This window comes from Rattus rattus, chromosome 18 (genome assembly GCF_011064425.1).
Source record: "Rattus rattus isolate New Zealand chromosome 18, Rrattus_CSIRO_v1, whole genome shotgun sequence".
NCBI classification, from domain to species: domain Eukaryota; kingdom Metazoa; phylum Chordata; class Mammalia; order Rodentia; family Muridae; genus Rattus; species Rattus rattus.
The window spans coordinates 16,670,650-16,792,545 of NC_046171.1; the positions used below are offsets into that span (position 1 = coordinate 16,670,650).

The window sequence follows — 121,896 nt, forward strand, 5'->3', positions numbered from 1 at the left end:
AGGGAATTGAATCTGGGGGGAGGGGAGAAGGTCGACACTACATCCGCAGAGCAACCTGCAGAACTGACGTGGTCAGATGGAAACAGACAGACAGGGTGTGGCTTCTGCCTTGAGAGATTCTCTTCTTCTGAAAAATCTCTATTTCAAAAATGCCCAGATGGTCCCCTAAGCCTCTCACTCCCAGTAGACATCAGATCGTCCCGGGTAGCAGCAGAGCAACTTAAGAACCCAGTTCTATTGAACACAGCTGTCTTTTTTTTTTGGTTCTTTTTTTCGGAGCTGGGGACCGAACCCAGGGCCTTGCGCTTCCTAGGCAAGCGCTCTACCACTGAGCTAAATCCCCAACCCCGAACACAGCTGTCTTGAATGCTAAGGAGAATTGCATTTATTTACCTAACAGTGACTGGAGTAAGTTACTGCACCGCGCCCATCTTTGGGGCGGTGCTCGTTGGCTGCCTGATTTTTAAGGTTCTAGTTGTCGCTTATCCTAGCTCAGACCCCACAACAATGACTCTTCTGTTATCAATTTTACTGCACTTCGAGCCTCCTAGAAAACATACATGGCATGGCTGTCAGGGAGTCTCTAGAGAGGTTAAACTAAGGTGGAACTAGCCTTACTTAAAGTGAGGGATACCATACCAAGGGCAGGGACTGGAGATCAAGGGAAGAGAGCAGGCTGATCACCAACCAGCCTTTAGCTCTCGGCTTCATAATGGCGTACCCATTGTTCATTGTGACCAATCATTTCATGCCCCTGTTGCCATGACTTCCTACCCTCTGAGAGAAACAAAGCAGATCAGAGCTTTCCTGAAATTGCTTTTGTAGACTCCTCTTTTTTCAAACAAAGCCTTTCCTATCAACTAGATACTATGTCCAGGACAGGTGGATACTTTACTACAAACAACTACCGGACCACTGTCGGGTAGAACCTTACAGGCTCTGAGATTTCAAGTTTTCACCCTGTGGTCAATTTAACATTTATGAGCATCCATTGGATGTTATGTACATACAGCTGCGTGTTCAGAAAAGGTGAGGCACAGCATCAGGTGATTCTGTGGCCAGCATACATGGCAGAGAGGGCACTTAGCAATCCTAACTGGGATAGACCAGTCACTCCACATAGCCTCTAAATTTCTCTGCAAATTTCCATATTTTGCCTCTAGCACTCACTGCTGTTGCCAGGGACAGAGTTCTCATTTTTTCCTTAACCCCACCCCCAACCCCCACCCAAAGGAGTATCAGGAATACTGAGAATTATGTGCAGGTAAGGATGAAAGTCATTTTCAATGATTTCTCCCTCATTGTTTAAAGAAGATAATTATACAATAATAAGCCTGGTGAGTGTCCAATGAGTCAGGGAACCACCCTAGCAAATCCTCAGGAAAATTCGAGGTCCAAGCCACTCCTTCCTCTTCTCAGGAACCTCAAACTGGCAGAGAGAAAGCTCCCGTGGCTGTCCCCTGACAGCGATGTCGGACCTGGAGGTCTCCTTAGCCGAACTCTCATGCGCCTGTGCAAAAGCCTCCACTGCAGGAAGAGACAGGCCTACTGCAGGAAGATGATTAGCAAAATATGGAAACGAATGCCTTTCACAATAATATTTACCAGGAAACCAACTTCCTGTCCTTAATCGACCTGATCATATATATACATTTTATAGAGATAGGATCGTCTTCGGGATGTTGGGTACGGAGAGGAACTAAGGAAGAACTCTGGGGGCTGGAGAGATGGCTCAGTGGTTAAGAGCACTCACTGCTCTTCCAGAGGTCCTGAGTTCAAATCCCAGCAACCACATGGAGGCTCACAACCATCTGTCATGGGATCTGATGATGTCTTCAGGTGTGTCTGAAGACAGTGACAGTGTGCTCACATACATTAAATAAATAAACCTTAAAAAAAAATAAAAAAGGAAGAACTCCAACGGAAGGCTCCTCCTTCTCCCCTCTGTCTTGGCCCCGCTATGATGTCTGTGCCCATGTCGGGGATCATCTGTGACTGATGGAAACATGGGCCTTAGAGATGAAGTGTTCTGGTCAGCCATCTTGAATGGCGGCCATCTTATCTGTATAGTAGGGGCTTGGCAAGTTAATCTTGACAAGTCAAATCATTCCACAGACGATTCAAGACGAAGAAACAGCAGGTTACCTTCTTTTCTGCCTTTTTTCTTTCATGTGGTGGAGTGTTACTCTACAGCTGAGGCTGACCTCAAACTCTCCATCCTCCTGCCTCAGCCTGGGAGGATGAGGATTACAGGTGTGTACCCCCATGCACAACCCAAAACGAAAAGTATTTTCTTTGTGTGTACAGCCATGCCATCCTGTAGCCCACCATCCCTCTGCCTCTGTGAATCAATATTCTGACTGCTTTACCAATAACGTCTTTCAAAAGAAGGGAGCTTTCTGGGCTCTTATTCGAAAAGCCGGTAAAGCCTCATCATGGAGGTTATGTCATGGGCACAGGCATGTGTGGTGGCTGGTCACACTGTGCCCACAGTCAAGAAGCAGGGACAGATGTCAGCAAGCATTTCACTTCCTCTTTTTTAGTTCAGTTCAGGCCCTCAGCCCACAGAGCCCTGCCACCTTTATTTAAGACAGGTCTTCCCTCCTCAGTCAAACCCTTCAGGAATCACCCTGACGGACACACCCAGAAGCCTGTTTCCATAGCAACCCTAAATCCCTACCAACAGCAACAGTTTCCAGGCATTGAGGTTGCAGGTATGCGCCATTGGGCCCAGTAGAAAAAGACAGGGAAATTCTATAAAGTGCTATTGTTAATCTCGTCTGCAATATGCCTAGGTCAGTGCCAGGGCAATCTGTTGAAGAATACAACTATTTGTTTATTTGCGGCCTCATTAAAACCGAAAACAAGAGATTCAAGCTGCTATCTTGGGTCTGGAAAACCAGTAAGCACACGTGTATAGACACCGTCCTCGGCTCCAGCTTGGCAGAGTGTCACTCAGGGTGTCACACATACTTGTGCAGCCAGGTGGGGAAGACAACCGAATCAGAGTGGCTACACCGCTCATCCAGAGACACAGGGTCAGAGGTCACATCCTCCTTTGGGTTTTGCCAGACCAGAGACTGAGGTGCATACTTACCATATCAAAGCAGACCTGGCCCTCTAGATTCTCCCAGAATTCCTCACACCCTACCTGGCATACCCTGCCCCCAACCCCAAACTTTCAAACTCAGGGGCTGGGCTGCCCTTGCCCCAAAGGCTGTTCCCTACATAATCCAGACATTTTGAACTCTTCCTCTTTCTCTCTTCCCTTCTCTTCAAGTCCTTTTTCTCTTTCTCTTATCCCCTTCCCCCATGGCGACTCGCCTTGGCCTCAATCCTTGGGACCAGTGCAGTGAAAGGGCGCTCTCTTGAGGGCAGCTTCCCAATAAACCTGCCTTTAATATAATCTAATTTGGCTCCACTGGGTATTCCCGAGGTTCTTATAACTGAGGACCCAGCTCCTACTGAAATCCAAGTCTCACAAAACTAACCTGGTTCTCAGCGTGAACGGAAGACACTTTCCTTTAGAGACACGATTAGGCCAATCCAAGCTTGATGAGAACTCCATGGATCCTCCAAAAACAAACAAAATGTACCTCAGGGCACAGGCTCCTACCCATTCTAAGTCAAGTCTGAGACCCCTCCCTTGCTCCCGTGGGGGTGGGGTGGGGTAGGGTGGGAGGGGTCTCTGTGTGTAAAGTGACCTCATAATATACATAACCTTTGCTTTCCTGGAATGGCAATGAAACTTGTTCATCCACTGGGAACCTTATTGCCAATTAAAGCAGTCGGGTTTTTTTTCCCTAAAGCACACATAGTCTAGCATAAAAACATTGTTTCACCTTTTAATTGTTTTACAAGCACATCTGCTCCTTCTTCGGGCTTGGGCTGTTTGACTTGCCTTCCCATTAAAACCGTAATGAGGTGCTGGGTGGAGCAAGGTTCTAAAAGCAAGGAAAACCAAGGACTTTTCTTCAGATTGTGAGGCAGAGAACACCATCTAAGAGTTCAGCTGGGTACGTTCAGAACCCAAAGAAATCGTCCCTCTCATATGTCAGGTGTCAAATCCAAAGACTAACACATTCTGCCCCTGTGGACAGTGAGAACCGCAGAGACCTGGTGGGGGTATGGGGGGTGGTCTCTGTGTCTCAGAGTTCTCTGCTTCCAGTTTGCTAAGCCATCAAGGACCAAGATGTAAGACCACTTGATCCACACAGAACAGGGGCTCAGGGTGTCAAAGTTGTGTTGCCCAAAGCTGAGGAAGTAGTCTGTCGGGAACAGTGTTAAGGAGCTTGGATTCCCCCAAAAACACACAGACAGAGTAGTGTGTCTGTCTGTGTGACTCCAATAATCCTCTGAAAAGATGGGAGGTAGGGGAGAGATCTGTGAGCGCTCACAAGACAGCTAGCTGGGATAGAAATTGTTGGGGGAAACCAATGAGACCTTGTTTCAAAGGGGACAGAAGTAGGATCAACATGTTGTTCTTTGTATTCCTGGGCCTCGGTACACAAGGGGATAGGGTTGATTTAAATGAGCTGATATCATGTGACCAGTTAGCAAAGGTTTCCATATTATTCTGAAGTACTGCCCTAGGGATACTGGCAAGAGGGTGGAAGATGCTACCAAGTATCTATCTGATGTGGCCAGCAGGGCACTAAGTGTACCTCTGGGCCACACCATTAGAGGGTGGACCCCTCACCCTGCATCTCACCTAGACTGGTGTGTGTGTGTGTGTGTGTGTGTGTGTGTGTACGGGTAGGCTTATTTTGCTCATTAAATGGCTAAGATCATGTTTCTGGAATTGTGTGGCTTGGCCAAAGGATCCCAAGCACATCATTTGAGGTCTGTGAGACGCAAGGCAGAGAACAGGCCAACCCCATCCAGAACGTTCAGAGTCCTGAGCTCCTCTGACTGTCTGTTAATTAACGTTCCTGCTTCTACAGCTCCTGGCCTCTTGCCCTGGCAGAAGCACAGGGTGATATGAAGGAAAGAAAAAGGCAGGTAGTGTGGAAAATCAAATGTGAAAACCATACTTGTACCTGAGACATTTCCCACATGTCAGCTGTCTCAGGGTCCTGAGATTCCCAAGGGAGTCTCAGTCACTGAGTGTCCTCTGCCACGTCCACTTCCAGGCCAGCAGCTGTGCTTGGGCTGAGTGAACTTCCCACATAAATTACTGCCCTGGCCCGGCAGTGTCCACTGAGGGAGTCGCCAAGCACCACACGTTACCACAGGCCCAGACTTTGTAACACTATGCTGTCCCTCTGTCGTCTATGACGTCTACGCTTGAGAGCAGTGCAGTGAAGACACAAACCAACCAGCTACTTACCCAAATGCAAAAATCATGTTTAAAGAAGTTTGAAGATTTTTCTGTCGGGCTGCATTCACTGTCATTCTCAGTCACACGCGGTCACATGTGGCCCGTGGACCAAGAGATGGACATGTTTGCTGGACAGTGGAGCCTCTACTAACCTCGAGCCCAGACATGCTGGGGCAAAGCTCCTAAGAGTCAACTATTAACATCGAGAAACACAGTGATCCGGTTGTAGCACATAGACCCTTTCCAATTAAATTATAGGATAAAAATCACGTATGAGACAGAGACCAAGACAGTGTCTCATCTATTCCAGGTTGGCCTTACAGGAATTATGTACTGAAGATGACCTTGAAGTCCTAACCCTCTTGCCCCACTCCTTCTAGTGCTGGAACTGTAGGCTCGACCACCACTTCCGGTTTGGGGAGGGGTGGAGGGTGGTGAGGTGATGGGGGGGGGAGAAACCAGGGCTGTGTGCAAGCTAGACAAGTGCTCTACCACTAAACTACGTCCCCAGCTTCTGTCTTTTCTCATGTTCACCAGGTTTTATTTATAGCTTACACAGTCACACTGCAAATAAAACAATGGAACCTTACAGCTTGAAGTCACTGGTGAATAGAATATTTCACACCGAAGAAATTGGCAGGCAATACAAAATCAGGGCCGTTCTTACAGATGTAGGACTGAGATAGGTGTGTGTGTGTGTGTGTGTGTGTGTGTGTCACTGCACAGCCCAGACTGGCCTGGAACTCACAGAGAATCCTTTTGCCCCTGTCTCCCTCTAGTGCTGGGATTAAAGGTGTGCACACCAGAGAACCTGGACTTTTATAAAACAAGCTGGTTTTGGGATTTCTCTGAGAAGCTAGACCCGTCTCAGTTCAGCCTTCTCAACACGTACTAAGAGACCCATCTTACGAACACATTAGACCAGTGGTTTTCAACCTTCCTAGTCCTAAGACCCTTAACTACAGTTCATGTTGGGGTGATTACCCCAACCCACAACCATAGTTATTTTTCTTGCTACTTCATGACTGTAACTGCTATGAAACGTAATATAAATATCTGTGTTTTCTGATGGTTTTAGGTGACCCCTGTGAAAGGTTGTCCAACCTCCAAAGGGACTGCGGCCCACAGGCTGAGACCCACCACATCAGATGATACAAGAGCTAGAGAACTCAGGACCCCAGTCCTACTTTGGAACCAAGGTCCCCGGGGTACATTTACTTTTCCTACTATCTGTACAAGTTCAGGAACTTCTGGTGGATACCTCTCTCCAAGCCAGGCTTTAATTTCTGTTCCTCTTTCCTGTGAACAAACACAAGAACTAGCCGTGCTTGACTTCCTATATTCGCCACATGCCCTTTCCAAGTAGGTCACCAACTCAGAAGCTTGCAGGGGCCACACTTTGGTAACTACAATGTTGGACAGAGGTGTTCAGAAGAGGATCAGGCACATACTCGAGACCTCAGCCCGGGAGGACGGTACAGCCTTCCAGCCAGTAACTTTTTCAAAAGAAATCAGTAATCTATTTTCGGTCTTATTTGAATTAAAAACGCCTCATTTAAAGATGCGTTCTAATTCTCCACCCATGCTTCAGGCTAAGTCAAGCGATGGTGAGATTGTCAGCCGCCACCCCAACTATCAGACTTTACTATCCTGACGTGCCGGAATCTCTCGAAAAGCATGAGGTAGACACTCACAGCTCTGCCATCTCACGGGACTCTGGAAACACAATGCAGAGAACCTGGAGGTGGAGGGAGAAACCTTCTCCAGTGGGTCCAATGTGTCAAAGGACCGGGTGGCTCTGCAGCCTCATTGACACGTAGGACAATCCTGAAACTTTGATGGAGGTCTCCCTTGGGACTTCCCACTGGGCAGCAGCCATATTGGGGCTTCCCACTGGGCAGCAGCCATATTGGGGCTTCCCACTGGGCAGCAGCCATATTGGGGCTTCCCACTGGGCAGCAGCCATATTGGGGCTTCCCACTGGGCAGCAGCCATATTGGGGCTTCCCACTGGGCAGCAGCCATATTGGGGCTTCCCACTGGGCAGCAGCCATATTGGGGCTTCCCACTGGGCAGCAGCCATATTGGGGCTTCCCACTGGGCAGCTAACATATAAGCAGCCAATTCGCTCACCCTGTGCCGACTTCCTTTCTGCCACTGAACACCCACTTCCTGAAATCACCCCCAACTCGTGAAATTGGGATGGAAGCTCCATCCACCCATTCTAAACTCTGCCTAAAAGTCAATTCCTTAAGAAGTCTTCTCCGATCCAAGGCATATATTTAATATTTAATAAATGGGGGCAGGTGTCAGGATGGTAGGGAAAGATATAAATAACCTGACCCAATGAAATGGCTATCAAGAATTCTGTAAGACTACATCCCTTAGAGGATTCTACTATTGTGTACTGCCGACCCCAGCCTTATCAAAATGCAGACGACAAGGCACACATCCAATACATGGACGCCGACCTCAGACCTCCCTACACAGATCATGCCAGATTTGTTTTCCTGACTTGCTGAAGCAATGCAGAAGGCACAAGTTGCACCCATGTAGCTGCTGTGATCATACAAGCTGTCTTATTGTTATTATCTTTCATTAATTCTGTGCACATGTGTACTGACGGGCTGTGGGGCTCTGAGGTCACCTGCAGGATTTGGCTCTCTCCCATCCTTACATGGGCCTGAGGGTTCAAACTCAGGTTGTCAGGCCTGTAGTGGATACATTTATGTACCGGGCAACCTTACTGCCCCAAGAGTAAGCTTTTTAATAAGTAGGAGTACATTAAGAAATCATCAATTACTACATATGAATGATGGGATGTGTAACACTGGGTTGATGTCAGAGACTGATCCATACCATGTATACCAGTATGATGTCATACTGATCCATACATGACCAACGGACAGCATTTCCTGACAGTCTTGCTGCCCGGGTCATTGTAATCCCCTGGGATGACTCTTCCCCCATGTAACGTCCTATGGCACATGCCTGTGCAGGTGGGTCCACACGAGGCATTTTGGGGGTGTAGCTTCCATTTATAAGCCCTTGGTTTACTGTTTGAACCTGGAAACACGGTACATCAAGGTGGGAAAGCCTCAATGGACCTGGGTTCAACTGCCAGCACCCACCTGATGGCTCACAATCGCCCGTCCCTGCAGGTTCAAGGGACCCAACGCCCTCTTCTGGCTTCCACAGGCACACGTGGTGCACAGACATACATGCAGGCAAAAATATCCATGCATGTAATTTTTTTCTATTAAAAAAAAAAAAAAAAAGGAAGCCACACTGGCCCTATTAATGCTACCTACAAGTATCCCTCCCCCCCCAATGCCTTTAGAGTTTGTAATGGAATCTGGTTCTATCTGTTGGAAACAACACTAACCAAAAACCACCATTTCCAACTCAAAGAGACCAGAAAGAACGAGACGAGGTCGATGGCTCGAGGAGTACGTTTTAAAAAATTATCTTTATTTAGGTTTTTCTGATTCAGCACATGTATTAAAGACTGATCAACATAAAGTAAATAAGACATTAACTGGACGTCTTACATCTCTCTAAACTCCAACAGATGAATGTCGGGATTGCCACCGTTACCTGAACTCCAAGCTAGTTAAGCCGCAGACAAGCTACCCAGACAACACACAGAGCACACGAGTTATGTGGAGGCAGAGGGCGTGCTAGCATTCCGGCTCTCCCCCTCGTCCTTGTCGACATCTGCCCAATCGACAGTCGGCTTTCTTCCCAAACTAAGTCCCAAATAAAGTCTGTGGAGACATCTCAGGGTCCGTCCGAGCAGACATTCTTCCGAAGGAATGCACTCCAGCCTGTGCTGCCTGTAACCTTGCTTTTCTGTTTTTTCGTTTTTTTATCTCTCTCATTTTTTAACCAGAATGAAGTTCAGATCAAGTTGCACGATGCAATCTGATGATGGCGAGGACCAGGTCAGACAGCAAAGCTGAGCGGTAACCCAAGTTAAGGCATGAATGCGCACACGTACACGCACACGCGCACACGCACAGCACCCTTGCTAGCACGCACGGAGGACCCCGCCGATCACTCCGCAAGAGGTGACCTGGGGTGTGGCCAGTACTCACAACTGCCGAGCATTCTGGGAAATGCTCCCCAACACGTTAGGCTAACACATTTTAATCAAAATTTAAAAAAAAAAAAAAAAAGACCTAAAACTTAAAACAAACAAAAAAAAAAGCTCGTAAGCATGTTTCAGTCTCTCACGATGGCTCCTGAGAAAGAACCGTGAAGCAGCATCAACGGCTGGCTCTTGAATAATTTGGAAATAGAAGGTTTACTACGCATGTCTTTGGTAGGCATCGCTACGAAGCTCTCGGCATCGGTTAACCTATTAGACAGATACTAGACGGAAGATCAAGCCACAAAGAAAACTTCCTTCTGCATTCTAAAAAATAAAACTTTCTGAAACACGCACTGCCACACGTTCCCGACTTCCTGGGTTATCTCTACACACAGGGCTTTGCACAGGGCAGATTTTACCTAACAGTGGGGAATATGGTTTTCCTACAACCGAGGGATCGACAAAGATTCACATTATCAGTTATTTCTGGTTGAATCAGAAGCCAATGACGAAGGCACAGCAGCACGAGCCGTCGAGAGCCACCTTCTGGTCACCCCGTGGTCACGAGCGGGTGTCTCATGATCCCAGAATCTAAAAGTCCTTCCAGTCGACAAAGACATTTTAAGTAAAAAAAAATCTTAAAACACTTCCATGCCTGCCAAAAGTTCTGTCTAGAATGTCAGCACGCTTGATGAGAGAAAGCAGTTAAGAGCCCAGAGGTGCTGGGTGTGTGGACTTGGTTCTGTACAAAGGCGAGGTCATCGGGGAGCAGAGCCCTGGCCCTATTAGCAGCACAGTGGTACCCGAGGGTCTCTGTCAACAGGACAGGAAATGAAGCCACTGAAGGTTACTGTTGCTCTCACCCGCTGAGGATGGCTACAGATTCTCATCTAGCGTTAGCCTATGAGAGTAGGGGAACTGAACCTATAGAAGCCACGTCCAGCCCACAGTAGTGGGGCTCCTGTCCCTAGGGGCTCTGGTTCTCTTACCTATCGCTACGTGCTTCAAAACTGACACAAAACACCCTACGTTCAGATCCTAGTGTTTGTTCTCTTGGTTCTTAACACCTGCAGGGACCGGTGACTGAGAAAGCAACTGCTGTTAGGAAGGGTTGGGTTTGAGTTGAGGTGATGGCTGGATAGGAATCTGAAGTACACTTTCCGGGTCAAGTCTGAAGGTCAAGAACCTGCCCTTCAAAGGCCCCTCCGATCGTGATCGCCATCGCCGTACGCCAATGCCTTCACGCTTGTGCTTCTAGGAGGTAACTCAACTGACGTGGAGGGAAGAACTTTCCAGAACGGACCTATGTGCTGGAGGATAGGCTGCTAGCCAGCGGTACTGAAGTCTACAATCCCAGAAAAGATTCTTGTAAACACATACCGTATTTCTCTCGAAAGGAAAAGAAAAGAAAAAAAAAAAAAAAAAGACAAACCAGGACTGTACCGTGAAGGAAGGATTCTTCTGCCTCGCCTCAGAATTTCCCTGGAATGGTCATGTACCAAGAGGGTCGGGGAACTGCTGGAAATGCCCGGGGTTTGGTCTGACACTGAAAACCTAACACCTTGACAGGAGATATCAGACTCCACCCCGTGTCTGCTAACCGCACTACAGCCTGAACGTCGCACGTGCACACCTCGTAAGTAGAACTTTTGTAGGCCCACAGGTTCTTCCTGGTCGCTGGGGGGTGACGTTCCCAGTTTAGGGGTGGACGGGAAGAGTGAAAAGCTCCTACAGTGATTCTTACTCTCAAGTTCTTACAATGCTGTCAAACACTATTACCCAAGAACACTTTTCCAATCTGTTAGCTCTTAAATATGCATTTCGAAGGCAAAAATGGAGGTTTCTAGACTGTACAATATTAATTATCTACAATGTCACCAGGGTATTCCTTGTTCTCGGGAGTGTGTTCCACGAGGAGCTGCTGTTAGAGATGGTTGCCACAAACATGAACTCTTAAGAATTACCGATAAATTAATTTTTCAGTCCTCTGATCATATCCAACAGAGTCACGCTTCTCGTCATAAAATATACATTCTCTAGTAAGTTATTTCCATCCACGGCATATATAAATATGCAAACACAGGCAGGGGGAAGCACTTGACTACAAAAGCACAAAGTAACCAAGGACAGACAGAGACAAAGGTCACAAAAGAGCCACTTGGTGTCCCCCACCCACCCACAACCCTGTGAAACGGAAGGATTTATTTGTGCTGAATGAATGGCAATCCAGTTCAGAACCTCCTTGGTGCTCTCCTTGTTAAAGTGAACAGGCGTCAGGGCCCGGAGAGATCCTCTGCTTGCTGCACTCCTGATTCCGCCATCACACTAGGGTGTCGCCTACACTTCAGACAGGTCTTTCCTAATAGCATTTTTGCACCTGGAAGATACTCGTTTACACCCTCTGTCTCGGGACAACACAAAAGAATGGGAGGGTTAGCCGCACTGGCTCTGTTACAATCTCACGGCCCCTGCAGCAGAGATCTAAGCCTACATTCCAGTTGGCCATCAAGAACACTGGTGGGAAGGCATCTATCCACTCATGTCAGAGGATACTGGCTTAGGTGGATTAACATTGAGAAAGGAAAAAAGAAAATCACATCTTAATAGGTAATAATTCCCGTCCCACGCACGTGGGGAGATTAACAGCTGTGTGGTTTGTTTCCGTAGGCTGTTTTTTACAAGGGACGCGGTGGTCAATTTACGTCGGAAAACAATCTGTAAAAAGTGTGTCTGTAGAAAGCTCTAGACTACATGTTGTGGGCACCGGTTCATCTAACTTCCAATCCTACAGTGAGTTAGGTCTGCAAAGGTCTGAACTGTAGTGCTGAATTCTTGGTATGTTTGGTAAACGTCACTGACCCGGAGGAGGAGGGTTTCTAACAGCTCGGTCATTTTCCTGCAAATTCACAGAGAATAGTTATAAAAAAAGATCTCCCTTCTTATTTTACAAACCTAAAAGCCGAGAAAAAGCAGCCCTGGGGGCCCCCCAGGGGTAGGTAGGGTTTGCACGCTGCTCATTACCAGATACCAGACAGCAAAGGTTCCAGCCAGGGAATGACAGACACGGAGATTCAAGTAAAACACCGGTGGAGAAAGTCGTCTGGTTAGTGTTGCGGACCCGCAACGTCGGCTGCGTTTCCGACGGACATTCACGACACAATGAGGAGGGAAGGTAGATAACCTCAGTGCAAACGCATCAGATCCGAGTACGCCGGGAAAGAAGCCTTTGGCGTTGAGACGGTGGCTCCATCAGACGAGTCCCAACTGGAGATTCTGACTAAGCTCATGCATTAAGGCTGGGAGGACGGGTGCACCGGATGCTGCGGCTGCGAGGGGGCAGGCTGCGTGGTGGTGGCTGCCGAGGGGACCGCAGGCTGCATGGGGGGCGGAGGTGGCGGTGGAGGCGGCTGGACTGGGCTCTGTGTGTTGGGAGACGGAGGTGGCGTGGGCCGTTTAAATTTGTCAGGGCTGCTGCTTCTCCGTGGCGATGGCCTCTGAGGGGAAGACAGGGACATGGGGTCAGCCTGGGACACTGAGTCGGCTCCAGCAATGCATGAATCAGAGAGCGGAACCCAGAGCCACGGGTTCTTTCTCTGCCGTCAGTGGCTCCTGAACTAGTAGGGGAAACCATAAAGGAGGGTGTGTTTACACCCAGCCTGTGAAGACACCGTACAAAATGGAAACACATCTCAACATGGTCTCAAACGCTCAACGTGGGCCCTTTAACGGAAATAACAGCGACGATGATGTCGCATCATCCCTACTTGTGCGTCCCCAATCTCCTCATCACTCAGCTTCTTCCTCATTCTGAGGAAACACAACACAACATTTTCTACCCTTACATGAGGCCCTTCTCACTTTGAGACTTACACGGGGACCCCGAGGACGGCCCTGAGTAAGGCTCTTCTTTGAACCTTTCTCTCTCCTTATTCCTACTACTACTACTGCACGTCCTCCTGTCCTCTCAGCCAACTGCAAAGCCAAGTGTGCAGGGCAACTCTCCTGAGGAGAGACCTTGATGTGTTTGTGTATGGGGGTATTTTGTCTGGCAAGGATAATACACGCATCCCGTGCCTGCCTGATGAGTTGTGAGCTGTCATGTAGATGCTGGGAATTGAACCTGGGTTCCCTAGAGGATCAGACAGTACTTTTAACCGTTGGGCCGTCTCTTCAGCCTCCCGGAGGAGACCATGGTAGCTGAGTGAACTCGACTCTCCTGTATCCAGGAGAGGAAATCAGGAGTGGAACTAGAAGCCAAGACAACTTTTAAGGAGGCCACCAAGGGTCAGTGAGCTGCAAGGGTGCTGACGAGAGGCATCTGTGGATGCTATGGAAACCCCTAATAAGGCTTTATGATAAACAGCTGGCTACAGTTCAGCGAGGACGCCGGCCAGATCTCACACTACACGTCATGGTGAACAATTTCTGTAAGTGAACCTGAGTCTCAAGATGCGGGGACGTTAGCTTCAACACTAGAACTTCATGGCAAACTCATGGGAACACTTCCTAGCTAGGAGAATGGACCCCAAACACGAGGTGGCAATCGGCTGACAGCAGCAGTCCTCAGCTCACCCCCAAGACCAGCTAATACCAGTCGGAAGTGAGGTGCTGCCCATTCCCAATGACGAGGAGACTTACTGTGATGCCATGGGAGGCCCCCATGTGCTGAACGTGGAGGCCCGGAGAGTTGTAATAGGACATTCCAGCTCGAGTCAACGACGTTGGCGGCGTGAAGCCAACGGTGTGACTTGCGTACGAAAGACCTGAAACAGAAGGGCGGCAAGGTTCGGTATTGTTTGTAGCCTGACTGTCTAGAATCTTCAACCAGCTTGGAAAATTCCAAAGGCAGAGGAATGATGCTTGAGGCTGTCCTCTAGTTTTCAAGTACATGTGTACCCACCCACATGTACACCTACACACACACACACCTACACACACACACACACACCCTCTCTTCCTACACTCTTATTAGACAGGCCTGGGCTAGGGTCCAATTACCCACACCTGAAATATTCAAATATTCAGAAGAAAGGCTGTACTGGTCTAGACAACACTTACAGTGCATGGACCTAGAGCTTTACACCTTGGACTCCTAGCACCTAACTGGACAAACTGTGAGGGTAGGTAGGTAGGCGCTGGCCATGGCTTCAATGTGACTGTGCACATACACACACCCCCTCCTCACCCCACCAGGACCACAGGTGTGTGTGCTTGAATCTCCAGCAGATGGCACTGTTTGGGAAAGCCGTGGACCCCTTAAGAGGTAGGGTGGGTCTCCGAAGTGAGTCGTCAGAGGGGACCCGAGGTTTCAGTCTGGCCTCACTTCTGGTGGATACCATGTGAGCAGCTGCCTCAAGTTCTTGCCCCCAAGTTTTTCTCTGACAGGACAAGCTGTAGCCCGCTCTCTGCCCCTTCCTTCGATTGCTTCCTGTCAGGACTCTGGTCAGAGTGTAACTAATACAGAGCTATAGAAGTGGCTGAGGTAAAAACTAATAGAAGTCTATGGCCATACCACCCTGAAGGCGCCTGGAAGCTAAGCAGGGTCGGGCCTGGCTAGTACTTGGATGGGAGACTGACTGGAAATACCGGGTGCTGTAGGCTTAAAAAAACAAAAACTCGTTTTTGAAGAAGAGGGCTTGGACTGCAGGTGGCTAGTGGCCGAGGCATATTAGCCTTTTATTGCTGCCTTGAATTACACCGGCACGAGACGCTTCACCTCTGTCTCCTTAAAGATACACAGAGAACCGACTCAGAGGACTTCCCTGTAGCCTTGACATCAAACGCTAAGAACTCATCTCCCGACTTGATAGATTACATCAGCGGTGCTTTTCTGGGTGATGCATTTCCAATTGATTTATTTTTTGGACTCCTGTTTACAGAGCAGGACTCTGCGGCAAAACGCCAGTCTCCACCAAGGTGGTCATTGAATGTCCTGTTTAATCGATCAGCTGAGATCGGAGAGGTTGTCTTCAAGTAACAGTCCAGGAGCTGGAACCCTAACTCTACTTCTGAGGAAAGTAACGGTAAGGCCCGGGGTGGAAGGGCTGTCTACCAGCACAGGGTCTGGGTATGGACCCCACCAGCAAGCAGGAACGAAATGAGAAACCAAAGGAATAAGCACACACATCCCACTCCTGAAAACCCAAGATGCATTTGAAAGAAAATGACGCTTCAGTCATTTAGTTCAACAGAGATCGCTTTTGGGGCTGGAGAGATGGCTCAGTGGAACGTTTGCTGCTCATGCAGACCCTGGGTCGGAATCCCAGCACTCACACGGGGGCCCACGGCCTAGTTCCAGGGGACGTAAGCACCTCTCTCTGACCTCTGAAGGAATCAGGTAGACACATCTCTCTCTCTCTCTCTCTCTCTCTCTCTCTCTCTCTCTCACACACACACACACACACACACACACACACACACAACACGTAAAGCATTCATACACATAAAAATATAAAATCATAATACAAGGGGTTCCGTATATGAAACAGAAAACTCCAGCCTATTAACAAGGTTAATTTCTTTTTAAATTAGGTTACGTCAGTAAGAATCTTCAGACTCTATTGCTGCCCCTTCTCCCACCTCTGATGCTCTAGGCCAGCAATTCTCAAGGTGAACACGAAGCCCCTATGGCTCTAACTCTAACCCCAAGCCTGACCCTAAACCAAATCAATCAGAGAGTCAGTGCCCAGGGGCAGCCTGTGACAACAGTGTCTTTTCTTTAACCCTCTTCTTCCCCAGGCCCTACTGACCATAATCTCCTATAATCTTGGTGGTCTCATTAACTTTTATTGTTCTTTAACTTTTAATTAACACACACACACACAGAATAAACAGTAAACTTTCTTGTACTTGGAAATACGCATACAGTGTGTTAGCATTCTACCTAAGCTCCGCCCCCCAGTTACCTGGCAACAGCCAGGTATGAGTGACAGTATACAAGGGGCCACTTGCCCCCTCCCTCATGCTCTTCCCCCTTTGCCCCTTCTCTCCCCATTCCCTCCCCCCCTTCTCCAAGTGTTCATGGTCGACCTCTACTCTTCCACCTACCTATGTACCTACCCACCCACCCACCCACCCCTCTCTCCCTTTCTCTCTCTCTGCCCCCACTTACCCTCTTGACTCCCCTCCCCAAGCCCTGAATAAACTCTATTCTATACTATACTGTGGTGTGGCCGGTCCCTCAGGGGGAAGGGATGCCTCAGCATGGGCCCCGTGGGGGCAGCCCCTTCCCCCAGATCTTACTACACCTCCAGAGAACATCCCCCATCCATCTTTATATAAACAACACAGTAGCTGCTAAACAGAATACATTCTGCGAGACTGACAGACAGGGACTCCTTTTAAGAAAGGTGTCCATTGGGAATTTCAATTTGAGATAGCAGTGTCCCCAAACTGCTGGGGAACAACACCGCTAGGCAGTGCTGTGACAGAAACATCACAATGCAGAAAACTAGGTGGCTTTTATTGGTCACACTGTCCTAGCTCTGGTACCCAAGGCTCCTGATTCTGTCCTATCCTCACCATTGTTTCTGAGGAACCTCGCCCCCGACCCTGACTGCAGTGTTTTTTCTGATCCCTTGGAAATGACATTCTTCTAGAAATTTTGTTACCTTTAAACAGATTAAATAAGGTATGGAGTTACACTCCACGTGGTTTGGCATTCCTACTTGTAAACAAGAACCACCCTGCCTCACTCCTGACTTAAGCCTTCCTCTCTTACACCAGTAAGACAGAAGGCAAAAATGAGACCTTTACTGTGGTGACAACACCCTAGGACTGTCTTGGGAAAATAGAGGGGCATCTAAGAGAAGCTTTGGAGGTGAGACTTAAGGCCACTGGAGACAGAGATCTGAATTCAGATCTGGGAATCCTTTCGGCAAGAATGAGGAGCAATGGCTTGGATAGGAATCCAAGGTCTGTGTCCCCTTTACCTTACAGAGCTCACATTTCCAGCAGAGCTGTCCCCATGTGGGAGACCCTTTACTGTTAGCTCTGAACGTCCCCTCAGAGGACATGGCAGGCTTCAGAGATGGCGCAGTGGTTAGAGCACGGGCTACTCTTTCCAGAGCACCTGCTGTTAACCCGCAGGACCCATTAGCATGGCAACTCACAGCCATCTCTAACTCTGGTCTTAGGGGACCCAATGCTCCCTTCTGACCTCCGAGAACCACCGCCCATCCACACAACGACGATGACAACAAGAACGGCGGCAGATGTCACGGCAGATGTCACTGTCGTGCTGGCTAGATCCCAAACTGATAAAGCCAAGAAGATTCTACTGCACTGCCGTAACTGCAGTGGCTCTAAAACATCATGTCTCCTTCACCGACCTCAAGGGAAAACCTTAAGTATGACCTCATACAAAATGAACCACAGTCACCCCTACGGTGACACTCACCAACCTGGCACCCCACCCCCAACCGGTTCCTCAAGTCTACCTGCAGCTTCTTCGTCAGCCGGCACAGAAACAAAAGCCTCCAGGTACAAGCCTTCTCTTTCTCCCCCACCACTCCTGCTTCCCTGTGACTCCGCCCCGCTTCCTCTCATCCTCGGCGTGAACCAGGCACTCGCCCACCTACACGGGAGCCGAGCACGGCTGGTGACAAGCCTGGGACACTGAGGAGTATTTTGGGGTCAGGTGAAGACAAGCATGCTGGGAAAAGGCCGTGGGTGACAAAGCCAGCGTTGGGAGAAGTTAGCTATCTTGCTTGCACAAGCAGCCTACCAGGCCAACGAGGCTTGGCTCACAAACCACTGAGGAGGGCGCTCAGGCCAGAGAGAGGGGCACTGGTTTTGAATAAAGAAGCTCAGCCAGGCCTCTTCTTGGCCCAATGACCCAGAACTAGTAAGCAACCCGCAGAAGTGGAATCGAGGCAGTTGGAATGAAGTGAAGGAGTCCTTAAAAGATGCACGCACGGAAGACATCCTGGAAATCAACCCAGGGACCTGGCCCACATCCCGAGACCAGTCACACACAGAGTCTTCTAAGAAAGGGGTTTTGAAGTCAAATTGAAGGTAAAAGAAAAAGTAGACTAAGGCTGTGTACATCGAGGAGAGGGGGGCAGACAGAGGGTATGAAATCCTCGAAAATAAAAGTTAAGCAGTAAATCGAAACATTAAGTAATAAGTAGTTAATAAAATAAATCAGAGTCCTTGTGTTCAAGGTCTCCAACCAACACTCAGCACTCAAGGTAACCTTAGATTTAAAAACCATGAAATAGAAGGGGTGCAACCAGGGCTGCTGAGTAAACACACCAGGACAGCAAGCTGCAAACCAGGGGGAGCATTAAGCTAAACCTCTGTGAGGCCCTGGGTTCAATCCCCGGTGCCTCGTAGCCATAGCCCCCACACACAGTCCCCCAAACAGCTCCAGACACACATAGCCACATACATAGACCCCTGCAACTCCCCCACATATACACAGCCACATAAACACATACTCATGCACAGCCATACACAGTCCCCCACAGCCCCCCAAAGCTTTAGCCCCTCCCCCACCACACACCCCGAGGCTACCCCAAAAAGCCTTAGCAACACACACAGCTCCACACACATTCACAGAGTCACCAACAGCTCCACACACGTAGCCACAGATAAATAGCTATACACACACACAGCCACATACACACAGGTACACATACACATACTCATGCATAGCCATACACACAGCTCCCCCAAAAGCCTTAGCCATACACACACTGAGACAGTCAGACATCTGACAGTCAGACAGACAGACAGACAGACAGACAGACACACACACACACACACACACACACATGCTAAACATCTGGAAAACAGTCACCCTGTGGTAGACTGCAGACACACTCACCGGGTGATATAGGCCTACTTGAGCTGGGAGAAGGCGTGTAAGGGATCGGGCTGGACACAGTACGAGGTCGTAATCCTTGAGCAGACATCTCATTGAAATACCTGAAAGGAGAGAGGGGGAAAGAGGTTGAACACCCACGTTCATGCAGTCCTTAGACGAAACCCCAGGAGTGAAGCTCTGCAGGCTCATCCTGAGGTAAAAACCCTGGGATTTGGAAAGACTGTACCCAGGGGACACCTCCAGTGCACACTCCTAAGTCACCCTGCATCACTACCCGCAGAGGCCTGTCACAGCCACGCAACACACAGACATCAGAAGGGACCTGTCCTGAAGCCCCGCCAGGGACCTCAGGAGCACAGAGATATCTTTGCTCCAATTGTTATTTGGAACTGAAAACCAACAAGCTTACCGACCCTCGACCCATAGAAGGACAACCTTGCCCCCGGGCCCAGGGTCATGTTCACAAGGCAGGCTCTGCGTAACAGAGGGTCACATGTTAGAGTTTAACAGAAGACACCAGTGCTGGGCACCTTGGGCGGTCACGCTCGGGCACACTGTGCTGAATCTGGCCCAAATGTGCTGAAGTGTGATTACTGCGTCCATCGGCTCTCCCAGCGCTGATGCAGGGGGAATTTCTGCTTGACAGACTCCCTGATGAACCACTCTCCCGGGTCTTAGAGCTAAACAGGCGTGGACTTTGACCTCGGAGAGCCCGTCGTCAGCCCTGGGGTTCATTCCCACGAGGGACTAACCCAGCCACTTCCAAGCGGGTTACTGAAGCCTGACAGGACACACGGCTCAATGAGATGCCTGTCTGTCTCCTTCCCTTTAGTTCCCGCAGGAGCACCAGGTGGGACGTGTCCACACACTGCACATATGGGGGGTGGTTTAAGATCACCCCGTACACTCTGATGTTTTCTTTCCCTGAGATCCACCCCATTGGATCAGTCCTGGGGTGCAGAACACCACTTAAGCAGGTGCTCTTAGCAACTTCACGGTAACTTTAATAATTTACAAAATAAATAAAAATTGAAATAAAAGCAGGGCTGGGGACGTAGCATGCATGAAGCACTCTGGTGGCATGCACCTCTAATCCCAGCAATCTGGGGTGGAAACAGGAGGATCAAAACTCAAGGTCAGCTCAGGCCTACAGGAGATCCTCCCTAAAAACAGATAAAAGTAAACAACAGAAAAAAGCAAAACAAGACTTGCACAGTGAACGGCTGCTCTGGAGGAAGCGGCCATCTATCTGAGGTGTGAGGGAGCCACATGTTCTGAGGATGGCCCCTCTGAAGCCCAGTCCGGGTCTTCCGAGTCTTAAAGACGTTAATAAAACATCTGGTGACCTGCTTTGTGTCCGGGCCGATGTTTTCAGTCAAACAATTTTACCGAGAGTGGGAAACTCGCAAGAACAGATTTAGAAGCAGGGATTACAATTTCATAATACAGTCTTTTGAGAGGAGAGAGAAAAAAAAAACCTCTTCCAGTGAGGAAACAGAGATTTTAAAGAGGAAAATTTGGCATTCTTCTGTAACTTTTAAAGTCCCATTTATAACTTGCGACCATTTAAAAAATTCGGTTTTCCTGAAAGCATCCGGAGAAAGTGCTGGGGAGCTTTGGTGGACGTGGAGGGCTGCATGGCCAGTCACACTTTTGTCCTCAGCATACATCACACCTCACAGACTTCACGTGATGGCTGGAAAATGCTTGGCCGAGGGAGTGGCACTATTAGGTGTAGCCTTGTTGGAGGAAGTGTGTCACTGTCACTGTCGGGTGGGCTTCGAGACCCTCCTCCCAGCTTCCTGGAAGTCAGTCCTCTCCTAGCTACCTCAGGAACAAGATGTAGAACTCAGCTCCTCCTGCACCATGCCTGCCTGGATGCTGCCATGCTCCCACCTTGATGATAATGGACTGAACTTCTGACCCTGTAAGCCAGCCCCAATGAAATGCTGTTCTTATAAGAGTTGCCTTGGTCATGGTGTCTGTTCACAGCAGTAAAACCCTAGCTAAGAGAGCCTGGCTGGTTCCCTAGGTCTCACACAGTGATTCCGTCTCTCTTCCACAGTGAGATATGGCCCAGGCCTGGTCAGAAATGGTCTGTGTCAGAGGAAGGCTAATTCCACAGCTGCTGCTCAAAAAGGTCTTTGTTGCGTTTGGGTTTGTTAGTTTATCTTAATGACTTCCCCATTCCTGAGTGTTGAGGAGACAATGGGGGAGGATCTGACATTAGAGGAGCATCTGACATTAGGGGAGGATCTGACAGAGGTGCCCATGTAGAGGCCAGCTGCTCTAATTACCTGCCGGATGCTCATTCCAGCATAGGAGACAGAGAAGTGCAAGCTAACGACACAGAAACCACATTTAGTAAAAGCAGTGCACAAAGTTTTCCAGAACTGGGGGAAGAAAATGGCCACACAGACAGAAGAGGTTAAGATGAAAAAAGAACTCCGTACACCTTACAGTCAAGACACCGACTACACAGAGCAGCAAAATAGCACGGAGGCTTGCACGAGAGAAGCGAGTCAAGGATAGAGGAAACCAACGGGAAAACAGCAGTCTATTCCAGAGAAATCCTAAAAGCCAGAGGGGCATTCAGCAACAACGTGTCCCAAGCTCTGAAAACCATTAGCTTGGCGGCCCAGATCATTACACCAGCAAAACTACTCCTCATAGCTGAAGGAGAAAGGAGGTTCCCTTATAAACACAGACTAAAGGAATTGATCATCGCTAAGCCAGCTCTACAGATGATCCCTGAAGGAATTCTGCATAGCAAAGAGAAAGACAAAAGACATTCATGAGGCTAGGGTGAGGAATGACGTGTGTACTAGAACAGTAAGGGAGCAAACGGGGATCAGCGAAGTGCCAAAAGTTAGGCAACCCAGAAATGGCAGGAAGGCACCCACACCTTCCAACAGAACTCTGAAGGCTCATAGTTGCAACTGTCAAAGCAAAAGACACGAGAACAGTAAGCTGGGTTCAACGGCAGGAACCATCTGTTTGCTGCCTAAAGGAAACACATCTCACTGGCAAAGCCAAACAGAGCATGCGTGAGAGGGAGGAAAAGACAGTCTAGACTAATAGAAGGTTGGTACTATGTTTAGACATTTGACAAAGTAGATTTCAGTTGAGAGTAAGAGATGACAATGTGTCTAGTTTCATCAATGAATACCATGGGGTATAAAAACACAGACTTAAACAGGAGTAGCAGGATACCCCAATCTCTAGACTCAACCAAGTGACAGGCCACCCAGACCAGAAGAACTCACAAAAATCTATCAAGGGTTAGATAACGCAGACCAAACGGTCTAAAGGGACACCTAAGACGATCCCACTAAAACGATGCAGGACGCATGGTCTCAGTGGGTGCCTATGGACTTTCTCCAAAATGGACCACATCAAATCTTAACAGCATAAACCTAATTATTTCTAACGTTCTACAGATGGTCGCAGCGGAAAATCAGCAGAGAGAAAGAGAACACAAAACGCAGAAAGCCGTGGAGAATAAACAACACACCACTGAATGATAAAACGGGCCAATGGAAGAAGTCAGCAGGGAAATTAAAAAATCCTACAATTTAATGAAAACAGAAACAAAACATCAGAACCCAAGGGATGTAATCAGAGTGTTTCTAAGATCTAAGTATACAGCTACACATGCCCAGAGAGAGAGAGGAAAGATACATCCCGAGTCAGTAACTTAATGGTGCACACATCAAGGGCTTAAGAAAAAAGGAAGCATGTCAAATCCAAAAATCAACAGATAGAAATACTAAGATCAGGACAGAGGCTGATGAAACGGGAATAATCATTAATAATAACCAATATTATTATTGATACTAGTAACCAATGAGAAAGTTGGCTCTCTGGAAAGACAACTTTGACACAGTCTTAGCCAAACTAACCTAAAGACAGACCAATCAGATTCAGAGGATCTTCGGGGCACAGTGTGAAAACCTACATTCTAAACAACTGGAAAATTCTGTAAGAAATAGATACAGTTCTTGAAATACACCCGACTTATCAAAGTTAAATTGAGAAGATATAAACAGCTTAGAGCTTAGACAGAATCCATTATAAGCAATGAGACTGAGTTAGTAATTTAAACTCTCAATACACACACAGAGAGAGAGAGAGAGAGAGAGAGAGAGAGAGAGAGAGAGAGAGAGAGAGAGAATATGAATGAGAATGAGAATGTCCAGGCCCAGAAGGACTTACTGCTGCGTTCTGCCAGACCTCTAAAGAGAGGTGACACCAAGCTTCTTCAAACTCCGGCATGAAATAGAACACAGCCACGTTCATTTAACACAGCCACCATTCCAGATACCAAACCAGATAAGGACCCCACGGCAACAGGCAATGAGAGGACCATCTCTCTGCTAAACATGAATCCAGAAATTCTCACTAAAAGAATTTGCAATTGGAATCAACCACACGTTTAAAAAATAAGCATTTGAGGGGTTGGGTTTAGCTCAGTGGTGAAGCCGCCTAGCAAGCGCCAAGGCCCTGGGTTCAGTCCCCAGCTCCAAAAAAAAAAAAAAAAAAATAAGTATTTGCCACAGGCAGACAGTTTCAGTCTAGGGATGCAAGGGATGGTTCAAGACAGTTCTGTCAACAAATCCATCGGCAGACTCTGAACAGTAATCAATCGCGTCTGTGTTTCCACAGATGCCGAGGGAATGTGACAGAGTCCAGCATCCTTTCACCATCAAAGCCCTGAAGAAACTATGGCAGAGTGTACCTTATCGTAAGAAAGGGTATGTGCAGCAAACCAATGGCCAGTTATACTGAAGGTGGGGGGGGGAGTCTCAAAGCATCGGCCCCCACAGCAGGAAGGTGACAAAGGTACCCACCTATACTGAAGGTGGGGGGGGAGTCTCAAAGCATCGGCCCCCACAGCAGGAAGGTGACCAAGGTACCCACTGTCTCCACACTGACTCAGTATGTCTGGCAAGTCTTTGCCAGGAGCAAGCAGACGAACGACTATAATGGTTACAGATAAGTAAGATACTGAGTGACTTATTTGCATGCATAGTTTATTACATTAAAAAAGAATCCTGGGGGTTGGGGATTTAGCTCAGTAGTAGAGCGCTTGCCTAGCAAGCTTCAAGGCCCCCAGGTTCAGTACCCAGCGGGGGGGTGGGGGGGGATCCTGAAGATTCTTAAATCACGTTAAGTAAAACAAGGTAAAACCAACATCTAAAACATCAGACTGACACCAGACTTAGCAAGAGATAAATCATGGAATCAATTCTTATTATCTTAAGAAAAAAGAAAAAAAGGGATAAAACTAACTTAGTAAGTAAAAGACATTAACAATGATAAACTTAAAACACTAAAGCAGGGGACAATTGAAAAAGCCTTTAAGAGGGAAGAAGCTCCCATCGGCATGAATAAGCAGAATTACTAGAAGAACGGCAGCTCCATCAGAGCTCCAAGGGCAACCTCCATAGACAGGGAAAAACCCTAAAATTACTAGAGAAGCCCAAACAACCCCAGGCAGCCAAACCAATTTCAAAGCAGAAAGAACAGAGTTCAGAGTGTTGTGGTGTCTGACTTCAAACTATCCTTCAGAGCCACGGTAATAAAAACAGCAAGGCACAGCCGTGAAACAGCGGATGTGGGATCAATCCTTACGATTCCCTGACTTTTTGAGAAGAGCACGAGAAGGGACGGCCTCCCTGACAAATGGTGCTGAGACAAGAGCAGAATGAAAATCGTACAAAGATCATCTCAAAAGGGACCAAAGACTTTAATGTGAGGCCCGAAAGCTTGAGGCTTAAAGATACAGGCGCTGTTTTCTGAAGAAAACTCCAATGGCTCATACCAAGAACTGATAAGCGGCACCGTATGAAACAAAGACGCAAAGGAAACAAATGCTGTAAACCAGTGGTTCTCAGCCTTCCTAACGCTGTGACCTTTAACACCGCTCCTCATGGTGTGGTGACAACCCAACCATAAAATTACTTTGTTGCTACTTTGTAACTGCAATCTTGCTATTATGAATCGTAACATATCTGATATGCAGGGGGACCTGATAGGGGAGCCCAATGGGGGGTCGACCCACAGGTTGAGAACCACCGTTGAAGAGGAAGCCCACAGACTGGCAGAGAATCTTTGTGGGCTGCAGAATGGACAGGTAGTTAACAATATGCAGCACATAAAAAAGGCCCGTGTACAAGTGTGGTCTCATAGCCAGGACACTGAGAAGGTCAGAGCCAGTAAACTCAGTGGGGTTTAAAACAAAGACAGGGGAGGGGGGTTGGAAAGGAGAAGGGGGAGGGGTTGAGAGAGTTGAGAGTCATGGGGTTAAAAAAAAAAATGACCTAAATTCAATATATTCATGTTTAAAATTATCAAGGAATACTTTTTGTCAAAGCTTGGCACAGTTTAGTGACAAACGAATTAACATTAAAAAACAAAACAAAAAACCTAAAGCCAAAAAGGAAAAAAAAAAAAAATCACTGAAATATTTGCAATTCAATTAAAGCAGACTTGGAGAAAATCCAGATAAAACTCGCCCATGCTGTCCGTATCCACGTGCGTGAACTTTCTTACTCCTGTTACTAGAAATAGGGACAGCAGCAAATATTTTTCTCTAGCACTTCTGCTTACATTCCTTTAAACGTGGATGCTAAAAATTTAAAAGCAAAACGAAGGCCAGCTCTTCCTCTCCGGGGCAAGCAGGGCATTCAATCTTGCACACATCCTACCGTGAGCAAGTGCTTTAACTCCATGGTGTTCCTCACAGTCCGAGTGATGTTTAAGCTTCCCCCTTCTAGAACGCATAAGTTCTAATTTAACATGCCTGCAAGTGCACCTGTATATACCACATACATGGCGGCCATCTGGCCGGAAGCCAGGGCACTGGGTTCCCGGTGTGTGTGTGTGAGAAGCTGGGGAGCAGGGATGTGTGTGAGAGTAGGGGCGGGAATAGGTGAGGCGGGGGCGGGGCATGCAGGCAAACCTCTCATCGTCCATCTCCAAGCTGGACTCGCTCTCGGAGAGCTGGCGACACAGGGCTTCCCTTCTCTCCATCTCCCTCTGGAGCTTCCGCTGCAGACGCAGGTTCTCTTCCCTCATGTGCCGCTCCTCCTCCAAGTACTGGGCCATCTTCTCCGAATCTGGAAAGCCAGAGCCTGCGATTAAACTGTGTTTCGCGCAGTCATCACCCCACATTGGGGTGGCCTTGTCCTACCCACGTGAGACCGAGGTTTAAAGTTTAGCCTAAGCATCAAGGTTTACAGGTTACATTCAGTTACGGATAATCTAACGGGCAGGGTGCCCATTCACAGGACAGCGGCTCCACAGGGGCTCCAGGGCCCACACAGGACACGGGGCTGGAGCATTTCACTGACTACCTCGTAAGACTCCCTTCTCCACTGTGGGGGCTGGGAGAGAAGAACAGTCAGGTAGATTGCCCACTGTTTCCCGCTAGGCCGCCCGTCCACTCTAAACAGGCCATGGGGGGGTGGGGGTGGAGGTGGGGTTGTTACCCTCATTAGCATCTACCATGCACAGCGGGGCAACTCTGAGATCAGTGTATCAGCAGAATACACTCAGTTACGAAGAAGTCTTGTAAAACAGAACTTTACACAGTGAGCAAACCCCTTTCCCTCACCAAGTGTACATAAGCTGTGTGTGTGTGTGTGTGTGTGTGTGTGTGTGTGTGTGTGTGTGTGAGAGAGAGAGAGAGAGAGAGAGAGAGAGAGAACACACAACCTCTGGGAATGGCTTCCATCACTTGGGCTCTGGGGATCAAACTCAGGCAAGCCTCTACTCACTGAGCCATCCTGCCCGCCCAATGACTTCTGACATTGACACTAATGTACAATGCCCAGGGAGGCAGGAGGACTTCCGATCCTTCGAGCTGAAAGGACAGCGGCTGGGAACTGAAGGGAGATCCTCCATGTGAGCAGTGAAGTAGTCCTAACCACTGGACTGTCTCTTCAACCTGAACTCTGTTTCGGAAATTAAAATGCTTGGATTTTTGGATCCTACTATGTAGACGAAATACTAAACCTCTTGGCTGATTTGAATGCGGCCGGAGACCGCGCTGCCTAATCCACATGCAAGGTCTTCTTAATTGAAGTGACGGGGGTGGGGATGCACACAAAGCTCGCTTTTAATATGAACAGCTTAAGTCTCCCCAAGTGTGCCTGTGTGCATGGCTGCTCACCCGGCTCAGGAGGAAACACCCGGTGGCTCTGGGCATACCTACTGTTGGTCAGTCAGCAGCTACAGCAAGAGTCCCCAGAACCGAAGATCCCGAAGGCTCCAAGAACAATAACTTAAGAGGAAGCATTGTATTTTCAGAGAAAACTGCAGTTCAAGCTGCACACGGGACACCTGCCTATGTTCCCAGCACCTGAGAGCCTTGGTTACACTGTGAGACCCTGTCTCCAACAAAGATACACTGTAACAAAAATACGTCATCAGCTATGGTAACTTCCCGGTAAGATGTCAGGCCAGGTAGAACTGCCAACGTATCAATCTAACCCAGATACACCAGCAGGGCCCCAGTGCACCTCCAGTGTCCAGACCCTAGCATAGGAGGCTGGCACCAAGGCCTCCCTTGGGCGCCCTCTGCTGGTACACTGTGACCCTTCTCTCTAACAGCTCCTCAGAGATCTCATCACTCTTACATTCATTCTGCTACCTCCCGAAGTTTAAGCAAAGGTGCCATCGGTGAGGGTGGTGTCAAACCAGCTTCAGGTGACCTCTCACAAGCAGGCTGTTCCCTATCCTCTTCCCAGGTACAGACCACGTGGGGACTGAGCCCCACGGCCGACTGAAAAGCTCAACAGGGAACTCCTAAGAGGTTCAGGTCAGGGCTGGAGGCTGAGGAGCTGTCACAGATACACCCGTAGAGGAGCAGGCCACCAGAGACACGAAGCTGGAGACCCACGGACGACAGGACGAATCATTAACACAGCTTCCTCAACCTATAGGTAGAGACCTCTTTAGGGGTTGAATGATCCTTTCACAGGGTCACTGAAGACTGTCAGAAAACATGTGTTTCTGCTAAGATTCACAACAGTAGCAAACTTACAGTTACGAAGTAGCAGCGAAAAGAATTTATCCGTGTGTGGGGGGGGGGGGTCACCATGGCATGAGGAAGTGGGTTAAAGTTGAGGACCACTGCTTTAAGCCAAGCACAAATGAGGAAGGAAAAGGGGGAGTGGCTGCCCTGGGAAGAGGTCAAAGAACGAGCTGCCTACCAGCCCAAACTGTCACTCTAGGAACATTTAATCTAGCTCACCTGGTTTCTGGAAGCATCTACAAGCAGTCATCCAAGACACACCTCAGGATTACTTGGATTGGAAAGCAAACAATTCAGAGGACTACAGAGAACCACCCAGTGTTGGCACCACGGAGTCGGGGCTGCCTACAGACTCATCCTCTGTGAAAGCTACTGTGTTACACAACGAAGACAAAAGGGGTTTTGTAGGTGTGATGATGCCAGGGATCCAGGGATGGGGAGATAATCCTGGATTATCAGGGTGGGTAGAAGACACAAGGGTGAGTCAGAGTGCGAACAGGAGAGGACATGAGAGTGACATCCCCACAAGGGAGAGCCACAGCAGAGGCTGCACACAAGACGCTCTGACACCTCCAGAGGCACATGGTGCTACTTGGGAGCTCCACGTGTCGTACCTCTGGCCTCCAGAGTTGCAAGATAATAAACTGTCTATGCTTGTTACGGCAAAAATAAGAACACGTCATACTTCTGAAGGCCTCCAGGATCTTGATATACCATCCAAGAGAGAGCACTGGAACTACCACTTGGAACGCACCTTCGGGGAGACGGGAAGGTAGGAGCCTGAGACCATCAGTATACGGTCTACTGCACGGGCCAGCCCACTCAGGACCTGCCCAGCAAACCAAAAGGGTCCTTTGGGGCTGGGGAGGTGGCCACCAAGCCTGCCAGACTGATCTGGATCCCCTCAACCTACACAGTGAGAAGAGACAACCTACTCCCGTAAGCTGTTCTCTGACCAACATGTGAGCACCAGGCCACGTGCTAATGAATGAATGTAGTAAGAATGTTCTGAAAAGGGATTCTTTTGAACGGACCATTTCATGGATGGATGGGATAGTCAGCCTTTACTGAGGGCCCAAGGCAGCTGTGTCGATAGCCTGGAGAACAACTACAGGACAAGCTGATTTTAACAGTGTTTTCAAAGAGAGAGATGCAGATGGGAGGCGGGGGGTGGGGGGGCGCTCATGCTCACTTTGTGGCTCTCGGTAGGAAGCAATCCTGTCTGTGCGTGCATGCGCTCACACGCACATCTGCGAGCACAGGAGGCATGACTGCACAGACCGCTTACCTGGCAGTCACGGAGACAGGGAAGATCTTCCCTGGTCAATATTACCTCAAGGAAGTAAATGTCTGCAGCCAAACCCCAGAAGCACGACAGACCCCTAAACATGCAGAGAGACCTAGACAGGCTCAGCAACCCAGAACACCTTGATCTCTACAAGACCCCAGTCTTTTCCAAAACACTAAGTATTCATTTCAAAAGCATTTGTTAGGCAAATACCATGTGCAAATGCCATCCAAGATTGAATTCAGCAACAGGGAAGGCATCGGGAAGGCCTTCCTTCACAGTGCCCAAGTGCAGTGAGGGCCCCTGTGTAGATTCGTTAGCATCACACAGATAAACACGCATCGCAAAGGTCACCCAGCCTAATGACTGCTTTTAACTGTCAATTAGATACGGGCTAGAACTACAACAGGCGGAAACGAAAATATTCTAAAGAAACACTTCAGACACTCAGTCTCTACCAGGCTGCTGAAGGAGTGGGTGCTGACAAAGCTCTGACTTCCCCAGGAATCTCGGACTGGGAGAAGGAAAGGGGAAGAAATTTCAAGCATACAGGCGGAGACTGAAATCCAGACAAAGCTGGGTCCATGGTGGATGGGCCGGCCCACACGTGCACCAGAACCGCCTGGATGTGCAAATCCTTGGCTCTTTAGGAAGACTTCTACCTCACTTTAGGATCGTGGAGGTCTGGTCTGTTGCTATGTATTTACTCTACTGCCAAATTCTATACCTGAAGAGCTTAGGCCTGCAAGTGAATTCTCAGGTTTGCAAAGCTTTTGTTGGGCGAACAAAACTTTTGGTTGCTTTTGTTGCTCCTTAAAACTATTGGTTAAATGAAAGTGACTACAAGCCAAGTACTGGAGGATTAGAGGTGGGAAGGTTCTGAGTTACCTGGTTGGGGGTGCAGAGGAGACCACAAGGGAGAGAGGAGAAGGCACCATGAGAGGAGATGGACCGTGAGCACGTGGCCAGGAGAAACTACGAGTATTTAGGGTACACTGCTGGGGGGAGGGAGGACTCAGACCAGCAGATAGGAAAGCAGATTAAGGGGGACCCCTCAGTAACTGTCAAGGACAAATAGAAGAGCCGCAGTCTGAGTCACGGATTTGTGAGCCAATCGGGGCTAAGATTAAGCTGGTTCTACTACAAGGACCCCAAATCAGACTTGAGGGGTGGCTGGATCTCTCTGTTCCCCTCTTCCCAGTGTGGCCGGCTGACTACATCTTCCTTTTCTGCTTTCCACTATCAATTTGGCTTTTTTTTTTTATTTTATTTTTTATTGCCTTAGAGGACAGGCAGCCAGGTTTTGATTTGGGGTTACAGGCTGTGACCAACCCCCTAACCCTCGCCAGCCAAGTCAGATAGGAGAGTCACATGCAAATGGGCCTCAGCAAAGTGTATGGGAGATTATCTTAATTACATTAATTGACGTGGGAAGGCATGTGCCGTGAGCGGCTCCCTTCCCAACCAGCTTGCCGGAGGGATGTGGCCCACGGTCGACCTACTCTGCAGCAGTGGACAAAGCCCACGCACTTGAGTTCACAGATAGCGTAATTGAGTTCCCTGAATTAAATAAAAAGCAGAATTAAAGTTGGGAATGTGGTGGTGGAGGGTGGGTGTGGGAGGAGTTGGGGGGGAAGGCTGAACAGTGAAGACAATCAAAATACATTATATGAAATTCTCGGGAAATCCATTTTATTTGTATATATTTATATATGCCAATTATTCATATATATGTCATGCTGAATAAATTATTTATAAGTTAATAAAACATATAAATAATACTGATTGTTAATTAATAAACTAACATATACATGGATACATATACATATGTATATATGTATATGTATGTGTGTGTATGTGTGTGCATATACATACGTGTGTGTGTTTGCCTGCACCCGCACACATGCGCCAAGCACAGGTATGCATTTATCAACTGTTCTCTCTTCTCAACCATGGATATGATGTGACCAGTTCCTCGACGCCCTGCCTCTGTGACCTCCCTGTGGTGATGATTTGACCTGTGGGTCACATAAGCCTGCTCTCCCTTGTGTCGTCAGGATTTTACCTCAGCAGCAGCAGAAGGAAGGCACCCGGGCTCCTGTTCAGTCAGGGACTCCCTTCTGAGATTATTGAAATTATCTTCAGGAAGCATTCTAAATTACAGCCCCTCCTGCCATGACGCTTCTGTCTTTAAAACCTGTCCCAGAGTAACAGGAACTCGTGTGCAAATGTCTATGTGTCACTAGTGACGCAGTAGAGCATGGGGACTGACGTGGTACGGAGGGGGGAGGGGAGGCCACGTACGCTGTAACTGGGCGGCCCGCAGCTGCTTCTTCAGGCGCTCCACTTCGTTCTTTAGGAACCGGATATGCCTCATCATGTTCTCGGGAGAGTCGATCTCCATGGAGATGTCTCTAGGCGACGGGGGAGCAGACACAGGCTGGTCTAATTTCTCCTGGAGGATTCTTCACAGAAAGAGAATTACGAGAATGAAAAACAGTTTGCAGCAGAAGAGCACACGATGCCTGAGCTCAGGGCTTGCCCGACAAGTGTCTGCGGGACCGGCTGAAGCCTGTCTCGAGACTTCGCTGTCTACCCTATTATCACAAGTCTACGGGCAGAGTGGCAAGATCTCACTCCTTTTGTAGATTCTGTGTGACCGGTGTGTCAGTTCAGGTGCACGCAAGGCCGCCCGCACTCGGAGATCAAGGGATGACCTCAGATGTGGGTCCTCCCTTCCCCTTGTTTGCAACGGGTCTCCTCTTGTTCTTGTTCTCGGCTGCTAAGCAAGGCAAGCTTGCTCGAGCCTCTGGGGATTCTCCTATCTCTGCTTCCGGTCTCCCTAGAGGAGCACACAGGGATTAGAGGCACAAGCTAACATGTCTGGCTTTATGTGGGTGGTGGGGATCTGAACCCAGGGCCTCGTGCAGCGAGCAGCACATCATCATCCCTGCTCTTTCTCTGAGCGATCCTGGCAGCCAGACGTTAACTGTGAGGTCTATGTAAACTCGTACCTGGTTACCATGCCCAGAGGCCAGCAAACACTCAGGCCTGGCTAACGGACACGGTTAGCAAGCGGGCTGCAGAGGATGGAAGGGAAGAAGAAACTATTCTCTCAATGCTTCGGGTGAAATTTAGGAAGTGTTAAGGGTTGCCCTGGAGGATGAAGTCACTTACAGACGCTGCTAAACCTGAGAAGGTTTGGCGAACTGAACCAGAGACACAGAGTCAGAATTATTTGGTCAGTAGAGGAGGCAGCCACCTTCGCTATAGATTATCATTCAGGTAAACGTTAGAAAGGGATCAGCAGCCTTGTACCTACGAAACGACCGTTTCATACACTGCGCTCAGTAACTTAACAGGATGCTATGTACATAAAGCCTCCATCTGCAGTCCAAAAGGGCAGGCTAACTGCAAAAACTTACCTGTCTGCAGCTGTACCCGGCTGAGACAATTAACAGGGAACTACAGCTGTGGTCACAAAATAACTTTATAATTCACTTTATTAGAACTGCTATTTTAGTCCTGTTATGCATGCTGACTGACTACGGCTGGAAGATTTCTCCTGGACGGACCTTTAGTCTGTCTGGGGTTTGTAATTCGACACATGAGCCAGGACAGTGTGGAATAGCACATGCAGTGAGGTACAACACAGGCTGCTGGGAGGCAAACAGGAGATTCTGGGGCAGGGAGCTGACAATCACCTTCAAAAGGAACTCATGTTTACCGTACACAAAGCTCAGACAGGATGTTCCTGCCGTTCTTACGAGCTCTGTCCCTTCCGACCCCAAAGTGCCAAGTGATAAAAAACGAAGCCTGTGACTGCAACGAGGTAACTTCAGGAACGTCTGTGGTCGGGTAACACTTGACGTCTGGAGACGTAGAACACTCACGTATTGTAATTACGAGGGCATTTATTTACAGTCGGTTTGAAAGCAAACAGATGGTCACTTTTCTATTAAAATCACCCGACTGAGTCAGTAAACCCCGGAGATGAACAGTAGCTAGCGGGAAACAGCGGCACCATGGTTGACTCTGACTTGGCCTTGAACTAATCAATGAAAACAATCTGCACTTGAGGGGGGAGAAAAGCCAGGCACAGAGAGGAGCCGCTGCCAGACAGGTCAACACTTTTCCTTTAACAAGTTGGGCGGTGCGGGGAGAGGTTGGAGAGATGGCTCAGCCGTTAAAAGCACTGACTGCTCTTCCAGAGGTCCTGAGTTCAAATCCCAGCAACCACATGGTGGCTCACAACCATCTGTAATGGGATCCGATGCCCTCTTCTGGTGGGTCTGAAGATGGCTACAGTGTACGCGTGTAAGTAAATTACTTAATTTAAAAACAAAGAAAGTTAGGATGTATGTGTGACCCAAGCAATTCAAACGCCCCAAAGCCAGCCCTAGTGAACAGACAGGAGTCTTCCAGTCACACGCACGCACACACACTCACACCAACACACCTCTTCTCAGCTTCTAGCTTGTCCATCCTCTTCCACAGCCGATTTACCAGCGCCTCCTGTTCTTGCTCCAGCGTGTTCTCCAGGTCAATCTTCTCCCGTCTCAACTAAAGGAGGGAAAGAGGAAGAACAGCTTTGCTGAGAAGGCCAGGGCACCGGAGTATCCTTGACTGTCTCTCACCATGAATGTGGAGGAGAAGAAGAAAGTTGGCAGGATCGCTTTGGAAAGAGCGGACACTGGATCAGACCATTTCCTATAAGGATAGCCACTTTGGCAAGACAGCGAATCCAGGGCCAATCACTTCCGCAATCAGATTTATCAGCGTCTCTCAAACAAGTCACGAACACTAAGTAGTTATGATGGCAGACCTGGAGTCAAATGTCTGGGTTCAAATCCCAGCTCTGCCATCGGTTAGCTGGAAGAATAGACGTTACTGGATGGAAGCTCGCCGCTTGTAGAGCGTGACTTCTGGCTGAGTTTACGTGCCTCATCTCAGGCATTAATACGTGGCACTTAGAATATTGTGCTTAACACTTGTCACTGTCTCTGGCTTTATCCTGTTCCGGCCATTTAGGATGTAACTCTCCAGGCTCTCTCCCTACCCTACCCCAACTCCGTAATGTCGGTATCTTGGTTGGAATAGCATACTATACCTTGGTGAGGTACTATTCCGTTCACTTTATTAGCAAAACGCCTTATTACAGAGTGAGGGGCTTTACGACGGTGTCTTCCTGCAAGCTTGTGAGAGGCTTTGACTGTGTGCACCGCCACCACCCCGCACACCCCATTCCTCTCCTCTCCCCTTTGTTCATTAATGAATCCTAAGTGTCTAGATTCGAGAACCCATCATCAGTTAATATCGGTGTCTTTCTGAACAGGACGAGCCAGGCTCATATAGGAAACATATAGAAAACACGCCATTTGCATGGTGGGATGTGATAGTCTCTGAAGAACAGTCAACGACAAGAAACAGGGAGGTGCTGAGCCGGAATACTTCAGAAGTACTTGACAGCGTAGCAGGGAGCTTTGTGAGGTGCAGGGAGCTTTGTGAGGTGCAGGGAGTCTACTCTGCCAGGTAAGACTGGCTTCCCAGGCCGGAGGGAGCGAGTGCGGGTCCAAACGGAGGAGTACCTGTCACGTGCTCCCAGCCACACCTCAAAAATACGAAAGCACTGGTCTGCCAGTAGCTCTCTCCCTCACCTCCTTCTCGGTTTGTACGTTCTGAATTTGCTTTAAATTCAGAGTTCCCTCAAGAGGCACCCTCTCACCCACCATCACATTCCTAAGTGTCAGGCTAATCCAACCACAACCCCCCACTGCCACCACTCTGGAGCCCGCAGGACCCAGGCAGTGCAGCTTGATACTAGGAGTTTATTCTGGAAGCTGCTTTCTACTTGAGTCTTCAGGGGCATGCCCAAGTCTTCACTGGTGTTCAGCAGCTCAGATTTCTTACTTTGGGTTAATTAACGTCAGACCGAGAGTGCTATTACACACCCCAATGAAGCCTGGAACCTCCTCAGACTTCCTCGGTGGATGAACAGTGTATCCCTGGGACATCAGACCCCCAGTTTGTCAGGCCCTCGTCTGGAGGTACAGGAGGGCAGCGGGGCCCGGCTCCACCAAGCCTGCCTTCGACCCCCTGTTCACTTCCCCTATTAGAGCAGGCAGAGCACAGCTGTGAGCCCAGCGCTCAGAGGCTGAGGCAGAGGCCCCACTGCATGAGGCCCAGGCGGAAATGAAACAGAACAGAGGAGTCTGATGCCAGGAAGGGGACAGGGAAGGCAGTGACACCCCCAGGAAGAATTCCATCCTACACCTCAGGCTCTGCTGTGGGACTCCGAAACGTTGTTCCAGTGCACATGGCAATGGTTTAGTCTAAGCCCAATTTCATCAGTACCAATAAGGGAAAATACACTTTGAACTCTGGAGATCAGACCCCTCCAGTAGCACGTGGAAAAAAGCCAGTGAGAACCCAGAGGCTACCAATCTACACATAAGAAAAGCTGACGGGAAGACTTCCCTACAAGCAGAACAGAGTTTGTTACACTGGGGCGTCTCTCAAAGCCCCCCCCCAGGGGGCCAGCAGGATGGCTCAGTGGACAAAGGTGCTTGCAGCCAAGCAAGACAACCCAGGTTTGTTCCTCAGGACTCTAATGTCATAGAAATGACCTGCGGATTTTTCGTTGTGACCTCTAAACATACCACAGTACATACCAGGTCCCCTCAAATAAAAAAGTCATAATTTCTTTAAAAAAAGAAGAGGAAAGGTGGCTCAGTGGTTAAGAGCACTGACTGCTCTTCCAGAGGTCCTGAGTTCAATTCCCAGCAACCACATGGTGGCTCACAACCATCTGTAATGGGATCTGATGCCCTCTTCTGGTGTGTCTGAAGATAGTGACAGTGTGCTCATATACATAAAATAAATAAAATCTTGAAGAAGAATAATTAGAAGAAGAGGAGGAGGAGGAGGAGGAGGAGGAGGAAAGAGAGAAAGAAACAAACAAACAAACCTTAAAGAAAAAAAAAATTAAAGGACCTGGGAGAAGGCTCTGTGGCTAAAACACTTTCCATGAATGAATGAGGACCGGAATCCCCACCATTCACACAGCATGGCGTCTAACTATATTCCCAATGCTCAGGACATGACAGAAGAGGTCCCTGGGGCAAGATGGCGGGCTAGACTGGCCAAATCAGCAGGCTCCAGACTCAGGGAGAGGGCCTGCCTCAGTAAATAAAAGTGGAGAGTGACCGAAGCTGACTCCCAATGTTAGTCTTTGCTTTTTACACACACACACACACACACACACACACACACACACACACACACACACACACACACACACACACACAGGAGTAACTCATGAGGTATAAGGTGTGCACAAGTGTGAACCCATCTTGTAACCTCGTAGCAAGAACCCACCCATGCAAAGGACATGGGGATGTAATCTCTTCAAATATAAACCCTCCACCAACCAACCACTTAGCCAGGACTCTTTTACTCTGGCTCACTGAGATGGCAACAAAGCCTAAACAAACAAGTGGGGATGGGGTTGCCGCCCCCAGTTCCCTCAGAGTGGTTCCAGCTAAGGTCATACTGGCCTATCCTACCCCATCACTATCCCTTCTAATAGACCTGGCGGTCGGTCGATCAGCACGGCCTGGGAAAGCAAGCCTGCAGCCTTTAGAAAACGATCCATGCAGACCGGGAGTGAGCTGTGTGCACGTCACTGCTGCAGCAGGAGCGACCGAGGCCTTGCCTCATGCTACCGCACTTCCCTTCCCTGCGAGCTGACCCAACCTTTGCACACACATCAGGAGAAAGTACCTCGGAGGACTCATGAGGGGACAGGAGAGCTGCTGGCCCTGCAGAGGAGGCCTTGCTCTGCACACGCCCCTCAGGGTTAAACCTGCAGAGGCAGCCAGAACCCAGGCACAGACCCCGAGGGTTTCTGGGTGATGACCCAGCATGGGTAACTCTCCTCCTAGCTGAGAATGCATCTCTGACTCTGGCCCGTGCTTTCTGGAAAACAGTCCTTAAAACAAAACCAAAACCAAAACAGAAACACTGTGTTAGGCTAGATTAAGGCAGTTTCCCCACCCCCATGTGATTAACCAATCAGCAACTGCTTTCAGAACTAAGGACAGATCCTGAGGTGTCGTGTCTCCCCCCCCCCCTCCAAGTTCACACAAGGAGGCTTCATAGAAGTCAGGCAGCAAAGAGAAAGAGGAGGAGGAAGGACAGTCATTTACTACCACTACTAAGGATGAGTTTATCCGCTCCAAGAACTGGAAATGTTTCTGTATAGAAGGAAGGGGAGGAAGGAAGGGAAGGGTGGGTGTCTGCATGCGTGTGTGATATGAGAGCAAATTATGTAGCATGATCAATAGTCCTGGAGATGAAATGGTTGTCTCTCTGCCACTTCTGCCTTACCCAATTTTTTTTTTTAAAGAGCATCTATTTCTTCGTCATTTAAAAAAACAAAAAAGAATTTGAAGGCAGCAAGGCAGTGGCGGCAAACGCCACCCACCGGTACTCAGGAGGCAGTGGCAGGTGGATCTCTGAGAGTTCAAGGTCAATCTTGTCTTCAAAGCTCCAGGGCAACCAAGGCTACACCGAATGACCCCGCCTCAAAAAACCAAAAAATAAGAAAAAATAAAGGCATCTAATTTTAGAAATCTCTTAATTTCGTAATAGAAGGATGGATTGATAGATTGATTGATTATATATAAGTACACTGCAGCTGTCTTCAGACACACCAGATCTCATTACAGATGGTTGTAAGCCACCATGTGTTTGCTGGGACTTGAACTCAGGACCGCAAACACCAACAGCAACCCAGCAATAAACTAGTGTCAAGTTATGTGTATTATCCCTTAAGGAGATGGATCAATCACTTCCCACAAGGATTAAAATTGAGCCAATACTTGGCTCCCTGGGAGACATGGAGAGAGCCCAGAGTTAGCCTTCTATAACGTAACCTACATCTCTTCTTTTAAACAAAGTCGGCTGGCTTCTGCCTCCCAACTGCTGGTGTTAAAAAGCATGGGCCACACCGTGCAATGGCAACTTAAAAACAGCAGCGACAGACAGTCAGGTCTCCCTTCCTCTCTGACATGGGCACCCCATTACACAAATGGAGACGCTGGTCTCCAGGATGCTCCTTCCCCCTCTTGGCTAAGTAATTACTGTGGATGGGAAACAGGTTGCAAAGCACTGGGTATATGTAAGTCCTTTAGCTATGTCAAGACGTCAGGAGGGGCAGGGGAGATGGCTCAGTGCTCAGGCCTGAGCTCAGTTCCCAGCACCCATTACTGATGGTTCACAAACCCCATACCTACAGCTCCAAGGGATCGGCAGCCCTATTCTGGACTCCTTGGTCACTCCACACACATGCACATAAATAAATTAAATTAAAAAAAAAAGGCCAGTGGACAAGTTTACATCAGTTCATTTAGTGTATGGGGCTGGGCATCACTCCCTCCACCACGTAAGTCTGGGGACTGAACCTGGGTGATCTGTCTTGGCAGCGAGTCCTCTTAACTGGAAGCCATCTTGCTAGTCCCAAAATAATCTTCTCTAAGAAAATAAAACCCGAGAAGCACTGCATCCGAAACCTGAGTTTCCTTTTTTTTTTTTTTTTTTTTTTTTCTGAGTTTCCTTTCAAACAAAGCCACTGACTGTTGCTACTGATGCTATGACGCCATGTGTGGGGCAGCTGAATTTACTCCTCCCATTCCACTGTTGCGTGCGTCTCTACGTCAGCCGACATCATCTGTTGGGATCTCAGCAGACACTTGATGCGCTCAAAGGATAAGCAGGAGCTCTAGGGTTCTGCCTTTTACTGCAGTCATCACAGCACCTCAGTGTGGCTTATTTTACTGGACAAAGTCTCGCCCCACCAGCCTGACAACATACACCACTTTTTCCTACATTGGACAGAGACCGCCAAGGTCCATCACGGAACAGCACCTGCCTGGACTTGACCCATGTGGAGACATCACCCGATTCATACGAGGGCCGCAGCTGAGCGTTTGTTCTTCGTGGAAATGCAAGTGCACCGGGGGCCAGGTGTCCCTTCCAGCTGCTACAGGACAGGGGCCTCTCCTCCCCAATGGCAGTGCCCAGAGACCTCTCAGTTGACGTTGTGACAACTTGGCAGCTCAAGAGGATGGAACAAACGAAGTTAAGGAGACTGCCCAAGGCTTCTTGGTACGTTCGCCTACATCTAGGGCACAAAATCCTACTTATAATTCGGTGGCGGGAGGCGTCTTTCTTTCCCTCTCTCCTGAAGGAGCAGCGAGCGAGTAGGTTTGACTATTGTAGCTAGGCTTTGGAAAGAACTGAAACAGGTCCCCCAAATCTGCTGTCACCTAACTTCAAAGTGACATGTTCACTATTGCTTTAGGAAGGAAGGAGGAGGAAGAGGAGGAGAAGGGGAGAGAAATCAGCAACAGGGGGTTGGTGTGGGGAGGGCGTACAGGTGCAGTCCCAGTAATATTTTTGTGTTGTTGTGTCTTTTCATACTCGTTTTCCAAATTTCCTTGGGAGGGCAATGGATTACCATCAAGATGCAAGACTCCGAGGGTTGAAATCGAGCGTCAAAAACACACACGGACATCATGGGGTTTTACCGCCTCAATGCAGCTCAATGCTCAAGAGACAGCTACTTTTTGTGCTCCTCAGAGCACACAGCACGCAGCAGGTGCCACGGGCTCTCTCCCGACAGGGTCCTTCCAGTTGCTGCAATCGACAAGGACCCAGTCAGTGTGAACGGGACCCTAAGGGACCTGGCTGGTCCTGTGAATTCCAGAAACACCTTGTTCTCCACAACAAAAAAAAGCCAAGGGTTCTGTCCGCTCTTGCGTAAGTCACGTGGATGTGCTACTTCTACAGTGATACGCACTACAAAGCATGCACTCTGGTTGGTAGTCGTGGGGGGACCCCGTCTGGTTTTTGCCATGACCGAATTACCTTCCAGACAACAGAAAAGGAACATGAAGAATCCCAATTCTCAGGGCAAGAATCCCAACCGTAAACTTAAAACCTGTTAACCATTTCCCTGTTCTGCCTTAAGTATGAACGATTAGGAGTCTAGGCAGTAGGATGGTTGGGAGAAAGGGGGGAGGGTTGATAGGCAGGGGATGTAGCCACTGGCAGAGATGGATGGAGTGGGGTTGTAGGGAGGAAGGTTCCTAGGGGAAGAGAGAGCAAGGCAGGTGATACAGATTAAAGGAAGATCGTCTGCTGGATCCTATACAAGAAACTGCCAAGTTACAAAAAAGTTAATCAATAAAAAACACTGGGAAAAGGCTCTTCCTAAGGACTCCGACTCCGTGGGCCACACTGGCCCACGAGGCTTTCTGTAGCGGTAGATGGCACAGGACCCTGGGGGCACTGTCCTTAGAAGCTGGGCTCTTGTTGGGCCCCTGTGAGTCACCGTAGGACTAGTAACTGAGAGTAACACCATGGGGCACTGTTAGCATCAAAGCCTGGCCAGGCCCTGGGACAGCTAAATGACTAGCCTCTCCTGTGAGGCAGAGGAAGAATCCATTTACTACCTTCCCCGCCATTTCTGTTCTCAGCACGGCTTTGCAGAGCCTGCTGACACTGGCACGGAGCGTCCTCTCCGCCTCTGCCTGCCAAGGCACCTCTGTTTCCCTGAACGAGGCCGAACGTGGGTGTAATGGTCTGCATATGCTTGGCCCAGGGAGTGGCACTATTAGAAGGTGTGGCCTTGTTGGAGGAAGTGTGTCACTGTGGGGTGGGCTTGGAGACCCTCCTCACAGCTGCCTGGAGATGCTCAGTCTGTTCCTGGCTTCCTTCGGGTGAAGATGTAGAACTCAGCTGCACCTGCACCATGCCTGCATGGATGCTGCCATGTTCCCACCTTGATGATAATGGACTGAACCTCTGAACCTGTAAGCCAGCCCCAATTAACTATTGTCCTTTATAAAACTTATATTGGTCATGGTGTCTGTTCACAGCAATAAGACCCTAACTAAGACAGTGGGTGTCTCTCTCTAGCCGGCCTGTGTCTTCCTTTTCTCTCCTTATCTGTATGTTCCCAGTCTTCTCTGCTGCCTAGTGAAAGCCTCCTTCATTGCCCAGATCTTCCTCATCCTTGACCCCTGGGGACCACTTGCCATCCCAGAACAAGGCTCCAGGCCAGACCCCTACTGCTGTCTTTCCTGGGAGACTGTGAGAGATGAACACATGAATTCATACAGGCCCGTCCTGTCCGACTAGCACTGCGGCACAGGCAAAGACAAAGTACAAGAGGACAGAGAGCCAGGTCACGGTGACCGGCCAGGAGAGAATTCTCAGAACGTGAGGCATGGACAAGCAGGCTGAGGGAAGAGCGAAACGTCTGTTGCTCATGTTGCCCTGGAAACGGGGAGTACCAGATACCCAGAGGGCCAGGCGACAACTTTTTCCTTTCATAGGATTCACTTTATTATGCGCGGTCACACTTATGTCTGTGTCCACAGAGGCCAGGAATAAGTGCTTGATCCCTCAGCTGGCGGTACAGAGTTTGGGAGTTAGCTGCCTTATGTGGGTGATGGGACTTGAACTCACCAATCAACCCTGCTTGATTAAAGGCAGCAGCTGTGATTCCTGGAGCGAAACTGTCACTGGGGACGGGGTCCCTGGATGAGTAACGTTTCTGCTCCCTTGGACAACACATGTAGACGCCTGTTCTCTGTAGAAGGAAGAGGTCCTGAACATTCTGGAAACAACCTCTGACATACCAAGGCCACAGTCCACTGCTAAAATTGGTCTCATCTTTCCTTTTAAAGATTCATTTATTTCATGTATATGAGCACACCGTCACTGTCCTCATTCACACCAGAAGAGGGCATCAGATCCCATTACAGATGGTCGTGAGCCACCATGTGGGTGCTGGGAACTGAACTCAGGATCTCTGGAAGAGCAGTGAGTGCTCTAACCACGGAGCCATCTCTCCAGCCCTCCATCATATCTTTTATGTGACCCAAAGAACCAACGCTTGGCCAACAAGCACCTACCTTTTAAACTCATCAGTCTCAGTCTCAGTCTCTCTCTCTCTCACACACACACACACACACACACACACAGAGAGAGAGAGAGAGAGAGAGAGAGAGAGAGAGAGAGAGAGAGAGAGAGAGAGAGAGAACAAAGAACACTCTGGGCCCTTTACTGGGTTATTGTGTGAACCGATTCCTCCTGCATCAGGGAGTGTGGGAGGCAGCGGGCAGAGTGAACAGGTCTTTAACCCTATGAATTAGATATTACACTTATTTCACAGAGGAGGTCATAACTCTAGGCCTGGGGTCACAGGGCCCATTCCAGGACTGGACTCCAGGGAAACCCTGTAAGTTTCTTTGGCTGGAAAGCTGGCATTATAGACCAATGTCCATGAAATCGAATGACTACACCATCTCAGAATCCACCCTTCACATATGGATTTGACAGGGCAGACACTGCACATGTGAGGACACTCAGACTCCCATGACCCACCGATGGAGTTACATGGGGCCAACTGTGGGAGGGAGGGAAGGAAGAGGGCGGGCAGGCAGGCAGCCACGCAATTGTGTGCCAGTCAAGTGTGAGCAGACTATGAATTTACTCCACTGCTTTCTTGCTTTGTAAAATGCCCACGCCGGGTGTTGAGCAGCCGGTGTTTCCTTCCCTCTCTCTGACTGGCCTGTTTTGTGTTCCTGTAACACAACACTCAAAGCTACAGAGTTTAGTCAGCATACAGTTCTGGAGGCTAAAACTCCAAGACCGAAGACGGCCCCCTTGCTTGAGTCTCAGCACAGTGCATAGCATCAGAAGGACACAGGACAGAGAGAGGAAGCCAGAGATTCAGGATTAGTACTCATCTTGCTGTTTGTAACTTGGTCTCTCTCCAACACCAGAACTGCACCACTTTGAAGGCAATGCCCGCCAGTGACCTACTTCCATCACACCAGGTCCCACCTCTCGAAGGTTCTATGCACAGCGGCACCATGTTGCCGAGCTGCTGGGTCACAGACCACATCCACAGCGCTGCATTTCCTACGACCCAGTTCCCCAAGCTAAGCGCACAGACGGCCCCGATAAACTGGGGGGGCTGGGCTTCATCTCAATACAACAATGACTAAATGGGGGTGGGGGCAGCATGGGATAGTCGTGCCCACTTAGGATGCAGGAAGCTGACTCCGACAGCATCCCATACAGACACACAGGAACCACCACAGAGCAGAGCTGGTCAGGTGATGCCACAGAGACTCAAAAGAAACCAGAACATCCCCACCCCACCCCCCCGAAAACACCGGCTAAGATTACCTGTCAAGAAAAAATATGCAGGGTGTTCCTCACATTTAACCACCCAGACCTACCTAGAGCAATGGGAGAGAACTTAGAAACAATGTTACAATTTCTCTACTTTAATTAAAATATAACCCTGACATGTCTCAGTTCATACTCCCTTCCACCAAGAGGCTCTGGAAGGCACACCCTGCTGGAGATTCTTTCCTAGTAAGCTGCATGTTCATGAACAGAGTGTGTGCCTTAGACTGCTACTCAAGTATACAGAGTCTGGTTTGATAGATGGTGGGTACCCCTATCCCTGCCCATCCCTGCTCCTGCCTTGCCTCCTTCAAATCCATTTTTTGTGTAAGTTTCATCCAAGATTGAAACATTCCATCCTCCAAGGAACATCTCTTTAAGCAGGAACGCAAATAAACAACTCAATAGTTTCAGGAAGTCCCTGAAACTGATCACATTCACTAGGCCCCTCCCTGCCTGAGTAAACAATGGAGAGGTCCCCTCAGAGGCACCCCCTCACTATAGGAACCAAGCTTCAAAGAAGACCTGAGACTAGTCCAGATGTCTGGAAGAAGCAGAAACCAGCTGGCCTTCCTGGGAGAGGCAGTTTGGATCACAGTCACTTGGAAAGAACATGCCCCAACCTGTTGAGCTGCCTGCAGGCTGTCAGTGTGCTCCAGGTTCCCAGCTTTTGTGAGCTGTCACCATGCTGGGGTAAACCTTGGTATCAATCTGTCTTTGAGTTATTTCTGCTCCCATAAGTAATCCCTCACCCACACACCTGTAAACGACTTCTATAAATTCGTTGGTTCGCCAAGGTAATGCTGGTGGTATCAGTATTTTGGTCTGCCCTGAGTTCCCTCTCTGGGCTGAGTAAAGTGTGTTGTGTCTCCCTCCCCTGAAAGAGGTCTGTCACACCACACCACCTTCTTCACCTCCCCAGAGCCTGTGACACCACAGCCCTTTCCTTGTTGAAGAGAGCTCTCTGTCTCCTCCTTGTGGCCACAATTGGAGAACCGGGTCACAGCCTATGAACACTCAAAGGGGGAAGATGCTTTAAACGCTGTCAGCTGCTCTTTCGCTCTTTCAAGTCTTGGCTCCAATATGACCAAAATTAGGAGAAACAACGGTCCTGCCAAAAAAGGGCTGCGGCCATATGCAGCCAATTCACTGCACGAACTGCGCCCGGTGCTTGCCCAAGGATAAGGTCATCAAGAAGTTTGTCATTCAGAACACTGTAGAAGCCGCTGCAGTCAGGGACATATCTGAAGCAAGCGTCTTCAATGCTTACGTGCTTCCCAAGCTCTATGTCAAGCTGCACTACTGTGTGGGCTGTGCTATTCATAGCAAGGTCATCAGGAATCGATCTCAGGAGGCCCGGAAGGACCGAACACCCCTACCATGATTCAGACCTGCTGGCGCTGCACCATGACCTCCACCAAAGCCCATGTAAAGAGGTGATTTCATGAAGGCAGAAAGAAAAATACCATGGAAAAATAAAACGGAAGTTATACTTTAAAAAAAAAAATGCTGTCAGCCAACATCATAAAAGGCCACATCTCAGGACAGTACTGATACTGTGAGACCCTGCTGAGCTCCCTGGTGTCTCTCGTTAAATGGCTTAGATGCCTGGGACTTGTATCATGGATTAAAACACACGTCCTCAACGGTTTACCTTGCAGGTGGCTTGTCTCACCACAGCAATGGTGTGGGCAAACATGGGGATGCAGTGTTTTTAAATTGGGGACCTGAGTCTTCTAAAACTTACAGATTGCATCTAAGTTTGAAAGACGACCAACAGAAACAGAGTGCTCTAGGTGTGCTTACGGAATAACCACCCCTTGGAAACCGAATTTAACACAGAAGGGGCAAGGGCATTTTTAAAGAAACCATTCGGTACCACAAGTCCCAGTGACAACCAGTCTCCTTTGGTACCTTTGTGTAAGGATAACAAGACCACACCCAACCTCTCGTTCCCACCCTGGTTTCAACTCAAGCAAATGGTTCTACCTAGAGCTACAGGGGGCTGGGGAGATGGCCCAGGGGTTCAGAGCACCCGTTGCTCTTCTAGAGGACCTGGGTTCAGTTCCCAGCCTCGCAGGGTGCTGCTTCACCATCTATAACTCCTGTCGCATGGGACGCGATAGTCTCTTCTGACCTCTGCAGGCACCACACACAGGAGCAGCCCACGGACACACATGTAAGGAAAGCGTTCCGTGTGAAATAAGACAGAGGATGACAGACACATGAGCTGGCACAGAGACGGACAGACAGACAACACGGAGACTGAGAGGGTTTGGAGTGCTTGCTCAGAGGGCCGAGCTAAATCATTACATGGCATTCAGCATCAGCAAGACAGAGCTGGGATGTCTTAACCCACGGGCTCAGCTTCACATGGAAGCCCGTAGCCGTACACCACAGAAGGGTGCCCTTTAATAATGTGTGTTAGGGAAATAAAAGGCTTTTCGGCTACCGAGGGAGAGAAAGCACCAGAGATCACTTCAGCGTCCACGGAAGGATGATGGCCACCACAGCTGTGTTTGTCACGAGTGGAAGGGCCAGTGTGTGCTTCTAAGGCTAGCTCTGGGATGGACACCCGCACCAACCTGTCAGACAAACGAACACTGGAGCCTGACTAGTTTTGCACCTCCCAATCTGCCGCCCCCCAGTTTCAGTCTCCCCTGTTGCATTTGCAAACGGAGACCTGTGGCTCAGAAAAATGAGCGTGGCCCATCAGGGTCACCCTATATAGTGACTGACCTGACCCCTACATAGTGACTGACCCTGGATGAGCTGAAGAGGCCTACTGCCCCGTTATCCATCTCCTCAAGGCTGGCTGAGGGGAGCCGGTTTCCGGGAGATCATTGTGGGAAGATGCCAGTTTCCCCTGAACAACCTTTGAAAGCAGCTTTGGGTCCCTGCAAGCCTGCCGTACACAGGACTGACGCTGAAAAAACTCTGAGGTTAAGACATCCCTCACCCAACCCCATCCCAGTTGGCAGAAAAGGATTTCCCAATGCAAATCTGGAGCTCACCCGCACGACTCCTGAAACATCAAATGTGGCTAAAGACAGAGTGTGAGAGAGAAGGAACAGGGGCTCTGTGAACTCACCAACGCTCGCCGGGAAAGCACAGTCCCCACTGAGGAAAGGAAGGGCCGGAAGGGGTTTCTCCCTTCTACTCCCTGGTGCCCCCCAAGGCGGCTTAAGGAAGCGGAGCGAGCTCCCCTCACCTGCTCCAAGGTGAGCTGCTTGGAGATGGTGTCGTTCTCCAGCTTCTTGATCTTCTTCATCAGTTTGTTGACCTGGAACTCCTGCTCCTGCTCCAGGTGCTGCTCCAGCTCTGCCTTCTCATGCTGCAGCTGGAACGGAGAAGCAGGGAGGGGACAGTGAGCGACTCAGCACCCTGCGTGCGTGCGAGCGTGCTGTGCGAATCCGTGCTTCCAGAGGCTGCACCCCTCGGAAGCCGCTCGCTGGTAAGGACGGCAGTGCCCGCCCGTGCTCGCACGCGCACAGCTGGCAGCTGCCCTCGTGTAAACGCCCGGTATCCCTCAAAGAGCAAATATCAAGCCATAATTAAACACGGATATCGATCCTAGAAGGGGCCCGTGGATGTCTCGGTGGAGAGGAATTTGGAAACTGGGGAACGGGCGAAAGGCACATTTTAGGACGTGTACTGCAGTCTCTTTAAAGTTGCAGAAAGAATAAGGAGTTTGGGCACACGCATGCCAACGGTGTGTGGAAGTCAGAAGTCAACTTCCAAGAGGTGGTTAAGTTGTCTTCTTCCACCCTGAGGCTTGGGAATGAACTGACATCACCCGGCTTTTGTGACAAGGGCCTTTTGTCCCTTCAGCCACCTCATAGGGGCCGGAGGAATTTTCCAGGTTGAAGCTTCACACCGACAGTCATTAAATTAACTGTGATCTACTCAGATTTGCATGATGCCTACAGAACCAGATGTCACAATCCAAAAATAGACTTAGCAAATTATTCGGAATTATGCTATTTCCCAAGGTGCACGTAAGCTGGTGTTGGCGAAAATCAGCGACATTAGTTCTCTTTGCATAATGAAGTCATTCATCATGATGCCTCCTACCGTCTTGCTGAAGAAGCCAGGGTGTGTGTGGGGGAGGGGGGTGGGGCGGAACCTCACGGATGCAATTAAAAGTCAAAGCTACGATGTTACAAGTAAAAATTTTTTTACATAATTTATATATAAAATCAACTTTCGAAACCAAGAAGGAAATTAAAAAAACCGAGGGCGTCACAGGGGAGGCCAGAGTTCTCACTAATAACCAGCCGTGATTTCCAACAAATAACCAGTCATGTTTTCCGGAACTCTTGTGGGAGTGGGGGTGGGGGTGGGGGTGGCAGTGATGGGACACAGATACTAGTCACCAGTGGGAGTTTGCTGGTTCAGAACCCAGGAGAGACAATGAAGTCCACAGGTTAAACTTTCTCTTTCAATGAACAATACAGTCTGCCTGACATGCTCACCCTTGTATACAGAACGCAACAGCCACCCTCAGGAGGACAACGCACTGGAGAGCAACAGAGCTTGAGAACCAGAACCACGCCCTGCACTTGACCCCAGACCCTCACAAACCTCAGTCCCTAGACTCTGCCCCCAGGGGTGCCTACTGCAGAGTCAAACGGTTAAATCCAAGAAACATTAGGCCAGCCACCCTCCCTCAGGAGAGTGCAGTGGGTGACCCGCACTAGACCACCCCAAGCGGATAGACGCTCACATTTTTGGCAGGAATTCTGCTACTCAGAGAGTACGTTTTCTGTTTAAAGGCACCTTTCAACCTGAGGTCATCTTCTACCACGAGGCGTGTTGACGAGAACACATGATGTACCCTCTCCAAACCAAGCTACTCACCCTTGCAGGGACACAGACACGCAACAGAAAGAAGACGGAAAGGAGGTGGTGCTTACAGTGACTGTCTATTTTTAGCTCGATCTTGAAAACTCAGGTTCTGCAAGGCCACGCAGTAATTAAATCCACACAGGTGGACAGAGCTCAGGAAGAGCTTCTGAAGTTCCTCAAGAGGACTCCTGAGCAAAAATAAGCAAGGGCCACCTTCATCAGAAGCTACCGTTCTGGGCGTTGTGTGGTGTTCCGCTGTGATGCCGGGGACAGGTAAACCCACCGTTAAGATATTCCCATGCCTTGAAACAGTCTATCAACATTAGGTCTGTCTATGAGTTAAAGGCCAAGAGGCACTTGAATCGTAAATTCTTTTAATCATTTGCATAAAGGTGTTTCTAAATATATCTTCCGACACATTTTCAACTGCCAACATTTTATTAGCCAGAAAAGGTTTTTTCTTTTCCTTTAAAAAAAAAAAAAAAAAAAAAAAGAGCATTATTGCTTCTGCCCCAGGTAAATTAAACCAATAAAGAATGGAATCTAACTCGGAAAAGCTTCTGGCCCAACAAGAATCATCTGTCGGAGAATGTTAATCTGAGAACAGAGGGGCTCTAGCTGACAGCAGGAAGTCATATTTAGACAGATGTTCTACTGCTGCCAATAGCCGGGGAGGTATTTCCGCTAACAACGGCACGGTGAACTAGGAACAAAGGCTGTGGTGGCCGTGCATCTTGGGTTTCCTCCGCAGGAGCTATGCCCTAAGGAAAACTGGATGGTAGAGTGATCATTACCAGGACGAGGTCCCCAGGTTGCACTAACCATTCGGAAACTACGGAGCTACCCCCAAGCTGGAGTGTCTGAACTGTCACTGTCCCCCAGGGAGAGAGCAGAAACAGCGGCCTGCTGCAGCTCCCTTCAGTCACCTCTCAGGTTGAAGGGCACGTCAAAGCAGGGCACGGAGTTTCTCAGCAGAGGAAACAGGATAAAATATGGTTCAAAGAGAGAAGCGTAGGTAGGAATGTCCTATACCCTCATGGTGATGTGATGTGGATTAAGATGAAGTGGGGAGGGGTTGGGGATTTAGCTCAGTGATAGAGCGCTTGCCTAGCGAGCGCAAAGCCCTGGGTTCAGTCCCCAGCTCCGAAAAAAAGAAAAAAAAAAAAAAAAGAAGATGAAGTGGGGAGGAGGGAGGGGGGAGGGAGGGGAGGGGGAGGAGGGAGAGGAGAAGATGGAGCAGGGGGAAGGAGGGAACAGGTGGAAGGGGTACAGGCAGTGCTTTTAAAGAACTACAATTTGCCTCAGATAGTTTGCCTGAGGTAAAAGTTATAAATTCTCTGTTTCAGGAAGATTCAGGCCAAGTACCACTAACCTAACTAACCTAAAAACCCTCCAATTCTTCAAATTCTGAAGCTCTTTGGGCGCTGACAGAATCCTACCTGTAGAAAAGCGTCACATCCGCCTCAAGTCAGAGCAGAACCAGAGGTGTACTAAACACTGGTACCGCGTGCAGGCTATGTGTAACACGCACACCGTATGAGGAAAATCCAAGCATTCTTGTGTTTAGATGTCGAGTCCCCGGGTCCAAGAATGCCTCTGTGAGGTATAATTAAATAATCCAAACTCCTAGAACATCTGAAATTCCCCCCACTTCATGCCACAAGCATTTCAGGAAAGAGACACCCAACCAACCCTCCTCATGTAAATCCAAGCTAACCTGGGCTTGAATGGATACCCGAATCCACCTGCTGGTTCAAACCATAGCCCAGGACACTACAACCTCCCCGCTCTATCCTCCTCGCAGGGAACCCTGCTGGAGGCAGACCTGAGACCGGCCACCAGAAATAAGCAGGGTCCTCTCTGCTTTGTCTCCAAATAAGGGTGAGAACTTCAAACCCATCCTTGTCATTTCTGATCTCGTCAGAGCCCTTCGCTGCTAGTAGGGTAGGTCATCCATACCCCAAAATAAAACAATGCCAAGCAAAGTTAGCAGGAGAACTCGCTGGTACGCCTGAAACCAAGTGCCTGCTTCCCTCATGCGGCTCTACTAAGTGGACAAAAAGGGTTGTTTGAAATGAAAGAGTTTGGAGCAGCAGTTAAAGATGGCTGACTGCTCCTGCAAGGACCAGAGCTCTGTCCCCAGCACCCAAACAGTGGCTCAGAACCAACTCTTAACTCCAATTCCAAGGGATCGGGTGCCCTGTTCTGACCTCCCCAGGTTATGTGTGCATGTGCGTGTAATACACACACTCAGGTGTGTGCACACACACACACACACACACACACACACACAGAACAATTTTTAATATCAAGTGCTTAGGTAGACTCTTCAGAAGGCAATCTCAAATGATTAAGGGGTCACTCCTAACACTTAGCTGTGGTGGACACTGTTAACATTAACAAGAGCAAACCTACCAAACTGGACTCCCATTACATAATGGATGTTTGCCTCTCACGATCCACTTTAAGATAGGGTCCCAGTTGCTCAAGTGACCCTTGAACACGTAAGCCTCCTGCCTCAGCCCCTTGAGGGTGACAAGCCTGCACAACCAGATGACGTCGTGCTCTCAAAAGAATCTGCTACAACAGGTTGAAAAGCTGCAATCACTCATCCTGGAAATCACGTGCCCACACGTGCCACAGGTGACCCCTCGGACCGCAGCCAGTGGTCTTCTACATGACAATGTCCTCAGCCAGGTCATAGTCATGCTGTGGTCTTACCTTGTCTCTCTTCAGCCCTCACCAGCATCTGAGTGCCACCCAGAGACCTGAGGTGCCCTACTCAATGGGAATCCCTCCTCTCTGTGTACAACTTCCTGTTCCCCACCAATACAGTGGGGCTGGGCAGATGGCTTCATCGCGATGCAGTTGCTGCCCAGGTGTGAGGATCTGACATCAAGTCCCCAGAACCTGTGTGAGTCTCCATCTGCAACCCTAGAGCTCCTAAGAAAGGTGGGGGCAGCTTTAGGAAAGCCCTGGAAACTCTGTATGCATAGCAGTGGACAACAGAGACCTGTCTTAATATACACATCGAGACAGACAGACAGACACGCATGCGCGCACACACACGCGCGCGCACACACACACACACACACCCCAAAAGAGAGCTTTTGAGGGAAGTACCAGATACCTAATATAGACATCTACCCTGTACACACACACACACACACACACACACACATACACACATACATATGCATGGACACACATCCAAACACACACACTACACGCACACAGAGGCAAAGGCTCCTGGTCTTTTCCTACGGACCACATTATAAAACTGGTCTGGTTAACGACTTCTGGAGCCAGATCGCTCAGGCCTAGTCAGATCACTAGGTGGCAATGCTGCTAGTCACACAGGCCTGCTCCTACCGGAAAGTGGCTCCACTCTCACCCCAGTACCTGCCACCTGATGCCTTTGCCCGCAGAACCTAACTCCTCCATCTCAAATCAGTAACACTGGGGGGTGGCTCTGCAGACTTCCACGGTGCCTCCCCCACGTGCCCCTCGGCACAACGTGCACCCTCCTCACACGACTTGCCTTCACTGGCTAGCGGACAGACAGACAGACGCCTTGCAGGTAAGGGGGTTCCAGCCAAGCTCTCAACCTTCACAACACTGCGACCCTTTAATACAGCTCCTCACGCTGTGGTGACCTGTGGTGACCCTCAACCATAAAACTGTTTCCACTGCTCCTCTGTAACTGTAATTTCTATCTGGTATACAGGATATCTGATGTGCAACCCTCAAAGGGGTCAGGACCCTCAGGCTGGTGACCACTGACATGAGCTGTGGCCTGCACTGTCAGCCTTCTATGACTGAACACCCGCGGAAGGACAGTGACCAGGACTCCAGAACGCCTGGAAAGCTCACACAGTGGCTGTATAAATGATGGCCCCTGCACTCTGTGCGCCTCTCTGCCCTAGACTAAGGCCTCAGGATGAGTTAAACAACTCACCATGATGAGGGCACCAAACCAATACCAAGAAGAAGACGGCGATGGTGTCGAGGTTGGAAGTCACTTCCCCGCGTCCATTTACCTTTTCCTTTTTCCTGCCTGTATGTATTTAGATTCCAGCTTTGACTGATTTTGTGCTCTTTCTATCCAGCGTCCTCTACTGAATGTACTTGTGATGGGTTAGACCATGGCTTGTGTATTCTCATTGCATAAGCAGCTTTCATCCTCGGCCGGTCCAAGACACTGAGTCCCTCCTGGTTGGTGGTCCTTAGGAGTGGCAGATAACAGAACCTCTTCTCCGGGGCAGGAGTAAATGTGCAGATACGTGTGACAGACAGACAGACAGATGGACAGACAGACAGACACACACACACACACACACACACACACACACACACACAGAAGGGGGGGCAGGAATATAGCCACTGCCTTCAAAGGGAAGTGAGATTTCCGGCTTATTTAGAAAATGCAAATCTTTTCCAATGCAGTCAATGACAAGTTCGCTCCTCGATGAGCAGAGTGCAATACGTAGCCAGCGCCTTTCCTGATTACTAATGGGCTCAGCTCTTTCTCACTGGTGCCCTGGCCATTTGAGCTGTCTACTAACGAGAGCACTGTGGTCCAATCCTTTGCCAGTTCTCCTCCCAGCCGTCTGTCTGTACTGCAATTCCGAATCAGCTGCATGTGTCAGACGCCTCGTCCTACTGTGCGGTTGTCTCTTGAGCCCTCTTCTCCGGGCACATCTCCTAGTGATGGTGGTGGCTCCTATAGATTAGTAAGTCCTGATGACAGCACCCCTGCCCTTCCTTCCTGTCTCTAGGCCAGATGTCTCCATTGAGCAGGGCCGTCTGTCCAAAGCCCTGCTCTGCCCATCCAAGGTCTAGACATCTCTGCCTTGCTTCCTACACCAGCCTACTCTGCCAGCTGCTTTCCCACTCTCAACGATGGCAACTGCTTTTCCAGCCACAAGGCCACGCCTATGGGTCTCCTGGTTGTCTGGAAGGTGTTCCTACCGACAGGCTGAAGCTCATCCACGGTCAGGTCAACGGTCTGTCAGGACACAAGTGTACAATTCCAGCTAGAAATAGTAACGCTTCCCGCCCTCTCACGAGTCCAGCAAGCTCTTGCCCTGGCTTTACCTAACGATTTTTAGTTTTCTTTAACCTTTACCGCTGCCCTGTCCCCCAACCCCCAGTTCTACTCTATCTTGTATTTGATATAGAAAGCAGCACGGAGAGTCATCTGGCCCACTCAGGGACGCACTGCATGTGCAGAGACTTTCGGAGAAACCTGCCCAGGTAGGGATTTCCATTTATTTTATGTGTTGCCAGCACGTGAGTATGTATGCATGCATAACACATGTGTTCGATGCCCAGAGAGGCCAGAGAGAGTTACATCCCCTAGAACTGGAATTGTAGGTGCTTGTAAGCCTCAATGTGGGTGCTGGGAATCGAACCCGGGTCCGCTGGAATCGCAGGTGGCACTGTGCACCACGAGCCACTTCTCCGGCCACTCAAGATGCTTTATTACTAAAGAGCTTCGTCATTTTCTCTAGTCCCGACGCTGATCCCGTTCCGTGGAGAGCTGCCTGGCGTGCTATTTACAGGGGGATTAGGATTCATGCTTTGGCCGCTGGTGGGTCTGTGTCATTTCAAATGCAGTTTAAACAACCTGGCAGCTCCTTGCAGATGTTTTGTGAATGGAACACATTAAAACAAAAACAAAAAACCAAAAGAAAAAAGAAAAAAAAAAAGCCTTCTCTCCGTGGAAGGAAATGAAAACCAGACAGAGCTGGTAACGGGGAATGAGAAGCAACTAGAAAAACAAATCTTCCAACTGTTTCGATAGCTATAACGTGAACGCCATCTCCCCCTGGCCGGTGTCATCTCTGAGCACCACGGGGCACAGGGACCACAGGTCCAGCAGACTTAATGAAAAACATACATCAAGGTTTCCTCTCCTCCCCCGCGGGGGGCGGAGTTGTCATCTGAACGGATGCCAAGGCATTCTTGACCTCGGTGACCCCGAAATTAACAGAACGGTTTCCTATGGTGTCAGCCCATCATGTGACTTAGCTGTCTGCACCAACGCACTGAAATGCACGGCCACCCCGGTGGAGCTGGCAGGAAATGGCCTCAAATCCTAGTGTGCATCTTGGGAGGGGACGGGCTAGAGTCTCTGCTCACGTCCAGTGGCTGTGGACACACCAGGCTACTCAGAGGCTCAAGGGCTCTGAGAAAAAAAATACATCCATCTGGTGGTACTGGAAGGAGACACAACCTCTCTGTGAGGGAGAGGAAGGCCTGGGGTGAGCCCGACCTAAGGCTCCCTTCTATAAGATGCAGCGGTCAAGGTGCTTTGTCTCAGTGGCAGGAAAGCAACAGGCCTTCTCCCTCCTCGCAGCTTGTCCCCAGGGGCCTTCTCCCTCCTCGCAGCTTGTCCCCAGGGACATTCTTCCTCCATCAGACTACCTTGCTTCCCAAACAGGCAGCAACCGAGGATCCCGAGGATCAAGTATTCAAACAGATGAGCCTATGGCGGCCATTCTCCTACCGAGCACCACAGCAAGGACTGAGAGCGATAACTGGTACTTCTGTCTCCTCCCCATCTCTGTTCCCTAGTAAAAGCAATGGAAGGATGCTATGGCTGCTGCGTGGTACCAGTCTGAAGCACCTTCTCCATGGAACCCTGCCGAAGAAGCACTTGCCACCATCTTCCAGGTGACGTCCGTCTGAAGCACCTGCTGTCAATCTTCGGCAATGTGGCCACACCCACCTAAGCACTGGGACAACCTCTGGTCCTGGCGTCTTCATCGTCAGTTCTGCACGGAACTTCCTTCCATGTTTCTATAGATGCTAGGACGATGTTTTGTCTACTTTAAGTCTCCAAGGCATTCTAACCTCAGGGACCAAGTCAGTAACAGAAATGACACGTCAGAGGCAGGAGAGATGATGGCTCAGCAGTGAAGGGCTAGCCACTGCTCGTGCAGAGGACCTGAGGGCAGTTCCCAGCACCCATGTTGGCAGCTCACGGTCACCTGTCACTCCAGCTTGAAGGGGATCCAATGAGGGCACAGATCCTCTGCGGGCACCGCACTCACATGCACAAATCCCCCACACCGAAGACACAGACACAGACACGATTGGAAAACAGAACGAACTCACTAGCATAAGACTACATAGTCACTTCCATTCTAGCCAGAATGCCCGCACTGGGCCGGATCCTGCTTCAAAGGCAGATCAAAGGTCCAAGACCATAAACCTATTTGTTGTTTTAGGGTGTACAGCTTGAAAATTGAAACAGGTTTTCAAAGACTGAGGGATAGGTAGTTTGTAGCATTCCTTATTACCCTCAATTGCTCTATAGTGAAAGACTATGGGGACCCAAAATAACTCTTTGACTTTTTATAGCATCCTATTTGCAGAAAGGAGTGAAGGCAACAATCAGAAACAGGGTGACAGACAGACAGACACAGACAACTAACACACACACACAAGCACCCACCCGCACGCACACACGCACGAACACACGCACACAGGAAATGAACCTCATACATCAGGTGGGAGATGTCCAGTTGCTAAAGCCAAGCCAAGTTAGCACCGTAGTCGGCAACCTGGAATTTTGTTTTAGCAACAGAGGAGATCAGCACAGACTGAACCCCACCAGGCATTTGAACACACCCCTTCTTAATGATGGGAGCAAGTGTGAACCTTCTACAGCCCACGGGCAAGCCTGAGCCCAGTGCAACTCCTGACCTCGACAGCAGGGCTCTGAGGGCTGAAATCGGGGGGCAGAAGGAGTTTTCAGAAGGCCAGGACATGCAGCCAACAGAACTGTTCAATCCCATTACAAAGTGTCTGGCTACAGAAATGAATGTTACTCGTATACAGTGATAAGAAAAGGCACACACAAGCGATGGCCGTAACCTAGCTGGATATGGTGGTGCATGCCTGGGGTCTCAGCACCTGAAAGGCGGACGCAGGAGGACCGTGGACTGGGGTACTAGAAGACCCTCCCCTCGAGAGTAACAAATCAATCAATTAATTGATTAATTAATTAAATTAATTAATTAAAAGACTGTGTGCTCATCACCCAGCAGACATACTGCTGATATTGTGAAGAAAATGGTGACCACGCCTTCTGAGGGCCACAGCTCTGTATCTTCCCCCAAATTACTTTCCTTTCAGGTCAGTCTTTTACTGATCAAAAAACCAGTCCCACACTTTGGGCTCAGAAAGATGCACGCTTCTCAGAATACAGCTTTCACAAGATAGCACGTGGCAGGCCGTGGTTAAACACACTTGTTGCTCTCACAAAGAGCCCGGGTTTGGTCCTCTCTAATTATAGTCACAGGGGATCTGGCCTCTGTCTTCAAAAAAAAAAAAAAAAGGCACATCCCACTGCCCCCTCCCCAAGAGAAAAGAGTCACGTGCTGCAGGCGTGGCTGTGTGTGCTGTACGCAGCTCGCTTTACTGGGGATTTAGCATTACCTGTGTCTCAGGTTGGTAGTCCCTAGGGTTGTCATCTACAATTACGGGAACTGGATTTTGTTTTTAAAAGCATCGCAGGACCAGGGGTAGTGGAGGTGCTCCCTCCAACCCCTGGAAGTGAGACAGAGGCAGGCAGATCACTGCTGGGCCTCAGCTAACCAAGTCCCTTTTGTTCTCTGGAATCCCTCTGAAATACACATTTTTTTAAAACGTCCAATCACCACAGAGAAGCCACACAAATAGGTCCTTCGGGTGAGACATGCACTGTCCTGGAGACCAATCAATTCCGCCATGTGTCTGTCAATGGTGCCTCCAATACTGTTTCTCTTAGCAAACTTTTTATTTCAAAGCACCGTAAACAGAAGTGAACACCTAGAAAGCCACATTAAACTAATTACGCAGTTGGAAAAGCCTACGGGCAACAATTACCAAAAAATCTTCCAGATGGAAAAAGTTATTTCCACGTTGGGTGGTTTCAGAGTCTTGAGGATTCGACAAAGGACCGGTTGAATCCATTAAGGCCACGTGTGCCAACAGCCTGGAGAGTGAGGATCAAACCTGGGCAGTCCTCTGCTGTAGCTAGGAATCCTCGAAGTGGCCAACCACGGAGCAGGTTTGTGGGCATCTGCGTGGCTACCGGATTACCTGCTATAATGAAACGCCTGACTCACGGTTTGAGGAGACTCGTCCATCATACCGAAGGGCGTGGCAGTGGGTGCGTGGAGCGGCTGCGCCCACCCTACCTCACGTAGAAAACAGACATTGAATGCTGGTACTTACCTCACTTTCTTCAGGACCCCAGTCCACGGGGACGGCACCACCCAATCAGGGGAGGTCTTCCCTATGCTCATTCTAAATCCCATCAAGACCAACCATCATGGGTGATGTCTAATAGGACAGGTTTATAAAACCATAAAACGAACCCCATTTGGAGATGCCCCAGAGACTCCCAGAGACGCCCACCTTCAAGCAACACGTTACCAAGACCCGGAAGAGGTTGAGGCAGTGTGGCTGGTTCATGGGTTAGGAGTCTCAGTTTGAAAACATTCTGGAGGTGGAGGACGGTGATGGCGTCCTCGGATGCTAACGTGTGTACATCCACAACATGCTGTTCACAACATATAGGCACGTGAACAACCGACCACCACTCCTGAGAAACTGTCTGGGACCATGCCGAGCATCCCTACGTCCAACGGCTAGAGTTTGGCAATGTGGTCGGAGATAAACCTGCTGACCACACTCTGCTGTAACGGACACCAGACACTGCCACATGAAGTCTCAGACCACACGCCACGTTTCGGGGCAAGCAGAATCGGTTTACTGGGTTATACGGTTCAGATGCTGTCTATTCTCTTTAGAAAGAAAAGCTGGGGGGAGGGGTGGATTTAGGTTTGTAATACATGCGTATTTAGACTGAAGGAGTGTGGAGACAGTCGCCACAGTTCTCTAGGGTAGAGCTGAATTCGTAAAACTCTGGGAGGTCACATCCGAGGTCCAAGCCATCTTGTGCCTGGTGTACCACCCTGGCCGCTTCCTAACGCCTCTTACAGTGGGCTGCGAAGGGTGAATGGGAGGCCAACTACAAACACAGAGGTGAATGTTCTTAGAGAGGACAAAGCTCACTTGCTGGGTTCTCACGATTCGGCCAAATACTAACAACAGTTCGTTCAATAAGAGAGCCGGTTTCTTGTGTTGTTAAAAATGGGGACAGCTGACGGACACAGCGGAACACAGGAGAAACAAGCTGTAACCGTGTCCCTGCACGTCTAGAAACGGCATGGAGAATGAGCCGTCTACTACTGACGACGTGGGCCACGCAAAGTCAGATTAACTCCCCTCTCTTCTCTAAATCACAACGCAAATAATAACTTAAGAAGAACCGTGCAGAACACGTCCTGCTATAAGCACCTGCTAACGACTGCTCCCGGGGAGCCTGGGTCAGACCCAGTCTACAGCCTCTACTGGGATAAAACTGGAGTGTTATCTTTAATTTCTGACTAGGAAAGAAAAAGCAGGAAAGGGATTTCCTGGACGCATCTTAATGCTGAAGCTTCTGCACACCAAAGCTTCCGGGAGGAGCCTCTGTGAGGAGGCAAGAACCTAGCCGAGTGACAAGGACAAGCCACCAGAATCTTCTCAGGGAGGACCTCACTGAAGCACGCTCTCTGTTGTAATGAATGCAACCTGCCTGTCACGCTGGTGAATGGAAGACACAAACATCTTCTACTCACTGTATCTCGGTATCTTATATCTTATTTATTCTTAAATTAACAGGAATTAACATACACACGGTCTCTAAAGAAACCTTCCTGATGCTGTGTGTGATGCTTTGATACAGTTCCTCATGTTGTGGTGACCGACACCCCCTCCACCCCCGAACCATAAACCTACTCCGCTGATACTTCATTAACTGCCGTTTCGCTACTGTTATGAACAGTAATGTAAAATGCCTGGCATTTCTGGTGGTCTCAGGTGACCTCTGTGAGAGGCTCCTTCAGCCCCAAAGGGATCTCCACCCACAGGTCGGGAACCATAGTGGGATAAGTGCCATAGAGAGTGTTGGTTATATTTTGGTAACTTTTGTGATACAAGCAAGCAGGGATGAGTCCCTAAGGCAGACCCAAACCCTCCTGTGTGTTTTGTGCGTGGCTTCACTCTACACCTAACAGCAGCAGCATGGCCGGGTTGGTAACCCCCATCGCTTGCCAATTAGAACATGCCCTCAGTTCACGGAGAAGAACTACGGCTGGGGAGATGTCTGTGACTCAACTGTAGACTCTACAGCAAAGCAGAGAGGCATCTTTCCGTTGACGCCGAGCTCCGCCTTCCCACGATGCTACCTGCGCTCGGCCTCACCTGTGCTTAGCTGGTGCACACGAGCGTGTGAAGCTCATAACCCACCCCACCCTTCCTGAGCAGGTGCGCTCCAGAGCCACTGTCTGAAGGATCCGCACCCCGTGTTTTGAAACCCCCCAAAACCCAGGCGACGACTGCGTCAGCACACGTAAACGGAAACGCTCTGTGAGGAGAGGAGAGGAAGGCAAGCGTATGTGTGGGGCGGAGAAGATCTACGAGACCGTTTACCTGCATCAGTTTCCGGGAGAGCTCGTTGGTGAGAAACTCCTCCTCCTTCTCATAGTTCACCGCGAGGGTTTCTTTCTCCTTCTGCAAGGCCTGGATCTTCTTGAATAAGGTGTTACTGATGAATTCTTCTTCCTGCTCAGCCCTGGCTTGCTGTTTAGAAAAATTAGAAGAACAAAACAAAAACATGGTGAGAACTTTCCCGAATGGAGCACGGCTCTTATTTCTAGAGGTGCCGATTTTAACGAGAGCTCTGTTTTTAACCATGAACCACTATAACCCTCCCTACATACGAAGCAGAGGATTTCGGCAGAGGCACCAGGAACAATTTCACTAGGAGCCCAGGGGCCTCCGGGGACTACGCACGATCCTTCTTCAAAGTGGCAGGCCAAATTAACAAAGACCGGATCTCACGAAGCGTCCCGAGATCAAAACACGAACACCCAAGTCCCTCCTGGCAGACAGGGCCCAGCCTGTGCTGTGTTCCCGACTAGTGAACACCCCCCTCCTGAATGACACTGCCTTGAATGAACCTCAGCACATCTGAATGTCCATCAAACTGCTACGGAGGAGAGGCACCAAGTCCTGAAGAGTGCTTGTCCTAAGGTGCTAACTCCTATGGGGCTGGGCCGAGGCCAACGGGAAGACCAGAGAGAACGTTCACATTTTATTTGCCCTACCAGGAACTCGAGGGTTGGAAGGCAGGGTCCTTGCCAAAGCAGGCGTTACTGAATTGAAAACGCACTGGAGATACTCCACCAAAAAGGGCCAGGCATGATGTACTGGGTGATAACAACGAGTGTGCCACCCCAAAAGCTTAATTAACAAACAGGACATTATCATTCCAAGAAAACCCCTTTCAGAAAGAAGTAAGCACAAAGGAAAGGACACCAACATTTCAAGATATTTACTCCACGTACATCCCCCCTGTAGTTGATTTGGTAGTTTTTTTGTTGGTTTTTGTTTTATGTGTATGTGTGTTCTCCTGCGTGGATGTGTGTGTGTGTGTGTGTGTGTGTGTGTGTGTGTGTGTGTGTGTGTGTGTGTGTGTGCAGTGCCTGTGGAAGCCAGTGTCGGATCCCCTGGGACTAGAGTTCTATAGACTACTGTAAGCTACTGTGTGGGTGGGTGCTGGGAATCAAACCAAGATCCCAGGGAAGGAGCTGCCGGTGCTCTGTAACTGCTGGGCCATCTCTCCCGCCCCTTCCTACTTTAAAGAGATTATTTTAATTCTACTGTTGGCGTTTACAGCAGAAAAGCACACAGCCCAGCCCAGGGAGAGAGATCTGAATAAATTCCACACCTCTGCTGACACCAGACGGCCAATAGGACAGGAAAAGAGTCTGACGCTAGGCAGCCACTGCCTTTACCCTGAAAGGGCCCACAGCCACCACACTCCACGCCCGCCACCACCTAGATACCAGCTTCCCCAACACATACGTCATGGTTTCAACGGCAGCGCATCTGTGGCTCTGCTCGCCAATCTCCCAATGACCCCAGAAAAGTTCTGCCAAATACATTGTAATACTCAAGGCTGAAATCCAGAACCACACAGGATCTGGGCACTCGGACACCGGTCAGCCTGCAAGTTCCTGGGAAAGCCATTAGGGATAGGCTCAACCAGCTATAAAAAGTTCATGACCAGCCAAGGACACCAGAAGCAGGCCCTGAGACCTCTGGGGGCTGCTTCTAACTACACTAGCTTTAGGCAATCTCTCTCCCTCCCTGCAACAGAGAAGAAAAACAGCAGAGGACGCAACTTTGATCTTTTAACTCAACAGCCACCACTCTTCTTCCAGAAGCGTCGAGATCTGCTGCTCACGTGATAGGCAAGAATCCAAAGTATTTGCAGACTGATTCTAGATATCTGCGCCCACCATCTACAGCTCTACTGGTTCTTCTGGTTCTGACCCACTCTCGGGGTTCTGAGGAGGAGAAAGGCAGAGGGACTCTGCCCAGCTGGCCGGGCTGATGCTGGGCTGAGATTTCACAAGGGCACCGCCACAAGCCAGCATCAGCACCAAGCCCACCTCCACCATCTCACGCAGGATCGCACGTTATCTTAAAAGCCTGGGGGTTTCACCACAAGCAGTGAAGGAGGCTCCAACCAGGCCGGGCTGACCAGCTCCTCTTTGCGTGTGGCCAGCAGCTGATAGCCAACACTTCTGACACCTTCAACCTTCTTCTACGTGGGTCCTCTCCTCTGTCTCTTCATTTCATATCAAGTTAAAGGAATGGCAGAATGCAAGGAGAACTCTGAAGACAGACAAGGGCCTGGAGGCTGCCAGAGAGTGAGGAAGGCCACGGCTGCACCCCGATGGCTTGCAGAGCTGAGCGGGACATTTCCAACTGGACGACACCAACAGTTCTTCTGAACATACTAGCCACAGAAACCCACCTTCTAAGAGGGTGAGGTCCTTTGAATTAAGTCTAAAAGTCCTTTGAATTAAAAAAGGACTCTCCTTTAACAAACGAAGCCTGGGACAATTAACAGAGTATGTTTTACGAGGTTTTCTACACAGTTCTCCCCAGACAAGGAAGCAAGTTTTTTTTTTTTTTTTTTTTTTGTTCTTTTTTTCGGAGCTGGGGACCGAACCCAGGGCCTTGCGCTTCCTAGGTAAGCGCCCTACCGCTGAGCTAAATCCCCAGCCAGGAAGCAAGTTTTTAAGACATAAGCAGAGAGAGGGGAGTCAGAAACTGGGTCTGGGGCAAATAAAATTATTCGCTATTTGAGAGCAGTCAGCTTTTTCCTTGACAAAGCTCATCAGTAGAAAATGCTACTCTTGCTCTCTCCCTCAGTCCCATCCTCCTACTCCCCCTCCCCCCCCCATTCCCTTCTCCACGTGCTCATGGCCTCTACTCCTCTATCTCTCCTACCCTCAACTCCCCTTCCATGCCCTGAATAAACTCTACTCCATACTTAAAAGAAAAGAAAAGAAACTGCTACTCTGAAACCCTGCTTAAAAACGAAGGATTATCCCACTGAAGACTACCTGAAGCCGGTGGTCCGAGAAATCCCAGCATTCCGCAGGCTGGAGCAGGATTATAATGAGTTCAAAGACATCCTGAGATACACAGCAAGACCTTGTCTCAAAAGCCTGCTGGGTCTTCCAGAGCTTATGGAGAGCCCCTCGGCGAAGGTCTCCTGGCAGTTCAAAGTTCTAGTTGGGCTCATCTGCCTGGCACTGGTTAGGCACGAGTTCATAACTGAAGATGACGTATAGTACGTAAGATGTACCCAACACTGCCTCTGAGAACAATGTCTGAGGTGACATCCAGCATCCTGACGGTATCATGTGTGTATGCATGCGTCTGTGAGTGCGTGCATGCATGTATGTGTGTGTGCGTGTGTATGCATGTATGGATGTGAGTATGTTTGCACACATGTATAGGTAAACCAGGTCAGAATGGAAGCCACACACCACAGAAAGCACACGTCCACCCAAAACTCCATTGGGTTTTTCACCAAGAGTATGGCATCATCTCAACTTTGGGCTTCCCTTTGTTCTTTACACCCCAATCTTGAAACAGGCCCTGGTGTTTAATCTGAACGTACAGTCATCTCTGCAATGCATTCCTACAAGAAAGAGGTCAGGGAGGAGGCAGACAGAAAGCAGCCCAAGAACTAAGAGCAGGCTGGGACATTCGTCCCGAGACACGGGCGGGAAGACGGAGGGTGATAAATCAGGCTCCTGGTGAAATGCATCCTTCGATTACATCAGCTATCTCTCTCCTCCCCCACCCTACCCCCACGTTATCTGAAAGGCTTGAGAATCATAGAGACCTAAGGGTGTCTCAGTTCAAAAGGGAACCTGTGGGGGTGGGGAAGGGAACCCGTGTCTCAAAGACAGACAGATGGAGGTTCTTCTCTCACTCTGTGAATCTCAAATCAAAATGTGAACAAGCATATCAAGAATATTGTTTTGTGCGTTTGTAGGCTTTTTTGTTGTTATTTTATTTATTTACATTTCAAATGTTGTCCCCCTTCCCTGTCTCTCCTCCACAACACCCCCATCCCATCCCCCTTCCCCTGTGCCTCTATGAGGGTGCTCCCCCACCCACCTACCCCCACCTCACCTCCCTAGCATCCCCCTTCGCTGGGGGAAGAAGCCTCCTCAGGACCAAGCACCTCCCCTCCCACTGATGCTAGATAAGGCCACCCTCTCCTACACATGTGGTTGGAGCCATGGGTCCCTCCATGTGTACTCTTTGGTTGGTGGTTTAGTCCCTGGGAGCTCTGGGGGATCTGGTTGGTTGATATTGTTGTTCTTCCTATGGGGTTGCAAACTCCTTCAGCTCCTTCAGTCCTTCCCCTAACTGAGAAGTGCACTATGCTGCTTCCATATCCAGTAGGAACTTAGCTGCTTAGAAATGAGTTATACAGCCATGGGGCTGTGTCTGTGAACATCATGGCCTCTCCCACCGGTGACCGCTCAGTGTCTAAACGTTAAAAACAGACCACACAATCTCTTTCTGTCATGTTTTCCTCCCCTATCCAAAATAACTCCAATATAACAGAAGGTGGATACAAAAGAAAGGGAGCGATGTATCGACTCCGTGGGGAAAGCGAGCCTGGAGCGACTCTCAGATGGGATCTTCTCAAGTTAGCACCACTGGGGCGGAGATTTGACAGTGCTGTCAACCATAGTGGCAGGTATCCTATCGGCCTGTTACCAACAGCATTCTGGAGAACCGAGAACTATCTACTACAGCATTCACTGCTGAAGAGGAAACCCAAGAGCCCGAGTGAACCAGAACCATGCAGGTTGACAGAACATCTGCTGAACACAATTAAAGGTGGACCGGTCCCCCAAAATGTGAAAGTACAGGAAAACATGTTCTTGACCACAGCCTCGGGTGCGTCAAGGCAAAGTTCAACAGACAGTTAACAGAACTCAGAGCACTGAGTTCATCCGAACACTGGCTACGGATTGGCCTCGGCAATGGAGAATCACGAGCTGTCGGTGTGTGAGAACCCTGACAGTCGAATATATGACGTTAATATACTCAGAAGTATTACTCTGGGGCTGGAGAGATGGCTCAGTGGTTAAGAGCGCTGGGTGCTCTTTCAGAGGACCTGTGTTGGGCTCCGAGAATCTACACATTGACTCTCAATTCCATCTGTAACTCTAGCTCCAGGGCGTCCAGGGCCTCCTGCTGGCATCAGGAGTACAACTGCTACACAGACACACAGGCACCCAGATACAGTAATAAAACTGTAAACCGCTATCCTGTTGTCCAGTCGCTAATGATCTAAATTTAACCGCCTGGGGTTTCTGTTTGTTTGTTTGTTTGTTTGTTTGTTTGTTTGAGGCACTTGTTCAGCAGGTGGGGAACTAAAGAAGTGTACTGAGTTTGCGGCTATCCTGGGCTACATAGTGAGATGAGTTCCAGGCTATCCTGGGCTACAGAGTTCTGACCTTGCCCAAAAAAAAAAAAAAAAAAAAAAAACCCTTAATTCGACATAGCACCTGATAGCACACTATTAGATCTTCAAGAACCACCGACACACGCTGCCAGGCAACGGGGTAAAACCCCATTCTTTCTGAGGTGCATTGTGTGTTTATCGACTGCTCCGGCAGATGCTTGGAATTTAACCGGATCCCTTGCGACTGACAGCTGGCGGGTCTTATGGGATTAGCTTACAAACTGGTTATACCAAGAGGTTTATCATCACAAGCCACTTTTCTGCAGAAAATCTGTTTGAGTGTATCAGTGACACCAGACACAAGCCAGACGTACCGCCATTCTAACGCAGTGCTCAAAGAGAGGATTCCCCATCCACACTCAAATTACGATTCCTCGCCTGTCCGTAGCGGCTAATGGATGCTCCCTCCCTATCTTACCCACTGCTCTAAGGCAAAAGCAATTGAAGAATTAAAGCACTTATTAATTCTATCCCAGGACACACGCACACAGAGAGACAGACACAGAGAGAAACAGAGGCAAAGACAGAGAAAGAAAGACAGACAAGCAGCTACTATGTTCAGACCCTTACCTCAAACCATGACCGAGGACTGTAGGACAGGAGGACAGACAATGTCCATGTTTGCTTTCCAGATAGCAAGAACGCTTAAGATCTAGAGACTTAAAAGAAACCTAACAGTTTGCAAGTTTTATCAGCCCATGGGTGCCTGTCAAATATGCTACAGAGAAAGGCTACTCTCCTGACCGTATGAATTCAATACCGCCAAATCTACATGTGACTCAAATGAGAACCTGGGCACATCACAAGCCTACGAAGTGGACTGGTCCAACACATCGGTGACAAACAGACCGCGCTTTCTGGGAGGTTCCTATTCAGTGTGAGACCCTAGTCAGTCTACCTGCTTCTCCAGGTAGGTGTGGCCTCTTCTAACTGTGTGACCCCAGTGGGGTCAGGACTCCTTCAAGGCACTGCTTTCTCCTTTACTAAATGCAAATGTCACCTCCCTCTGAGGCAGTGGGAAGACACGCGGAGATGATTTGGTTGGGCTGGAAGATGGCTCAGCTGGTTAAACACTTACCATACAAACACGAGGACTGGGCTCGGAAAGCCAGGCACCCACATAAAAAGCTAACCACAATGACATCTTTCAGAGTCTGAGACGAGAGGATCCCTGGGGCTTGGCTGCCAGACAGTGTCATTAATTGGTAAGATGTGTGTTCGGGGAGAGAATCTGTCTCAAAAGGTAAGGTGGATCTGGGCCTGGTGGCACACGCCTCTTAACCCAGCCCTCACAAGGAAGAGGCAGGTGGATCTGTGAGTTAAGAGGGCAGCCCAGGTCTACAATGCCAGTCCTGGGGCAGCCAGTCATACAGTGAGACCCTATCTTACTAGGTAAATAAGTAAGTAAAGTAACACACACACACACACACACTCTCCTTCTCTCCTTCTCTCTCTCTCTCTCTCTCTCTCTCTCTCTCTCTCTCTCTCACACACACACACACAATTATATATGCACATTTCAAGTAAACAGCCCGTCATAGTACCTCAGTTTCCTTAAGAAAACAAAAACATGTTTTCCCCACAAAACTCATATCCAAAGTATTTACGGAAGAACCATTCAGAAGCAGCACTCAGGAAGGCCAAGAAGTAGAGACTACCTAAATGCCCATCTACAGAATGTCGTCCCAACACCAAGAATGAGGTCATGACCCATGCTACAGTGGGTTACCCTTGAAAATGATTCATCAAAGACAGACGTCAGTCCTAACAGGCCAACTCTGTCGGATTCCACACCAAAACCAAGCAAGCTACGCAGACAGAAGAGTTGACCCCAGCAGCGTATTAAAGGCCAAATGCTTGAGGCTGACCTAGACTACCCCATGACCTAGGCAATAAACCACAGGAGGGCAACGGGACGGGCAGGGAGCTCTCTGCTGCCCAAGAGAGTCTTGAGGCAGTTTGGGGAGCAAAGGAGGAGAGTGGCAGACACATGGAAAGGGCCCTGTTCTCCAGGGCTACACCTCCCCTGCACTCCCTGGGAAACCAAGAGCCAGACTCAGCCGTCACAGTGTGGCCAGTCAGAGAAGCAACCCACAACGAGGCCCCACAGCTCTCCCCAGACACTGCAGGCCGGGTCCACAAAGACTCCCCAAAGTTTACAGATGGAACCTGAGGCCTGGGACACAGGCCCTGGACAGAGTGAGAGAAGCCCTCGGCTAAAAGAACCTACAGCCTACAGGGCAAGGAAGACATAATCCCCCACAACTGCAGCAGCCGGCCCAGCGGCCCAGCTGCCTATTACACCGATTCCGCCTTAGCTGGATGCCCAGAGAGAGGAGGCGGTGCGGCGTGAACGATGCCGGCTCTCCGGTATCTATGCGCAATGTTTACCGTTCACTGGGGAATGACAAAAATCAGGAAACTCCAAGCACAAAAACCAAGTGGTAAAACCGTGAAGAGAAAAAGATTTGGCTGAGATCTTCCAGATTTAAGAATTGCGGTGTTTATATGGCAGCAAGGAGAGAATGCAAAAGGGCGGGGCCAGCCAACTAAAGGGCGGGGCCAGCCAACTAAAGAGCGGGGTGCTAACGGGGCGGGGTCACTAAAGGGCGGAGCAGAAGAGAACACTGCAAGCTGAAAGCAGGCGGACCTCACGTGACTGAAGGAAACTGAAATTCCAAGTAAGACTAGACAGTTCCCCAGAATCAGAATCAAGGGCTTCTCCATCGAGGTCATCCACCTGGGGCCCCCATCCACCTTCCCAGGGCAAGGAAGACTTTATTACTGCTAAAAGCAACTTCAACAGGAAAATGATCAAATAGACTGTGTTGCCAACTACCGGAAGGACCACACTTTCAAACGCTCACTACCATCCTCAAAAGCAACTAACGAAGTACAAATCAGGACCACCACCTGCACACTCCGGATTGGTGAGAATTAAGATGTTAGATAAAAGCACCAAGCTTTGACAAGAACAAAGATCGGTGGGAATTCACTTAACACGGATGTGGGTGTGAAACGGGCCAGGTGCTCTGAACGGCTAAATAGTGTTATTCTCTCTGGGGCACCAAGCCCACTCTGCATAGCTGCCCCGAAAAATCTTGCCCTGTGCGTCAAGAAATAGCTTCTTTGTGCACATAACATACAATGAACCCCTCAAGTACCTAGTCAGACAGGAAACGGCAGAGTCAAAGGAAACAAAAGGCAATAAAGTCCATAGAAACAGCTAAATGAACCAAATGAAGGAACCAACCTAAGAAATAGTGCTGAACTCCACCCCCCCCAAAAAGCTACAGGAGATTAAACAGCAGGCTTGGGGGTGAACTGATCTAGTGAGGGGCTAGAGACAGCTCGGCAGTTAGGAGTACTTGGTTCCTGCAGAGCCCCCACCCACCCCTAAAGTTGGTTCCTAGCAGCCAAGTCTGGTGGTTCACAACTGCCTGTGGCTCCAGAGGGGAATCTGGCGCCCTCTTCTGTCCTCTCCAGGTACTGCAACCATGTGATCACTCAAGGCACTTAAAAAAAAATAAAAGCAGACTTTGGAAAATGACTGATTTAGGTATATTCATGTGGAATAAGGGGTGAGGGGTAACATGGGTTATTTCACAGGGGAGGGGGCATTCATATCTGTGGGAACCATCGTGGCTCGCAGACCAGGGAGAGCCATTCTTCCTGTGCTTTGAAACTTGCACAAGTCTTACTGTCCATTTATTCTGTCTGAATAAAATACTATATAATAAAAACGTTAGCCAGAAGTTATATAGCCATGGTGAGAAATGTCTCCCCTGGGAATTGAGACAGTATAATATGAATAAATCCAAAACAGTAAAGTACGTAATAGAAGCCTAAAAGGATAGACCACACATTACAGAGACCCAGAAAAGCTGGCTTAAACTAACGGAAAGTTCTAGAAACGTACCGGAAACAGAAGACCTGGAAATAGAGGACTTGGTAGGAATAAAGGCATCAGCTGAGCAGAAAGTGACAGAAGAAAATAAAGGGTATTATTGCCTAAATGCATTTCAGACAGGCATGTGGGAATGACAGAAGTAACATGTACAGTCTTACTCGGGGTTTCTATTGCTGTGATGAAAAGACCATGCCCTAAAAACTACCTGGGGAGGAGAGGGAGCATTTGGCTTACACTTCTACATCACTGCACCATCATAACATAGGTACGTTCATCAACATAGGTAGTCAGGATAGGAACTCAAACAGGACAGGAACCTGGAGGCAGGAGCTGATGCAGGGGCCATGGAGGGGTGCTGCTTGCTGGCTTACTCCCTGTGGCTTGCTCAGTCTGCTTTCTTATAGAACCCAGGCCCACCAGCCCAGGGATGGCGTCACCCACCATGGGCTACCCAAATCAATAATTAAGAAAATGCCCTGCAGGCCTGCCTACAACCCGATCTTATGGAGGCCATTTCCTTAATTGAGGTTCCCTCCCCTGGATGACTTTAGCTTGTGTCAAGATGACATAAAACTGGCCAGCGTGTATGCTAATAAAAAACTAAAAAAACAAAAACAAGAACCTGTCAGTATATTTGTTCTAATTCCCTCTGTTGCCATGATAAAACACCCTGAATCAAAAGCAGCTTAGGGGAGGAAAGGTCATGTTCTAACACCGAGGGAAGTCAGGACAGGAGCTCAAGCAGGAACTGAAGAGGAGACTACGGGGAAGTGCTGCTCAATGGCTCCTTGCATAGCCCAGGACCACTGGCCTAGGGAATGACGCTGCCTTCAAGGGGCTGGGCAATCCCATGTAAACAATCGGGCAGGCTACTCTGATCTGGGCATTCCCTTATCCAAGACTCCCTTCTCACACACGCCAGCTAAGACAATACTAAAAAATCCTGAACCTTACACATTTAATACACAGACTTCATTTTATTCAAACAGAAAGAGTAGAGCGCTAACGTAGCACGCACAGCTCTAAAGTGTGCCACTGCTAGACTCCTAAAACCAGAACTGTCCCTAAGAAGCAAGTGGTCTCTTTGTCTGGTCTACTCTGTGGCTCTGGGCTAGACCTGAAACCCTGATCCTCCACTGCCTCGCGGCGCTGGGATTACAGGACCGCACCACACGGTCGACCTGTGCTTTTTGTTTACACCAGAAGTGAACATGTTACGCCACCTCAGACGGAGAGAAAAGAGACGTGTATTTCACGGCATAATAAAACATCAAAGGCTCTAACTGCCTATCGTCATGACAACGCATGAACTGACATCATTATCAGACTCGCCTGATAGTTCTCATCCTGACACACTCTGACGAACGGCTAGCTCCAAGTTACCATCTCTTCTGTGGTTTAAGGCCAACCCCATCTTATGAATGCTTGACAAGTTAAAACCATCCTAGCTCACACGTCGGTTAGGATAACATTTCCTACTGCCGTCCGATTGCGGTTCGATTCCCTAGGCCAGCGTTCAAAAGCTCACCAAGGCCACAGTGTGACTGAAGGATGAAGGTACACAGACAGAGCGGCCTGGGTCTCGGTTTGGACAGCGGGGTTCTGTGTATGTTGGAGAAAGGGATGTTTTCTTCCTCTTTAAATACACACCCACCTACTGCTATGTTTACCTGTCAGATAGGAGTAGTCGTGAACAGAAGATCACCACCACCACCATTGCCACCACCGCCACCACCCAGTCAAACTGCTTCCTTCATCCAGCAAATGCCGGCTAATCAAGCCGACCCAAATTATGCTACGACGTGAAAAGATGCCCAACCCTGATTACGTCTGAGGCGTGAACAGATAAGAAGGCGTCACAAGATCCCCACCTGAGGGTTCCCCCAGGACCACTCTAGCTAACTAACATCTCGCTTCCTAACCACACCCAAGATCTGAGCGGCAGCTAGGCAAGGCTGGCCCCTGCTCCCTTCGCTGATAGCACTGGATCTGCATCGGGTGGCAGCTTCAGGAACTGGTGACCACGGGCCAAGGCAATTATCAAAGTGCAGGAAACATCAACTTCTCGAGAAGGAGCCGCATCGGCGCAGATGGGCGAGCAACGGACAGCGATGGGAGGTGGTATTTATCTCCCTGCTGCTGGACACTGGGGCCATTTCTGAACCCTCTGCCGTGTCGTCACAAAGACCATGCTGAAAACTGTGTCCTAAACTGTCCCCGCTGATCCTGGTTATTCGTTTCAGCTGCACCCTGGGCTCTCTCTAAGTGGCTAGGAGCCTAATAGTTTAAGAGAACTGACTTCCGATGGGCAGTAACCCCTCTGACTTCGGCTTGAGAGATGGCTGGCTGGAGTTCTGTGGCTGCTGTGATGTTCTTTTGAGTCTTCCTAACGGACAGGAAGGAAAACTAAAAACCATGCTTACAAGGACTAAGTTCCAGTGTGAAGCTTCCTTCTGCTTGCAGACCAGGGCACAGGGGCAAGACTGTGTTACCTCCTTGTGACCCTAAGTTGAAGGAGCTTCCTAGAAAGCATGCTCTCCAGTGCAATAGATTACGGTGGGCTTGAATCCTGTAAATACAATTCCCCCAAAGACTGAAAACCAAGAACTACAGCCACTTGGCCAAGAACCCAGTTAAGACGCCGGGCACTCTAGCCGGGCTCTTGGCTTTATCACGCTTCCTGAGACCGTTCACGGCTGTGTCTGCCGGGCCAACCCGCCGGCAGGGCCACATTACCCATCCTGCTTGCTCGGAATCACTTTCCAGACTCCGCACCAGTTATGGGATGAAGTGGGTCCCTCCAGATACACAGGACAAAGTCCTAATTCCCAAGGACCAGTGAGCAGGGAGGTTGACCTTATTTGGGAAAAAAAAGTCTCTTGCAGATAATGCGAAGATGAGGTCATGAGGGTGGCTCCTACTATATAACTCCTGATGGCCTTAACAAGAGAAACCAGAAACACAGGGAGGGGTGGGGGTGGAGGGCAGCAGCAGCACTGCAGCCAGAGACAGGAACTGAAGTGCCCCAGGCCAGGAAAACTTCTGGCTGGGATTAACTGGAAGAAACGAGCAAGGATTCCCTGAAGGCTAAGAAACGGCCCTGGCCAGTATCTGGCCATGGGATGGTCATATCTGTTGTAAACGCCAAGACTGGGGGATGCCGCCCAACACTCCTTGGGCAAGTAGATTACTCCCCAAACAACAGGCGTATACAAACACACATGCACGCACGCATGCACGCACACACGCACGCTCTCGTAAAAATCCTCTAAAGCCACTCACATGTCAGGAGCTATGAGAACACAGTCCAACATCCCTTATCCTTAATATTCCAAAGGGACCCCCAGGCTCCAGGTCTTAAAAACATTTACTGTAATTCTGTGGAGGTTCTGTAATAAACTGGGGAAGCTCACTCTAGCCTTCGAAACGAGTAAGGACAGTCACAACCGTCTAAGTGGTTCTTCATGAAGAACAAATGTTCCCCAGGTCACTGGGACGCAGCCTGTGGCCAACACAAAGCAGCTCCCGGTTTGCACACCAGAAGGAAATAAACAAGGCGGCAGCTGCTGGCAAGGCACGTATGTGTAGACATCGTTTCCTTACACATTTACCAGGCAAATACAGCCAGCCAGTTAACTACGCCACGAGCACGGTCACACTGTAAGGGGACAGGAAGAGGCAGGACTTTATCCTCTTACTAGGAAGGTGACTAAGGGGCATGTTAGAGTCCGATGACGGTCAGCTTACCTCTTGCTCTTCAACCCAGCCAAGCACATTTAGACATATTGGGGGTGTGTGTGTGTGTGTGTGTGTGTGTGTGTGTGTGTGTGTGTGTGTGTCTGTGTGTTGTGTATGTGGGTGTGAGACACTGGGTGTCTTCCCTGATCACTATCAGTCATGTAGAAGCTGGGTCTCTCACTTGAACTCAGGTCACCAATTCAACAGTCTAGACAGCTAGACTACTCCATCTGTCTCCACCTACAAGCAAGCCGCCATGTCCCCATGGCACTGACGTGGACTTTGGGGATCTGATTTATCAACCTAGCTTCTCTAGGTGGGGCCGGTGCTGCCAGAAACCTCCAAGTGGAAAACCAAGATGGAGAAGAGGTCAGTGTGTCACGAAGCCTCGAGCTGCACGGCTAACGTTGAGAGGAAGGAATCAGCAACAAGGAATCCAGTGGCCTCTAGAAATTAGACAAGAGATCCTAGACCAGTGGTTCTCACCATGTGGGTGGTAACCCCTTTGGGGGGTGGCATATCAGATATCCTGCCTATCCGATATTTACATTATAACTCCTAACAGTAGCAAATTACAGTTATAAAGAAGCGATGAAAATTATTTTATGGTTGGGGTCGGCAGAGCACGAGGAACTGTATTACAGGGTCACAGCACTGGGAAGATTGAGAGCCGCTGCTCTAGAAGCTATGGAAATCAAGCCACACTCTGCCAGCCAGTGGCACCCACGCTGACCTTCACCCACAGAACGTTAAGATACTAAGTCTATACAATATCAAGCCACTGTATTTGTGGAACTCTGCTACAGCCTCAGGAAGGAATCGATGCAGACATGGGGAAATAATAGCTATCCTGGCCATAGAATTCTGGCCGTGTAATTAAGAACAAAAGAAAACCTGTTAACAGTGTTCAGACCACTGGTGTTCAGCCCAGGAGAAGGCGGCCTGAAAAACACAGCAGGATCCTGACTTCCTTACTGAAGAGACTTGGGTCAGTCATCCCTCAGGTATTTGACAAGACCCTGGAACACAGACACCAGGCCAGAGGTGCTGCTGAGGAGCATATGGTGATCGGCCTTCAGGAAACCCCACAATGTGAGGAAGTAAGAGAAATGATGTTCAGAGCTTCAGAGAGAGTAAAGCGCTTGCCACGCACGTGCAAGCACCTGAGCTGAAGTGCCAAGACTCACGTAAACCTTGACAAAGAAGCAGGTTATCTGTAACCTCCACACCCGTCCAAGATTGGAAGTACAGAAAAAACAAAATCTCTGGAAGCTCCCAGACCCGCTGGCCCGATACGGGCACCCATACACTGGCTCTAGGAGGCAAGGAAACACACCTGCCTTGTGATCCGACCTCCATGTGCTCGCTGTGGCAGGTGTGCAACGCATATACATAAACATATATGCACACCATATACACGCAGACAGATCATATAGATAAACTGGTGGAAATGGACAGGCAGACAAGGTAGATCCAGTGATTATAGATAGATGGACAGGCAGACAGACAGATGGAGTGACTCTAGATAGATGGACAGGCAGACAAGATTGAAAAGAGTGATTTCAGATAGCTTTCAAAAGAAAGCCTGGTAGAGATCTGCTCACCCAAAAGGACTATAATAAGCACCCAGGATTGGGCCAGGAGATCTGAATCAGATAAACTTTCTGAGTGGGGGAAAAAAAAATCGTACAGAGGGGGCAGGGAGTTAGAAGACAGAAAGTTGGGAGATGCACGGCCAGGGTAGCGTCCTTCTGAGACAGCATCTTCCTACTTTAGAAGGCATTCCAGGTGCTGTTACAATGAAGAAATTCCGGCCTACTACGCACACCTGCCTAGACAGAGGAGTCAGTTCTGCACACGGGAAAACGCGATCCTGAAATCCCCAAGAAGCAGCGAGGACAGCCTCCTTCCTGCAGGCGGCACAAACCCGTGTCGGTGCTTTAGAAAAATGAGAGGGAGAGCATCGGATGAAGGGTCGCAGGGGAGACGTCTAAGGAGAGGAGGGGAGAAGCTGGAGCAGGGTAGGCTCAGAACAGCCACGTGTGAGATGCTCACAGAATAAAAAGAGCCATCAAAAACCATATCCCGATCTAAATACCCACCGACCTCCCAACTCACTCCTCACCACTCTGGCACTGCGGAAGAACTGTGAGCTCTTTGCAGCACGTTCCACGGAACTCAAAGATGACCGCCGTGTCACATAAGCTTTATCTGTTAGTTAAAGGAGGAAAAGACTGAAGAAAAGCTATTCAAAATAACCTTGCTTCTAACGCGTACAACAAAAAGAAGCCAGATGCCTTACATATAATTTATATATAAAAACCTTGAATAAAACGTTACCAGAATGGGCTGCACAGAGCCTCCCTCATCTGTGGTGCCTAGGTTGGTCCCCAGAACAGGAATAACAAACTTTTAGCACTTTATCAGCCTAAGAATGTCCTACGAATGTCCCTTTAACATCCAACCTAAGCAAGCTTCCCCACGGTAGACAGTTCACCGTTCCACGAACTGTATCTCCTGATGCTCAGATTTTAAAAATAAAACCGTCTAAGGGTAGAAAGTTGACATCTTAGTCATAAAGTCCCAGAAGCACGGTCTCCCAAAAGCTTTCGCCAGATGACTTTACCAGGGCCCTCCCGGATGCATCGGGAACAGGAGGAGGATGCCTGGTGCGGTCAGCACAGTCCAGCCAGGTACACAACGTCCCGGCTGAGGCAATAAAGAAAGGAAAGCAAACAAGGGCTTCTGATGTTAGGGTTGGGGTCCAAGGTCAGTATGGAAGTGGATCATGGCAGAGAGCTGGGCTTTCTTTGGCCATGGTATGGCTGGGGTACAGTTGGGGGAGGGGGAAGTAGGAGATACTGTTCTATTTAAAAATGAAATGAAAAGACAGGTGTCAGTGGAAAGGAACAGAAGCCATTGTGGGGCTCTGGCTACATAATCCTGAGAATCTGAGTCTGAACGCCAGAACCCATGCAAAAAAGCCTGGTGTGGTGGCGGCACCTGTAATCCCAGAACTACGGAGGTGGGGACAAACGGCCCCCTGGGACCTGCTGGCTGGCCAGCCTAGCCTAATCAGTAAACCCCAAGTCCCAGCAAGAGAATGAATGCTTCCAAAACAATTAGGTGGACGGTTCCTGACAAATGCTATCAAAGGCTGACCTCTGACCTCCACATTTACAGGCATTTAAGCCTATAAGTCTGCACGCATGTGTACACACACACACACACACACACACACACACACACACACACACACACAACTGGTACTGGCAACTGAGGTAATGAGATTAACCCAGGGCTTACACTCAGGGAATAAGAGAGACAACAGGGAGGACAATGCTATTTAAATAATTAATCTCAATCAATCAATCTCTCTCACTCTCGCCTAGTGGTTGTAAACACCAGCATATGTTAAATTACACACACGATGCGTAAATGACTAGAAGACGCTCCAGAGGAAGGAGACAGATGTGCTATCCTCAAGGAGAAGAGCCCACACCTCCAGGCTTCCTCTCGTTCATCTCAACCGCCTACGCTGCCTCTGACTTTGAATCAGCGCCCCCATCCCAAGCATCTTCTAGCTTCTCCCTCTTCTTTTAGGTCGCTGGACGGTACATCACAAGGTAAGGCTCACCCCACCATGCCCCGAGCTGGCTTCGAACTCCAAGACGAGAAAAGCCGCCCAGCTGCGGCTCACGGGTAAGACCACAGTACATGCACAAGCGTACATTACGTGCACAAGCGTCCGTGCAGCACGGGAGGAGGTACCAGAAAGCAAATGGCTGTGTTACCAGAAAGCAGCACCGAGGTGGAAGCAGGCAGCTGGTCGTGTAAAGGGCTTGTGAAGTTCAGTCCCTCACACCCTCATGAAAACCTCTGACATGGTACAGTGCACACCGACAAGGTCGGCACCAAGAAGGCAGAAGCCAGAGGAATCCTGGCCAGCCAATCTAGCCACGCCATATGTATGCACACCTATGTACACACCCACATAAAGAAGTGCACACTGGGAAACATGCACACCTAGGCCCCATTCCCAATCATAAATGAGAGAGGCCTGGGATGGAAGGGCCCAGAACGACAACCCCAGAGTAGCCACGTTTCCCACAGCTCCACACTCTAAAATCACCAACAGTGCAAGGCACTTGCAGCCCTGGCATCTAAGGAGATTTTCTGAGCAGTCTAGGTCCTGAGATCTAATATTAGCCCAAAGCGTGCATTCACCCCGGTACGGCCACAGACCTGGATCTTATCTCAAACAGGCAAAGGGAAACAGCAAAGACTCTGAGGGAGAAAGACTGGACAGGGAAGAGAGTGTCACGACAGGGTGGGTCCCAGGACTGCTCTGCTTTGTGACGTGGATACAAAGTGCATAGCCAGATTTACAGAGGTGTTAATACATCATCTTCCTACGTGATGTCCGCTGCACCACAAGGACTTTCAAGGGACAGAGGTAGCATTCAGGCATCATGGGGTAGCCCCTGTCTAACAGAAGCTCTGCAGGCAGTGTGCGCCCACTGGCTGCCCAGTTCTGAGCCTCGGAGTTCAGCTTGAGGCACACATAGCACGGGCACTCAACCAACTGGATCTCATAACACACACACACGCACGCACGCACACACACACACGCACTCTTGCACGCACGCACCATGAGCTCTGCAATTATCCTCTGTATCACTGGGGGAGGGGGCACGCTCTACGGTGACACCACCAGAGGAGATGGCTCTCTTTTTTTTTTTTTCTTTTTCTTTTTTTCGGGGCTGGGGGCCGAACCCCGGGCCTTGTGCTTGCTACGCAAGCGCTCTACCGCTGAGCTAAATCCCCAACCCAGGAGATGGCTCTCTTACTTGAACCCGGAAGAGAGTAGATCAATGTCCAACTGCCCCTTGCCACACTCCCTTTCTGCCTCCTCCCCCTGCCCGTGACCTCCAGCCTGGTCAGCAGGTCTCCGGACGCTCCTCCCCCTGCAGCTAGCAGCTGACCACCCTCCGTCCTCCATAGGATACCTGCAGCTAGGGCTTCCCCCTGCTCACAGTTCAAAGTACAGGCAAGAAACAGAGCCATCAACGCTTGCTGGTGCTCCGTGTCATACAGTCTAGCACGCCTTGCCACCGGTCAAGACAGGTTATCAATTAACCCAAGATAATCCCCGCAGTTCTGGCCAGGGACGGTCTCCAAGTCATTCCAGAGTCGGTCAGCACAACAACGTGCACAGGGTAAACACCCCAGTACCCATCATGCACACACCACAGTAGCCGCCACCCTCTCTACACTGTAAACTATCGATCGCCAGCGATGTCGCTCCCCCCAAGATCCCCTTGTCACTGTGTCAGTCAAATAAGCCCCCTTGGGCTGTTTGCACTGGTCAACACAGGGGCTATCGTTATTAAGAGCAAAGTACCAGCTACCCCCGGAGAAGCAGGTGTGAAGTGGAGAATCATGGGGCCTGTAAGTTCAGATGAACATCAAAGCTGCACATTCAAGGTAGAAGAGAGTGTTGGGGGCTTAGATGAGGGAAACTCTACCAGCCTCTTCCTGAGGAACATGATGAAGTAACGCGGCTCTGAACTTTCTCTCAGGGGTCAGCCTGGGCCTACTGCACTTTCAGATCCATCCTGGGCAGTATTTATACACCGATACATCCTAAAATTCACTAAGACAGTTCTCTGAATGCACATGCAATTTTAAGGGTGAGGAGACACGGATGGTCATGGGGTTGGGGTGGGGGGTATGTGGAGAGAATCTCTTATAAGCATCACCTGTCAATAAAGAAGGCAATGGCCAATGAGCTGAGGTAAGACATAGGAGGTGGGACTCTGGCAGGAAGAAAAAGGATTCTGGGAAACTCTGAGAGACTGAGAGGAGATGCTGGGAGAGAACACTGAATGCGGGATAGAATGGAGAGAGAGAGAGAGATGCTGGGGAGGAAGAAGCAGGCCAGGACTGAAGGAGAGCTAACCGAGTGGTAGACACAGCCTCCTCTGAATAGTTTAAATAAGTTGTGAGCTAGTCAGACAGTGAGCCAAAGCTTATGGCCTAGGCATTTGTTAATTAATAATTAGTCTCAGAGTCATCATTCTGGGAGCAGGGGCTGGGAAAAGGGAAACTTGGTGTTTAATCTTTTTTTTTTTTTTTTTTTTTTTTTAAGGTAGGGAGTCAAAGGAAGCCCAAAATCAAAATTACAGGGAGGTTAATCGACAACAGCTCCTAATCAAACAGAAAACTTGATTCTCAAATGTCCCCCTGAGCGGCAGTCTCCAGCCTCGCCAACTAAAAGAACTTAAGACCTAGGGAAATAATTTCTTCTTAAAAGAGACATTACAATGGGGTAGGTGGCTGTGGTGGTTTGCATATGCTTGGTTGGCCCGGGGAGTGGCACTGTTAGAAGGTGTGGCCTTGTTGGAGGAAGTGTGTCACTGTGGGGTGGGCTTGGAGACCCTCCTAGCTGTCTGGGGATGCTCAGTCTGTCCCTGGCTTCCTTCAGGTGAAGATGTAGAACTCAGCTCCCCCTGCACCATGCCTGCCTGGATGCTGCCATGCTCCTGCCTTGATGATAATGGACTGAACCTCTCAACCTGTAAGCCAGCCCCAATGAAATGTTGTCCTTCATAAAACTTACATTGGTCATGGTGTCTCTTCACAGCATTAAGACCCTAAGACAGTGGCCAACATAATTTCTTCTTAAAAGAGACATTACAATGGGGTAGGTGGCCAACTTTGAAATAGCCTCACTTCCCAGCTGTGTCACTGAAAATGCAGGAATCAAAGAATAGGATACTGGAGTCCTATTTTCAGATGGTTAAGCAAAGGGACAGGGACAGGGGTCCTTTGGGAATGGTTGATGATAAACATCCATGAATTCATGTGAAGGGTACAAGGGCATTCACACGGACTATTCTGTCTATGTTTTAACTGGGTTTTTATTTCAACAGGAACCAAGTGAGAGAAAGGCACATTTTAAGCACCTGTTTGCAGTAATTTCTTCTGACTTAAAACAACACATCCCAGAGGAAGGCTTAAGGAGGTAAACAACTCGCAAATCCCAGGAAGTCTCTAAAACTTACTAGACTCACAAGGCCCCTTCTTCTCTCAAGTTACACAACAGTAAAGGTGGGTGAGGAAGAGACTCTCCAACCTGTCCTGCTGCCTGGACATTATACAGAGTGTTCCAGGAGTTCAGCTTCTGTGAGTCAGCTCCCAGACTATGACCTTTTAGGGATGCAGCTGTATTTGAGTCATCCATGTGGCAAGTAACTCACACATACTCCTATGAATTGTCCCAATAGCTAACTGGGTCACAAGTTGGACTTGGTGTGAGCAAACTAGAAAATCCTAGTACAAATCTGCACAAACTGCAAATCCTATCCAACTGAACAGTAATGTTAAACACGTGTATTCCTTGTTTGGCTCGACTTAACCAAACTGGCATAGACTCAACTGGCTATACATATACTTAATGAACAAATGCTCTAAAACTGCCTAACAAATGAGAACAAAGGGCTAAGACTGTTTTCGCATGAATTGACACTGGTTAGGGCAGAGCCTGCTTTAAGAAACTCTGGACACAGTACACACCAGATGAAAGTTCAGTGGCCAGCCAGAATTTATAACCCTTGCTCTTACTATGGCGTCCCAAACTCTGAGCAAAGCTCCTAAACAGTTTTAGGATTTTTCAAAGACCACTGTCCTCCCCCTCACCCCACCCTCCACGGTGGTATGCACTAAGGGAGAGTCACATTACAAACTGCACAATGTACACTGAACACCGCAGCTGAACAGTTGGCAAGTCTCTTCCTCACCCACCCTGACTGCTGTATAACCTGAAAAAAGGAGGGGCCTTGTGAATCTCAGGGACTTCCTGGGATTTGTGAGTTGTTTACCTCCTGAGACTTAAGTCTTCCTCTGAGATGTGATTTTTTTTTTTTTAAAGTCAGAGAAAACTACTACAAACAGGCATTTAAAATGTGCCTTCAATGGTTTCCAATTCCTAGAATTTACAAATGTACAGGTTCTTACTGAGAAGAGTGGTGATGAAAAACCACATTATCAGTCTCCATTCCCTTTTATATTATTTAAGTAGAGTAAATTCTGGGGGGAGGGTGCAGGGGTGCAAATGGAAGAACAGAGCAGTTTCTCTAAGTAAAAGCAGTCCCTTCCAAACTCAAGGAAAACAAGATGTTTCTTCCTATAAAAAGCAAGGTAAGATAGGAGAAAGAAAGGGTGGGGGAGGGGGGACGACGGGGACAGTGCTGGCGAGAGAAATGACTTGGTATGTAAAAACTCCTGCAAGCCAAGTGATCAGAATCCTTAGAACGAACACACACACACACACACACACACACACACACACACACACACACACGGGAAGCTCTTGGCCCAGCTAACCTAGTCATACATACACACATACCATTCATACATCACACATGCACATACATACACCACACATATACACTCATACATTACACGTACACCACAGACACGCATTGCACTCACACAAACATATACAAACCACACACACAAACACATACTTACATAGGACATACACACCCCGTATATACACTACACACACATACACAAACACTACACAAACACACACCACACATACCATACACAAACAGGTACTCACTGACACATCATACATTACCACAGACACATTATACCTATACTCTACATACACACAGACACACAGACACACGGAACTGGCAATTCCACTCCAAGCTGCTCCACAGACCATAACTGTTGCTCCATGGACTGACTTTAAGGGAATGGGGCTGTGACTTTATCTGTGGGACGCAGCGGACTAGATTCAACGGCGAATGTGCTTCTCACAGCACTGACCCTTCCTCGAGACACTGCACATCCAGCCTTGGATGAATGCAGCGCTCTGCCCAGCGGAAGGATAAGCTCAGTGTTCTTTGTATGGGGGAAGGGACAACCGGTACAGTGTGTGCACATTCATGAATATCTTTTCAAAAGGACCCGGATGTCTGCATAAATTTTATCTTTAAAAGAGGCGTAAGATTAAGAACTGTGGTCTCCTCTATGACGAGAAACATGACAAAGACGGAGAGCCCATCCTTGGTTTTGATCTGGCTGCGGCAGCCCTTCACTGTGGAAACCTGTCCTAAAATACACAACTATCTACACTGTGTACTTGTGACGTAGCCCCGGCGTCATCTATTACGGAAGTGGGTGTGTCACTCTGCCAGCACAGAGCAAGCAGCGGCACACAACTTGGTGTGGGGACAGAAAGGAGCAATAAATCATATTTAATGATAAGACGGTGTATCAAAGAAACGTGGGCTGCATCATGGGAAGCCTCCAGGGGATGAATCTGCCTCCAGTGCACAGAGCAATCCACTAGCATGTCAGAGAAATACAGCCGTCACACTTACAGACTCCCTCCCGGCGACCTCTGCAGAGAGGCACGCCATCCACGGACACCCGATTCTTAACCATGCCCCTTCCTAGGTGACTGACCTATACGTGAGGGTATTCCCTCACACCTCATATGAGCTGCTTCTCCCTGGTTGCCTTCACCTACTCTCCGGCCCCGGCCTCTGACCCACCTACGACCCAGTTCCAGCAAACTGACTTTCTCTGCCAGGCTTCCTTTCCAACCCTAACGCGTTGGCCAAAATTCAAAGTGTTACTCTGAGTCATCCTGGAGATTATACTGCACCGAGAGAGGCTCTACCAGATAAGAAAGTCTGGCCTGACTCATCTGGGCTGCACAGAAGGGTTTTTGCATGGTGAGAACATGCTAACACTGGATTCGGGTGAAGAGTCGGCCAAGAGAGCCTCAGATACGACGACTGCGGGATAGCCCGGTGGTTAGGGGAGGGTACGCTCCTCTGACTGGACACACAGAGAAAGAGTGGCTGCCTGCCTTTCTGCTTAGAAATGGCGGGGAATAAACTTGGGGACGCAGGGAGACACCCATTTGGTCTCCACCTCCCCCTTCCATCTCTGGTTTCTATCTTCGCATCCGGCTGCCGCTTTAACACCACTGCACCTTCCTGCCACATCTGGATTTGAGAACAGGAAGGCGACTGGCACAAACATATCCCAATTAGAAACTGAAAAAGAGCCAGGAGGCTGGGGCGCACCAGTTTAATCCCAGCACTTGGGGGGCAGAGGCATGATCTCCATGAGTTCAAGGACAGCCTGGTCTACAGGGCGAGTTCCAGGACAGCCGATGGCTACACAGAGAAACCCTGTCCCAAAAACAAAAATGGAGTGCCTGCTCTGAATCTGTCCAAGTGAAAGTTCTACGGAAATAAATGAACAATTGAAGACCAACCCCCAACTTGAAAGGCACTCGGGCCAATGCTACTTTTTTAATTAGATGCAAGACGGAGTCTCAGGTCCGCCCCGGCCCCACTCACGTCCTTAGCCACATCCCCCATTGCATCCAGACACACTTATCTCTCACTTCCCTAAAGTGCCAAGCTTCTGCCGACCTCAGGATAGATCCATGTATGCTCCCTTGGCCCAGTTCTGGGCATGCCTAGCTTTTATGTTGTCCAAACTAGCTCCAGATGATGACAGAGTCTGGTGTCGCTTCAGGGACAAGCCGAGAGCTCAGTACAGTCACGTCCTCCCAGGAGGCTTATCGCCATCTAACAGTCAGCTGGTCTGGTGTCTGCCTTTCTCTGGAGAATGTAAACCCTAAAAGGGAAAAAAACAACCTGTCCCCCAATCCCTGACACACAGAGCAGCTGCAGGAAGACAGCGCCTGTGAGGTAAACAAAGGACGGCTACTGTGGAGGAGGAGGACGTGGCTGGTGCAATGCTTAAAGCCCATGGTAGGAAGGAGACGCAGTAAGTACTCCAGGGAGAATTAGCTTCAGCAGCCTGAAACTACCCAGGATGGATAAAGAATGCTAAACCAGAGATTAGCAAGCTTCTGGGAGGAGAAAAAAACACTGCCATAAAAGGACCCAATGCAAACATCAGAGCATCTCGTCAACCTCGTCCCGAGTGAAGATCTTACAAGACATACAAAGGACTACTGTGGAGGTGATGTCTGGGAAGGAACCCGTTCCTGGTGAGACCAAGGATATCCTCAACTCGATACAGCAGATTTACAGCAAGCCCACAGACAACATCAACTTAAACTGAGAGGAATCAAAGCCTACCGGTACCTGAAATCTTAGCTAGAGAAAGAAGACGAACGGAGGAGATCGAGGGAGACAAGTAGGCGGGGAGGAAGTCAAAGTATCTTTATTTGTAGAGATGACAGGAGAGGTCATAAGTGGCCCTAAAAATTCCACCAGGAACATCCCGCAGCTAATAAACACTTTCAGCAAAGTTTCTGGGTACAAAATTAATGCAAAAATGAGTAGCCCTTGGGGTTGGGGATTTGGGTCAGGGGTGGAGCGCTTGCCTAGCAAGCGCAAGGCCCTGGGTTCGGTCCCCAGCTCCAAAAAAAAAAAAAAAAAAAAATGAGTAGCCCTCCTAAATACAATTGACAAAGAAATCAGGCAAACTATACCTTTCATAGTAGCCTTAAAATCTCTCGAGATTTTAAGATTTGAAATCTCTTGGAGTAACTCGAACCAAGCAAGTTAAAGTCTCACACGATAAAAAAAAAAAAAAGTTAAGATGTCGAAGACAGACATCAAAGACATTCTCAGAAGATGGAAAGGTCCCCCATGCTCGTAATCGATAGAATTGATATCGTAAAAATGGCTGGCCTCCCTCCTAAAAGCAATCTCAATCTCCAGGTTCAACATAATCCCCATCAAAATTCCAGCACAATTCTTCACAGAACTTGAAAGGATAATTTTCATTTTTAGCTTCATATGGAAACACTAAAGATTCTCAAAAGATAAACCCTTGGATAATAAAAGGACTGCTGGACATATCGCCAGCCCTGACCTCAGACACTATTACAGAGCTATAGAAACGAAAACAGCATGGCATTGGTGCAAAAACAGATAACCCTGATCAACAGAAGACCCACTGATCAAATTGAAGACTCGGCCACAAGTCCACTCACCTATGAACACCTGAATTTTTATAAATAAGCCAGAAATATACACTGGGGGGGGGGGACGACAAAGATAAAAACGGCAACTGTAACAAACAGGGCTGGTCACGCTGGTCTACTACATCGAAGACCCCAGACAGATCTACACTTTTCGCCCTGCACAAAACTCAACTCTGAATGGACCAACGAGCTCAACGCACAACAAGATACACAGAAACCGATAGAAGGGAGCCTGGGGAATAACCTTGCACTTACTGGCACAGGAAAACACTTCCTAAACAGAACACTGATAGCACAGGCACTGAGAACGACCATTAACAAATGAGACCTCAAGCGGCTGAAAAGCCTCTGCACAGCAAAGGGCACCATCGTCTGAATGAAGCCTACGGGATGGGGAGAGATTTCACCAACTGCACATTGGATAAACGGCTGGTATCTGAAACAACGAACTCAAAAAACTGGACGTCGAGAAAATAAATCATTCAACTGAAAACTTGGGGCACAGATCTAAACAGGGCCCTCAGAAGATGAAACACCGAGAAGCACTTGAGGAAATGCTAAACAACCTTAGTCCATCGGGTGAGCATGTCAACCCTTCCACCTACAACGGTGTCCTGTGTACAAGACACGCTGGCGCAGTAGTAGCACCAAGCTTATGGAGTGGCTAACCACTGTCTGACTGAACTTAAGGCTCCCTCCATGGGGTGGACCCCATCCCCAATACTGCTCAGGTACCCAAGAACCTAAGACCACATAGGCCAGGGTCCTGTGGAAATCCAAACCTGAAGGAAGAAAATGACTGCTGTCGGCACTCTGACATACTCAAAGGGCAGTGCCTTGCTCAGCCATCATCAGAGACGCCTCCTCCCTGCCGCTGACTGAGTAAACGCAGAGACCCACAACTGGACAGAGTGCAGAGCCTGAGAGACCTTGGACACTCAGTTCTAAAAGGGATGTCTCCCATCAAATCACTCCCCTTCAGAGCTCAGGGAACCCTGAAGAGGAGGCGGCAGAAAGATTCTAAGAGCCAGAGGGGATGGTGGACACCAGGGAAACAAGGCATTTAACCAGGGCAGGGCGGCGGCACGTGTGGACACACGCACCCTGAGAGCAGACACAGTCCCTGCACAGATCCAAGCCAGGCAGGACCTCAGCACTGAGAGGGGAAGGAAACACAAGCCCCCACCCATAGTTAACCCACAAGCTGTCTCCAACTGATAACCGCTCCCAGAAGAACTTAGTTCTCTCCAATGGAGTCTGACTAGGAATACAAGCCACTCTTCTGGACACAACTCCAGGCCCAGCAAAACGAACCTAGTAGCAAATTTGGAGGTTTCTGGTCACATGATGCTTGTCTAGGGTTGTTGTTTCCCCTTTCCCTTCCCCTCCTCCTTCTCCCCCCCCCCTCCTCCTCTTATCACCCCATATGGATCCTTCTGCATACATATGATTTCCAGTCATTGTTTTTATGGAATTTCTATATGTGCAAAGGTATATATCTCTATTGTTTCTTGTGCATTTTCTTCTGGGTCTTTTTCTCTGGAGAATTTGTTTGCTTAGCCCTATTCCAGTATGTTTGCTTGTATCTTATCTTTTATTATTATTATTATCATTATTATTATTATTATTATTGATATCTATTTGTATTCTGACTAGAGAGAAAGAAAGTAAGGATGTGGTTTGGGTGTGTAGGGAGTCAAGGAGAATCTGGAGAAGGGGAACCCATGAAAAAAATCTATTTTCTATTTCCAAACAAAAGGTCTCATTTGTATTGGTGGCCAAAGTAATCTTGGGGGCCAGGAAGATGGCTCAGTGGATAAAACATTGGAGTTCAGATCCCCAGAACCCACAGAAACCCCAGGCAGATGAGGCTGCCCACCAATAATTCCAGTGACTGGAAGACAGACTGGGAATCTCAGGGGAAACTGGTGGGCCAGACTGGTGAGCTCTGGGTCCAGGAGAAGCCCTGGCTCAAGGAATAAGATGGAGAACAACTGAAGACATTTCCAGACATCAACCTTAGGCCTCCAGACGCCAACCACAAGCATGTGCAACGTGCACTCATACACACGTGTGTGCATGCACACGCATGCATGTAAGCATATACACATGCATGCACACAGAGACAGAAAGACACACTTCCACAAATGATGCAAACATGTAGATGTCACATACACACACAAAAGGGGGGAGGGAGAAAACAGACAGACAGACAAACATGCTTCCACAAACAATGAAAACATGCAGATGTCTCAGAGACAGAAAGACAAAGCAGGACAGACAAGCTTCCACAAACGATGCAAGCATGCAGATGTCACACACACACATACACGCACACACACTTTTTAAAAAAGCCTTCTGAGGGCTGGAGAGATGGCTCAGTGGTTAAGAGCTCTGGGGGTTGGGGATTTAGCTCAGGGGGAGAGCGCTTGCCTAGGAAGCGCAAGGCCCTGGGTTCGGTCCCCAGCTCCGAAAAAAAGAACCAAAAAAAAAAAAAAAAAAAAAGAGCTCTGACTGCTCTTCCAGAGGTCCTGAGTTCAAATCCCAGCAACCACATGGTGGCTCACAACCATCTGTAATGGGATCCGATGCCCTCTTCTGCTGTGTCTGAAGACAGCTACAGCGTACTCATATAATAAATAAATAAATCTTAAAAAAAAACCTTCTGAGCTGGGAAGGGGTAGCACGCGCCTTTAATCCCAGCACTCAGGAAGCAGAGGCAGGCCGATCTCTGTGAGTTCAAGGCCAGCCTGGTTTACAGATGAATCCCAAGATGGCCAAGGCTACATAGAGAAGCCCTGTCTAACAAAAACAAAAAATGCAATTTGGAATCAGTTAAGAATTTTGGAATCCAACTGCCTCTGTGGCTAGGTGCTAGCTACACCCCACATGGCCACACAGTCCGTAACCCCCTACCCTACTTAGAGGGGACCTTGTCTTGGGAGCATACTGCCAACCATGACTGTTCCCATGACAGCTAACTTAGTAATGCTTCCTTCCCCTGTGCCCCTTACGATGACCCCCACAGCCCCCCACCCCGGTATACTGGAGGCACACAGAGATGACATCACTCACTGTAGATCTCCCAGGATTCTGTGCGGGGACCACTCACTCTTCTACCTACTCCATAGCCTTGTCTACACGTGCTTCCCCTCAGCTTCCTGTCTGGATCTCCTCAGCACCTCTGAGGCTTCCGACACCCTGCCAGACTTCCTGGAAGCCACAGGTAACCAGACTCAAGGTATCTGTCAGAGAGCGCTCAGCTAAAAGCTCCCAGGGCACCATGGGAGATGCAGACTTCAGACGTCCTTAGGTGGAGCTCCAGAAACCAAGCTGCCCGCTCCACCCGCAAGCTGCCTGGAAGACTTACTACTGAGTGCTGGGATGCCAGTATGCGGACTGACCTAGGGCTAAACTAGCATGCCTTAGATGCTTGGAGGATTGCTAGCAGAAACCAGGGCATCAGGCAAAAGGTCCTGAATCTGGTCAACGGCTCCCGGGGGAAAGGAGAGGAGAGCAGGGGCCAACAGCCTCAGCACACAGAGGTAAAGAGTCCGACAAGAGAGGGAAAGGCCCAGAAAATGCCTCAGCTGCTTGACCTCCAAACACACATTTCCTACAAGGCTGGGCACGTATCCATTAGTCCTTAGAGAAACTGGGAGTCTGCACTTCATACTACCTTGGGGGTATGCTTGAAAACTTCACAATCGGGAGTTTACTACACGGAAGGTTAGAGAGGTCTCAGTGGTTAAAAGCACTTGCTGTTCTTGGAGAGGACCTAGGTTCTCAGCATTTATAACCACCCCAACTCCATCCAGTTCCAGGGCCTCCAAAACCCTCCTCTGGCCTCTGTTGGCAAGAGGTACATATGTGGTAGGCAGACTTCCTACAGGCAAGACACTCACAGGCATGAAGGAAAAATAAATATTTAAAAGCTTATTGCAATATTCATTACTATCACAGGGCTGGGGAGATGGCCCAGTGGTTAAGAACGTGTACTGCTGGGGCTGGAGAGATGGCTCTGAAACTTAAGAGCACAGGCGGTGGGGCTGGAGAGATGGCTCAGTGGTTAAGAGCACTGACTGCTCTTCCAGAGGTCCTGAGTTCAAATCCCAGCAACCACACGGTGCTCACAACCATCTGTAATGGGATCTGATGTCCTCTTCTGGTGTATCTGAAGATAGCTACAGTGTACTTATATATAATAAATAAATCTTTTTTTAAAAAACCACGTACTGCTTTTCTAGTACAGTTCCCAGCCCGGTGGGCCACAACTACCTGTAACTCTAGTCTAGGGGATCTGACATTTCTGGCCTTCTTGACTGTCTAAACACAAACCCACACCCATACACACCTACACTCCTACACACGATTAAAATGAGCCTCACAAAAACTAATTTCACGGTAGATGAATTCGAGGGCTGTGTCTACCCTGACAATGTGGTCAAAGCGGCTGACAGGAGGACTGAGAGACAAGTCCCCAAAAGGCACTGGGTTGGACAGCCATCTCTCCAGGACAGTGGCAGGTGGAGAACCCCAGAGTTTATTGGAGCATCACTATGCTTGTCTATGAGCTCCCCGCCCCCCAGTGTTGCTGGGGCATCGAAAGCCACTCGGTACAAGTTAAATGGCACGTGTGTCAGAAGCGACTGGCCTGTGAGACAGCCATGTGCAGAGCCTCCCACGGGCAACCCCTGAGAAGATCCCATCAGCAGGAGTGACAACAGGAACCCAAGAGGAAGCACCCTATCCCAAGGTCCTAAAGGACAAACAAGACAGGAGAGACTCCAGGCCCAGACCCTGCCGTCTGGGGCTGTGCAGGATTGTCAAGGCTTTGTCTTCACTGATGCCTCCTTGGACCGAAACCCCCTCTATCCTCTTGAGAGAAAAGCCTTTAAGTCTTTTAATAGTTAGTCTCTCATCTGCAGAGCATTCAGTAATGGCCCAGGGCAAACCCAGTCAAGCCCGGCTTCCTCTCATTTCATTAGGTCTGCACGAGCAGCCCCAAAAGGTTCCGCTGCCTTCTCTGGTCTGTAAGGTAGGGGTGGTCTGCAGGCAGGTAAGCTGTGGAAGCATCCTCTTCTGGGTGACGGACGCTCACAGGCTACAAAAACACGGGCTGCCTCCCGCATCGTTCAGAGAAAGTGTGGCGATACTGGCCCTGCCGTCCCTGGGCTGCCTCACCGCCCAACACTCAGTCATCTGGATGGCTGATTCCCAGGATCTCATGCCTGTGGTGAACCCCAAATGAAATGACCAACCTGCCTCACCCTGGTAATCGCACCGTCCCGGCCTGCCGCGCTGACAACCTAACACCATCTTCGCTGATGTCACAGGTCAGTGGATGGGAGGGGCACCTGCTTGTTCTCATTCCCTGACCTGCTTCCAAAAAGGGCATCTCGAGCTTACTTCTAACACTTCCCAGGTATCTAAAAACTGTCTGGTTAAATACCTATTAAATACTTAGACATTCATCATCCATAAAAGCTGAGGAAGGCCAAAAGACAACAAAATTTTACAAGCATGTCTAAGGAACAGAAAGACTGAAGAAATATTTATGTATAAGGATCCACTGTTTAACCTACAAGACAAGCGACTGGGTACATTTTAAAAAACATTGGCAACGAGACCTTTTGTTTTATGTTCTTAGCACCAAGGAGGACTCTCATAGGTCCTCAGCTACAGGTAACCACAGAAACGGAAAAGAACTCTTAAAAGCAAAGGTTCCAAATGGGCAGAGGTGGCACACGCCCCTTAAAAATCCCAGCACTCGGGAGGCAGAGGCAGGCAGGTCTCTGAGAGTTCGAGGCCAGCCTGGTCTACAGGGCTAGTCCCAGGACAGCCGAGGCTACACAGAAAAACCCTGTCTTAAGAAACAATGGGGGTGGGGGTGGGGGTTGGGGATTTAGCTCAGTGGTAGAGCGCTTGCCTAGCAAGCGCAAGGCCCTGGGTTCGGTCCCCAGCTCCAAAAAAAAAAAAAAAAAGAATAGAAGAAACAATGGGGGGATGGAGAGATGGCTCAGCGGTTAAAACATGGACTGCTCTTCCAGAGGTCCTGAGTTCAATTCCCAGCAACCACATGGTGGCTCACAACCGTCTGTAATGGGATCCAATGCCTTCTTCTGGTGTGTCTGAGGACAGGTACAGTGTACTCACATACATAAAATAAATAAATCTTTGAAAAAAGAAAGAACCAATCAGACAAAAACAACAACGAAAGGTTCTATAGCCAGGCTTGCCAAATGCTGGCCGCCCCACAATAACCAAGGACAAACACATCCACCTAAAGTGTGCAGCAACCACACCCCACAACTTCATTCCAAGGTCGGATCCAAACGGAACACACAGGTTGCCTTCCTTTCTCTGTGCATCCTACGTCTAGGGTCTCGGACTCAAAGGCTGTAACAGGGTCACAGTGTAGGTAGCTCTGAGGCCTGCCTTTCCTTCCCAAGTCTCAGAACTCAGGAGCCAAGCTGCTTGCCTCTTGGCTAAACACAGACCCCCCGGAGGCAAACTCTAAGCACACCTCGGCACCCTGAGGAAAAAGCTGAGATCCTAAGAGGGTCCATTCCCAAATGGAAAGAGGCCATGAAGCCAAGTCTCCTTGAACCATCACCAACTCCAGAGGAAAAGAACGCCACAGCCTTGGGTCACGAGTGGCCCAAGGAGAGATAGATACCAGCCAGTGAGCCAGGCGGCGGGGAGGAGAGGAAGCCAATGGCGGAAAAGCAGGAAAAGCAAAATGAGGACAAGAGGCACTGTGTCCTTCAGAAGTCTCAGAACCCGATGGGGAAAGCTCACTGCACTGGGTTGCCTCCTGGTACACAAGGGAGGGAAAGAAAGAAAACAGGCAAGGGGCAAACTCAGAGTCATTGAAAAACAGGAAACGCAAGTGCCACAGACGGGTCCTGAGAGCTTTCTTTCCTAAGTCCATAAACCGGGAGAGGTGAGATGGCCCAAAGTTCGAAGGGACGGGAAACAGCCAATCTACCAGAAGATGCAGAATAACAGCACCTAACACCGGAAGTGTGAACCAGAGGACTTGGGAGACCTGGAGAAAGAGAGCGCTGTGCTCACAGGAAGCAGCAACACCCACTGCCTTGCACCGCTTGCTGACAAGAAGCCCAGTTTCCTTTTCCTAGCACCAGGCAGGTACCAGGGACCCTGCACTCCCGAGCTCAAGGCCAAGCAGGAACCATGCAACAGGCCGTAGTGACTAGTGTTCACCTCCCTTGGTGGACAGAACCCAAACCAGTCTCACAGTCCTTGAGGCAGCCTCCCATCCGTGGTGACCACACAGCAGGAGGCACAGGCATCCCTCAGTGGCTTCCTCTGCATTCTTCATAGGTGAAAGCTGAGTCCGTGACACAGACACGGTGTACCCTCTCACCACCCCCAAAGCTCAAGTGCTGTGTGCTTCTAAGAAACACAGCCCTCAACCTTTCTAAGTCCCCAGGACACTAACACTACTGCCAGGGAGAGATTGAGGCAACAGTGAGAAAAAGGGCCATGTGGGAACCCTCTGAAAACACAGCAAAATTTCTGTCTACTGGACCTGCCTCTGGCTCTGCGACCCGAGACCCAAGCCTCACTCATGCCTGTACATAGCCCCGCCCATGCTAGCACACAGCCCCGCCCATTCCTTACATAGCCCCACCCATGCCTACACAAACATAGCCCCGCCCATGCTTGCACACAGCCCCGCCCATTCCTTACATAGCCCCACCCATGCCTACACAAATTCCACCATGCCTGCACGGCCCCGCCCATGCTTGCATATAGCCCCGCCCATGCCTGCACATTGCAAAGATTTATGTTTGGTTTCTGTTCTTTAAGTCAGCACCTAAGCATAAGTTGCACCAGGGTGTTGCCCGCCAAAGCTCACCTTCTGGAAGCCCTGAACAGGGTCAAAGGCCACACACACATCAGAGAGGCTGAACAGAACAGCTCTGTCTTTCCATAGTGCTTTGGTCGGAAAACAGTTGGAAGGGACGTGTTTGGCTTTATTTTCCAGAAAGGATAGAAAGAGTTCTTCAACCCTGGGGGTGGAAAGGAATGGAACAGCTCTGAAAGCAGGCTTGCCCCATGCTCTGCAACAGCATAGCCCCAAGGGCAAGGGCAAGCCTGGCTTTCGCATCCAATTTCCTAGTACCAGGGAAGCATGAGTCCAGAGAAACTGAGCTGAGGCAAGGCCCTCCCTAGCCTGAGGTTTCCAGCACCCAGGTCAGGTGTTCCTCAAGCTCCTCTCTCAGTTTCTAAAATGTCATTTTTTCCCCTACAGTCAGCTTGGAGGATTAGCTAGAGCAAGACTGTTTTTGAAATGTACTCTAAGCAACTGTGCTAGGCTGAGATGAATGATCTCTTAAAATCCACACTGAGGACAGGACAGGGCATGGGACACAGGACGGTGCAGAGCCTCCAGAATCCAGAAGGCAGAAACTAAAACCGAAAACTGACAGGAATACACGGAGTGAAATATCCTCCTGCAGTAAGAAATACCCAGTCTGTAGCCGGCATGAATACTAGTAACAAAACCAGGAGGGTTTAAAGAGCCAAACACACTAAGACTTTGTGTAATCCCGACCGTGCGAAGTCTTTTTAGGAAGAGTCAGACCACCGGAGTTCTGATCAGATGGGAGAGACACCCCAATGGCTGCTATCCTGAATTGGGCAGAAGCAGCACCTGACGTTTCCTTTCTAAATTTGGCCACACCCTCCAATCCTTCTGTGGGACGCTTGTGCACTTCACAGAAACTACACCACGCTCAGCTCAAAGGTTTGCACAGCATAAGCACCAGCGCTGCCCAAAATAAACCCCACACAGGCCATGTTGACTAGCTGTGTTAAGTTCCTAGTTAATAAAACTAGTCCTTCCAAGAGCAGGGTCTTCACAAGCCGGTCATCATGCAAGGGCCTGTCCCAGCACACTGCAATCTTTGAGGTGTCAAAACCCTTATACCTGTGAGTGGGAGACCGTACACCTGTACGGTGAGAAGGGACCGGGTACAAGTGAGAGGACAATACACTGTGTGCCGTAAGCAGTCAAGGTGAGTATCTCAAAATCAGGATGTCCCTTTTACCTGCCTTCTCTCTCATGAGCCAGGGCAGGACCCATGCAGGACACCCACCGGCTCCCCTCTCTCCTCCCAAGATCCATTCATCCCAAGGCATTCGTGTTCGGCTGGGGGTGGGACCTATCCCTCTCTCACTTAAATTCAGCTTCCCCTTCATGTCTTGGTTAAAATCTGCTCTCCTTCAACCTGTGGGTCTGGACCCCAAAGGGGTCATGTATCAGATATTTACATTATGATTCGTAACAGCAGCAAAATTAGTTATGAAGTAGCAACAAAACAGCTTCATGGTCCGGGATCCCCACAGTGAACTATATTAAGAGTAGCAGGATTAGGGTGAAGCGCTGGTCCTGATCAAGCGTGGAGACACATAAAGGCACAGTTGCCCGACAGGCAACGGGTACTCCAACCTTGTTGGGAGGGAGGCTCCTTGCCCACACTAGTCGGACTATTTTTAAGCAGCGGCTGTAACATAAGCAAAGAACTAGAAACTGACTCCGGCCGGGGACGGGAACCGAAGACACGGTGAAGGAATGGAATAACCGTGGTGTACCAGGTGCAGGGCTGAAGGTGGAGAAGACAGACAGACAGACAGACAGATAGCAGGACAGGCCCCCGACACTGCAGACACCCTCTCTGCCGTGACTGCTTTCTCCGAATAGTCTACTACCTTGACAACATCCCCAAGCCCGGCATCCTCGGGAACTTGCTGTGAATGGGGCAACCCTGATGACCTCAGTAAATGACCAGATCTGTGTGGAAACCAAGAGCCAATGCTTACAGCCAGAGGAAGACAAAACCGCCCCTAAGTCAACATACTACCCTCTCACTGGCGTGTGTGGAAACCAGCCCCAAGTGCAAACCCTGGCATCATCTACAAAGCACGAGACACGCCCCCCCCCAAGTAATGAAACCTCGATTCCTCTGTTTGTAGGTCTGTAGCAAATCCTATGAGAGGTACTGACCCGCAGAATCACAGTGAGGTTTTCAACAATCGATGGTGACCCCCGAGAGATGGTTCCTGGGTAGAGGTGCTATATAGCTAATCCTGCTGACTAAGTTCCATCCCTGGACCCTCACATGGTAGGAGAGAGCAGACTCTACCCTTGGTATCTCTCTCATCCGGAAGAGGCTGGAGAGGTGGCTCAGTGGTTAGAGCACTGACCGCTCTTCCACAGGCCCAGCATTCACGTCGCAGCTGACAACCGTCTCTAACTCCAACTCCAGGGAGCCTAATACCCTTTTCTGACCTCTGTGAGGACTGCATATGCAGTACACACACATACAGGAAGAAAAATTCACATACATTAAAAAAAAAAAAGGCTCAGATGTGAGAAAATGTTGGCAAGAATTCTATAAGCTTTTCTCTGTGCCTTCCTTCACCCTTCAAGGGAAGGTTCACTCAACTGACAGCTGGTAAAGAACTTGCCTCGGTTATAAGGACTTAAGTTCAGAGCCCCACGGTCTCAGTTAAGGTTTCTATTGCTGTGATAAACATCATGACCATAAGCAGAGTGGGGGGGAAAGGGTTAATTCACTTGGCAGCTTATAGTCCCCATTCAGGGACTTCCGGCAGGAACCTAGAAGCAGGAGCTGATGCAGAGGCCATGGAGGGATGCTGCTTACTGGCTTGCTCCCCCTGGCTTGCTCAGCTTGCTTTCTTATAGAACCCAGGACCACCAGCCCAGGGATGGCACCGCCCACAATGGGCGGGGCCCTCTGACACCAATCAAGAAAAAATACCCACAGGCCAATCTGGCAGGGTCACGGTCTCAATTGAAGTTCCCTCTTCACACGTGGCACTAGCTTGTGTCAAGCCCGACATAAAACTCGTCAGCACAGCAGAATCAAATGTAAAACACGGGGTAGTGCTTGCAAGTTAGCTTGGCGCTGGGTACGCAGAGGCAAGAGGAGCCCCTGGGGGCTGGCAGGAGTCTAGCCAACTGGTGAGCTCCAGGTTCTGTGAGACCCTGTCTCAAAAGAGTCAAGTGGAGAGCAGCACAGGAAACCCCCCCAACACTCACCTCTGTTCCCACATACACGTATATACACAAGTTCCCACACAGGAACACACAAACACCCACATAAATATACAAACAATTAAACAAGAAGGAGCCGACTTTGTCGCACTCTGTCCGTCAGGGAATCCTTGCCTAGAATGCTGACGGCCATGGCTTTCCACTCAGTGCACTACAGACAGATAACATGGACAAACAAATAAGTATTAAAAGTCATCACAAAGAAGAGATCACAAGGGAGGGGAAACTGAGACATTGCCCGAGTGTAGAGTTCCCGTTGTGATTGGTGGTGACATCGCACAGCACTCAGGGCCCGGAATCTTACACTGCAACCGGGTGTACACTGAGAATTTAGTATCTAAGGAGAAGCTGCCGGCCTCTCTGGGACCTGACAAAGCTCCCGGTGTTCAAGGTTCAAAGGCGTGTGTAAGAGCTCCCGTTCTCACCAGAAGGCACAGGCCATCGCAGTGGTACCCAGCGCTGAGTGTGGCCACCTACGTGTGTCATGTGCTCTCTGCTAACGAAGACACTAGCCAGCTCTTCTCCAGCTCAATCACCAGGACCCCCAAGGGCCACTTCCGAAGCACAGGCCACGTGTGGACTCTGGATGAAGGAAGGCCCATCAGGCGAAGAACCCTCCTCCCCACAGAACACGAGTTATTTTTTTGGTGTTTCAGGATGACCACTACTCAAACACCCATCACCTAGGCCCTCCTCTTTAATCTTTCAAGGCCTGCGCAGCAAAAGAATCAGACCGACCCTTTGTGCGAACAACGGTGGAATATTCCAAGCAGGCAACTGGATTTCTGCGCAGAGGCGTACCCATAATCCACTGCCTTCTCCCATTTCCTCTTTCCCTCTTGGGGAAGCCCTTTGGAAGGGTGACCTAGGCACCTCCGCTCCCCCCTGGGCACAGCCCCACTTGATTCCCCAGTGCCCTGAGATGCCCTGGTGGGAATTAAGCAGCTCACGGGGCAGGCACACCTGGCCTCCTGGGGGTGGGGGTGGGGCGGGGTGGGGGTAGGGCTGGAGGGGGGGGTCTGGACTGATCTGCAACAGATGTGTGGGAGATTAGCCCCATGGAGCAGCATTGAGCTTTTAATCCTCTCCATAATTAACTTTACCTTAACTTGTCTTTTGCTTTCCCACAGTTCTGAGTTTAAAAACAAAAAGGCACCATTGGCAGTCGGGTCCCACCATCAGAATTCTGTGAAGGAAGGTGGGTGGGCCACGGGCTGACAGACCCGAATCCCAAAACCTCCGTGTCACCGGCATTTAGTTTCAACCGCCAGCGAATTAAAAAGAGGAAAACTGAAATTAAAAACAAACAAAAGACGTCCCAACACAGATAGACGAAGCAACAGCTGCCCAGCTCCCTGCCCCGAGATAAACTACACGCTAGTGACTCTGAGGGGCTCCGACACCAAGCTTTCCTTGCAGATGCTTATCCAGACAGATAACTTCATTTTAGAAGGCCGAAGGGAGACGTGTGCAGGTTCAGAAACCTGGGAGTCTGTACTGACTTCCTGTCTCCCTTGCATGGGGGTTAACTGGGGATCAGACCCTCTGGACTGGAGGTGAAGCCACAATTCCCTCTGCGCTCAGATGCCTCCAATACCCAGCCAGGGCCAAGATGGAGAAAGCCAGCTGTGGTCCTGGCTGATCATCTGAGGAGCACCCCAAATTGCTTCTGGGGATTTCTCAGCACCCGGCACACGGGAGGTCCGGTGCAGGCCCTGGAGGTCGACTCCTAGCTCTTTAAAGCTGTATTTATTCCTACCTGCTATCCTGTGCCTTTCTGAGGAAATAAAAGATAACCAGGTAAAAGGGTCAGCCATGGCTTAATGTCCCGCCATCGAACCAGGAAGCATCCTGACTTTCAACCACGGAGAACACGCTCCACGCAGGAGGGTCACGAGAGGTCAAGCATGGTCCAAGCAATACCTGAGTGGAAAAGTCCTTAGGGAACCCACCAACTTGGACAATGAACGTACACTAATTAACCAAAGGAGTGAAATGCTCTCCACACTGGATCTAGAGACACAGAGGGAGCCCTGACTCTAAGGAACCATCAGTCACACTGTGGAACCTGCGTCCTTATTTCTCAATATTTATTCCCTGAGGGAATTAACGTGATGTTTGCTATCCACTGACCTGGGTGCAGGGATAAACTTCGCATTGCATCTGACAACCATAAAATATAAAGATGTGTGTACATGTGTACGTGTACACACACACACACACACACACAAACACACACACACACACACACACACACACACACACACACACACACGGTAATCTCTGGAAGACAAGAAGAGTCTACCAGCTTCCATTCTGAGATCCCAGCCGTTTCGAGTGTTTTCTTGAGCATCGTTTCCTGTCAGGAGCACACTGAACCTGTGAGCATTTATTCTGCTAGCTTTGACAATAATTCAATATACCTAAAAGCAACTGGCGCTGTGACTGAAGAGAAAAACACGATGCCTCCCCACTGAGGAAAAAAATTACACCGAAGGACAGGAAAGATGGCTTACTCCTCCTCACTCAGCCTTGCTGAATTTTAAACACGAGCATTAGCATCTCGAGGTGTAAACCTGGTTACACCCGGGAGGCAGGATTTCAAGGGGATCACCTCCTCCACTCGGAATGTCACTGGCAAAGGACAGCTCTGGACTGAAGCCTCCTGATCCTGTTCTCAACGCCCATCCTCAGTCTAAGACCAAGTCCTCCAGATCTCACCACCCTATGATGACCGTGGCTGTTTTCCAGAGGCAGGGGAGGTGATTTTAATATAAAAGGAGCCGTAGGAACCATCTGGAATGATCTGTCACCGTCTACACCACCAAAGCAGCAAAGTTGAGTACTTAGGACAGGCCCTGCTTCTGGTCCTACATCTTCCTCAGAGACTCAGCCGGAAGACACTTTGTCCCCCTGCAAATGAAACGTAGCAGCAACATCCAGGCGGGTGCTACAAGGTAGCCTGGCAGTCAGAGCCCAGAGCTCAGGGCGCATGTGGCATTTGAGTACCCACAATATACAGTCTATGAGGGGGGTCTGCCATGATGTCAGGAGTGCCTGTGACCTTAAAGAAGACGTGACAATACCACTACCCCAGAAAACCAACATAAACAGAGCGCACCCACCCCCCGGCCAACTCACCAACCCTCCTGTGCCTCCCGTACGCCAGACTCTGAGTAACATGGACAAAGAAGGAAAGCCTGACCCCATGGGAAGACCCACATCTCCTCAAGATGGTGGTGGTGGCAGACGGGTTCTGCGTCGGCCTAGTTATACCTCACCCGGCATCACCTCCAGGGCACACTGGCTGGACAGACAGCCCAACTGACTAGACTTCTCATTGGAGAAGAGAAGGTGGAGAAGAGCAAAGCAGGATGGGGGGGACAGAGCCAGAGGGGGCTGGGGAAGTCAGGCCTGTGTAGGCTCAGAAGATGCATAGGAACGGTAGACCAGGAGAGGAGCATGGCTGGGAAACAAGCACAATCAGTGACACAGCCTGGGAAGCCAACAGAAAGCTGTCTTGGGAGAAAACAAATGAAAGAGTTTCAGAAGCTCTGGTGTTTCCTCAAGACTGGTTCCTGAGGTCTTGAACCCATGAACTCAACACTCCGGATGCTCTAATTAGCCCTCATCCCCTACCAAATGGATAACAAGAGGGTTACAGAAGACTGTGGTGACCTCCCGAGGTGTCCTGTAGGACACCCAGGAGGCACCCACAGATGTAAAACAAACAGGACTCCAAGGCAGAATACTCAAGGGCTGTGCGCAGACAGAGCTAATGCTGAGCTCCCATTGCCTGAACAAATGTCTCTTAGGTGCTTGCTTTCATAAGAACCTAAAAAAACTTCTACACAGAGAGAAAGGTCACTTCACCTTTTTCCGGGGGCCATTTTGAAGTCTTAGAAATGGAAAATTGTGTCTGAGGCTGCATGGTAAATTATCCCAAACACACTCAATGAGCTGTGTGTGGGGTGTCCTTCCTTGGGTAAGCTTTTGAACGTCTGAGATGAACTTGAGAGATGGCTCTGAGGTTAAGAGCACTTGCTGCTCTTCCAGAGGACTGGAATCGGTGCCCAGCACCCATATAGCAGCTGCCATCCCATCTCTCAATGGGCACCAGCGCCCTCTTCTGGCCTCTCAGGGCACTGCATACACATGGTACACATACATGCATACAGGCAAACACATATAAATAAATCTTAAAAGGAAAACAAAAAAACACTTTTATGTCTGTACGGGCCTAAACTTCTATAAGGAAGGGATCTGTTTTATAATCAGAAGAGACACTTAAATCTTAGTGATTTGTTACAGGCCTTGATTTCCAAACTAAATACACCGCATTTCTGAGCCTGTCTAGAAAAGACACGCGCCTGCGGGGAGGCGGCTGAACACTGCTCACACATGTCACCCCAGAAGCTGGCTGAGAAGTTGTAGGACTGCCCATTGTGGGACTGTCCGTCAACTGTGCTCCCACACCTGATCATCCCTGGGCCACCCTCAGGGTCTGAGTCAAGACAATCGGAGACCACACTCTTCCGGGATTTGCCCCACGCTAATCAGGACTAACACACAAACACTATGTGAAGGAGTGACTAAACATTTGGTTTGTGTTTATGTCCCACTCATAAAAAAACCAAACCAAACCAAAGCCATACCATCTATAATCAGTAGCCTGCCTCCGCTGCTGACTTAATGGGTGAAATTGGATAATCCCTCAAAACACTCTCGTGGCTCTCTAAGGCCCAGATACAGTACACTGAAGACTAACTCTGACCCCTCCCCCATGTGATGGACTGCCTGAGAGGCCTGTTCATTCTCTCTCCCCACACACAGGCTTCCTCTCACTTCACAGATACTGAGAAACAGACCCAAGGATCCGCTCTTCTCGAACTGGGAGTCGTGGTGGGAATGAGCCGGCTATACCGGAACAGACAGGACAGCTCAATGGCTAGAGCCTTGAACCTCACCGTGGAAAAAAACGTTCCAACTGTGAGGCACCACTACAAGCCTGTGAGAAAGATCAGAGTCCAGGAAGTACGAGACGGCATTCGGTGAGGAGTGAGGACTCTTCCGGGCACTTTAGAACGGGGTTTGGGAGTTTCTTACAAGAGTAAACACACTCAATTACCACATAACCCGGGCAACCGTAATCCTGGGTATTTACCCAAATGGGCTGAAATCTTCTGTCTAGACAAATGGATGTGAACGCTTAAGGCAGATTTACTCACAACCGCTAGAACTTGCAAGCCAGCTAAGATGCCCTTCAGTAGACAAACGGTCCCATCCGAGCCCTAAAAAGAAACACGTTCAAAAAAATAAATGGATACTGTCGAGGGTGAGGGGATTCAGCACCTGCTGGAAAAGCATGGAGACTGGGTTCCGATTCTCAGAACCCAAGGAAAAGCCATCAAAAACTCCATGGGCCTAGCAACACCAGCTTGTAATCTCAGCCCTTCGGAAGGTAGAGACAGAGGAGCCCCTGAGCAAGCCGGCTAGCTACACCAACCTCATCTGCAGGCTGTGAGAGAGACCCTGCCTCAACATAGGAGGTAGAAGACGAGTCAAAGAACACAGCGTCAGGCTTCCACAGACACGCCAAAGATCAGGAGGGATCCTTCCTTCGGTCCGTTTTACCAGGTGTGACAGAGCAAACCTTTCCATACCCACATGACATCCCGAGGGGGGGGGGCAAGGCAAAACAGTTTCCAGGTCTTATGGGAGGAAGAAAAAGGAGGAGGGTTAAGGGTTACCATGGAGACAGAATTGTGCTGGGTGATGTGTTGACACCTTCCTCCAAGGCCTTAGAATATACAACTCCAACAGTAAGCCCTAATGTCAATCATAGACTGTGGGTACACGTGGGTTCCTCGACACTAACAACTGCCCCTCTCTGGAGCTCTGGAGGCTGGTGCTGGAGGAAGTTGTGTCTACAGAGGGCATAGGAAGCAGGTGGGAGAAACTATATCAATTTTTACCATATACCTAAACCTATTGGGGGGAGAAAAGTCTATTGAAAGTCAATACCCTTATAGTGTATCTTATCTAAGTACAGATGTCATCACCTGTACTGGTCATTGACACGAAAATGAATTATCATAACTAGAAGAATAGCAAGAGTGAGGAAAGCAAGAAACAGGATGATGCCCTTACTCCTCTGCCTGTCAAATTAACTAAAAGTCTGGAAACCGGCAGAGGCCCGGATGAACTACCTTATCCTCGTCAGAGCCTTTCCAGTTGGGTTTGTCAGGAGGTGCACACCTTGACGCTGCATGGATTCTCTGGACTTAAGCCAGTTCCAGAGGCGGGACCCCCACGCCCGAATCTTCACCCCAGGTGAAAAGCCTCGCCAACCTCTTTCCTGCCCCTGACAATTAGCCCCTTAATACACCTGCCAAGACTGAGGTACCCAGGTGGGCCACTGGCACTTGTAAAACTCTGAGGCCTGCCCCACACTTGCAAACTGTCAGCTTGAACGATTTAACAACCTCACCGGATAGGACTTGAGAACACGTACTAGCACAAGGGCTCTGACTGGAAGTTCGATGTCGTTCAGAGCGAGCAGAAGAACCAGAGTTTCCCCCTCCTCACCCAAACATGTTTGTCCCTGCAAGGCCAGTGTGTCTGTGTACAAGTAACAGACCTACTTATGGGTCAGCAGGTCAAACAGATAACCTTCTCAATGTTTCCTGTCTCCACACAAGAAGCAGCCTGACCTGGCCTCAGGCACAGAAGAGGCTAGAGAGATACCCCCTCTCCTGGGAGGTCTGTTCCCTTCCACTGCTCCTTCTCTGCAAGAGACCAACGCTGACATTTATGACACGTTTTCAAGCAGTGTTCGTATACATCAAGTTTCAAATAAATGACCTCCACCGTTCCTCTGTTCCTTCAACCGCAACTCTGCTGAGTCCTCTCGCTTAGCCCAGAAAAGGCTTAAGTGGTCACCTCCACAAATGCCTTTCCTTGACTATCAAAAGGCCACTCCAACAACTTGCAGCCTGGCGATGTACGCTCGTAGGTCCAGTTCCACCAAACCGGGGAAGAGCAAGAAAGATACCTCTACAAAACCAGCGGCTATTCAGGTTGTAAATCACACTGCCTCCCTAGTGGAGACCTGCTATCTACACAGACCATGAAGCCATGAAGCCAGGCACAAGGAAAACACACACACATACACACACACACACACACACACACACACACACACACACACACACACCACCACTTTTTCTTGGCACAAGGGCAGCTTAAATTTGTCCCGTTCTCGTCTCCAGGATGTGATCCTTGACCCACCACCCAATTTCTTTTTCTCTCTTGGAAGGTTCCCGTCTAATCAGCTGCACGCAAGCGGCTCTGACAATTTATCCTCCTTGATTTCTTGACATTTTCTTCCGTGCTGCTGGCTGGGAAACTGTTTTGATCTGAATAGGGTTGTCTGTGGGGGATTCTGCATGTTAATGATGTGGAGTTGGCAAGGAGGAGAGGCGAGAGCACAGCGCGTACTTTTTCTAGTTACGTTTCGCCTCATCACCGCTTCGGGGGCCTTTCCACTCGGCTACACCAGGAGGCTGAGCTCAGACTAATCTTGCCCTCTTCCAGGGGAGCCTCGAGGGGCCAGGTAGAAACAGAACAGATGGCCTGTGTTCCCGTCAAGTACCTAGACTCACAGGCAAGTACTCCTAAGACTCTCGAACCAATGAAGGAGATGCACGTAAATCCTTGCTCAGCCAGGCAGTCCCAGCGGCCACCCTCCATCATGGTTTCAGCTCCAACCCTGTCCCAGCCAGCGCCAGACGTTACACTCCCCACTACTCGGTACCCGCCCACCCTCTGGGCCCAAAAGGACAGGGATTCCGAACGGGGTGCTGGTGTAGCCTCAGTGCCCGCCCTTCCCTTTCCATCCTGGCCAGAAAACTCCACTTCCCGGATTCCGGGCCACTCTCCCTCCCCCTGCGCTGGCGATCCAGCAAAGAGCCGTCCTCCTGCCAACTGGGGGCCCAGCCCAGTGGCACACCCCGTCTCCCCAACTAACCCCTAGGCAGAACCCAGCTCCGTCCACTCACGGGGACTCGGAGAGGGTGTCCCTCGATTCAGAGCCTTCAGGCACCCTAGGGTTGAGAAAGTCCCACCCCGCCCCCCCAGCCACGCCGCCAGCCTCCAGCCCTGCCTCGGAGGGGCCTCCACTCGGGGCGACAAGGGGACGTAGGGAGTCTCCCCAGGCACCTCCAACACCCTAAGGGAGGGAGGGCGCTCGTGGACCCCAAGGCCGGCTCCCTGTGCCCTCAGGCCCGCAGCCCCGCACGGGGGCGCGCACTCGGGGGTCCCCACGATCCGCGGGGTGCACTCACGATGGTCACGCTGGCTTTGCGCAGGTCGCGGTTCTCCTCCTGCAGCGCCTTGCACTTGAGTTTGTAGGTCTCCAGCTCGATCTTGAGCACCTTGTTCTCCTGCTGCAGCGAGGCTAGGCGGTTGGTGAGCTCCTCCAGGCGGAACGGCGAGATGACAATGCCCCCCGACTTCCCGCCGCCGCCCCCGCCACTGCCGCCCGAGGTCGCCGAGCAGGACGACTGCATGGCTGCCGGGCCGCCGCCCGCCGCGTCCGTGTCGCTCTCGCTCGCGCTGTCCGCCATGGCGGGGCGAGTGGGCGCGGGGAGCCGGGCGCGGGGAGCGGGAGCAGGGGACGCCAAGGCCGGGCGCGCGGCGAGTGGGCGCGGGGCCGGGCGCGCGGCAGCGGGGGGAGCGGGGAGCTCAGAGCGCGCGCGGGCGGGCGGCAGGGCGCAGACGCGCGGCGGCGGCGGCGGAGAAAGAGAGGGCGCTTCCCGCGGCCGCGCGAGCTGCTCCGCCAGGGAACAGAGACCCCGCCCGGACTCGGGCAGTACTGCAGCGCCGGGGCTCTGGCGCGCTCCGCGGGGCGGTCCCCGCAAAGCCCCAGCCCCAGCGCTCGCCTAGCAGCTGCACGCACACCCTCGGGCCCGCGCCGCCTCTCCGCGCACGTGCTCCCGCCCCGGAGGGGCCCCCTGCGGTCCCGGGCCCTAGCCCCCCCCTCCCGCCGCGCCGCCTCTTCCGGAGAAAGGCGGACCCCACGCCGCGCCAGCCCCGCAGGTGCCAGGACACGTGGGAGGGGCAGCCAGGCTCCTTGGTCCACCCCACCCTCCATCCCTGGCGAGCTGGAGCCTGGCACCTTCGGTCGGCGCCGGCGCGCGTGGATCTCCCGCTGGGCACACCGTGCGGACGCTTGCTTGGGGCTGGGGACAGAAAGTTCCCCTGCAGTGAACCGAGAGTGTCTGTCTGTCTGTCTCTCCCTCTGAGTGTCTGTTTCTCTCCTACTGAGTGTGTATCTGTCTCTCCCTCTCTGTGTGTCTGTCTGTGTTCCTCCCTCAGTGTGTCTTATCTGTCTGTGTTACTCTGAGTGTGTCTGTCTCCCTCTCTGTGTGTCTCTCTTCCTCTCTGTGTGTGTATATCTGTCTGTGGGTTGCAGCCACAGGTTAGCCTAGCTTAAGAAAGAATTTTGCAGAGACGACGAGGCCCTGGTGCGTCCAGTTGTTGGACCCAGGCGCACCCCCGTCCACCCCTTTTTCTCTTTTCCTCCTGCGAAGACTCTACCTAGGTCACAGGAATAGGATTAAGAAACCGAGATTTGTCTAGTCAAGAAACGGGAGCTCCCCCCACCCCCCCAAAGGGGTTGAAACACACTTCAAGTACCAATTTTCCAAAGTAACTGCAGGCACAATGCTAAACAAATGGCCACGATTAAGTGAGGGGAACTGTATAACCATTATTACCTACGGCTCTCCAACTCCTACAAAACTCCAGGAGGTAAAAAATAAAACCGTAATTACTACTGTAGAGAGCCAGCTTCAAAGAATCAAATTCAAACTCAAATACTGTTAGGCTCCTCCCTCTTAGGAGGGCTCGCAGGAAACAGGCCTAGCAGGTGAGAAAGGTCTAAACACTTCACCCTTCTGATACAAAACAGCTTTCTCGTCTAGGTTTAAAAAAAAAAAAAAGAAAGAAAGTGAAACTAACCAGACGGGTTTTATTATCCAAGTTTAGTCAACGGAAGAACAAACTCATGGAAACAAAATGCAAAAAAAATAAATAAATAGATGGGGGAAGGGAGGTGAAAAGTGGTTTCTGGCTGTCAACTGCTCCTGGAGTTTTGTTAAGTGCTTAGTATGTCTACCTCGCTTTCCTGGTTCATAACCTTGTCTTTAAACCTATATTCGACCGGGCGCTTAGGCTGTTTCATCCCACGGCTAAACAGGAACTGGCCTCACCTCGGAATAAACTCTTAACCTGCCAGGGGTGAAACCTTGACCTTACGTTTACCAAGATGGCTGCTTCTAGTCAACAACTCAGAAATGCTAACTGCGGGGAGCCCCCCAAACTTCTCCTAGGTGCTCTTGAGTTTAGTGCTAGGGGACTTCTTGAGCACAGTCGGTGAAGCAGAATTTAACCATAAAAGTTAAAAGTCGAGGTGGGGCGCCTTTGGCATTGCTCTCCAGAAGCACATCGCCAGTGTAAACAATTCTCTGCTGAGAGAGTCACTTTGTCACTGAAGTTTACTTGGCTCCTTGACTTTGCCATGTTGGGTCTGGGACAGGAGACACTCGGCTCCTTGGGTTACAGGAAGCTTCTGGAAAAGCGACTCGCGGGGTGAGATGGATGGGGTAAGGCCCGGGACTGGGATTTAACTGCATTCTTTCCGCTTTATTCAGTGCAGTCTGGGGTGGGCGTGGCTTCCATACTTAACAAGTTTCTATTGTTCTTTTCCCACCCCACCTCCAGACTGCGAGGTTTGGAGGGCTTACGGCCTGGGGAGAATTCCCTCTCCGGGGGTAAGGGGGGATTAGCTCTCTCCCGTTTATCTCGAAAACTAACTGCCTTAGGAAGCCGACTGCAGGCTTCCAGTCGGCAGAGGGGTGGAGTTAGAAGTCACTGGTTTTCTTAAAGGGCCCGTGTCAGGCTAAGCTTGAGAACGCTTTGGTCTTCCTTAGGGGAACTACATTTTGACAAGGTATCTGTAGTTAATAATCGGTTTGAGAAGATATTAGAAAAAAATTTCATCTTCTGAAGCTTCCCTGCTGATACAGATGAGGATAAATTGGAGGATCCCCCGCCCCCCGTTCTGGTTTTTATTGTTACTGCAAAACAGAAGCACATCTAATTTTCTACTTCTTGTAGAGCTGATTCCCCTCATAAACAGACGATTTGTCACGACGCTGGTTCTGTAATAGCATTACAATGGAGACACCAGATACAAAACGGATCGGATCATTATAAAACTCCTCTGCTTTCCAGGGGAAATGAATCAGAGGGTAGATGGTAGGCAGAGTTCCCTGGAGGAAGAAGGAGCAAAGGAAGATTAGCACCTCTAAGGCAGAAATAATGGAATCGGCTTCACCCTGAGCTTAAGTCACAGGGTTTATGGACAAAAGAAAGGGTGCCTTGCTGTTGAGGCGCGAGGGGACACCTAAATCTTTGTTTCTCAAATACAACTTTTGCCTTTTTGATTTGCTGGGTACCCTTTAAACCTTCATGTTCTCAATGCAGACATAAGAATGGTGGAGTAAATCCTAGGAGATTTTTGTTGCTTAGTTGTAACGACCCTGTGTGTGTGTGTGTGTGTGTGTGTGTGTGTGTGTGTGTGTGTAACATGTCGCCATACATCACTGGTTCCTTCACTAGAGAATCCACACAACTTCACTTAAACTCTCAGTGATTTGGTGGATCCAGAACGCACTGTTAGAGCCTTAAAAAGACTTGAAGCGGACCAAATGTAGGCTGGCTAGAGGAATGCGTCCCGTAAGGCAGTCCATTCAAGAAAGATAGTCCACACCATTTAAAGCCTGTGTCTGGCTCCTGGGCCCGAGCACTGGCTGCTCTTCCAGAGGTCCTGAGTTCAAATCCCAGCAACCACACGATGGCTCGCAACCATATGTAATGGGATCCGATGCCCTCTTCTGGTGTGTCTGAAGACAGCGACAGTGTACTCATATAAATAAATGAATATTTTCTTTAAAAAGATAGTTGTTCTGTGTATCAGCACGCCTCTGTTCTGCCTGTTTCATGCCAACCAAAAATGTCTCCAGAGGTAGCCAGGACTACCTTCCCCCAACCGCACACCCACTGCAAAAACAGTTGTTATACTAGAGATAGAAGAAGAAACCCCCGAAATGGTGGAAGTGATGTCATTAAGCACTTCCGACTAGATATGCTCCGCAGGTATTAAGTCATACAAGTGGAATTCAGCTAAGAGAGCACTGACTCCAGAATACCCCAAGGATACATAGGGTGCTAACCTAGCCTGATAGATAGGGAAATTTTAGCATGCTAGGATGTAAACATTTCTGCACCAGGGTTGACCTCCACTTAGTCTCCACTCCTATAACCAAAGGAGATAACCCTGACTCACCAGCCATTAGGCCCATCCCCATAGCAAAGCACATACCTCTGAGAGTCAGCTCAAGGGGTCAGCACAGGGTCACAGCCACCATTAAGCCCACTCTGCCATTAAGTCCCCTGTGATCTTATCAGGAAAAGTGTAATTCTGCCAAGTGGGCAAGATGATCCTGGCAAACGACTGTTGGGAAAAGAACCACGTTGGTGTCCTTAAGAAATAATTCTGGCAGTACCTTTGCTGTGTAAATAAATCTCCCATCTGCCCAAGTGGCCAGATGTGCTTACTGCTGTCGTTTTTCAACTGTTGGAAGTGTACACCGGGGCTGGATGATGGTATTTATGCGATGTATCTGCCTGAGGAGTATGTGAAGTGGGTGAAACCTTCTCTTCACGGTTGTCTCCTCTTTGGGCCAGACAAACCTGATAAACAACCATTTTTTACTAATATCTAAGTGTGCCAAGTGACTGCCCCTTGGAAGGCATATTAAATCTAGAACAGTAGAGGAACAAGAATATTACTACTTGGGATGCTTTTAAACCGGCAACCCATCAATGCCATACTGCAGAGTCACTAAGGACTGTTTTCTCCCTATTTTGTAGCAAGCGTCAACTGCCCTGGGAGTCTGTCCCTAAGCAGACGTATGGACTCCTTCCTGTCTCTGTCCACAGTCACTTAGCTTCGTCAGCTCTTCTCAATGGCTTTGCTTATGGTAAGGTGACCTTGAACATGCAACATCCCACCTTCGAAGGAGACCATGACTAGAAAATGGGTCAGACATCTCTCTCCTCACCCCTCTTTTGTGTTTGCCTGTTTCACTAAAGCATACTTAGTTAGGGTTTTACTCCTGTGGACAGACATCATGACCGTGACCCACATAAGTCTTATAAAAGACAACATTTAGTAGGAGCTGGCTTACAGGTTCAGAGGTTCAGTCCGTTATCATTAAGGCAGGAACATGGCAGCATCCAGGCAGGCAGGGTGCAGGAGAAGCTGAGATTTCTACATCTTCATCTGAAGGCTGCTAGTGAAAGACTGACTTCCAGGCAGCTAGGGTGAGGGTCTTAAAAGCCCATGCCCACAGTAACACACCCACTCCAACAAGGCCACGCCCACTCCAACAAGGCCACACCCACTCCGACCAGGCCACACCTGCTCCAACACCTTCGAAGATTGCCACTCCCTGGGCTGAGCATATACAAACCACAACACACCATACATACATACACGAGTAATACATTCATCATAAACACCATTTATTTCACAAGGCATTGGTTTACTAGGATGGAAAGCATTTTAATGGATGGCGGTCTGAAGCAGTACATTGCAGATTAAAGGAAACGAGAGGGAGTCCATGAGGCAGATCTGCAGGAACTACTTAGGTGTGAGGTACCTGGAGATGTGGCAGCCTGGACATATAGAAGGTAGCCCACCCAGAACTACTAGCCAAACAGTATTCTGTGTATCCTAATTGCCACACAGCAAAGCTCAAAAGAAAAGAAGGAAGCCGGGCGCTTGGGAGGCAGAGGCAGGCTGCTCTCTGTGAGTTGGAGGTCAGCCTGGTCTACACGGTGAGTCTTGGGACAGCCAGGGCTATACAGTGAGACTGTGTCTCCAAAAGAAAAAAAAAAAATAGATAAGTAGCAAACAAAAGAAGCCAGACTCAGACTCGTCTGTGTAATTGCACATACGTATAGTTAAATTAAACCCGGGGCCTGTAGGGAGAGATTTGTTAGGCTGTCTCTACTCCCGGAAACTTGTCCTGCAGGGGACTGGCTAGCAGCGGTATCCAGAAAGTCCTGTTTAAATCTCTGTCAGCATGCAGAAGGGCATAAAAGGAGAGCTGTTTGGTTTATCTGTGGTGTCCGTCAGGAGTCAGACGGAATGATTCTGTGGGAGAGAAAGAAGTGGCTGGAGGGTCATGAGGGGTCCACTCTTCTTTATCTGGACACCCGTGTGTAGCCATTCAGCAACTGGTGTTTAGATGTGTGCTTGGGATGACGTATGTTCCTGTATAAATGTTCTATTTCAGTAAAATACAAGGCGACAGACATTGAAGAGGGACGGAACTGAATGAGAGTGGTCAGCCTGGGGCCTGGGAGCCACAGAGTTTGTTTAGGCATAATGTCATTGTGTGCTGTGTAAAGATTACCCTTGTAGTATTCAAAGCTGATTTTTTTCTGTCCCCACGTCTGTCTGCCATCCGGACATGGCCTCCTAATGCTTATGCTAAGTGTCTCCTGCCTCTATGTCATGTAAACGTTGCTCCCAATTTATTCTCAGATTTGTCAATAAAAGATGATCAGCCACTGGCTAAACAGAGAAGAGACTAGGGCTGGATTTCTGATCCCAGCCAGGGGAAGGGGAGAGAGGATTTGCCATGAGGAAAGTGTCCGGGAGACACCATGGGAACACACCTGGAGCAGAGGCAGCCAGAGCGGTACTAAGTTATCTCCGGGATTTTGGCTTTGAGGATTAGAATAGATTAATAACTGCTCAGCTATTTCGCCATAAAGCTTGATTAAATGGATCTTACAATCTCTGTCACATTTATTTGGGATCTCATCAGGATAGAGAGAAAAAAATCATCGCTTAAAATTTTACTTACGAGTTTGTCGTTGTTTAATATCTTTGGAGAAGTTTTTCCTGTGGACTAACATCTGTGAAGGACCAGAGTCTACAGCACAGTCTCCAAGACAGCTCTGTGTCCTGCAGAGTAGCTTTGAGACTCCAGACAATGGATGCCCACAGGTATCAGATTTCATCAATTTTAAAAGGGTAAATCCCGAGGTTGGGGATTTAGCTCAGTGGTAGAGCTCTTGCCTAGCAAGCGCAAGGCCCTGGGTTCAGTCCCCAGCTCTGAAAAAAAGAAAAAAGAAAAAAAAAAAAGGGTAAATCCCACTCTGTGTAAAATATGACAATAAAAAAATCAACTCGTTTAAAAAAATATAGTTGGCACTGTCTTCTGGATCTCCCGAAAAAATAGGCATAGGAGACAGATACACTCTGGAAGCACCCAAGTTCACCATGAAGACTCAATTACAATGGGAAACCACACAATCCTCTCTGAGCAAACGCCCCACAGGCCTAGAAGAGCTGGATGGCACGAGCTTCTGTCAACAGGAATATCGGAAAGAATTAAGTTGTATAAAATGGTTTAAAATAATCACAGCTATGAAAATGGAGTGGAAACCATAGAGAGAAAAGCTGCCAAACATAAAAAACAATTACAGATGAGGCAGAATAGCAAACAAACAAAAAAAACACCCTGCAGTTAGTTTGATAGGAGTTCTTGGACTGCGTAGCAAGACTCTGCAACTCAACGGATCAATCAATCAATCAATCAATCTTAAGCCATTGCCCAAAGACCAGAAATGCACCTGTAGTTTTTTTTTTAAGAGATTTATTCATATTATTTATATGAGTACACTGTAGCTGTCTTCATGCACACCAGAAGAGGACATCAGATCCCATTACAGATGGTTGTGAGCCACCATGTGGTTGCTGGGAATTGAACTCAGGACCTCTGGAAGAACAGTCAGTGCTCTTAACCACTGAGCCATCTCTCCAGCCCCCTATTTTTTTTTCTGTTTTTTTTTTTTTTTAACAAAACTTAGATTTATTTAGATTTCTGTAGCTAAGACCATATACACCAGAGGAACTGTGGGACAAGATGCTTGTGAATTTTTCACTTAGGCAAGATTATTCCAAGCATCAGGGGTCAGATACGGGTCTCGTCTAATCAAGAATTGGAAGACGTTTGGAAATTGAATGTCCTGATAAGTTTTGACTAAGCAGTAAATATAGCCAAGGTGTTGTCTGACCTATAGTTGACAAAGCAGATGGCAGATCTGTCACATTTGTCAACAGAGGTTTTTCCGTCTTGTGTAGCTGGCCATAGTCCTTGTGCTTTCTTCCAACCACCAGCATGGAATGGGTTTATCCAGCCAGTTTTTATTCTGCTGGGATGGTTGTCTTGTTCTAGATGGATGCATATTGGCTTAGCTACAGCAGATACCAGAACACCCATGCAGTTTATCTGTTTGCTTGGTTTTAAGGTGTATGTGTGTTCGGTCTGCCTGTTAAGTCTGTGCACCCTGTATGTGCAGTGTCTGCCACGGCCAGAAGAGGGCATCAGACCCTGTGGAACTCGAGTTACAGATGGTTGAGCCGTGCCATAGGTGTGCTGGGAGTCAATTCCAGGTCCTGTGGAGGAGCAGTCAGTGCTCTTAACCACTGAGCCATCTCTCCAACCTTAATCAGTTGTTTTTGTTTTTTGTTTTTTATTTTTGTTTTTGCTAAGGAGCTAAAGTTTAAAGCTCTCAGGAGCTGAGTAAGTCGTCAGAATAAACCTGAGGAGAGGGTTTGCAAAGAGGAAAGAAGAGGGAACACCTTAAAATGCTGTACAGAGAGATCCAGAGATTAAAAACAAAAAACAAGGGGTTGGGGATTTAGCTCAGTGGTAGAGTGCTTGCCTAGGAAGCGCAAGGCCCTGGGTTCGGTCCCCAGCTCTGAAAAAAAGAACCAAAAAAAAAACCAAAACAAAACAAAACAAAACAAAAAACAAAATAAACAAACAAACACCCATGAGCAGATGAGATACATTTAAGGGACAGGACCAATGTAAACTGGAGAACAAAGAGAGAATACAGAGAAGCAGTATTGAAAGTGGGAATGGGGGGGGGCTGGAGAGATGGCTCAGTGGTTAAGAGCACTGACTGCTCATCCAGAGGTCCTGAGTTCGAATCCCAGCAACCACATGGTGGCTCACAACAATGTGTAATGAGATCTGATGCCCTCTTCTGGTGGGTCTGAAGAGAGCTACAGTGTACTCATATAAATAAAATAAATAAATCTTTAAAAAAAAAAATAAATAAAAAGCTGAAAAGCCTACCCAGCTCAGAGGCTGGAGGCTAGAAAAACATTTGAGAGAGAGAGAGAGAGAGAGAGAGAGAGAGAGAGAGAGAGAGAGTAGGAATGGCTGGAGAACTTTTCAGAACTCTGAAAATGTTCGTATTCAGGAGGTACAAGGACGAACTGTAATGGATCAGACTGTTTCCCAGAGGCTTTTTAGCCAATATGTAAAGAGTAATCGCAAACAAATAAAAACAGTATTACAGGACACCAGACAGAGAAGATGAACTCTGGCTACAGAAATGTAAACGAAAGATGACAGGTAAGGTCCATTTAAATCTCATAGAAACGAACTGTTTCAGGGAGTTTAAAATGAGTGTAATATACAAAAGGATGGAGGGAAGGAGGGGGTTAGTGTTCTCAAGAGTGTCAGGCACATGAAGTCCAGAGTGAACATGTATTGTCACAAGCATGGTCGTGTCAAGGACCACTATGCCCAGATCGATCAGAATGGCAGTGCCTTCCCCTGGTCCATGTACCAATCACAGCTGCCATTTCTTGATGACTGCTGCCTCTACAGGGATCCCCTACCAAGGTTTGTTAATCTACCTCTTCTTTCCCCTGAATATAATGAATTCTCTGCGTTTTCTAGCTGCCTCTGATGTGTCTCCATCGGAGGACAAGGCCCACCTGAGCTGGGCTTTGCCACACATGTGTCTGTCATTTCTTCATTCCCCATCACCCCAATAAGGTCAATCTCAAAGCCTTTGCAGGTCACCCAGAAGCAGTTTTAACAAGAATGCAGTAGTGGAAATTATTCACTAGCATTAATTATTTTGTTGAATAGTTTATATTAAAATTTTTAAGTAACTTTAAAGAATTTTGAATATATAGTTCCCAAAAAGACATGTGAATTTATTTATTTATTTGTGTGTTTGTTTATAATATTTGAGCTAGAGTATCTCTATGTAGACCTAGATAGGCTACGGTTGTCCTAGAACACACTGTGTAGACCAAGCTGGCCCAGGGTCTCTCTATGTAGACCTGGTTGTCCTGGAACACACTGTATAGATTAGGCTGGCTTTGAATTCACAGAGCTCCACCTGCCTCTGCCTCCTGAATGGTAGGCTCAAAGGTGTGTACTTCCACACCCTTCTGCACATTTCTAATGGAAAGTGACAACGTTGACTACCTGTTTCTTTCAGGGAAATACAAATGGAACCATAAGAGAGTCCTTCAAATAACTGAAAATAAAGACATAAGCTATTGGGGAGAATGTGGGGGAAAAATCTTTTATCATCTTCATACATTATTGGTTGGATTATGAAATTGGCAGCCACCTGGGAAAAGAATTGGCAACTTCTCAAGGTGTTCAACAGAGACTCCTATTACTCCTCAATCCTATTCCTAGTTTACATCCGAGAGCGGTGAAACCATCCCTTCAAAACCTTACAGTCAAATGTTCCTCACCTTGTTATTCAGAATCATCTCAGAATCATTTCACAATCACCCTGAAGTTAAAATAACCCAAAGGCCAGTAAGATGCTGAATGGATGAATTAAATGCAGTGCCTCTGTGAGGAGATATTATTTAACCATTATAAGAAAGAATGATTCGGGGTTGGGGATTTAGCTCAGTGGTAGAGCGCTTGCCTAGGAAGCGCAAGGCCCTGGGTTCGGTCCCCAGCTCCAGAAAAAAAGAACCAAAAAAAAAAAAAAAAAGAAAGAAAGAATGACTCATACCACAGAGCACATAAGCCTTGCAATGCTATGCTAAGAGAAAGACACCAAACATGGAAGACGCCCTCACATGGCTTCAGTTGTGCAGCTAAAGAGACGGCTCAGCAGTTCACAACACCTACTGCTCTTGCAGAGGACCTGGGTTCAATTCCTGTCATCCTCACTGGGAGGCTCACAACCATCTATAGCTCTAGTCCCAGGGGATCGGACACCTTCTTCTAGTCTCCTTAGGCACTGTGCATACATACATACACACATATATACATGCAACACACTCATACATGTAAAATCAAATATGATTATTAGAAAAAAGATTTCACGGGTTGGGGATTTAGCTCAGTGGTAGAGCGCTTGCCTAGGAAGCGCAAGGCCCTGGGTTCGGTCCCCAGCTCTGAAAAAAAAAAAAGAAAAAAGATTTCACTTATGTGAACTGTCCAGGTTTGGACACCCATAGGAATAGACAGTAGATTTGTGCTGGAGAGATGGCTCAGTGGTTAAGGGGATTGACTGCTCTTCCAGAGATCCTGAGTTCAAACCCAGCAACCACATGGTGGCTCACAACCATCTGTAATGGGATCTGATGCCCTCTTCTGATGTGTCTTAAGACAGTTACAGTGTACTTCTTTGGAATAAATAAATAAACCTTTAAAGAAAAAGTAGGTTTGTAGTTATCATAAACTGAGGGAGAAAGATAAGCTATAAAGCCAATGGATTTGTTCAAGGCTCTACAGGCAAGAAGGAGTGCTTCTTGTGTTGTTTTTAAGATGCGTGCTTGCATATAATGAAACCCAGTGCATAAAGCCTCACGGACATCCCATCCGGATATGTCACTCCTTTGTCTTCCTTCTGTGAAGATTAATCTTCACTACCTACTTGACCAGATTTAGAATCCACTAAGAGACAAACCTCTGGGTCTGTCTGTGAAGATTTTTAGCTGAGGTGAGATTTACCCTGAATGCATTCCAAAACATGGGTCTCTAAATATAAAGAGAAGAAACAATCTGTGCACTGTTTTCTCTCTCCTCTCCTCTCCTCTCCCTCTCCTCCTCTCCTCTCTCTCTCTCTCTCTCTCTCTCTCTCTCTCTCTCTCTCTCTCTCTCCCCCCACCCCCCATCACACTCCGGTTGCCAAGTTGTCCTTGACACAGTCATTGTCACCTCTTCAAACTGCAAGCTAAAATTAACCCTTTACCTTAGTTAGGGTTTCCATTGCTGTGAAAAGACACCATGACCAAGGCAACTCTTATGAAGGACAACATTTCACTGGGGCTGACTTACAGTTCAGGGGTTCAGCTCATTATCATCATGGCAGGAAGCATGGCAGCACACAGAGTGACATGGTGCTGGTGGGGACAAAGCAGAATGTTCTACATCTTGATCTGCAAGCAGCAAGGAGACTGAGAGACTGGGCATAACTTGAACATATATAACTGCAAAGCCTGTCCCCACAGTGACACTTCCTCCAACAAGGTCACACCCCCTAATAATGCCGCTCCCCAAGAGCCTATAGGAGCCAATTACATTCAAACTACCATAGCCTTCTTCAATCAAGTGGCTTTTGTTTGTTTTGTTTTATTCTTTGAGAGTTTCATGTAGATGTATATCGTATCATTTAAATTTGATTCTTGTTAGGTATTTGGTCACAGCAACAGAAAAAGTATCTAATATATCAAATTGGTACCGGGTTAGACTAGCCATGCTTCGGTGAATGGTCTCACCCCCATGAGTATATGGGTATCACAAATTAGAATCAGTAGACAGTTTAAAAATGAGGGTGGATGTGGATCTGAGGAGAGTAGGGGGAGTAATGAGAGTTAATATATTGTATACTTGTATGAAATTATCCAAAAATAATAAAAATATTATGTTTTTAAGAATTGGTACCAAGAGTGGGGCTGTCGCTGTGATAAATATAAACATCCGTTTTGTAGTGGGCCATTGGGATATTCCATGGGAAGTTTGGAGCTTCTGGAGGAGAAACCCCAGAGTTCTGTAAGCAGAGCTTAATGGGCCTTTTTTTTTTTTTTTTTTTTTTTTTTTTTTCGAGCTGGGAACCGAACCCAGGGCCTTGCGCTTGCTAGGCAAGTGCTCTACCGCTGAGCTAAATCCCCAACCCCCTTAATGGGCCTTTTTATGGGGAATTGGGGAGACCAGAATACTGAAAGTACTGCTGACTATAGGTGCTCATGATGTTTCAGAGGTTAACAGGACCATAATGAACTTAACTAGAAGCCATTTTTGTTGCATTCTGTCAAAAGATGTTGCTGCCTTCTACTTATGTTCCAAAACTAAAAGTGAGGTTGTATTCAGAAGTTATAAGATCATTTCTTTGGCTGGGGAAATCTCAGCACAGCCTTCAGGATGTGGCACGGTTACTGTTCACTGCACTTACTCAGATCTACAGCGCAAGAGCGGGAGGGGTGAAGAAATGTGCTGTTTGGTAAGAAGAGTGTGAGAAACTCTACTGCAGTAGGCAAAAAGAGGGCGCAGAGGCGGTATCTACAATTGCTAAAAATATTAGTGCCGTTAAAAAAGAAACATCATGCTCTCACTGGGCAGTCCTGAGAACAAGAGCCCAACAACGAGATTAAAACTGTTGTTAAAAACTGCAAGTTTGTTTGAAAGGAAAGAGCCTGTGGGTGTTCTCAAAGGATTTCTCTGCCCCAAAACAATTGTCTGGGGGGAGTCTTTTCTCTGATCTGGTCATCAAGCTGCACAAAGGAACTATGGCAGATGGGAGGCAGGTTGCATCCCAACCTGAGAACAGAATGTCTGTTTGTTTGTTTATTTGTTTACATCCCAAATGCTTCCCCTTCCCTCACAGAGGCCCTCCCCCAATCCCCTCTGAGAAGGTGGGGCCCCCTCAGGTATTTCCTTTCTCTGGTACATCAAGTCTTTGCAGGTTTATGTGTATTCTCTCTGTCACTGAGGCCATACAAGGGAGCCCTGTTGGGGAATGGATTCCACAGTCAGGCTACAGCTTTAGGGGACAGTCCTCGCTCCAGTTGTTGGGAGACCCACATGGAGATTGAGCTGCAGATCTGCTACATATGTGGGGTGGGCCTAGGTCCAGCCTGTGCTAGCTCTTTGGTTGGTGGTTTAGTCTCTGAGAGCCCCCAAGGATCTAGGTTAGTTGACTCTGTTGGTCTTCCTATCCCCTTCAGGGCCTTAAGAGTCTTCCGGAAGAGTCCCCCAGATCTGTCCACTGTTTGGCTGTGTGTGTCATTTTTTTTTTTTTTTTTTTTTGCATGTCTGCCACTGCAGCTGCAGTAGAAGCAAACATGGTTTGATATTGAGCATATGGATTCCAAACCCAAGAATTTTCCTAAGAAGTTTATGTCGTCTGGAGACTTGCCTTCACTTTTTGCTCAGTTAAACTTTTCAGGTTGCTCATTGTGAACACTTTCTTCTTTTTTTCTTTCCTGATTTCCTTCTCTCTCTTCTTCATTTCAGTCCTTCTTTCTTTCTCTTTCTTCCTCGAGGACATCAATTTTAAAAGAAATTCTCTTTCAGATTTATTTATTTATATTGTATGTACATGAGTGCTCTGTCTGCATGTACACTGTTGCTGTCTTCAGACACACCAGAAGAGGACATCAGATCCCATGACAGATGGTTGCGAGCCATCATGTGGCTGCTGGGAACTGAACTCAGGACCTCTGGAAGAGCAGTCAGTGCTCTTAACCACTGAGCCATCTCTCCAGCCCTCTCAAAAGAAATTTAGTAAAATTGGCTCATCACTCAAGAATCCCACCTCAGCCCATTGTTTTTTGTTTGTTTGTTTGTTTTGTTTTTTTGGAGCTGGGGACCGAACCCAGGGCCTTGTGCTTGCTAGGCAAGCGCTCTACCGCTGAGCTAAATCCCCAACCCCCTAGCCCATTGTTAATCACAAATTTTTATAATGTCTTTGTTCTTATTTCACCCGGGGATTGGGGGTGGGGGAAGGGAGGGGATTAAAAGATATACTGGCCTAGTTCCCAAGTCTTCAAGTTCTCAAAAGCAACTCTCAGCTGTGATTCCTTCCCTCTCCGGTTGAATGTGTGGGGCTCCTTCCGGTTCTTTCCCTCCCACCTCTTGAGTTTTTTCTGTACACAAGGGCATCTTCATCATTTCATTTGGCTCGGCCTTGAAGCAGGTCTTTCTGTCACTGACTATTTCCCAGTGCCAGGATTACATATTCATCCTTTCTGGTCCTTCGCTGACCTAACCGCCTGGTTTTCTTTGCACACGTTCATCCTTCCAACTCCTTTGGGTTACAGCAGCTCATGCCCGTTGCGAGTTAATTCCTTACGACAAGAGTGTGCCACCTGGAGTCAGGTAACTTTGATTCCAGTTTCAACTCTACCTACCTCTTGCCCCAGGTATGAAATAAAGCAATTTAACAAACAAAGTCAGTTGCTCTCAACAGGGAGTAGTTTTATCTTCTGGGTGACATTTGACATCGTTTGGAAGGTTTCTGGTTGTCATAACTGGGGCTTGTTAGAGTCAGGGCCTCTGCCAAACATCTGACCATGCTCTCCACAGCTCCCCACAAAGGAAACTGTCTATCCCCAAGTGGGGAGAGGGCCGAGGTGGAGGAGCACATTTGTTTTGGTCTTCTCAGCAAACTCACCCTGTGAATTAATCCTACCCCTGTGCCAGATTCTTCTTACCGCTTGGGTTACATGGATCTGATCACCATGCCATGTAACCTTCACTCAAACTATTAATCAAGTGGGGGTGCGGGGTGCAGACTGCCAGAGTCCTCTATTAGGTCAATGCCGGGATAGTGTGGGTAGCCACCGAGCTGGGGCCATGACTGGAATCTGCTGACTTTCAAATGCCACCTTCACTGACAACCTATTGTGTGGCTGGGGGAATGTTATTTGATAAACATGTGTCTTGGCTTCCCCAGCTGTTGAAATGAGTCAGCGCTATGGAGTTAACCCTATAAAGTTTAGTGGGACACTTAGAGCCCCGGCACTCGGGAGCTAGAGGCAGAAGGGTCACAAGGTTGAAATTAGCCTGGGTGACATAGCAAGTCCACTGTCGATACACCGTGAGATCTTGTCTAAAAAAAAACCAAGGCTGGGGCCGGTGGGGTGGCCAAGCAGGAACAGGTGCTATCAACCTGCCAATCTGAGTCTGCAGTGCACAAAACTCAAGTTGTGGAAGGGAGAAAGAAACACATTATTCTCTGACCTCCATATGCACGCCCACACATGAATGCATAATAAACGTGTAGGATGCGTGGGGATTTTGCTTGTTTTTAAGAAAGGAAGACAGAGGCAGTGGTAGAGCCACGTATCTCGTTCAATCTTCAATGCTAAACAGAGAGGTTCAAAGCAGTAACTTTGACTGTAAGTATCAAAGCCCAGTGATTAGCCCATAGGAAATGGTATTAAACAATATTCTGTATGTATTCTATAGTTATACTACCTTAAGGAGTTACATGTGCATGCATTCCCTAATATAGCCCAGGCATAGCATGAATCTTCTGAGGCAAGGCATTAACTCCCAGAAAGTGCTGAGACCCCAGAGGATGCTGGGAAAAGACAACATGGCTCCTTCTGCAGTTTGACTCCTCATAGCCCAGGCCACTTGCCTTTTCCTGAGTATTGGACCTAGAAAACAATGGGTCCACAGATGAATGTGTGCACATGTGAATAAACTCAGGGTTTATATCCAACTTCTGAGAGTCGCCGAAGACACAATGTACAGTCAGATGCGGCTGGCCTCTGGCAGCTCAAGATTGCTGGCACCCAACCTCTGAGATGTCAGTGGGTCCTGGGAGCATCGGAAGCCTCCAAGCATGGTGGAGGGGAAGTTGTGACTCTGTGTCACGCTCTCCCTGAAAAGCACACGTTTTATTTTGCTTCGTTTATGATACATGTGCATGACCAAAAAAGCATAGCTTTTCATTTCAAAGCACGCAACTTCAACATCCTTAAGTACTTGCATGGCTTCTTCTTCATTTGCTGAAATAATATTAAGGCCAGCCAGTGGGGATGCACACCTTTGATCCCAGCACTTGGGAGGCAGAGGCAGGCAGATCTCTGATTTGGAGGCCAGCCTGCTCTATGAATTGAGCTATACAGAGAAATCCTTGTCTTGAAAACCCAAAGTAAATCAACAAAGGAACCATTTGTTGAACTCTAAGACACCGAGCGGCAAATCCATAGTAGTTGCTTTTCTTTTGCCGTTCTAAAACACCAAAACCAAAGGCAACTTCCGGGAGAAAGGGTTTTTATTTTGGGGGTTGTGGTTACTGGGTGAGAAGCCGTGTGGGTGGGGGAGGCAAAGCAGCAAGTGGGAGGCATGACGGTCAGAGCAGGCCTCCAAGAGATTGTCATCGAAAACTCAAAGCAAAGAGAGCAAAATGGAGGTTGAACAAGTCTCTAATGTCTTTTTTTTTTTTTTTTTTCCCCCGGAGCTGGGGACCGAACCCAGGGCTTCCGCTTGCTAGGCAAGCGCTCTACCCCTGAGCTAAATCCCCAACCCCAAGTCTCTAATGTCTTAAAGCTGCCCCA

General features: G+C 49.0%; 2 protein-coding genes and 1 pseudogene across 2 annotated transcripts; 2 read left to right on the forward strand and 1 right to left on the reverse strand.

Annotated features, from left to right (window-relative positions):
- Nucleotides 1-11,372: 11,372 nt before the first annotated feature.
- Ccdc6 (coiled-coil domain containing 6) lies at nt 11,373-105,061 on the reverse strand. The gene is made up of 9 exons (XM_032888484.1): nt 104,744-105,061; nt 60,218-60,367; nt 47,049-47,177; nt 34,029-34,132; nt 31,874-32,034; nt 26,206-26,362; nt 19,242-19,342; nt 14,051-14,175; nt 11,373-12,906 (listed from the first exon to the last, which is right to left on the reverse strand). Exons 1-9 carry the CDS (start codon nt 105,023-105,025, stop codon nt 12,703-12,705), a joined length of 1,413 nt encoding a protein of 470 aa, XP_032744375.1. The 5' UTR covers nt 105,026-105,061; the 3' UTR covers nt 11,373-12,702.
- Nucleotides 14,911-15,013, forward strand: LOC116887720 (annotated as a pseudogene).
- Nucleotides 44,973-45,221, forward strand: LOC116887001 (40S ribosomal protein S26-like). Its single transcript, XM_032888483.1, has one exon. The coding sequence runs from the start codon at nt 44,973-44,975 to the stop codon at nt 45,219-45,221; it is 249 nt and encodes an 82-aa protein (XP_032744374.1).
- Nucleotides 105,062-121,896: the final 16,835 nt, after the last annotated feature.

What these genes read in the sequence shown, in the direction of transcription:
- Ccdc6 (XM_032888484.1), bottom strand. Translation starts at nt 105,025, where the DNA reads ATGGCGGACAGCGCGAGCGAGAGCGACACGGACGCGGCGGGCGGCGGC. An exon ending in GCAAAGCCAGCGTGACCATC is followed by an intron (nt 60,368 to 104,743) that starts GTGAGTGCACCC and finishes TTTTCTAAACAG; the next exon opens with CAAGCCAGGGCTGAGCAGGA. An exon ending in TTGGAGATGGACGATGAGAG is followed by an intron (nt 19,343 to 26,205) that starts GTTTGCCTGCAT and finishes CTCTCCTTTCAG; the next exon opens with GTATTTCAATGAGATGTCTG.
- LOC116887001 (XM_032888483.1), top strand. Translation starts at nt 44,973, where the DNA reads ATGCAGCCAATTCACTGCACGAACTGCGCCCGGTGCTTGCCCAAGGAT.